Genomic DNA, 135,046 nt, shown 5'->3' with positions numbered 1-135,046 from the left:
GGGGTAGACACAATGAGATGTACTCAGAATGAGGGTAAACACAATGAGCTGTACTCAGAATGAGGATAGACACAATGAGCTGTTTTCAGAATGAGGGTAGACACAATGAGCTGTACTCAGAATGGGGGTAGACATAATGAGCTGTACTCAGAATGAGGATAGACACAATGAGCTGTTTTCAGAATGAGGGTAGACACAATGAGCTGTACTCAGAATGGGGGTAGACACAATGAGCTGTTTTCAGAATGAGGGTAGACACAATGAGCTGTACTCAGAATGGGGGTAGACACAATGAGCTGTACTCAGAATGGGGGTAGACACAATGAGCTGTACTCAAATTGAGTGTAGACACAATGAGCTGTACTCAGAATGATTGTAGACACAATGAGCTGTACTCAGAATGGGGGTAGACACAATGAGTTGTACTCAGAATGGGGGTAGACACAATGAGCTGTACTCAAATTGAGTGTAGACACAATGAGCTGTACTCAAAATGATTGTAGACACAATGAGCTGTACTCAGAATGATTGTAGACACAATGAGCTGTACTCAGAATGAGGGTAGACACAATGAGCTGTACTCAGAATGAGTGTAGACACAATCAGCTGCACTCAGAATGGGGGTAGACACAATGAGCTGTACTCAGAATGGGTGTAGACACAATGAGCTCTATTCACAATGAGATGCAGGCAGAATGAGCTGTAGGCAGAATGGGTGTAAACACAATGAGCTGTATTTACAATGAGCTGTCGGCAGAATGGATGTAGACACAATGACCTGCAAGCAGAATGAGTGTATACACAATGAGCTGCAGGAAGAATGAGCGTAGACACAATAAGCTGTACTTAGAATGAGTGTAAACACAATGAGCTGCAGGCAGAATGAGCTGTAGACAGAATGGGTGAAGACACAATGAGCTGTAGTCAGAATGAGTGTAGACACAATGAGCTGAAGGCAGAATGAGCTGTAGGCAGAATGGGTGTAAACAATCAGCTCTATTCACAATGAGCTGCAAGCAGAATGGGTGTAGACACAATGAGCTGTACTCAGAATGAGGGTAGACACAATGAGCTGTACTCAGAATGAGCGCAGACAAAATGAGTTGTACTCAGAATGAGTGTAGACACAATGAGCTGTACTCAGAATGAGGGTAGACACAATGAGCTGTACTCAGAATGGGGGATACACAATGACCTGTACTCAGTATGAGGGTAGACACAATGAGCTGTACTCAGAATGGGGGTAGCAACAATGAGCTGTACTCAGAATTGGGGTAGACACAATGAGCTGTACTCAGAATGGGGGAGACACAATGAGCTGTACTGAGAATAGGGTTAGACACAATGAGCTGTACTCAGAATGGGGGTAGACACAATGAGATGTACTCAGAATGGGGGAGACACAATGAGCTGTACTCAGAATGGGGGTAGACATAATGAGCTGTACTCAAATTGAGTGTAGACACAATGAGCTGTACTCACAATGAGGGTAGACACAATGAGCTGTACTCAGAATGAGGGTAGACACAATGAGCTGTACTCAGAATGAGAGTAGACACAATGAGCTGTACTCAGAATGAGAGTAGACACAATGAGCTGTACTCAGAATGAGGGTAGACACAATGAGCTGTACTCAGAATGAGGGTAGACACAATGAGCTGTACTCAGAATGGGGGAGACACAATGAGCTGTACTCAGAATGGGGGTAGACATAATGAGCTGTACTCAAATTGAGTGTAGACACAATGAGCTGTACTCAGAATGAGGGTAGACACAAGGAGCTGTAGAAAGGATGGGGGTAGCCACAATGAGCTGTACTCAGATTGAGTGTAGACACAATGAGCTGTACTCAGAATGATTGTAGACACAATGAGCTGTACTCAGAATGAGGGTAGACACAATGAGCTGTACTCAGAATGAGGGTAGACACAATGAGCTGTACTCAGAATGAGGGTAGACACAATCAGCTGTACTCAGTATGAGGGTAGACAAAATGAGTTTACTCAGAATGAGTGTAAACACAATGAGCTGTACTCAGAATGGGGTAGACACAATGAGATGTACTCAGAATGAGGGTAAACACAATGAGCTGTACTCAGAATGAGGATAGACACAATGAGCTGTTTTCAGAATGAGGGTAGACACAATGAGCTGTACTCAGAATGGGGGTAGACACAATGAGCTGTTCTCAGAATGGGGGAGACACAATGAGCTGTACTCAGAATGGGGGTAGACACAATGAGCTGTACTCAGAATGAGAGTAGACACAATGAGCTGTACTCAGAATGAGGGTAGACACAATGAGCTGTACTCAGAATGGGGGTAGACATAATGAGCTGTACTCAAATTGAGTGTAGACACAATGAGCTGTACTCAGAATGAGGGTAGACACAAGGAGCTGTACAAAGGATGGGGGTAGCCACAATGAGCTGTACTCAGATTGAGTGTAGACACAATGAGCTGTACTCAGAATGATTGTAGACACAATGAGCTGTACTAAGAATGAGGGTAGACACAATGAGCTGTACTCAGAATGAGGGTAGACACAATGAGCTGTACTCAGAATGAGGGTAGACACAATCAGCTGTACTCAGTATGAGGGTAGACAAAATGAGTTTACTCAGAATGAGTGTAAACACAATGAGCTGTACTCAGAATGGGGTAGACACAATGAGATGTACTCAGAATGAGGGTAAACACAATGAGCTGTACTCAGAATGAGGATAGACACAATGAGCTGTACTCAGAATGAGGGTAGACACAATGAGCTGTACTCAGAATGGGGGTAGACACAATGAGCTGTTCTCAGAATGGGGGAGACACAATGAGCTGTACTCAGAATGGGGGTAGACACTATGAGCTGTACTCAAATTGAGTGTAGACACAATGAGCTGTACTCAGAATGAGGGTAGACACAAGGAGCTGTACAAAGGATGGGGGTAGCCACAATGAGCTGTACTCAGATTGAGTGTAGACACAATGAGCTGTACTCAGAATGATTGTAGACACAATGAGCTGTACTCAGAATGAGGGTAGACACAATGAGCTGTACTCAGAATGAGGGTAGACACAATGAGCTGTACTCAGAATGAGGGTAGACACAATCAGCTGTACTCAGTATGAGGGTAGACAAAATGAGTTTACTCAGAATGTGTGTAAACACAATGAGCTGTACTCAGAATGGGGTAGACACAATGAGATGTACTCAGAATGAGGGTAAACACAATGAGCTGTACTCAGAATGAGGATAGACACAATGAGCTGTTTTCAGAATGAGGGTAGACACAATGAGCTGTACTCAGAATGGGGGTAGACACAATGAGCTGTACTCAGAATGGTGGTAGACACAATGAGCTGTACTCAAATTGAGTGTAGACACAATGAGCTGTACTCAGAATGATTGTAGACACAATGAGCTGTACTCAGAATGGGGGTAGACACAATGAGTTGTACTCAGAATGGGGGTAGACACAATGAGCTGTACTCAAATTGAGTGTAGACACAATGAGCTGTACTCAGAATGATTGTAGACACAATGAGCTGTACTCAGAATGATTGTAGACACAATGAGCTGTACTCAGAATGATTGTAGACACAATGAGCTGTACTCAGAATGAGGGTAGACACAATGAGCTGTACTCAGAATGAGGGTAGACACAATGAGCTGTACTCAGAATGAGGGTAGACACAATGAGCTGTACTCAGAATGAGAGTAGACACAATGAGCTGTACTCAGAATGAGGGTAGACACAATGAGCTGTACTCAGAATGAGTGTAGACACAATGAGCTGTACTAAGAATGAGGGTAGACACAATGAGCTGTACTCAGAATGGGGGAGACACAATGAGCTGTACTCAGAATGCGGGTACCCACTATGAGCTGTACTCAAATTGAGTGTAGACACAATGAGCTGTACTCAGAATAATTGTAGACACAAGAAGCTGTACTCAGAATGAGGATAGCAACAATGAGCTGTAGTCAGAATGAGTGTAGACACAATGAGCTGAAGGCAGAATGAGCTGTAGGCAGAATGGGTGTAAACAATCAGCTCTATTCACATTGAGCTGCAAGCAGAATGGGTGTAGACACAATGAGCTGTACTCAGAATGAGGGTAGACACAATGAGCTGTACTCAGAATGAGCGCAGACAAAATGAGTTGTACTCAGAATGAGTGTAGACACAATGAGCTGTACTCAGAATGAGGGTAGACACAATGAGCTGTACTCAGAATGGGGGATACACAATGTGCTGCACTCAGAATGTGTGTAGACACAATGAGCTGTAGGCAGAATGAGCTGTAGGCAGAATGGGTGTAGACACAATGAGCTGTATGCAGAATGGGTGTAGACACAATGAGCTGTATGCAGTATGGGTGTAGACACAATGAGCTCTATTCACAATGAGCTGCAGGCAGAATGAGCTGCAGGCAGAATAAGCTGCAGGCAGAATGAGCTGTACTTAGAATGACTGTAGACACAATGAGCTGCAGGCAGAATGAGCTGTAGGAAGAATGGGTGAGGACACAATGAGCTGTAATCAGAATGTGTCTAGACACAATGTGTTGCACTCAGAATGTGTGTAGACACAATGAGCTGTAGGCAGAATGAGCTGTAGGCAGAATGGGTGTAAACAATGAGCTCTATTCACAATTGTTGCAGGCAGAATGGGTGTAGACACAATCAGCTTCAGGCAAAATGAGTGTAGACACAATGAGCTGTAATCAGAATGAGTGTAGACACAATGAGCTGCAGGCAGAATGAGTATAGACACAATGCGCTGTGGGCAGAATGAGCTGTAGGCAGAATGGGTGTAAACAATGAGCTCTAATCACATTGAGATGCAGGCAAAATGGATGTAGACACAATGATCTGCAGGCAGAATGAGTGTAGACACAATGAGCTGCAGGCAGAATGAGCTGTAGGAAGAATGAGTGAAGAAACAATGAGCTCTATTCACAATGAGCTGCAGGCAGAATGGGTGTAGACACAATCAGCTTCAGGCAAAATGAGTGTAGACACAATGAGCTGTAATCAGAATGTGTGTAGACACAATGTGCTGCACTCAGAATGTGTGTAGACACAATGAGCTGTAGGCAGAATGAGCTGCAGGCAGAATGGGTGTAAACAATGAGCCCTATTCACAATGAGCTGCAGGCAGAATGGGTTTAGACACAATGAGTTGTAGCCAGAATGGGTGTAGACAAAATGAGCTGTAGGTAGAATGGGTGAAGACACAATGAGCTGTAATCAGAATGTGTGTAGACACAATGAGGTGTAGGCAGAATGAGCTGTAGGCAGAATGAGTGTAAACAATGAGCTCTATTCACAATGAGCTGCAAGCAGAATGGGTGTAGACACAATGAGCTGTACTCAGAATGAGGGTAGACACAATGAGCTGTACTCAGAATGGGGGTAGACACAATGAGCTGTACTCAGAATGAGTGCAGACAAAATGAGCTGTACTCAGAATGAGTGTAGACACAATGAGCTGTACTCAGAATGAGGGTAAACACAATGAGTTGTACTCAGAATGCGGGGAGACACAATGAGCTGTACTCAGAATGAGGGTAGACACAATGAGCTGTACTCAGAATGAGTGTAGACACAATGAGCTGTACTCACAATGAGTGTAGACACAATAAGCTGCAGTCAGAATGAAGGTAGACACAATGAGCTGTACTCACAATGAGTGTAGACACAATAAGCTGCAGTCAGAATGAAGGTAGACACCTTCTGCAGGCAGAATGAGTTTAGCTCATTGTGTCTACACTCATTCTGAGTACAGTTCAGTGTGTCTACACTCAATCTGAGTACAGCTCATTGTGGCTACCCCCATCCTTAGTACAGCTCCTTGTGTCTACAATTATTCTGAGTACAGCTCATTGTGTCTACACTCATTCTGAGTACAACTCATTGTGTCTACCCCCATTCTGAGTACAGCTCATTTTGGCTACCCCCTTTCTGAGTACAGCTCAGTGTGTCTACCCCTATTCTGAGTACAGCTCATTGTGTCTACCATCATTCTGAGTACAGCTATTGTGTCTACCCCTATTCTGAGTACAGCTCATTGTGTCTCCCCTATTCTGAGTACAGCTGATTGTGTCTCTCCCATTCTGAGTACAGCTCAATTTGTCTGCACTCATTCTGAGTACAGCTCATTGTGTCTACCCTCATTCTGAGAACAGCTCATTTTATCTGCACTCATTCTGAGTACAGCTCATTGTGTCTACCCCCATTCTGAGTACAGCTGATTGAGTCTACCCTCATTCTGAGTACAGCTCATTGTGTCTCCACTCATTCTGAGTACAGCTCATTTTGTCTGCACACATTCTGAGTACAGATCATTGTTGCTGCCCCCTTTCTGAGTACAGCTCATTGTGTCTACCCCCATTCTGAGCAGAGCTCATTGTGTCTATCATCATTCTGAGTACAGCTCATTGTGTCTACCCCTATTCTGAGTACAGCTCATTGTGTCTCCCCCATTCTAAGTACAGCTCTTTGTGTCTACCCTTATTCTGAGTACAGCTCATTGTGTCTACCCCCATTCTTAGTACAGCTCTTTGTGTCTACTCCCATCCTTAGTACAGCTCATTGCGTCTACACTCATTCTGAGTACAGCTCAATGTGTCTACACTCATTCTGAGTACAGCTCATTGTGTCTACCCCCATTCTGAGTACAGCTCATTGTGTCTACCCAATTCTGAGTACAGCTCATTGTGTCTACCCTCATTCTGAGTACAGCTCATTGTGTCTACACTTTTTCTGAGTACAGCTCATTGTGTCTACCCCCATTCTGAGTACTGCTCATTGTGTCTGCCCTCATTCTGAGTACAGCTCATTGTGTCTACACTCATTCTGAGTACAGCTCATTTTGTCTGCACTCATTATGAGTACAGCTCATTGTGTCTATCCCCATTCTGAGTGCACCTTATTGTGCCTACAATCATACTGATTGCAGCTCATTATGTCTATCCTCATTCTGAGTACAGCTCATTGTGTCTACCCCCATTCTGAGTACAGCTCATTGTGTCTATCCCCATTCTCAGTACAGCCCATTCTGAGTACAACCATTCTGAGTACAGCTCATTGTGTCTACCCCCATTCTGAGTACAACTCATTGTATCTACCCCCATTCTGAGTACAGCTCATTGTGTCAATACCCATTCTTTCTACAGCTCATTGTGTCTACACCCTTTCTGTGTACAGCTCATTGTATCTACCCCCATTCTGAGTACAGCTCATTGTGTCTACCCCCATTCTGAGTACAGCTCATTGTATCTACCCCCATTCTGAGTACAGCTCATTGTGTCAATACCCATTCTTTCTACAGCTCATTGTGTCTACACCCTTTCTGCTTGCGGCTTATTGTGTATACAATTGTGTATACATGTGATTCTGCCTACAGCTCATTCTGACTGCAGCTCATTTTGTCTACAGCTCAATGTGTCTACACCCGTTCTACCTATAGCTCATTGTGACTACAGGTCATTCTGCCTACAGCTCATTCTGACTGCAGCTCATTTTGTCTACAGCTCAATGTGTCTACACCCGTTCTACCTATAGCTCATTGTGACTACAGGTCATTCTGCATGCAGCTCATTCTGACTGCAGCTCATTTTGTCTACAGCTCAATGTGTCTACACCCGTTCTACCTATAGCTCATTGTGACTACAGGTCATTCTGCATGCAGCTCATTCTGCCTACAGCTCATTGTTCAGGTCAGGTCATTCTGTGCAGAGCTCCTTGTGTCTATATCCTTCTGCCTACAGTTCATTCTGTCTACAGCTCATTCTGTATACAGCTCATTGTTTCACCACCCATTCTGCCTGCAGCTCATTGTGCCTACAAGTAACTCTACATGCAGCTCCTGGTGTCTACAGCTCATTCTGCCTTCAGCTCATTCTACCTGCAGCTCATTGTGTCTATACCCAATCTTTCTACGGGTCATTCTGCCAGCAGCTCATTCTGTCAACAGCTCATTGTGCCTACATGTCATTCGCCTACATACCATTCTGCCTGCAGCTCACACAGCTCATTGTGCCACTTCAGGTGCGCCTGAAGTCCACTTCCGTTGTACCTGATATCCACTTCCGGTGTGTTTGATGTCAACGTCTAGTGTACCTCATGTCCTGTTGCCTGTCTGGTAACTCCAAACCACACGACCTCACACGTCTATATGTAACACTAGATGACTGCAACAACAAAGTGTTTCAATGTTACATTCTCAGATCATCCGTCTTTAATCAGTAACACACTGTTTCGAAGTCATGAAAAGGCTTGCCATCGGTTGACAGCCGACAGACCATGGCTTCGCCACAGACACCTAAGCACATTAATTCATTTACATTCCACACGGGCTTTCATGGGCTTAGCGTAAATCGCAAACACAGCGTTTATCATGAACCCACTGCACTAATTCTTAATTCCTATTTCTAAAAGTGCACTCCGTCTTTAATCAGTAACACACTGTTTCAACGTCATGAAAAGCCTTGCTATCAGTTGTCACCTCAGCACATTACATCATTCACATTCCGCATGGGCATTCATGGGCTGAGCGTAATGTGCATACACAGCGTGTGTCAGGACATTCGTGCACTAATTATTAATTCCTATTTCAAAAAGTGCGCTGCGATATGGTAAGATCAATATAAATATATCATATAACATTCCAGAAATATTATTCATATCCAACAAATAGTTTGGTTCTTTCTGCTTTCAAATTAATCAATAGCACATGTCTTTGTGGTTTAGACATCTCTTGCCTGTTTACAAAACTTGAAATTTCATGCAACGTGCAACGTACGTATGGTACGTTCAATGCAGGCGCCAGGAAGAAAACCTGCACTGGGGGCGGGTAACGGGGGATGTTGCGAGCTCGTAACCTGCAAATAAATTACCCCATGGCCGGACAAACGATCCAGTACACACACAAGCTAGAATGTGGCCACCAGTAATCTTATGGTAATCTCGCGGTATATCCGAACACTTATTAATAGAAAGGGTGTTTTCCAGACAATTCACCCCCGTCCGTAAATCCACTTTGGGCTACTTTGGGCTCATTTGGAAAAGTGCTCATGCCTCCAGCTTCGGTCTGCAGTGGCTCGGCACCACTCACTTTGGCCCAGGCACTCCTTCAGTCGGTGCAAACCCCCATTCTAGTAAGAACTCTATTTTTGAGGAACTTCTTACCTATTGCATGAACCCCCATCTCAACTCTCACCCCTCAACCCTCGCCAATCCAAATGCTCCCTTTTCCCCGGCCGACTGATCGCTTTGCTCCCTTTCTCTTCTTCGGCCTCCATTACCCGGGCCTCGCTTTCGCCCCGCTTCCGCCCCGTTTTAACGCGCTTCTTTAATTTCCCCGCTTTCCACTACAATTTTTAAACCAGATTAACTCGTCTTGTGTCTTTTCTTCCATCTTTTCATTCATTTCGTTACCTTTTGGGCCAAAAAAATATCACCATTTCTCACCATTAATTTCACACACAAATTACTGCATTATTCTACTTTATTTTTCAAATAAACATCGTACATGTAGTAGTTCCCTTTTTTTCTACTTCTTTCCGCTTTCCACTACAATTTTTAAACAAGATTAACTCGTCTTGTCTTGTCTTTTCTTATTTTTTCTTTCATTTCATTACATTTTTGGCCAAAAAAAATCTACTTCTCTACTTCTAGTCATTTCACTTCTTGCACGTGCGGGACGTATTTGTTTCTTGCTTTCCATTTCTCACCATGTATTTTACACACAGTCTTCAGGTTTAATACATCTCCTAAAATTAATGCATTATTCTACTTTATTTTTCAAATAAACATCGTACATGTAGTAGTTCCATTTTTTCGACTTCTTTACGCTTTTCACACAAATCAACCAAATGACCCAACCGACAGCACCGGCTACACCCGGAGCATCTTGGCATTGCACCGACCGCCAAAAAACGCAGTTTAAGTCAGCCGGCACCAAGCCGCACGGAAGTAAGCGGCTGAGCTAAGAGAGCATCTGGGCTTTGCACCGACCGCCAAAAAACGCAGTTTAGACAGCCGGCACCAAGCCACCCGGAAGGAAGCGGCAAAGCACCAATCACAAGCGAGAACACGTCATTTCCTCCATCGGCAAGCTCGCCATGGCGGACCACGTTTCTTGTATTCTGGATGGCTGGCATCACCCCGCCCGAGCTCGGTCTTGTCGCGTCTGCATCGGTGGAGGGGACGATCTGAAGGTAAGTTCATTCATATATTTCACTCCACGTCTCTTTCGTTCCCAAACAGATCGGCAATTCCAAATGTTCCAAACCCTGTCCACCCTTGGCCATTTCATTTCAACGTCTTCTTTCATCACACCACATGTCACCTGTTTTGGCCGCTCTCTGCTGCACGTTGCAAGTGTTGTCGTGGCCAAGGAGCAGGCAGCGTGCTTCCTGTATTCTTGTACGTGTGATAAATTGCCTACCTTCAAAACCGACAAAAGAACGGCACTTTATTCACTGAATTTTTTGTCTTTATTCCATTGCTCCTGTACAGGCCTGCCGAACCGAACCGATGTCACGCGACCCCGGCCCTCTCCCCCCGGCTCTCCCTCCCAATCCTGTCATGCTGCATAAAATGCAAAGGAAAAAGTTAATTGTATCATCCATTATTCTTGCTCCTTAAACACATGCTATTTTTTTCGTCTAAAAACCTAACCAAAAAGTCAATAACATTCTTCACATTAGTCTCTTTTTGTTACCACTTCATCGTAACCATGGTAACAGTTCTGTAATTATTCCAGTACCGGAAAAGTCACATTTGTTGAAACCTTAATCACTTGTGTTCATTGTGTTGGGCATTGTTGCAGATCCTCACCAACATGGCTCGGTGGCTGCCGACACAGTCTCCTGATACAACTTACCACAGCCCCTGACAGTTTCATCTTTATTGAACATTGTGAAAGGTAGGTCATTTTATTCCTTGGTCTCATTGTTCTCAACAATATTCGTCATGTGCTGTACCGTATTTGCGGTCATTTGGGTTGGGTACCCCTTTCCGATCAAGCGACCCTTTACGATCATTAGGGTTGGGTACCCCTTTCCGATCAACCGCCCCTTTACGATCATTAGGGTTGGGTACCCCTTTCCGATCAAACACCCCTTTACGATCCTTAGGGTTGGGTACCCCTCTCCGATCAAGCACCCCTTTACGATCCTTAGGGTTAGTTATGTGGAAGGGCATGGGTTAGCTATCTCTTGTACTTGATCCAAAGTAATTTAGGGAAAATCCGTACCATTTTTATCAAGGGTTGGTACCCCTTTCCGATCAAGCACTCCTTTCCGATCCTTAGGGTTGGGTACCCCTTTCCGATCAACCACCCCTTTACCATCATTAGGGTTGGATACCCCTTTCTGATCGAGCACCCCTTTACGATCCTTAGGGTTAGTTATGTGGAAGGGCATGGGTTAGCTATCTCTTGTACTTGATTCAAAGTAATTTATGGAAAATCCATACCATTTCTATCAATGGTTGGGTACCCCTTTCCGATCAAGCACCCCTTTACCATCATTAGGGTTGGATACCCCTTTCTGATCGAGCACCCCTTTAACATCATTAGGGTTGGGTGCCCCTCTCCGATCAAGCACCCCTTTACGATCCTTAGGGTTAGTTATGTTGAAGGGCATGGGTTAGCTATCTCTTGTACTTGATCCAAAGTAATTTAGGGAAAATCCGTACCATTTTTATCAAGGGTTGGTACCCCTTTCCGATCAAGCACTCCTTTACGATCATAAGGGTTGGGTATCCCTTTCCGATCAAGCGCCCCTTTACGATCATTAGGGTTGGGTACCCCTTTCCGATCAAACAACCCTTTACGATCATTAGGGTTGGGTACCCCTTTCCGATTAAACACCCCTTTACGATCATTAGGGTTGGGTACCCCTTTCCGATCAAACACCCCTTTACGATCCTTAGGGTTAGTTATGTGGAAGAGCATGGGTTAGCTATCTCTTGTACTTGATCCAAAGTAATTTAGGGAAAATCTATACCATTTTTATCAAGGGTTGGGTACCCCTTTCCAGTCAAGCACCCCTTTACCATCATTAGGGTTGGGTACCCCTTTCTGATCAAGCACCCCTTTACCATCATTAGGGTTGGGTGCCCCTTTCCGATCAACCACCCCTTTACCATCATTAGGGTTGGGTGCCCCTTTCCGATCAAACACCCCTTTACGATCATTAGGGTTAGGTACCCCTCTCCGATCAAGCACCCCTTTACGATCCTTAGGGTTAGTTATGTTGAAGGGCATGGGTTAGCTATCTCTTGTACTTGATCCAAAGTAATTTAGGGAAAATCTGTACCATTTTTATCAAGGGTTGGTACCCCTTTCCGATCAAGCACTCCTTTCCGATCATAAGGGTTGGGTATCCCTTTCCGATCAAGCGCCCCTTTACGATCATTAGGGTTGGGTACCCCTTTCCGATCAAACACCCCTTTACGATCATTAGGGTTGGGTACCCCTTTCCGATCAAACACCCCTTTACGATCATTAGGGTTGGGTACCCCTTTCCGATCAAACACCCCTTTACGATCGTTAGGGTTGGGTACCCCTTTACGATCAAGCACCCCTTTACGATCATTAGGGTATGGTATCCCTTTCCGATCAAACACCCCTTTACGATCCTTAGGGTTAGTTATGTGGAAGGGCATGGGTTAGCTATCTCTTTTACTTGATCCGAAGTAATTTAGGGAAAATCTATACCATTTTTATCAAGGGTTGGGTACCCCTATCCGATCAAACGTCCCTTTACGATCCTTAGGGTTGGGTACCCCTTTCCGATCAACCACCCCTTTACCATCATTAGGGTTGGATACCCCTTTCTGATCGAGCACCCCTTTAACATCATTAGGGTTGGGTGCCCCTTTCCGATCAAGCATCCCTTTACCATCATTAGGGTTGGGTACCCCTTTCCGATCAAACACCCCTTTACGATCCTTAGGGTTAGGTACCCCTCTCCGATCAAGCACCCCTTTACGATCCTTAGGGTTAGTTATGTGGAAGGGCATGGGTTAGCTATCTCTTTTACTTGATCCGAAGTAATTTAGGGAAAATCTATACCATTTTTATCAAGGGTTGGGTACCCCTATCCGATCAAACGTCCTTTTACGATCCTTAGGGTTGGGTACCCCTTTCCGATCAACCACCCCTTTACCATCATTAGGGTTGGATACCCCTTTCTGATCTAGCACCCCTTTAACATCATTAGGGTTGGGTGCCCCTTTCCGATCAAGCATCCCTTTACCATCATTAGGGTTGGGTACCCCTTTCCGATCAAACACCCCTTTACGATCCTTAGGGTTAGGTACCCCTCTCCGATCAAGCACCCCTTTACGATCCTTAGGGTTAGTTTTGTGGAAGGGCATGGGTTAGCTATCTCTTGTACTTGATCCAAAGTAATTTATGTAAAATCTGTACCATTTTTATCAAGGGTTGGTACCCCTTTCCGATCAAGCACCCTTTTCCGATCATTAGGGTTGGGTACCCCTTTCCGATCAAGCACCCCTTTCCGATCCTTAGGGTTGGGTACCCCTTTCCGATCAAGCACCCCTTTACCATCATTAGGGTTGGGTGCCCCTTTCCGATCAAACACCCCTTTACGATCATTAGGGTTGGGTACCCCTTTCCGATCAAACACCCCTTTACGATCATTAGGGTTGGGTATCCCTTTCCGATCAAACACCCCTTTACGATCCTTAGGGTTAGTTATGTGGAAGGGCATGGGTTAGCTATCTCTTTTACTTGATCCAAAGTAATTTAGGGAAAATCTATACCATTTGTATCAAGGGTTGGGTACCCCTTTCTGATCAAGCAGCCCTTTACGATCATAAGGGTTGGGTACCCCTTTCCGATCAAGCGACCCTTTACGATCATTAGGGTTGGGTACCCCTTTCCGATCTAACATCCCTTTACGATCATTAGGGTTGGGTACCCCTTTCCGATCAACCACCCCTTTACGATCCTTAGGGTTAGTTATGTGGAAGAGCATGGGTTAGCTATCTCTTGTACTTGATCCAAAGTAATTTAGGGAAAATCTATACCATTTTTATCAAGGGTTGGGTACCCCTTTCCAGTCAAGCACCCCTTTACCATCATTAGGGTTGGGTACCCCTTTCTGATCAAGCATCCCTTTACGATCCTTAGGGTTGGGTACCCCTTTCCGATCAAACACCCCTTTACCATCATTAGGGTTGGATACCCCTTTCCGATCAAACACACCTTTACCATCATTAGGGTTGGGTACCCCTTTCCGATCAAACACCCCTTTACGATCATTAGGGTTAGTTATGTGGAAGGGCATGGGTTAGCTATCTCTTGTACTTGATTCAAAGTAATTTAGGGAAAATCTATACCATTTTTATCAAGTTTCAAGCACCGCTTGATCTCTGACAACATGTGTAACTTGTGGATGGTTTCAATAAGCACCCCACTTTGTCAATTCGCCAAGCACCCAGGGTGGTTACTACGGCTTCATTTTCAAGAGAAATCTACATTTGCCATGGTTTTGTAGACTTGCTTGGGAGCTTTCCGATATTTCTTCTTCAGTGTCTGTATGAGAGACGATTGCTGTTGTTCCTCACACAGTATAACACCATCATCCTAAGTGTTTCAGCACTACATGTCCATATACCATATACCATGTCCATATACCATGTCCCAGACTTGATTATTTACTGCTGTGGTGATGCTGGAATATTGCTGCAACTTTCATTCACTCACACACATGCTTATAAGACTGGGAGAGTAGAAGGTCCAGGGTTCAATCCCCTGGTGGCCGTGTCATTCCAAAAGATTGTCAAGGATGGTACTTGTTGTTAGGGTGAGGGTTGAGCGACATTTTAAAGTTTAAGCCACATTTACATCCTTGTTTGATTAAATTATCTTCTGAAAACATTTGAACAGGAACAAAAAAATAATGGGATTTTTACAAGAGAGGTGCATAATTTCAGAAACAGGAAACTTGAATTGTGTTTTGAAATAGTGGAGGACCGGCTGTTGTGGCAGTTGGGCTGTGTTAGTGTGGCATTTACTCTGAAGACCAGTCAGCCCAGGATCTTTTGTTTTAGAATTATTGAATATACCGTAGTACACTTTCTTAACATTCCAATCAGATTGTTATCTTTGACACTGTTCAAAACGGGGTTCTGGGGTCCAAAAGGGATGATCCTATGTTATTTGAATCAAAGGGCCAGCAGATTTTATTATTTTGACAATTGGGTTTTAATGAGGGCCCTTCCTCTTTAAGGCTTAATTTCAAACACCGTTCAATCTTCTGGTTTCTTTTATATATTTTGTTTCGTTTCATTTATTAATCATTTACATCAGATTTTAAAAAAAAAAAAAATGTTTGTTTTTTTACAAAACACAGTTGAAGTGTTCTGTTTGCTTGTTTGGTAGTAAGTAATTAGAGCTGTCTGTGTCCTTGAAAGACTATAGCTGTGAGATAAAAGGACTATAGCTGTGAGATTATGCAGACCATGGAGTGAACCCACATTCACTCAACCATGCATTCAGATACTGCTTTATTGAACAGGCGATACAATCACACATGTTGACAAACCATTGAAAAAGTTAAGGTCATATCAATATTAACTATCATTGTAAATCAACAGGCTGCATTCAACTGCCAAGTGCTATTTAGCTGTACGTGTGTGTCACACAATTGGTTTCTATACCCCTTACTTCCTGGTTCGCCATGCTGACAGGTAGCCAGGTGCACACATAGATTACTTATGTTGGTATCAGGGGGGTGTTGTAGGACATGGATAGGGCACATTTTATGGTGCACTTTAGAGTCTTGACAAGTGTTGGGAGCTCTGGAAAGTAGCTGTGCTCAATGTTGAGCTTCATAATACTTATGGGCCAATTTGTTGTTAGATTTTGTTTAATGCTCCACTCAGCAATATTCCAGCTATATGATGGAAGTCTGTAAATAATTGAGTCCCATGATTGACATCATGAGCATTGATCCATGTAATTGGGATGCGATGACATGCATTCAACAAAGTCCAGCTGATCCATTTAGGACAAGCATAGGTGGCTGGTGACCTATATTCTTACCTGGAATCCCTGTAACCCTTTACCTGTGAAAAAGAAGGATATGTTTTGGGAGAACAGTGACCCTCCACTTCTGAACAGCATGGGTCCAAGGTGTATTGTTTTCACAGATATTTGTGATTCAGGTTCATTGACCTCGGAATTAATACCATTTTTGTCTATTTTTGAAAAGTATGTAACACTTGTGTTGGAGGGTGTGGATACTAGGTCCATGTAATCACAGGTCAGTTGACCACTGGTTATTCAAATCAAACTGCAGCACTGAGGGACCAATATTTCTCAGAAATTGAATCATTTGGGTTTTTTCATGGGTTATTGAAAATATATTACTAATAAAATCTTAGAACACACTTCATTGTGATACCATGAATGTAGAACATAGTGACAAATTTAGCTTCTTAATTCATTGTTGAGTGCTGAGTATGAATAATTGATTTCTCAAGTCAGTGACATGAATATTTGACACTCTGTAGCAGTTGCACTCTGGCTGCTGGAAAGGGTTGTGAGTGAGAGGCCTATTACTAGTATTAGTGAGCATCAATCATTGATGTTCTTGCTGGAGTCTGACAGATGGCCGTGTACTATTTCCTTCATTAAAGAGAGTCCGTCCAGACTGGCAGAGGTCTTGCTACATGTGTTGTTTATTATCAACATGGTGTATGCTGACAGTCAATAAACTCATTCGGCTACACTGAAGTTGAAAAGGATGTAGATGGAGAAAATATTTGATGTAAATTCACTTTGGTATCTTTGACTAAAAAGGATATAAGGTACTGTTTTTTCAAAGTCTAAAGAAAAAAGATTTGAAAGAGAAAGATTGTTTTGTGTTCCACTCCCAGCACAAGACTTCTCATGGCACTGTTCGAAATAGGCGACCCTTCCCAGACTGATAAAACCAACCTCCTAAAACAATTTGTGAACCCTCCAAAAGAATGCATGAATGGTCAAGGCTTGTTGCCAGGACTGTATTTCACTTGTTTAAGCTGAGACCCCCATGAGGCCCAAATTTGATAAGACAAGACCCATGAAGATCTTCAGCAACCAATACTTGCTGTAAAAGGCAACTATGCTTGTCGTAAGAGGCGACTAACAGGATCGGGTGGTCTGACTTGGTTGATGCATGTCATCGATCCCAATTGCGTGAATCGATGCTCATGATGTCAATCACTGGATAGTCTGGTCCAGACTCAATTATTTACAGACCGCCATCATATAGCTGGAATATTGCTGAGTGATAAGATAAATTCATGCATCTATGGTGTGTATATATATATACCATGTTCTCATCTCTGTACCATACAAATGCACTATTTTGGTACCAGGTCCCAGGTGGGTGTTTTTCTACAAAGAATTCTATTCTATGATCAATACAGTATCAACACTTAGTATACGCTGCCATGATATACTGTAATGATAATGTACATTATGTATATCTACCTCTCATGTTGATAGTTATATTTATGTCCATATGTAGATAGTTAGTACCCTGCCCTACGAGGGTGTTCTGTACGATAAACATTCTTGATTCTTCTTCTTGATATATACAAGCTTGCTTAGTATTAGTTGGTTCAGTTGCTCTGTAAGTCGCCATGTAACATGTTTAATGCCTGTGATTAGAGACTTGGAATGAGTTGTATCTGGCTTTTCAAAGAAAGTAATGTTGTTCCTTGTGGAAGAGAGAATGGAGGTTGGTGCTTCGATCGCTGGCCATGTCATACCAAACGATGTTATAAATGGTACTTGTGCCTAGCGCTCGGCATTGAATGGGATAAAACAAAGATTACTGTGTCTGAATGCGGTATCTCAGTGGGCTAGGGCTGTAAAACTGGCATTAGCCTGAACTAGTACAAGGACACACACACACACACAAACACCCACACTGACAAACACCCACACTGACACCCACCCACACCCACACACACCCACACCCCCACACACTGACACTCACACACACACACACACACACACACACACACACACACACACACACACACACACACACACACACACACACTGACAAACACTCACACACATTATGTTGCATAAGTGCAATAATATAGGACTGTATTTCACTTGTTTAAGCTGAGACCACCATGAGGCCCAAATTTGATAAGATAAGACCCATGAAGATCTTCAGCAACCAATACTTGCTGTAAAAGGCAACTATGCTTGTCGTAAGAGGCGACTAACAGGATCGGGTGGTCAGGCTTGCTGACTTGGTTGATGCATGTCATCGATCCCAATTGCGTGAATCGATGCTCATGATGTCAATCACTGGATAGTCTGGTCCAGACTCAATTATTTACAGACAGCCATCATATAGCTGGAATATTGCTGAGTGATAAGATAAATTCATGCATCTATGGTGTGTATATATATATATACCATGTTCTCATCTCTGTACCATACAAATGCACCATTTTGGTACCAGGTCCCAAGTGGGTGTTTTTCTACAAATAATTCTATTCTATGATCAATACAGTATCAACACTTAGTATACGCTGCCATGATATACTGTAATGATAATGTACATTATGTATATCTACCTCTCATGTTGATAGTTATATTTATGTCCATATGTAGATAGTTAGTACCCTGCCCTACGAGGGTGTTCTGTACGATAAACATTCTTGATTCTTCTTCTTGATATATACAAGCTTGCTTAGTATTAGTTGGTTCAGTTGCTCTGTAAGTCGCCATGTAACATGTTTAATGCCTGTGATTAGAGACTTGGAATGAGTTGTATCTGGCTTTTCAAAGAAAGTAATGTTGTTCCTTGTGGAAGAGAGAATGGAGGTTGGTGCTTCGATCGCTGGCCATGTCATACCAAACGATGTTATAAATGGTACTTGTGCCTAGCGCTCGGCATTGAATGAGATAAAACAAAGATTACTGTGTCTGAATGCGGTATCTCAGTGGGCTAGCGCTGTAAAACTGGCATAAGTCTGAACTAGTACAAGGACACACACACACACAAACACCCACACTGACACACACTGACAAACACCCACACTGACACACACCCACACCCACACACACACACACTGACACTCACTCACTCACTCACTCACTCACTCACTCACTCACACACACACACACACACACACACACACACACACTGACACTCACTCACTCACTCACTCTCACTCACACACACACACACACACACACACACACACACACACACACACACACACACACACTGACAAACACTCACACACATTATGTTGCATAAGTGCAATAATATTTTGTGTGAAATTAAACATCATTTCACCTCACCTCACCTCACCTCACCTCACCTCAACCTTATGAAAGGTGAGATGGCTCACTTGCAGCAACAGATGGGGTGGAGATGATTGCCGTTAGGAACGATGTTGTGAAACACAAGCTGTGTTTGCTTCCCCATGTGGGGGGATAAAGGAGGTACCTCTACACAGCTAAATGCATGTAGGGGAGGGGTGTGTGTACACAGGCTGTCTGGCGCAGTCTGGGATATGGATTAGCACTACTGCCTGACGAGCCCAAATGCTGATTAGTAGGTTTGACTTTCCATTGAATCAGTGTAATGCTCTTGTGGCGTGCTTGACAAAAAGTGTTAAGATTACCTTGATGGTGTGTGGACTGAAGGTCAGGGGAACATTGAAGGTTGCTGCTTGGGTCATGATCATTTTTGAATCTGATGACTTCTAAATCTTTTGTTTTTGAATTATGACAAGGCCTAGTCTGTCTTACAGTCCGGAACCATTGTATTGTCCCTTCCACTCAGTCCTTCTGTGATGTTATACCCTAAATGAAGCAAGTCTAGATTTTCCCCAGGTTCAAGAATTACTGTGGGTTTCCTTTTCAATTTAAATGTAGTTTCTATCAAACTGATATATTTTCACAGGGTTAGAAATTGGCACTAGTCCTGTAGTTCTTGCCAAACTGCCCAATAGTTAAGGTATCATAAGGACTAGTAGAAATATGCCATTTTTATGTGTTTTGCTATTTGTTATCATTATAAGGACTAGTGGACTAAAAATGTTAGTGTCTACCACTGTTTTCAGAGACTAAGCTTTAGTCTAACAAGGACCCCGAAGACCTCACAAACTGTTGTGAGAGGCTCTTACGATAGATTATCATCAGTATTCTAAAAGTCAGGGTGCCCTTTTCCATGTTGTCAAAACCCAAATGTTCAAGATTCCTGAATAAGGGATCCCCAGATAAATGCACTATAACAGAAACCTTCAAGGACCCCAGAGACCACCTTAATTTTCTGTCGTAAAAACATCTGAGCATCTAGATCAGGTGTAACATTTGATTTCAGAAGGATTATTAGGGACAGTGTGGCAGTTCGTTGTGATTATAACATTGATAATTTATATCACAACAGACAGAGTAACATCTTCCTTGTATTGCAGGGTTAGACCTTATGACAAATTGTAAGGACTAGCAGCTATGCCCCCAAAACTAATTACATTAAACTAAGGACGTTGGATTTTTACCCAAGCATTAGGTGGCCTTTTCTTACAAAGATGTGTTAAGTATATACGATTCTGCATGCATCTCAATCAAGCTACTCTGGAATTATTTTTCCTAAAGCAAGTCCAGTTGTAATTCAGTTCATGTAAGTTTGCCACCAGCTTTGAACGTGGTTTATCTGGATGCCTGCCATTGTCATGAAAAAAACAACAACAGTTAATTCAATCAGGAATTTGTAATCAAAGCACCAAAGACATCTTTGTTGTTATTGCTTTAGAATATTCCAAATCTTGCACAGCCAGGTATGAAAAATTGATCTCTTATTAAATGTGACTGTTTCAATGTTCAGATTTATTTGAACATTCCAAGTTTTGTAAAGCCAGGTATGAAAAAGTTATCTCTTATTAATGCGACTGTTTTAATGTACAGGTTTATATTGTCTATTTCTGTGTTGGGTAATCCATTGTGAAATGTGGATTATTTTTATCAGTTCCTAATCTTCACACAGAATAAATGATGATGTTCCAGCTTCTATCCAGACAGATGTGTGCAGCTCAAATGAAAGAATTGACACAGTCCAAGCATCCATCTTCAAATAGCCAAAGACGTACTGTCTGTAGCACCAAGACATAAAGACACATATCCCTTGTCCATTAGTTGCATCTCTTAACACATGCTAAAATGAAGCCCTCCTGTCGAAAATGACAGATCATCAGTTTACAAATATACAAATTAAACACGAAAGGAGATTTGCAAATGTGAGCGAAGACGAATACAAGCTACGGTAATCTTGCTACAGAGGAAGGGAATCCTTTAAGCTTGAAGTCCCTGAAGAAGAGCCCTCTTATCAACACACGTCTCTGCAGAAAGCCTGGTGCGCACAGGTGTTTTTGTTAGGACGCCATGAACTCTCTCATCCAAACAATACTAGTCTGTTGTCACTGGCTTGCTGGTCTGCCAGTAGACTTAACTTTTCCTCAGATCTTTTCTTGAAATTGTGTGTGAAAATGCTTCATATCATACAGACATGTCACAAATATCAGATTTTTTTGCTGAACTGACAATTTTGGAAAGAGAGTTTACATTCATTATCATGGCTATTTAGTCTAATATATTTGTGTTTTTAGAATAATTTCCCCGAATATAAAACCTCTATTACATCATCGCCATAAGTGCTCTTATTGAAGTTTTTCAACAGAAGCCCTCATCATTGATAACTATCCATAAATAGTTGTGCAATTAATAGTATCTTGCTGCCCATGACTCCTGTGCAACAATCTGCTGACTAGATGCAGATAATTAAGTAGGTTTTTAAAATTAAAAGACATAATAATGTGTTTATGTTGATAGGTCACACTTTTAGAGTAACATTTGATTGGCGGGGTGCAGGTTTTACTGAGCTGATAAGGAATAATCATGCCCTTTAGTACTGCATGGATAAGTGCATGGAAAAAGACATGGAAGCAATCTGTGCAATAACTTTTGAGCTAGTGGCCCGAACTAGCATAAAGCACCATATTCAGATTTAGTGTTACTTTATGAACTATTACTAGTTGAGCTTACTAGACCTAATAGGTTAATGTCGCACATTGTGGATCATATTTCTCGTTGTGACCGCCTCCATTGTCTAGTGGTATTAAGGGGATAAAACAAGGTGCTGGTTGTAAGCTATTGCTCCCTTGGGGATTCCGGGTTAGAATAGAGCCTGTGCTGGCTGAAAGCTATTACCCCCTTGGGGATTCCGGGTTGGAATAGAACCTGTGCTGGTTGTAAGCTGTTGCTCCCTTGGGGATTCCGGGTTAGAATAGAACCTGTGCTGGCTGAAAGCTATTACCCCCTTGGGGATTCCGGGTTAGACTAGGATCTGTTCTAGTCGTATTTGGTAATTATTTACAGGCCACCATCAAATAGCTGGTATATTTCCGGGTGGGCATTCAACACAGAAACATGATCATGGTGGCATATGAATACACATTGTCAAAGTATACTTGTTCCCCACTGATGAAGTGTAGTTGTGTTTAAATAAATACACACTGTCATAGTCAGAGTCCCACTGCTATGGCATTGCCGTGGAAAATAAATACAATTGCTTTTTTATAAACAGACGAACAGCATCTCTTCATCCTCCCAATCGCAGTGTGCTGACGATGGACCACTTCTACACATTGGTCCAATATTTGAACAGCGGTTGGCCATCATGAGGTTTACCTTTCCCCACTCTGGTGCCATATGTCAACTTTTCCATTTGACATAACTTTGAAAAAGCCATTGCCGCCCTTCCTGTCGTACTTTTCTAATTTTTATTCTAAACAAGACTGAGATTTGAGTGAAAATGTTGTGTGTGTGTAATCTTGGACCGATGTCGGCTCAACCCAGCTTTGGGGGACCGGAGCAGCTGGTTTGGATGTACATCGCTGCAGGGTAGCCGAGCTTCTAAACCCGCTCAAGAACCATCTACCATATGCAAGATTTGTAATTAAAATCAGTTGTGTATCTTTGCTGTTTGGACCCACCCAATACAGCCAAAACACCTTTGTTCAACATGGAGAATGTGTCCTGGAGTTACGATGTTTTACACAACAAACATGACTGTCCTTGGACAAAGATATTTGGGTTGAAGCATCAAGTGTGACCACAGGCTCCTTGCATGACTGACCTGGTGATGGGTTGGTTAGCTTGTGCCTGGGGTCATAAGTCATGATTCACATCATTGCTTAGCCTTGCTCCATGGCTGTGCTGAATGACAAGTCCACGGGTGTATAGTTATTATATCCTTATAGGCAAGTCTTGATGAGCGGATAGTACATCAATGAGCAAGTCTCTTATAGGGACAACTTGTTCTTATCATTTATATAATCTAGAAATTATGATTTCTGAAAGTTATTTCCTCCAAGACTTGCGCAAGTCTAATTACTGCTGTCACGGCACAAATATAGCCTTCTCATCAACTCTGGGCATATTTTCTCAAGTTGTTTTCATGCTTATTATTCACACATTTTGTCTGAAGAGTTCTGGTTGAAAATATGTTTGATAGATAGAAGAAGAAGAAAGAAGAACATTTTCTGAACTAAGTGCCCACTCAGAACAATGCAAACATTACAGTAATAATTTGGCACATATAATAACATGATATACAATTTGAAACAGGTTTAAACTCAACTCAACTCAACTCAACTCAACTCACCCTATGTTCAATACATGGTAACTTCAGGTCTTTCTCCCAGAATTACCAACCCACCATGGTAGGCTGACATATTGTCAAGTGAGATCGGACAACACACTGTCCGTTATTGTATGACTCTATTGTAATACTTGACCAATACTTCACAGCCTTGTGAATCAACACTACCTGATGGACAGATCAGAAGCATGTTAGCACTGTGGATTATTTTTATATTCCCAGAGCGATACAGCTTTTGTTTTAGCATAATCAACATTGTTAAAGGAGGCCAAGACAAATATGGGTGACCAAGTCAAACACCTTGCCATACATCTAGTATGGCCACTGGGGGTCCGAGTGAAAGTGGTCGTAATGGCGGAGCATCCTGACTATGTGTGGCCTTCAGCCAATACAATATGGCTGGTTGCACCATGCTGAAGCCGATGGGCTCTGGAAATTTGGTACACCTCGCAGGAACACACTCCATTGTCTGGCCACTATTGGAATGTAGTCCACACCTGCAATTGTATTCAGCCAGATGATATTCATTCTCTGTTGTCCTTGCTTCTTAGCCAGGCATCTCCAGAATGGAGTGGAAGTATTTGGTGGCCATTGGCTGAACAATCGAAAAGGAAAAGAAATTGTAGATTAATAGAATTAATTTGTAATTTTGTACCGATTTAGAAATGCCTGAGGAGTTTGCATGTTCAGAAGAGGGGAATTTGAGAGTAACTTGATGCCATCATATTGATTTTGTTGCAAAGTCATTCTTTGAAATAATTAATTGAAAATTTTGGTCCTTGTACCTTATTTCTGAAGGCTATTTCATATTGATGCATTTCGATAGTTGTCTGATTTGTGTGATTCCAACAGTCATCAATGCTGTTGGAGCCAGAAGAAATACAATTAGAATGTTCCAGAGGTACATATTTTTTGTTGATAAGAATACAGAGTTACCCCGGATTACAATGGGTTTCATTGGATTACCTCAGGAAAGATTCGCTACAAGAGGTGGGATAGCCAACCCTAACTCACAACTAACCCTAATGGTCATCAATGGTATTAACCAGAACACGATCAGGGATTTACCTGGGTCCATCTACTTTTGGCTTCTAAAGAACTCAGTAATAGATTTTGGGGGCCAAGATTTTCTGGATGTCAAGCCATTGCGCATGATCAGAAACTTTTAGCCTGTTATAGATAGGGATTCTAATGTTAGACTGAAGAAGTTTCCCATTGACACCTTGATCTTTTCAGTGTATTTCTTACGAGAAAAGAAATATCACTTATATGTGACATGCAGTCTGCAATGTTGATAAGTTTATTGACACAGTCAAACTTTCTTGCGTCCAACAGGACTCACAGTGAGTATTATTTGCGCCCATTCACAATTTGTATGCATGTAGGATGCTATACCTTGCATCCAGTAAAACCCTGGGGGGTTGTTACCCATAAGGATTGTAAATGGGGGTTGACCCTAATGATTGTAAAAGGGTTCTTGATTGGACAGGGAATCTAAGCGCTAAGGATAGTTGGGTTGAGATTAAGATGATATTTCCGATATTGATTGAGATTGCTTGTGGCTTAGGTAGATGGCAGACTCCATAAGACACTGTAACCTACATTGGGACACTCATAGTGCCTGTGCCAACGATAAGCCCAACAGTTAGCTATCATCGTGGTTTCAGTGAAACCCTTGAAGATCCGGGGTAGAACAGATCTTCAGCAACCAATGCTTGTCGTAAAAGGTGACTATGCTTGTCATAAGAGGTGACTAACAGGATTGGGTGGTCAGGCTTGCTGACTTTGTTGATGCATGTCATGGATCCCAATTGCGGGGAGCAATGTAGCTCACTCACTCACTCCAGCTTGTTAAAATGCAGGCCATTTGATAAGGGCAGTCTTTTGATTTTCAAAATCTGATGTAGTTTACAATAGAGGTTATGGAATTTCATACTTTTCTTGTGTCTTCAGCTTGTTAAAATACAGGCCATTTATTGATAAGGGCAGTCTTTTGATTTTGGAAACCCTTCCGATGCAGGTGACAATTACTACACTCTGTGATCTCTGTGTGGACTGACACAGTACTCAATCAGGTACTACTCCTGGGTATTTGATAGGCTGTGGGAGAGCCCTGCAGGGGTAGGTGTGTTTGATGTAGGTGCAAGCCGTCATGGCGAGGTGACAGCGTGTACTCCCACTGATTGATTAATGGTGTCCTCGTCACTGCACACCATCTTGAAGCTGGTCAATTCAACTATTAGCTGACCAACTCACTCATTTTCCGATCTCATTCTTGAACAATAATAACTTTGTATAGCCATTTATAGCACTAATCATTGGTTAAGTATATTTTTACTATTGAACCATGCCATTTCAGGAGTGGCCAAGTGCATATTCCTTTCTGACTACTGGACTAGATTCATAGTGAAATTTTATTTTGTAATTGATATAATTTGTAACTTGTGAGCCCAGGGTTACAATGGGTCACGTTGAAGGCGATAACGGCATCGGGTGGTCAAGCTGGAATATAGCTGGAATATTGATGAGTACGTTGTTAACAACACTTCACTTTGTGAAAGGGAGCCCTGCTTTTGTTCAATGTTTAACCGAGTTGAGCACTGTCTCATCCTGTGTGTCTGACTCCTAGTTAAGCACACATTGTACCCATGTCGGGAATCGAACCCGGGTCTTTGGCATGACGAGTAGACGCTTTAACCACTAGGCTCCCCGACCACCCCTTATTGAAGCATGACATAATCATACTTGAATATAGTCGCAAACTGCCGTAGTGAAACCCAAATGTCTGCAGCCTTGATGTTCCTCAATATTGCTGTGAGTGTTATGACTTCAACTGAGACCACATTGATATAATCATGTAATTGTTGTCATTGTTTGTTTCAGAAAACTAGTGAAGAGTTATCAACCACGGAAGAAAGAAGAAGATGATTATGTGTAAGTATGACACGTGTGGAATTGTACTTTGTTCATGCCAGGAGCCATGCTCTGATGGTGGGCTCACATACAATCATTGTACCCCTGTGTGAAATATTTTACCTATCATAATCTGTGTAACAATCATCGTCTGTAAGCTGTCCGTTTTCCATTTCCAGAGCAGAACTCTTAAACTGTTGAATATTTCTTGCTATACTGATCAGTCTAGTGGTAAACGTCCTTCCTACACCAACTTGAACCGTCTGTTTGGTCAGATTATCAGCTCCATCACTGCCTGTCTCCATTTCAATGGTGCCCTGAATGTGGATTTTTAATTATTTATTATTTATTATATTATTATACTGAAAACGAGGGTAATAGCTTGTCATGAAGAAAGATTTTTCAGTTGTTTGAAATTATTTTAAAACCCATCCAGGACAGTCGGGCAGGTGACCCATCAGTGTTTCCTGCCCATCTTCAAAGTTACCTGCCCACACTCAGACATAATAAATAATGAAAAATCACCCCAAACAAAATATGAGACAAATAGTGTCTGGATTCAGTTGAAATAATGCAACCAATTACTGGAGAATCTACAAGGAGTCATAATAAAACTGAATACGAAAGTAGTCATATATTTATGTGCCAGAAAGTCAGGCAGGTGGAGGAAAATTTCATGCAGCCTGGCAAAAAGGTTACCAGCCACGTGCAGGCAGTTATTTCGGACACTGGTTGTTAGGAAGATAGTGTGGAACACTCAGCTGCCATGTCAAGACGACCATGAAGAGTAAATACTACACTGAAACATACAATGGAACTCGTTGTCATATCGAAAGGTTTCTGTCACCTTTATTCCTTTGAAGAATTCATTATGACTTTCCAGTTGAATGTCAATTCACAAGGGACAAAATCTAATGAAATCAGTATATGTCTTTTAGAGGTCTGGTGGGATGAAGTAAAGCCAATATTCTTGGAAGATTTATGGCCTAAAAGACTGCAGTTTTATCCATGGTTCCGTCTGTTCCAGTGTATTGATCGCAAGTTCAACAATTAGCCGAGTCAATCTCATGGCAGGAACAACACGATTTTAGACCTGATTGGGTTGCTTTATTAAAGAGTGGACATTTTTAGATAGTGCCAATAACCTGACAGATTTGAATATTCGTGCAGAAAAGTGTTGGTTTGTGGTTTGAGATATGGCTCTTGCATATGAGCGTTTCATATCGATAGAATGTAATCGTGACATGATACCCAATCGTATCAACACTATTTTCTGCTAGATATTGACACAATAATACTGTACGATCTGTTACCTTGACTTTATGTGAAAACCATGTTAGATCACGTCATAGAGACGGGGAAGAGAGAGACCACTTGAGATGCCAGGCGATGTTGCATCTTCTGCCTGAAGCTGACACATTGGGATATAACTGAAATGCTTTTTTAAGGGGATGGCAAGCTGTTCAAACTTTGTTGAAACTAAACCTTTTGGATAATAGTTACTAACCAATTATATACCCCTTATAAGCTTAAAAAAAAAGAAGTAAAATGTGGACTTCAATGTAAATTTTCGTTCTTAGTAGGGTTGTGGTTCGAGCAGGATGCATAATATGCGGACTTTGGTATGCTTTTGAAGTTTCAATAGACAATCTAAAGTTATGGCATATTGATAGAGCATCAGCCTGGAAAGTGAAAGGTCAGTGCTTTGATTCCCAGGCCATGTCATAACAAAAGACATTAGAAGCGGGTACTTTGTTATCAAGCCTGACACTTGGCTTTTCACTGCACCTTTTTGAAACTAACACGTTTCTTTAAGGCATATTTATTAGATTTGCCAGTTCAGCTGCATACACTGATCCCACACTACACAACTCACCATGGCATTATCACTCTTCACTCTACACAACCCCACTACAGACCCCCCACACTTGGGGATAGACACGACCTCTTGTCTGTTAGTCAGAGAGACGTGAAAATCCATAGGGACTAACTAAGTTGTTTTCTACCATAATCTAGCAATTTTACATTACCACTATTCCGAAATAAGCTGTGGACTCGTTAGATTTGACCCATGGTGCCTACCCCTGACAACTACACAACTGCACACAGCACAACCCACACCCACAGCACACCCATCTAGGGTTAGAATAGGTCTTCAGCAACCCATGCTTGCTGTAAAAGGCGACTATGCTTGTCGAAAGAGGTGACTAACGGCATCAGGTGGTCAGGCTCGCTGACTTGGATCCCAATTGTGTGGATTGATGCTCATGACACAATCACTGGATTGTCTGGTCCAGACTCGATTATTTACAGACCGCTGTCATATACAGACTGTTGTCATACAACATTCCATCTCGGACTTATGTAACTCAACTCTGTTACCCCACATCACACCATCACACCATCACACCACCACACCATCACACCATCACATCACCACCACACCATCACACCACCACACCATCACACCATCACACCACCACACCATCACACCACCACACCATCACACCATCACACCACCACCACACCATCACACCACCACACCATCACACCATCACACCACCACCACACCATCCCAACACCACACCACACCACACCACCACCACATCACCGTCACCATGCTGTACGTGACAACCGACAGTGGCACCACTGAATCAGTATTTGTTATACTTGATGATAACACTGCCGACAACAATTTGCCAGCAGATGGGTTGCCACTTAGTCAGTATTGATGTTTACTTTATGGATTATTTAAATGCATTAATCAACTTTAACATTGGCCATTAACACCTGGTGTTGATATGGAAGTCTTGTTGACTGATGCAGATACAGGAATTGTTCTGATGTACAGCTCAGTGTATTGGGTACAGCGGGTGTCAGATGTATGGCAGTATTTGAGTCCAATAATACTTAAACAGTCAGAATACTATTATGTAACAAAATGTGCAGCTGCTATGACCGACAATATCGATAAACTTTACAACTTCTGGTCAACATGTCATATGCTTTTCATGTAATTGTTGGAATGACCTACATCCAATAAAAATGTAAAGGGAAAAAAAAGGATAGAAAGAGGCCTGTCCCCAAGGTCACATGGTCATCTAGCCCATGTTGAAAGTACAATAAAATAAAGAAAGGGGCGTGTCATCTAGCCCAACTAGCCCAGTTGTCTAAGGCGCCGCAGTTCGTTGCACGGAGTTGCATCCCTTGGGCATGCCAGAAAGCTATGATTGTGGGTTCGAATTCTGGTTTGCCCCAGTTATGTTTCTTGGTTTGTCAGCACCGAAGTGGTAAATGTCTAAGACCTGCATCACTTCGAGCTTTCCTCCCACATTAAGCTGACATGCCGTGATAAAACTGGAATACTGTTAAAAGCGACGTTACGCCCAACTGACTCACTCACTCACTCACTCACTCACTCACTCACTCACTCACTCACTCAAAGTACAATGATCTATAGAAAGGAGCGTGTCCCCAAGATCACATGGTTATGTGGCTGAGAATTTGACCTCATGGAGTGACCACAATTGGCTTACCTGTTACAATGTTGGTGTGTACTTTAAAAGTTGAAGATGGAAGAAAATGAGAAACAGTACTTGGTCATGAACATTCTTATTAAGTAACCCCTGTCGACCTACTTGTCTATCGGTCCCTAGCAACATGCAGTCAACAGTCATAAGGCCATTTCACTTTATTTTCTTGTTCACAGAACTGTTGTGATATACATCCTGGTGTGTTAGCAGCACTAGGTGTCAGATGTCAGTATTGCATGGCCCACTGCTGATCTCTGTAGGATAACCACAATCTCTCCATCACACAGGTGATCACAGAGCAAGCTTATTCTGTTCATTACCATATAGAATGGAGTCACAGGAATGGCAGCTCAGATAAGGAGGCACCCATGCAAAAAGTCATGTGAAGGGGTCGTGGCACTTAGATGACCAGTGGTCAGCTGTAATTGTGACCATAATGGTGAGAAGGGGGTGTGGCACTTGGATCACCAGTGGTCAGCTGTAATTGTGACCATAATGGTGAAAAGGGGGCATGGCACTTGGATCCCAAGTGGTCAGCTGTAATTGTGACCATAATGGTGAAAAGGGGGTGTGGCACTTGGATCACCAGTGGTCAGCTGTAATTGTGACCATAATGGTGAAAAGGGGGTGTGGCACTTGGATCACCAGTGGTCTCTTGTAATTGTGACCGCAATGGTGAGAAGGGGGCGTGGCACACGACAAGCAAGTGGTCAGCCAAGAAAGGTGGTTGTGTTAGTGGTATGTGAAGGTTATAAATCAAATATGATTCATAATCTGTGTCATGTTAAAAACAGATAGATATCTATCCACAGTATTGTTGACATTGTAGTCACAATTGTGTTTGAAAATAAACAACATGGGTTGTAGTGAAAATGCAGCTAATATACAGAATAACCGTATTTATTGTACAATTGCTGAGGTAGATTTCCAAACAGATAAGGTATGCAGGTAAACTGCATCCTGCTGGTAATCAGAATAAACATTTTACACCTATTGTATAGTTCGGCTTTCCCATGTGAGTACAATGGTATAAAAAAGGGGGCGTTTCCCCAAGGTCACATGGTCATCTGGCCCATGTAAAGTACAATGATATATAGAAAGAGGCGACTCCCTGAGGTCCTGATTATCTGGCTGAGAATTTGACCTCATGGAGTGACCACAATCAGCTTACCTGTGACAGCCATGTGTGCTGCGGATTAGCACGTACCTTGCCTCATTATGTTACAATGTTGGTGTGTACTTTAAAAGTTGAAAATGGAGGACAATAAGAACAGTTGATGATGAATATTCTTATTAACCCCTGTTGACCTACTTATCTATTGGTCCCTTTCAACATGCAGTCAACATAAGGCCACACCACTTTATTTCCTTGTTTACAGACAAGCCTTCCCACAGTTTGTATCCTGCCTCTTACCATACTAGGGCTGGTGGGGTAGCCTAGTGGTTAGAGTATTCATTTGTCATCCTGAAAGGTGGGGTGAAATGGGGTTTAACGTCGAGTCCAAGATGATTGCACTTGTATCGCTGTGTGCGAGCGTGCACATACACTTGTACTAGTCAGGACTAATGCAGATTTTATAGTGCTAGCCCACTGAGATACCATGCTGTAGTTTTAACATGAATACTCCACTCAGACGCTGTATACTGACTCCAAACCAACTAGTCCTTGTTTTAGCCCCTTATTGCCAAGCACCAGGCAGGGTAACAACAAGTACCATCTTTTAACTTCTTTTGGTATGATGCGGCTGGGATTGAACCCCAGTCTTGCTGCTCTCCGGGCGTAGTTTCTACCACAAGACCTCGGAGGTGGTCCATCTTGAAAGGCCAAGGCTGGGTTCCCCACATGCATGTACAGTATGTGAAGCCTATTGTTGGTGTACCCTCCTGTGATATGGCTGGAATATTGCTAAAAGAAGTGTAGAACCCACCTCACTCATTCTCACCAAGAAGCTCTGAAAAGCCTTCAACTGGCCTGATATGCTTAAACAACCTGGAAGACAAGCCACGTAACACCCATATCATGTCTAGCTGCAGTCAACCAGAAACTGCTGACACAGGTTTTTGTGTTGAAGATACCTCCTCCTCCTCCCTGCCAGGGCAGATAGTCACCCAAAGCTCTGTGCCTTCTACATTATTACCAACTCCAGGCTATGATAAGAAACAGCTGGTGAACCTGGCCTGGCATCCAGTACAGTCTCCACACCGGCGTAATCATAAAAAGCAATTTAATCCTGTTTATCTTGTGTAGTAGGCTGGTGATTAGGCAATGCTGGCTTCTTTCGTCCTCTTTGTTGATTGTTTTCATATGAAATAAAACACACGGGCTTTAGGTTTTGGTTTTGATAGATTGTGATGGTGTAATCAGACTAAGTGTGTGCGACACAAAGAAAATACATGATTGACAGAACATTACCATGATTACAGGAACATGCAATGCTTTGTAACAGTGGTGCAGTGGAGGTTTGAGCTTTGGCCTTCAGTACCCTGTGTTGTATGAACTGACTAATTTGGCATGCTTGCCATAAAAGGCGACTATGCTTGTCGTAAGAGGTGACTAACGGTATCAGACTCACTGACTTGGTTCATGCATGTCATCGTATTCCAATGGCGTAGATTGATGCTGATGATGTCAATCACTGGATTGTCTGGTCCAGACTCTTATTTACAGACCGCCGTCATGTAGCTGGAATATTGCTGAGTGAGGTGTTAAACAACAAACAAAAAGGACTATTTTGGAGATTGGGTGATCACAATGGCTGCTACATATGAATATGGGCTGGAGACTTCACTGGGCTGAAGAGGTGTAATCCAGTAAAACATACATTGTGAGTGATCTCAGAGAAACAGGTTTAAGAACTAATTCCATGCCCTCCTTGTCATGAGAGCTGACCTGGCTGAGTGTCAGTATGCCCAGTGGCATGGATTGGTGCTCATGCTATCAACCTCTGGTTTGTCTAACCTTCAGTTTATTACAGACTGGTAGAGGTGTAGTATTGCTATCTGTACCATGCAATAACTTTCACTTACTGACTCAGTCACTGCTCCTGCTTAGCAATAAATGTGTTAAGTATGTGAGGACAATTAAACACTGGCTGATTGTTCATACCAAAGTTTGTAATAATACAGACATGGTCAAGCACTTGTCTATTACCCTATGACTTGACCCTATGCAGCGGTAGAAACTAACAGTTTTCGTCCACTAGTCCTAATAATGATTACATCTAGCAAAACCCTTAAAAAGGGCAAGTTTGTACTAGTCCTTATGATACCTTAACTATTGGGCAGTTAGTCAAGGCCAATTTCTCACACTGCTATGACAGTGACTAAGTAACATTCCATCTTGCATCTAATCATCAATAGGATCTTTATTCTTCCTGGAATGGCTTTGACCCAAAGGAATGACACAGACAGTCCTTCTATACTGACATCTCACCTGTGAAGGTGTAACCAGTATCTATAGCTGCCCCAGTGTGTTTATCTCGTTCCTAGCTGGCTTCATCTATGGCAACTCTGCATGATCCTACCCACCTACCTGTGTAAAGTTGTGTTTCCTGGCAACTGTCCGGAGGTGTGGGTGGGGCTGTGTATTACCCCCTCCCTCCCTCCCTCCCTCCCTCCCAGGTGGATGACATCCCCTCTATATACCTGACAGTCAGGTAGGGACTCCAGCTCTTTCCATCCTGTAGTCTTTTATCTCAACAGCTCTTGTCGGGTCTGAAGAAAATCCGTTTAGCCATGTGATGCTGGTTTGGGGAAAACAGGTCTTATTTTACGTGGAAGGAATACTTCAGCCATGGCATGCTGGTTTTGGGGAAAACAGGTCTTATTTTACATGGAAGGAATACTCCAGCCATGGCATGCTGGTTTTGGGGAAAACAGGTCTTATTTTTCATGGAAGGAAGACTTCAGCAAAGGCATGCTGGTTTTGGGGAAAACAGGTCTTATTTTACATGGAAGGAAGACTTCAGCAAAGGCATGCTGGTTTGGGGGAAAACAGGTCTTACTTTACAGGAAGGGAATACTCCAGCCATGTGATGCTGGTTTGGGGGAAAACAGGTCTTATTTTACATGGAAGGAATACTGCAGCCATGTGATGCTGGTTTTGGGGAAAACTTTACAGTGAAGACCAAAATGGTCCTACTTTAACAACAAACATTACATAAGTAAACAGCTGGTGGCTATTGTAACTAATCCGTGGGTTTGTGTTTCAGGTTTACGTGGTCGCGGGCGTTTGTGGACATGGTGAAGGAGCTGCATGACATCGCGGGCCAGCATGAGATGGTGGCTGAGAACCTGCAGGGCACCGTCTTTAAAGACCTGCAGGCTCTCATTGGGGAGCTCAGACAGGAGAGGAAAAGGGTGATTGCTTGTTTCAGACTCAGTCTTAATAGGGGCCTGGGGTAGCCAAGTGGTTAAGCATTGGCTCGTCATGTCGCAAGCACAGGTTTGATTCCCTAGATGGGTGTGATGTGGGTTTCTGGTTACCACCACCATGATATCGCTGGAATATTGCTAAGTGTGGCGTAAAACCAGTCTTAATCATAACACACCAAATTTTGTATTTTAAAGTGAAGCTGGATGCAATGCAAATTAAGAAGTTAGAATGTCTGGTTGATCATTGGTTAATTTACCCCCAAAATCCTTTTTAAGTTGTTTTATTGACAGATGCACACATTAAAAGATGTTTAAAAATAGACTATTGTTTTCATGCTTTTACAAAACTCATAGAAACCCTATTGTTTATAATTGATACATATAAAGAGGTGTCATATAGACATTAGTTATAGATTTCCAAATGGTGGAGAGATCCATCCCTTACAGGCCTACTTCCCAACCTACAGGGATCAACCAAACTATAGGATATGTACACACTTAATATAGAAATGGCCACACATTTACAAACAGGACACAATCCCCATAAAGCGTGTGTGATAATGATTAAAATCTGCCACGTTTTCATGTCTTAGCTCCTGTGGGGTGTTCATGGATGTGTGTTTATCATTTCAGCATTTACATGAAGGAACAAGGATTCAAGATTCACTTAAACAGTCATACCAACAGTTAGATAAGGTGAGATGCATGGCCGTGACTTCTCTGTTGGGAGTTACCAACAGGTTGGGACACCTGAGCAAGGGGAGACAATTGGGAGTACTGTTAGATACCAACTTGTAGAATAAGTACAAGGCTATGCAAGCTCTATTTTCTTAGGTGTTTGTATCAATTACATATGCCATGTGGTTGCCTGCTTCCGTGTTCTTGAACAAAGAGAGGTAACGCTCAAGACTGTGTGCCAGCTATCACAGTTTCAGCGGTAGACACTACACTACTTGAATTGATGTTTGTGCAGAGGAGACCCGTGAAGATCCGGGGTAGAATAGGTCTTCAGCAACCCATGCTTGCCGTAAGAGGCGACTATGATTATCGGAAGAGGCGACTAACGGGATCGGGTGGTCAAGCTCTCTGACTTGGTTGATGCATGTCATTGTATCCCAATTGCATGGATCGATATTCATGATTTCAATCACTGGATTGTCTGTTCATTTAGCTGGAATATTGCTGTGTGTGGCGTTAAACAACAAACAAACAAACAAAAATTGTTCAGAGGAATTTGTTTTAAACAACTGATCAGAGTAATTACATTGCATGCAAATATGACATCCGGCATTTCTTGAAAGTAATTAATGCTTTCAAATTGTAGTAAAAATAAATATGACATGGTCATTTTTGTATTGATTGTATATTCTCAAGTGAAGAAATGTAGATTGATGCAATATCTCTGAGTTAAAGGTATGTTGTGTACTGTTTCTGAGGTATAAGAATAACTTTACATGGTGTTGACATTATTTCTACACCTTTCAGTCAAAACGACAGTACGAAAGGGCTTTCAAAGACAGTGAAAAGGCTCTAGACAATTACAGGAAGGCTGATGCAGACATCAATCTGTCCCGAGCTGAAGTGGAAAAGGTAATTATCACCCTGTGTGTCAGTCTTGTTTGAGTAGAGCTTGACTTCAGTACTGGGCTATGTATGTGGGAAGAGCTAGTGTAGTGAGAGAATGATCTTCCTGTCACAGGAAGGCTCCAGGTTTGTTCCTCAAATGGAACATAGGTAAAAGTGTTATGTATATACTATTATCAGCTGAAAGTTGTGAAAATTTCAGACTAGGAGGTTGAGAGTATTTGGCACGGACTGCAGTAGGACTTTTACCATTTCAAGTTTCACCATGCTTGGACTCCCATGTTTTATTTCTTAACTTTGCAGCATCGAATTGTGATGAATACGAAGGCTTCTCAATGTGAGGATTGCAAAAACGAGTACGCTGCCCAGCTCCAGCAGACCAATGCTCATCAGAGAGAGTATTATTCCACCGGCATGCCACAAGTATTTCAGGTAGTACACCCGTCTTCATCATTCACAACATACCGTGAACTACAGTCATAACCAACTCAAAGGGACCACTTATTTGAGTTTGTTATAACCGTAGTTTGTTATAAGCATGTATGCAGCATATACAGCTTAGGGACAGGACAAAAAAACTAACTGTTCGTTATATCCGTCAGTTGGTTATAAACGTCTTGGTTATAAATGTAGTTTACTGTATGCAATTTGTTTGAGCAAGGACCTTTTGTAGCTCACCTGGCAGCCTGTTCACAGTCCTGTTACTAAGATTGTCATAAATGTCTCATTGTGAAAAAGATCTTATCTAAGCCCATTCTTGAAGCTGTCTTAGTGCTACGTTTCTTGAAGCTGTCTTAGTGCTAAGTTTCTTGAAGCTGTCTTAGTGCTATGTTTCTTGAAGCTGTCTTAGTGCTACGTTTCTTGAATCTGTCTTAGTGCTAAGTTATCTTAAGTTTATTACCAAAATTATAACAGTCATGCGCAATTAAGTAAACAATGACTTGCGCATGCGTGTGATGTCCCATTAATCTTTTCTTGAAACTACACCCGCTATTGTTTATGTCAACCTGACCGACCAATCAGATTAACTCTTGAAAAGGTAAGAATTTATGGCCTACCCTTGCCCTAAGCAAGCTAACCCTAAGGACCGAAAAGATATGTTGGATCGTAAAAATGTGTTAGTTTCCCTAAAACCGAAAAGGGGTGTTTGATCGTAAAGATGTGTAAGTTTCCCTAAGACCGAAAAGGGGTGTTGAAGGATCGTGAAGCGAGAGTCACTGGAGTAGTATTGCGAGACAGCGGTCACACTATAGCGCAGTAATTGAGCGAGATGGTAGAGATCAGCCTGCACCCGGTAAACTGCATCGTCCCTTTGACCATGAGTACAACGTATGAAATATAGTGAATTGAGTGATCTCCTTATCAACTATGTACAGCTGGATGACTCTCTGTTTGAAAAGTCTATGAAAGAATATTCCTTTACGAATGATGTTGAAAATGTTTAAGGGCCAGCACATTTAAAAATGGTAACTCGGGTACCCGGGTCGAGGGGGTAACGAGTAGGACCCGGGTACCCAGGGGACAACCCAGACTTGTGGTTAGTCACGTGATGTATTGTTTAAAGACAAAAATTATCTAAAACTCTATGGTTACGCTACAAGTCACTAATGTTCGCATTTCTTTCTGACTATGCACCCATTCTTTCGGACTATTGTTGAATAAAGATATAACTTAAGTCAACTTTATTGTATACATGACCAGATTGTTTGATACCTGTATCTAAATACGTTTTGCCAATTGGACATTTTGTACCTGTCTCTTGAGACCCACAGTGGGTACCCGGGTAGTAGAGGGGTGGGTACCCGGGTAATAGAGGGGTGGGTACCAAGGTAATAGAGGGGTGGGTACCCGGGTAATAGAGGGGTGGGTACCCGGGTAGTAGAGGGGTGGGTACCCGGGTAATAGAGGGGTGGGTACCCGGGTAGTAGAGGGGTGGGTACCCGGGTAATAGAGGGGTGGGTACCAAGGTAATAGAGGGGTGGGTACCCGGGTAGTAGAGGGGTGGGTACCCGGGTAATAGAGGGGTGGGTACCCGGGTAATAGAGGGGTGGGTACCCGGGTAATAGAGGGGTGGGTACCCGGGAAATAGAGGGGTGGGTACCCGGGTAGTAGAGGGGTGGGTACCCGGGTAGTAGAGGGGTGGGTACCCGGGTAGTAGAGGGGTGGGTACCCGGGTAATAAAGGGGTGGGTACCCGGGTAGTAGAGGGGTGGGTACCTGGGTAGTAGAGGGGTGGGTACCCGGGTAATAGGGGGGTGGGTACCCGGGGAGTAAATTTGGACTTGTTCCAGTCCTATTCGACCCAAACATTTTTGATGAAGCAGGGAGACATACACTTGCAATATCAATTACAAAACACAACCAGTCCAACAGAAGCTTTTACTGCTATCACACCGAGTTCCCAGAGATTAAGTAGTGATAGATGAAGCCTTCATTTATCAAGGGAGGGCACTTGTGGCCCAGTCGTCTCAGGCACCGCAATTCACTGTGCAGAATTGCGTCCCTTGGACTCGCTAGAAACCTATGTTTGTGGGTTCGAATCCCGGTTTGCCCCAATTATGTTTCTAGGTTTGGCAGCACCATACCCATGCTTGTGGGTTTCACCAAAGTGGTAAACGCCTGATACCTGCATCACTTTGGGCTTTCCTCCCATATTAAGCTGACACGCCATGATATAACTGGAATACTGTTAAAAGCGGTGTTAAACCCAACTCACTCACTCACTCACTCACTCACTCACTCACTCATTTATCAAGGAAAGTATCAGCTTGTAAAACATGTTTGCGACTATATGTCATACACCATTTGAAAGGTCTAATCCTACTGTATATAAAAATGAAAGTTATGTCATGTTTATCACATTACTTTAAAAATACTTAATTAATAATTACTTAAATAAAATATCAGCCCAAGAACAAATCTGTCGGACTTCAGCAACCCATGCTTGCCGTAAAAGGCGACTATGCTTGTCGTAAGAGGCGACTAACAGGATCGGGTGGTCAGGCTCACTGACTTAGTTGATGCATGTCATCATATCTCAGTTGTGGGGATCGATGCTCATGATATCAATCACTGGATTGTCTGGTCCAGACTCGATTATTTACAGACCGCCGTCATATAGCTGGAATATTGCTGAGTGTGGCGTTAAACAACAAACAGATCAAATCTAAAATCTTAATCAACTTTTTATGTCATATTACCCTTTCATCTTTTTACAAGTACAAGCTTATTTTTGTGTGTTTCAGGGTTTACAAGATATGGACGAGAAGCGAATCAACCGCCTCCAGTCAGCTATAGGTCAGAGTGCAGAGGCTGACAGGAATGTCATCCCCATCATCAACACCTGCATCGACGGCATGCAGAAGGCTGCAGCAGCCATAAATGCAAAAGAAGTGAGACCTCAATACAACCATGCACAATTGTTTAATGTCTGAATGTAGTGTTGAATATTGCTAGTAGAGAAGTATATATTTATGCTTACCAGGAAGTAGATGACAGAGTTAGAGTCTTTGTTCGTTTGTTTGTTTGTTTGTTTGTTTGTTTGTTGTTTAACCCCGCACTCAGCAATACTCCAGCTGTATGGCGGCGGTCTGTAAATAATTGAGTCCAGACCAGACAATCCCCCCCCCACACACACACACACACACACACACACACACACACACACACACTCACACACACTTGTACGTCGCTATTTAAGTGCTATACTTTTGGACATGGCGTTCACTCCATTTCATCGGACCTCATCTTATGTTTTCAGGATTCAAAGATGGTTATCGAGAGGCACAAGTCAGGGTTTCAGGTCCCCAGTGACATTCCATTCGAAGATCTGAGCAACATGCAGGCCACCGAAAACTCGAACCACTCCACACCCAAATCAGCGCCTTCAGACATGAAAAATACCTATAAGACATCCACTGTTTCTGGCAAGAGTCGGAAACGAGGGGGAATATTTGGTTTATTTCAGTCATCAAAGGTAGGTCATGTTCAGATTGTTGGTCTCTCTACTAACATATTGGTCATTTTGGATTAGAATATTAATAGGAGTGTGCACTGTTCTTTTAGGAAGCACATGTACTACCAACCGAACATAAGGGAACGATGCACTTTGCTTTGTCTGTCATACAGACCTGAAAACAAATTGATCCCATACAGCCCATGCTGGTCTGTAATATTTGGCAAGTCTAGATTACTGCAGTTTCTCAAAATGAAGTCCCTGGGCTCCTTTTTGTTGTATTTTATTAAGAGGATAATTTATCTGTAAAATATTTTCATTTCAGAGACTAGATGTTAGTCCACATTTTATTGTAATCCTTTAGGTAAACTAGACTCAGAAATTCTTTTAAATGTAATGACTGTGACATCTCATCTCACATGTCCACTGATTTTGCTGGTGTTTTCCAAGCTTTATTTCATGTTGGCTCATCTAGACTTAAAGAAACTTTTGAAGTGAATAGGGCATCCTACATATCTGTTTCAAATCCTGTGTTTGAACCTTTGACCAAAAGACCTACATAATACAATATCCTACCGTTGCCAGCCCCCTTTTATTTCACAGATGTAATTGATCAGTAAGTATTCAGTCTCAAGCTGTGTGTGTGAACTCACAAAATGTTAGCAGGTGGTACACTATGAGGAACTTTAAGAACGCCAAAATATTTCGCCCACTTTATTGTTCCCTTACTCTGTGTTGGTAGTACTGCTAGATTGTAAGATGTGTTTTTGACTATTGTAGGGCAAGGTATTATTGTCAGTAGATGTGATTTACCAGGGAGGGAATTCGTTCTGTTTACAATGAATCAACGTTTGTCTTACTTTAAGAAAAAGACAAGATGTTTATCCATACTATAGCAAATCTTCTTTATTCCTAATATTCTTAACTATGTGTAGGCAGCCATATGCCACTAACCCAAGCTAGAGTGTTTGTTGCATTGGCAGATAGGCTAGATTATAATACAGCTTTCACTGTAGAGACTGTGTGGTATGCACTCGGATGTATTTCACAACCTCTTGCATATGGTCATCTGACCTACTGTATCATGTGTAAAGTGAATATTTATCATGCACTTCATTGTACGGTCTACTCTAGGTGTTACTTTTGCAGATTCTTTTTTTAATTTTTTTAAAAGGTTTTTATTTAAACATTTGGGGCGTAATGGAGTCATTCCTACAGATATGTTGTGCTCAGTTGTTTTTACCATTATTCCCAATTTGTAATTATAAATATGTGGAATTTGTTTGTTTTCTAAAGATGATTTGTCTTCTTAAACATTGACTGAACATTTTCATTAACTGTTGCTGCAGAAATCTCAGGTCTGTTTGATGGCAGTTAGACTAGATGTTGGATGTCAGTGAAGCTCCTGTGTTAGATCAGTTGTCAGACATGTTTCATCTTGCCTCATCGTCGGCTTCATCCTTCAAGGGCACATAACGTTCATCACATCAATTCACGTGTATTCACATGTATTCTCATGTTTCATGTAGCAGACCTTTCACCGTAGTTCATTTTCATGAATTGCATACATCTTTCCTGACAACTGATTTAACTCAAGAGACGTATTAATGTTATGACGCTTCCAATTTTTCGTCAGGATATATTCTTTTCGATTTGAGTGCTTGGTGTCTGACTGTTGACTCAATTTGTTTGTAGGTTTCTCTTCAATGTATTTGTGTGAGTGTTAACAACCAACAGAATTTCTCGGGAGAATTTTGTACCAAAGTTTTATTTTCTAGCCAGCCGTTATTATTTGTTTTTCCTCATGTTAAAGATCATTGGATTATTGGTATGTAAAGAATGCAGTCCTGTTTTCCATCCTGCATTATAGTTTCCCCTGAGTTTCCTGTCTAGTACCCAGTCCTATGTTTTCAGCATGGCATGAGTAGGTGTGTGAGTAGTTGTGCTGCAAGCAGTTTGACAGCGTCGGCCAGATGGGGAGGACACCTTGTGTTCCATGTAGTTTTGTAGCATCCGAATAATGTCACATTACTTTAATTTTATGAATGCGTTTTTAAAAGCTATATGGAAAGATAGCTGAGGTAAGTGTATCTCTGTGCTGCCTTGATATTGACATGTCGCTATGCACAGCTACGGGCTGTCCCATCATGTTTACCTAATAGATTCCCGATTTGGAACATCCGCACTAACAACCCTGCCGTATGTACATGAATCATAACCCCATGAAGACCACAAGACAATTTGCTTCCTAATAGATTTGCCTTCAAATATGTGTACATCTATTTTCCATCATGCAGCTTTCCATGTACTTACCGGGTATGGATCCTCGAGAAGGTACAGATTTATGGCTGTCATCGTTGAGAGCTATTGCAGATAAAAAATCTTTACCAGTCCGATTTCCAACTCGATAAGTAAATATATTGTTGCTCCATCTACAATATAAGTACTTGTATGTGAAGACGAGTGTCTCATGAAGTAAATCATGTTGCCTTTGTCGTTAGATCATGACGCTGGCACTTTGCTGAAGCCTATAAAGTACGATGCACATTTGGATCGGGAATCTATTAGGAAAACACTGGCACAGTCAGCAGCTCCGTGTAGCAACAAGTCCAAATCTAAATTGTTTTAAGGGGGCAGCACTGAGATAGGGTTACTACAGCGATATGGTAAACCACAGGTAATAAGTCAACAATTAAAGTTCTGAAATGGAGCCCTTTTATGAAGTCAATAAGTCCATGGAACACTAGAGGTAGCTGCTGATCATGGCATAATGCTGGGTATCTTTGTCAAGGTGCATGGTCAGATTGCTTCAAGGTATTGTTTTGTTAATTTTGTTCTTTTGTGCGTCACTGTTTACATTGCTTTTTTCCAGGACAAAGATTTATTACAATAGAATTTTACATTTCTCATTTGTTTGGAAATATGACGAACTGAGGTGATGGTTGGCACAGTTTTATTAGAAACGTCACCTTCTTCAGCACGTTTTCCGGGCCTACTTGGAATCAAGTTGGATGATTTCATCAACACCCAGAAAGTATCTCGATGCGTTAATTATTATTTGACTTGGTGAAAAAATTCAAAATTAATCCACCTTCTTTAACGATAATGTATCCCAACTTGGTACAATGTGCGTACATGTTTCTATGAATTGCAACTTCGGTCTGATATGAAGAGTGGTTGGTTTTAGTTTGGGTAGCTTCATACAGAGAGAGTTGAATCCATATAAGCATAGAGCGCTAGAGATGCTCATCCAAGCTAGATACTTTGGAACTGAAGGCTATGTGTGTATTTATTTTGTTTCTAGCTGTTATCGCAGTTACCCACAATCTCTACCACGGTAAATATGTCGCCCACCTCGTATGTCTGTGTCACTGTCCGTCGTCCGTCAGTCTCTCTCACTGGATCTACTGCACTATGTCATAGACAGACCATGCATTACAGCCACAGACAATCACTCTACACAGTACTCCTATGTTTGCTCTCAGAAACTAGGTGTTCCTATGTTGGAATGCAGGAAATACGTTCCCTTTAAATTCTGAATTTCTTGTCTTTAAAAAGTTATAATTTAGATTTCAAGTTGAAAAATAGCTATCCAAAGTTTCATAAGTATCATCCAAATTCACAAAAACATCACTTCTGGTAAACTTAAGATGTCACCATGACAACCTGTCATGTTTAAGTGTGATAACTGTTCGTTCTGATAGGACAGTGTCCACTTTCTTAGCAACCCACATCTTTTTTTAAACCAATTTCTAAAACGTAATCCCTGTGCCCTGTAACAAACAACTTTTACACCATTTCGAAATTATCATTTTTTATATCCCAGTAACATTTTGCATATATTTAATACTAACATAGCTTAAAGTATGGAATATATTGCAATCACATCACAGATGTATGCAACTTGTCACAGATGTATGCAATGTGTCACATATGTATGCTATGTGTCACACATGTACCCAGTGTATATCAAGGTTAGATCCAGGTATGCCGTGTCTATGATATCTTGTAGCATCCAGACCCAGGTGTCAGAACAGGCTGAGTAGATGATCATATCAGAACATGGCATTTCAGAAAACATGCCCTGCTCCCCTGAATCCCAAATCCCCTCTAATTTTTTTCACTCGGTCTCATTTGTTCACCCCTGAATCCCAAAGACTACTTAACACAATTCTTAAAATTCACTCTACGAAGGCAGAATCCAGATCGCAGACGAAAAACTTTCAAACTCATTCCTAGCTCATGAAAGGGTATGATTTGAAATTGAATGACTGAGAAAAATATTTTAAAAATAGAATACATACCGGTAAAGGGAATTATTATGTACGTTATATTTTGTTAAATGTTGAATATACGTACCAAATAGATTTTATTTGCGTCCCAAATTCCCTTTAAATAGACCCTTGAATCCCATGTACAAAAGGACGTCTCTTTCTTGACTCCATTATATTGCTAGCATTATTGGTATTCATTATGGAGCTGTCAATCCTGGCCTGGGCAGATATGGTTTGATATGATGATCTACTGAGCCTGCATCTTAATCAGTTCCTAGAGTTAGCAGATGCAACACACTGTGACAGTTGATTTGGTCATGTCTAGGATTAGTGTATTAGTGTATCAGTTGTATACACAGTGTTAAACTAGTTAATGAAATGTCATAACTACAGCCTGTTAGTTGTCACTGTGTGGCAAATCTGCTCCACAATGTTTTCTGTTGCCTGTTTTACAAAGCAAATGTCGGAAATTGCACAATGGGCTTTTTCCTGTTTAACGATTACAAGAATTCATTTTTTTGAGAGCTCTGTGAAGTAAGAATTGTGTTTGCATCCTTTCACTCAGGAAGGAACAAATTGTATTTCCTCTGAATGTGTATAGCATGATGACATTTGCTTTGAAAAATGGCAGCAGAATGACAAGTAATATGATTCCAACTGGGTTAGCCATAGACTTCTGGATCTGTGGTATATACTGTGAATCTACCACCCTGTCTGGTGTATATATACAAGGGGAAATAATTCATCACACTCTGGCTTCTGAGCAAACAGTCAGGACTGTTGAATCTGTCATCCAGAAATATTTGAAACATGTTCTCAAACAGAAGATTGCACCTCCAACCAATTTCTTTTATCAGTGAAGATAGATGACAGTTTCTTTTCACATAGTTGTCAAGATCCGATGTTTATCAAACATGTAGTGCTATCAAATACGCAAACAACAATGTTTGGCATGGGGCATCTTTGCAGAAGAGTCCCAAGGAAATACATTTATGTTGCAACTGTTTAAAGTGCATGGAATACAATCAAAATTAATCCGGACAGGTGAGTTATGTAGACTTGTGATGCTGTATCTTGTTTGAAAACAGGATTTTCAGAGAGGAACAAATCTGATATAGGTTGAAAAAACAGCTTCAGCATCTGATTTTCACTTGTGGGCTATTGTTTAAGAACATATTTCTCCCTTGTACAACACCAGATGGGGATATAAAACGTGGGATGGTCTGGGAAATTTTCTTAATCATTGTCAAAGAGCACTTTAACAAACAGCACAGCATAATGATTGGGAAAGTTTCACAGAGGGCATGCCCAGGTTACAAATTGACAACTTGTAGTCCTAGATGTACTTCCTTCAGTATGTAACCATGGTAACTGTCTTAGAGAACATGTAGCGACTCTGTGATGTCATCAAGAAAGATGCATGTCTATCTATTGTATATAACAGGAAATTGTTCCATCAAAGCAGTGTTGGTACAGAAATATGGATATCTATCTATGGAGAGAAATATTCGAGAAAGTTAACTCAAATTTGCTACATAGTGTGACCGTGTCTAAATCTTCATCTCTTTAGATGATACGTCCATTGTCACAAGCAACCAGCCTGAGCACCATGTTTTATATAATTATCTCCCCTAACTTTTGAAAAAGATAGATGCAACTATACTTTTTTTAGAAACAAGGAAGAAAAGCAAACAAACCGTCCCATTTAGTTCCATCTCCAACACTGTTTTGTGAGTTATTAACCAAATGATTTCTGTTGTACTTAACTACCATGATGACCTTGACCTTTGGATGTTGGTGGCCGGGAACTCTAATTACCATCAGTGTTGTTCTAACATGACACTGTTACTAATACAACATGGCTGTGCCCTGGAGGGGCCCAAATGTACGACAACATGTAAAGTTATTTCTTGTGGCTGCGATTTGATTCAGAATTCAAACCTGTCAAGATCCGGGTTAAAATTGGTCTTCAGCAACCCATGCTCGCCGCAAGAGGCCACTATCAGGTTCAGATGGTCAGGCTTGTTGACTTGGTTGATGTATCCCATTTGTGTAGATGGATGCTCATGATGTCATGACTGGATTTTCTGGTCCAGACTCTATGAGGAGGAATATTGCTGAGTGTGGGGTTTGACAGCAAGCAAACAAATGACATGTCCACGGAGTGATGTTGAAGTGGATCTCCATTGATACCCATTGATACCCATTGATACCCTCTGACATGTCGGTGGGGATTCCAAGTATCTGATGTTTGTCTTAAGCACTTCTAAACCTGGGATCTTTCTGATACTATGGCTCTAGCTGGCGTGGATATTTGCTCATACTGTCAACCACTGGTTTTCCTGTGTGAAATTCAGTTACTGGATGTTGCCATATAGCTGAAATACTTCAGCGAAAAACAACATTCACTCTCTCACTCACTCTGAAATGTGCAAATGCTTCATTAAACTCTAAAGTTTGATGTGAGGTGAAATGGGGTTTAGCGTCGTGTTCAAGATTGTTTTACTTATATAAACGTACATGCATGAGTGTGTATGGCTGCTTGTACTACTAGTCCAGATTAAAACTGGTTTTATAGTGCCCGCCCACTGAGATACCATGCCACAGTATAACATGGATACTCCACTCAGACACAGTGTACAGACTGAGCTGACTAGTCCTTGTTTTATTCCCTTGATGCAGAGAACCAGGCAAGGCAACAACAAGTACCATTTTTGGTATGACATGGCCAAGGACGCGAACCATTGACTTTCCATTCTCCAGGCGGACGCTCTGTCCACTAGGCCACGGGGCAGTCATAAAGTCAGAATACAAACCACAGTTGACAAATATGCTTGTGTAAATGATAATTTGACTTAACATGCAACTATACATTAATGTCAACTGTCCACGAGGATGGATTAATGTCTTGATAACATGGTGCTCTGTAATATGGAAGACTACAGTTTACTTGACAAATAACGAAATCAATTTGTATTACATGAAGTTCAGGCTATGAATTCTAAGCGAGAACAGTATGTGACAACTATTTGGTACGACTTTGTTTACAAGGTGCAATTAGAGAGTGAGTATTGTTATTGTGCCAGAAGCTGTAAATCAAGCCATGTGGTCATCGGAGTGTTGCTGCACAATATCAACACTTGACTTCACAAGTAGGCGGGTCAGGTTGACTTCCTCAACCCTGTCCTCACACTGGTGTAAGAGGCTACTTAACATTCCCTGCGTTCTCACCAGTGTTTTCTGCATGTTGTCCATAACAGAACATTACATTGTCCTTAGGCTCGCAGTGGGTTTTTTTTGCCTGGAATTATTTTTTGTTGATTTAATGTGTTACATTTGCAGGATATGCTTTACTTTTCCTAAGCAAGTGTCCAGGTTTGATATTTGATGGACTGAGGCACCATTCACTGGACATTTAATCAATGCCTGGGATATTTATTTACATTTTTGCTGTGCTCAGTAAATGCTCTTTATGATCTACTGATTAATTTAACTGACCGGTGGAGATCCGGGGTAGAATAGGTCTTCAGCAACCCATTCTTGCCCTAAACGGCAACTATGCTTGTCATAAGAGGTGACTAACGGGATCGGGTGGTCAGGCTCGCTGACTTGGTTGATGGATGTCATCGTATCCCAACTGCATGGATTGATGCTTGTGATGTCAATCACTGGATTGTCTGGTCCAGACTTGATTATTTACAGATCGCCGTCATATAGCTGGAATATTGCTGAGTGCGGTCTTAAACAACAAACAGAACAAAAAGATTAATTTAAGTATTTCATCTGATAACATTTTGTAATGAAACAGTATAGACAGCTTAATCGCTGTCTCGTGCTTACAAATGAGTAAGTGGAATACCAAAACGGTTTTAGGTGGTTATAAACAGCAGTGGTAGAAATTGCATGCTGTGGTATGCTTTGGTATTGCATGCGTGCATGTTGAGGGTTATCAGTGGTAGATGCTAGTATGAGGTCCCTTGACCTCGTTGTGGCATTGTCATTAATACAGTTGTCCTTTAGGAATGATGATGGTGATGATGATGTGCGGTCATTTCAGTGACATACAGCCATATCATTGTATATGAATTGTGACCTGCCATGAAATTAACATTGAGTAATTTTGTGTAACATGGCATGATCCCACAGATAAAGAACGCAAATTTAGCAGCTTATTTCGCTTTGCTTAATGATCATGTAGAGTATTGTTATGTGAATGACATGCTTTGTGGTAAATACAAAATGTTTTGTTAGGAATGATTTGTTAAAGATACTTGTGACATATCTGCTTGATGGTGGGCGTTTACATGGATATTGACCAGTTTAGAGTGAGATATGACTGGTTTGATTGTCTTCAGGTGGATGACCCAAAGGAAGACTTCAGTGACCTGCCTCCCAATCAGCGTCGGAAGAAGCTGCAGCAGAAGATTGATGCAATCAAGAAGGAAATGGCCAAAGAACAGGCAGAAAGGTGCTCTAGGGTTGTGGGAGGGTGGTAGTCCTTGGGGGTAAGACAGGCAGAGAGGAACTGTAGGGTTGTGGTAGTCCTTGGGGGTAGGACAGACAGAGGTAATGTAGAGTTAAACTGTTACAGGGTTAGCTTTGTTTCAACTTGAGATTATATAGGACTTGCTGTTACAGAGATAGCTTTGTTTCAACTTGAGATTATATAGGACTTGCTGTTACAGGGATAGCTTTGTTTCAACTTGAGATTATATAGCACTTGCTGTTACAGGGATAGCTTTGTTTCAACTTGAGATTATATAGGACTTGCTGTTACAGGGATAGCTATAATTCAGCTTGAGATTATGTGGGACTTGCCTTTACAGGGATAGCTATAAAGTTCAACTTGAGATTACATGGGACTTGCCTTTACAGGGATACCTTGAGATTACAGTGAAACACTGTTGTGTCAAACTTACTGTTGTCTCGAAGTAAAAGCATTGTCCCTGCATGTTCCTTCTTTATTTATCATTTTCGGTTGTGTGGAACCTCAGTATTGACATAGGTCTCTCAACTTCCACACAACGGTGTTTGACTGTATACATGGCTTGCTGTTACAGGGAAGGCATGTTGAAGATGAAAGATGTTTATGCAAACAACCCGGCTCTAGGAGATCCAAGTACCTTAGATAAGAAAATAGAAGAAAATGCTCAAAAGATAGATGATCTACGGCAAGATCTGCAAAAGTTTGAGGTGAGTGAAAACACGTTGATGCCATTTAAACAATATGATTCCAAGTACAGACACAGGGGGCAGGTGGACACACAGACACGTCAGTTAGATCACTCTCGTCAATCAGTAGGTCCTGAAACATATAACATTATACTGGAGAGTTCTTAAGGATTGTCGTATGAATACTTCCGACAATATGTTTGGAAAATACTGGTGTATATTGGGTTTTTCAAAATCATGCATATTTCATCTTGTTGGCAAAATGTACATCAGTGACAACTTCAGTTGAAATTATGAAATTAGCATCTGATTCCTGTGATCGAAGAAGCCCAATTATTCACGACCAGCCTCCTGTATAGGATCTGTCTATTACGTTTGTGTTGTGGCCAGAGTAACATCCAACAAAATGGTGGACTACTACAAAGTTGTCAAAAAACTGCAGGGGAAGTGAGATGTATGTGACCTTTTTTATTATTTTGTTACAAATTACAAATGAAAGAAGGCATGCAATATATTGTGGTATGTATCGCAATACATGAATCATTATTGCAATTTATGGCTATAGAAAAGGCCAATATCCATCACTACTGACTACGTAAATCTACCTACTGTGTTCGTAGAGATGAATTGCTTGCTGAAATTAGTTGTTTGGATAAACAAGTGTCCGGCAATAATGAGTTTCATGTTCAACATTGTCCCTGAATTATTTCCAGGCTATCGAGGTTCCACGAAAGTCAGCATTCAACTTACTAGGTAGTGTGGACATACTGAGTGATGAAAAGAGTGTTTGTGTTATGTGTTCCAGAATTATCTAGGTGAGGCAGATGGTAAACATCGGCGCCACAGTACGTCTAACGAGTCGCTGTCCCCAAGTGTGTCAGATGGCAGTACCCCAGCCAGTCAACAGCAGGTCTCCGAGCCAGGAACACCAAACCTGCAGCATAATGTGTATGCGTAAGTATATGCTGTCAGTGTCTGTCACGTCATGGTGCTGTTGGGGCATGGGATGCCCAGTCGTCTAAGGTGCCGCAGTTTGCCGTGGGTTTGAATCCTGGTTCGCCCTGGTAATGTTTCTAGATTTGTAAGCAGCACACCCGAGCTTGAGGGTTTCACCAAAGTGGTAACTTCTGAGACCTGAATCACTTCGGGCTTTCCTCCTGACTTGAAGTGACATCACAAGTGGAATAAGTGACGTCACGACCGGAACCAATACCGGAAGTGACGTCATAGATGACACCTTTATGACCTTTGAGAGACCGGAAATGACATCTAGAAAGGAAATGAAGTCATTTAGACATGGAAGAGGTCGTCCAGAGTGCTATTAGGGATACGACTAATGATGTATAGTTGACAGTGAGGAGGACTTCTGATGAAAATGTGATTTTTTAGTTTTAGTGTGGTCGCAGCCTGAATACAATATTATGGCAGTGATGTAATAGAGGTAGTATTCCAAGAATTATTAACGATAACAATTGTTTTGATGTTGATACAAATGTTACTCTGAATATTTGCAATGTTCATTTCACATCCATAGAAAACAAACATCTAGCTGAACCTTACATATGATATGTACCTCTGATATTTATGTTTCTGTGTGGAAACTTCACTGTATCGTAATATGAAACTGCCTCCCTCTCACTGCTAACGTCTCATACTGACCTTCTGTTTCAGGCCTATTGATGGAGATGAGGAGGGGGAGGATGAGTTTGAAACGTTTCCTATCATCGGAACCTGTCGGGCATTATATCCTTTTGATGGTGAGTTCTACAACTGTAGCAAAGCCCATGCCAACTTTCATCACAACATCCGTACCAAAGTAGCTTGATGCTGATTTATCTTTATGTACACGTGTTGACCATCTGTCATTAGACAGCAGAAAACACAGTCCTCCTAAATAAGACCGCCTCCATGGTCTTGTTGAAACAGCATCTGCCCGGAGACGTCATGCCAATAGACGTTAAAAGAAGGTAGTTGTTTTTGTCCTGCCTGACACTCAGTAGTTTGGGGACAAGACAAGGACTGGTTGGCTCGGAGTCAGTATACTGTGTGTGAGTGGAGTGTCCATGTTGAACTGCAGCATGGTTTCCCAGTGGGCTAGCACTATAAGACTGGCAATAGTTCGGACTAATACAGGAAGACACGCACACGCATGCACGTCGCTATATAAGTGCAATAGTCTTTAACATGACATTAACCCCATTTCACTTTACCTTACCTCTCCCAAATAAACTCACCCTGTTGCTGTGGTTTTCAGGAAGCAGCGAAGGGTCGATCTCCATGCTGGAGAATGAAGAGTTCAACATCATAGAGGCTGACCAGGGCGACGGGTGGACGCGGGTCAAGCGGGACGATACCTCCGAGGGCTTTGTGCCGACATCCTACATAGAGGTCCACCTGTACGATCAGGATCAAGTCTAGCACACCATATAGCATTACTCTAGTTCACAGACCTGAAAGATGTCACTGTCGGTTGTTAAAACGAGATCTCCAGGATGCAAGCTGCTGATTGAGTGTCGTGTTTCATAACCAGGAGAACATTGAGGTGTCTGGAGCGGGCAAATCCCACTAGTGTTTGGAACAGACCGTCTCCATAGTTCCTTCATCAAGCCATGCTAGAAAATGCACCGTCCTGTTTTAACAGACTGAGAGCCGACTTGGAATGTGTGAAAGTACTATCATCAGGTGACAAGGTAACCTAGGTCATCTTTCAGGTGGTCAGTCCACAGCTCCATGCTTGCAATCAGTCAGATGCCTGCGCAGGCCCATCAGGTGATGGAGAAGCCCTAGCTTGCGTTGTCATCGGTTACACAGCTACGTAACATTCACCTTGTGATTGCATCAATTATCAAGCTACATAGATGCATCTTATGACCTTGTACGGGACAGGGTTGCATCAGTTCGTAAGCTAGTAAGATTCACCTTGTGACCTTGTGGGTACAGGAGATGACTGATGATACCTTCCACTGGGCAGTATCTGCCTGAAGCAGCTTCAGCCTCTCCCACTACAGTCCACGGTCCATGATGCTGTGTCACGCCATTGCTGTCCAGTGTCCATCTGCTTCATCTAGTAACTAGGTCAGTCAGATCTATGTAGGGTAGGGTTGATGGTGTCATTACTTCACGCGGTGAGATTACCCATCGGAGTCCAACACTGCATTGAGTTAACCCTGCAACACATCACCCACCCAGCTTCATCAACATCATGTATAACACCTGCTTCAAATGCTGACCGCAACATCATGGACCCTGAGCAAGACCGAAGAAGGATGCGATTTGATATAAATGTGTTCTGTAGTTTTCTAGAAAGAATGTACGTATACAAGAGTCACACAGTTGTCGAGGAAACGTATTGATAATGGACAAAAGAGGATTGAATGAAGACAGTTGCCTCTTGATGTAGATTTGAATGATGGAGTAAGGTTTAATCTTGCTGATGTTTGAAAGGCAGCTCTTTGGTAACAGATATTAGAAGACTGCTGACAATGCATTTACATTGTGTGCTGTTTACCATGTGTTGGTGGTCAGATTGGATATTAATGCTGCAACATCAAAGGGCTGTCTTTCGGCTTCATCTCCGACTGTAGTTTGGGGAGAGGTTCATGTTACGCTGATGATTAAATCGTGCAATCAAATTCTCTGGCTGGAGATAAACAGATCAACTTTTTTAAACGATCAAGGTACACTTTATACCTTTTTAATCTGTTTGATATATGTAGTCATTCATGTTGTATATATTTGATACTAATGTACTTATGCTTGCTTGCTGTACGCTGTTGTTGTTGCTGCTGCTGCCTGCACAGATGATCAGCATTCAGTCGGGATACAGCAAAGGGCACCTGTTGACTGCTGGAGAAGCCTGTGAAAGTAGGGGAAGTAACTCTATAGTAGTGATGCTCTTCCAATGAAGGCCGAGAAATTTGATAGAATTATGCACTCAAATTTGAAAAAAGGAAGGCACCTCTGTAACGATGAATTGAATTGAGCACGTGCTTTTATGTAGCTGGATGATTAATATGTTGAATTCTTGTCATGTTGTGAAATTCTTCAAAACATCATTTTCACAACATCATATTGTTTTAGTATCTACACAACTTGATTAAGAAAAAAGGCCTTTATTGTGTTGACTGAAGTCAACAGTCTTGATAGACATTTGTCTAATGTAGAAATATATATGGACAGCATACACACTACCGGAATATCCCCTACTGAGGAATGTACACGTTGGTATCCCGACAACATAGAGTTGCTTTTAGCCCTTTGTCCTTCCCTTGTGATTTTGTTTTAGCTCTGTGTCATGTACAGCATGCACATAACTTCTTAGTTGACGAGGATGCAGTTGTGTATAATATCATGCTGTAATTTGTGATGCTATATTATTTAAATCATTACTGTTTGTGCTTGTTAATGATTCCTCCCCGGCAGTGCAGGCATCTGGTAACATACAGCTTTTGTGGTTAGCCCAGTAGCAACAATGTCTTGTGTTGGTGACATTGGGTGGTTTGGTAGGGTAGCCTCATGGTTCATGCACTTGCTCCTTCACCTAGACGGTCCAGGTTTGACTCCCTGCTGGACTCAGCCTTGGCCTGTCCTGGTGTACTGGTAAGGTAGCCTAATGTTTCATGCACTTGCTCCTTCACCTAGAAAGTCCAGGTTTGACTCCCTGTTGGATTGCCTTTGGTGTTTCTTCGGACATCCATCCGACACTTTGGACCCACTTTTAAGTGTAGTCTAAGTCAGAGTTTCAGTGTGGGTTGGAATAGCAGATCCACTAAAATCATGATCCTTGGTTTGTCCAGCAAGTACTGAATGTATGCAACTTGACCATAACCAAACCAAACTCCTTTCTTTCATCACTATGTTGGTGCACCTTATTGACACTTGCTCCTGTCATACTTTCATTGTTTGCTTGAGGGCTTGTTCTGAACGACAACAGACAGTGTCTGGGCTTTGTTTTTATGTGTTTGTAAACTTATCAGAACCTGAAAGGATTTTGGAATTAGATTTCGAGAAAGTGAATTCATTTTGTACATGAAAATCATAATCACTCTCACTGTCAATAAAATTGACTTGACAGCCATCTGTGACATATCATCATTTAAAACATCAGCATGTTTTTAGCTGCTATGACAGAGCAGATGTGTTCAATAGTGTGTGTTGCGATGACAAGCCCAGGACATTATCTACCATGTGGCTGGAATGTTGAAGTAAAATACACTAGCATCCAAACACCCACCTACTCCTACTCCCAAACCCCCATCAATCTCTCCCTCTCATCCACACCCTACCACCGACCCACCCACACATATTCCACCCATCCACCGAGTACCACCCTCCCGCCAAGTTGGATGTAACTCAGTGTCAGTCTCACAATATTGCCACCCACCCATTAACTCAATCTTCCAGACATCCACACACCCTCACTCACTAGACAAGTTTTGTTTCTGTTTAATGCCTCACTCAACAGTATTCCAGCTATATGACGACGGTCCGTAAATAATGGAGACTGGACCAGAAAATCCAGTGATTGATGTCATGAGCATCGATCTACGCAACTGGTATACGATAACATGCATCAACCAGGTCAGCGAGCCAGACCACCCGATCCCGTTTGTCGGCTCTTACGACAAGCAGCAAGCATGGGTTGCTGAAGACCTATTCTAACCCGGATCTTCATGGGCATCCATGCTGAAGACCCTGTTCAATTGCCCGTATGGGTAAAATGTGTGAAGCCCATTTTGGTGCCCCCTACTGTCATGTGGCTAGAATAATAAGTTAAACCCTTCTCACTCACTCACTCACTACCTATCTTACCCACTCACAGATACTCATAAACCCACCCACCCACCGACACTGACACTCTAACACTCATCCACATGGAGTAGTTGGGCCACTGCTTGACTGACTGATAATATATCACAAAGCGTATTGTAAAGTTGCCTGCACTAGAGTTGCGGACTGAAGACTCCCTGCCTGTTACTCTCTGCAGAAGCTGTTATCACTGTATATTATTTGTTTATACGGGGAGAAAGATTCCTACATTGTTACGTCGATATAACCTAGATCAATATCGTCCTTCCTGATTGTATACAAAGCATGAGGTCAGTGACCTCACTCTGACATTTCCCTTTCCTTCCTGCAAATACTTGCTTGTCCATCAGTGTGGCTTTTACCTGTGCTATGCAACAATATGGGTTCGCAAAATGCATGATTTCTGTGAATGAGGCATCGTAATTAAGCCTTACCCTTAATTAGCTAATGAGGAAGAAGAAACGAGTTGTTTTTTATTCTTGGGTACTTATCATGTACAAAACACTCCTGCTTTTCGTCAAAGATGAAAATTGTGGTCTAAGTTTACTCACTTCAACAATATCTAGGTCACCTGCACTAAATTGTAAGTTATCTACACTAATATGTAGAATACCTGAACTAATGTAGGTCATCTGCGCTAAATTGTAAGTTAAATCCTAGAGAACGAAATGTTCTTATTTTTATTGCTAATGTTTACAACTTGTTTTACTTGATCACGTTGTGCAATTGTCTAACATTTGCAAAAAGCAGATGTCAAGAAGCTGAACTCCTGAACAGATCTATATACCCGAGCCGTTCCTCTCAGCAGTGTGTATATAGTCGTTTGCTAGAGCTTTCTGCTGTTTGTTTGAAATCGTCAGTAGGGTCTTTCTACTGCATTGATCTGTGATGAAGGTGCAACATTTGTATGTGTAATGATAATTATTGTATACTTTGTTTATTCCGTCTCAACCCATTTGGGCCCCTTCAACAAAGGGGGAACGGTGCGGTAGCCTTGTGGTTAAACAGGGGTGAGAATCGTCCGCGGATCCGCAAATTTCCACAAGTCTTAGTGACAACAAATTTCTTAAAATCTGATGGCTTTCCCTCATAAACTCCCACAAATTATGGACCATGCTCCTTTGCAAAGAAGTTTCAGCTGGAAACGAAAATATCCGTTCTCATCCCTGGTTAAAGCATTTGCTGCTCACGCCAAAGACCCAGGTTCGATGGGTACAGTGTGTGAAGCCCATTTCTGGTGTCCCCCGCCATGATGTTGCTGGAATAGTCCTACAGGCGGTGCAATACCATACTCGCTCACTCCACAAAGTGATCAACGCACTCTAACTACCATTATCATGCCTCTGTTAGAGATGCAGCATGGTTGCTGGTAGGGCTCTTTGTCCACTGTCAGTCATTGTGTATCTTTGTCCCCTTATGATGTCACTGTCTGAGAGCAATTCATTTCCAACAAGTGTATCAGCTCATCTCCATTTCAGGACATTGCTGATAGTTCTGGGTTTTTTCACCAACCTATTACTTATGAGACTGTGACCCTTTACTTTAATGAGACATCTCTGATTATACTTGAGGGCAACTGCTCAATCTGTTATCTATTAGATCAGTGTCTTCAATTGTAACCTTAACCTTAGTAATAATATTTAATAATAATTTTGAAAATATATGTCTGTAAGAGTTCTGCGTGGTAAAAATAGACATTGTGCTGAGTCATCACTTAATGGAATGAGTTCTAGTGTGATTTCTAGCCCATTGCCTGGACTTCTGAGTCTAATGGAGAGAAACAGTTGTATACGGCCATGATTAATCTGTAAATGGGGATCTTTGATTGGATAGTGTTTCTTTCTCCATGCTGTGGGGCTACACTGTTCAGGCCACACCAATTTTGTTTTACAATTGCTCCTTCCCCAAAAATTTAAAATATGAAACAAATTGATTGTTTTTGTTGTTTTCACTTCTCTGTCAGTGTGTCAAGGGTGTGCATCTGAGGTGGACAACCTTTTTTATGTCACAGTCTGCTTCAAATTGTGACTGTCGACCACTACATTTCACAACACTGTAATATCACAACACTCAGTCACAGTGAATGTTGAAAACAACGGTAAAGTCGACAACCCCTGTGAAAGTCAACAATCGTGTTGAATGTCGTTCAAGGTGAATGTTGACGACCACAGTGAATGTTGACAACAACGGTAAAAGTCGACAACCCCTGTGAAAGTCAACAGTCGTGTTGAATGTTGTTCAAGGTGAATGTTGACGGCCACAGTGAATGTCAACCACCTCTGTATGGGCCCAATGGGAAGCAGGTTAAGGTACACTCAACTTATATCAACTTTTATCTTTCAATCAGCCTGTTTTGCAGATCTCATACTTAGATAATGTGTTCCTTATGATTGTGAATAGTCTCCGGATCTGTCTGACCTCCCTGTCTCCCCACAGTCTCTCTTCTAGTGATATTCCAGTTGTTGTTTTTTAAGCATTTCTCTCATGACATTGACATTCTCGCCTCCTTGTGACCTGGGATAAAACTATTTACAGAATTGACTGGCATTGAATTATGTGTATTCAAAGTAGTGAAATTGCTCATATAGAATTAATACCAGTGTTACTGGATAGAGTTGAGAAGTTAGTAATGAACATTGTTCAGGATTATTACCTGTAGGCAACAATTGGGTACAAAATGTGAGATTTGTGATTGTGTGTTTCCTGGTTCTGAGGAAGATGGTTGTTAGCTTGGGGAAATGTGGGTGAGCTTCATGCTGATATACGCCTTGTGGTAAATAGGTCCTGTTTCACAAAACCATGTGTGCTGGAGTGGTGGGATAGCCTGGTGGCTGAGGCATTTGGTCTGATTAATATAGGAAACCCTTTCTTTACTTCCCCTGCCAACATATTGCTGGGACATGACTCAAGCCAACATGCTACCATACATGCTCACTCACTTGTTAGAATGTCCATTGGAGCTTCAGTACTGGAACCTAGCATGGAATGTTTGATAACTAACGCAAGTCCATGTTGAAGTTAAAGGGTAGACTTTACTGACAATTGCTTTGTGAGGCAAGGTGAAGGTCACGTGGAGGTCACGGAAAGAAGCCTTTTCATTACTTCTTTGGGTCTGATTTTTGTCTATTCAACACACAGGCGTTTGTCAAAGCAACATTGTCATCCTATTTTTGCCATGTTGCTATTATTTTTTTCAGGGAAAGAAGGTCTATGTAAATAGGGGCATTACTCTTTTCCTATGATACTGTACTCAAGGCTTGTTTTTTGCTGCATGTTTTTCCACTATGTGGTATTATCTGGATTAACGGGGTTTATCAGTACTTGTAAGTAGGCCACAGTCAGGATGCTCCTTTTGTCCACTGCAAAGGGTATCAATGTCAAGGTTAGGAGACATCAAGGTCAAGGTTAGGGGCATCAAGGTTAAGACAATAACTTTTTCAGTCTTTTAACACTTAATGGAAACAATAAGAAATTTATCTTAAATGCAGATCTTCATCGATCAAATTTCATCTTAATTATTCATCTATGCATTACAACAAGTTAGAAATGTCATTGTAATGCCAGTGTAGGCATTCACAGTATGATAGCGCCAGACACTGCAATATGTGTACATATCTGCCTGTTTTGGGTATGATGCTTTATTAGGCCGTGGATGCTGTAAGAATTGTATTGACTGTTACTGGTACACTTTACACTCACTGTAACACTTCTAGTCTTCAAACTTGTTTGTCAGTATTCCTTCAAGTGTTACTAATGCCACAAGATTGCTTTTCCACAAAAGATACCTACATTATTTCCTGTACATGTGTTTGTAATACATATTTTCTTCAAAATATTGTGCTGTGCAATGTTTTCTAAATCCTGAATGTTCTCAGATTTATTTCCGAGATGAATGTTTTCTGTAGAAGCTCCAGCTCCAGCTCCAGCTCCAGCTCCAGCTCGGACTCAAGCAGTCAGTGCTGCTTCATTCCCATACCTCAGTTCAACAGGGGTATGGTTGACATTGTAGCTTACCAACACACTAGTGTCTACCCTTTCACTTAAACATTATTTATTTGCTGGACCACCCTGAACAGATGGAGATTCTGTGGGTATTTACAGCATGTGTTCATCTGCTCTCTCTCCGAAGGCTGTATCATGACGATGTCCTGTGTGGGTACACATTGATGTCATGTATTCACACTAAGTGTCACGTGCTGCTGTTAGTGTTAAGCTTCCATCATCCAATTTGACCAGTGCCAAAGAAATTCCTCTGTGTTTATTGTTGTAGCACTACTAATGTTGTAGAGAACTCTTGATTCTACCTTGTAATTTACACCAGTTTATTTCGCTGAGATCGATTAAGATTTTTAAAGTAACCTACAGATTTCTGTAATATGTTTTCCTTGATTTCATGTCATAAGATACCACTATTGATCAGCCATTGTTAAAGATGGTGGTCAAGTTTGTCATTACAGGCTTGATAAAATCACATCCTTAGTTTAATTTCTGTCCACTGGTTCTAATTGAAAGTCTTTTTGATACAATTTGTAGAAAATGATTGAATCTATATACTAACTTTGACAGGTGGCAGTATTCAGTGTATAAGTGTGACAGAAACTTGTAATTTGTAAAGAATCCTTGCCCTTCAGTGTACAGGCTGTGCTGGATGGCTCTACTTGGCTTTGCATAATGCTGTTCTTGTTATACCGTGGTGATTCTATATAGACCTGATCAAAAGCTAGCACTAATCGGAACCTTACTGTATAAAGGGTAAATAATTGTAACATTGTTTCTTAGACTTCTGTACATAATAAATACTGCCCAGCCTCATCATATTGCCCGTGTTGCTTGTTTCTTTGTTTCATTCTGGTCATCCTATGTTCCTTACTAACTGGAACCTAGTGGTAGTGTCCGATCAGAGAGCGGAAGGTTCGGGGTCCGATTCCCGGCCTTGTCATGCCAAATGACGTTAAAAGATGGTACTTGATGTTACCCTGTCTGGCGCTCTGCATTAAGGGGCGAAAACAAGGACTGATCTGCTCGGAGTGAGTATACTGTGTCTGAGTGGGGTATTCATGTTAAACTGAGGCTTGGTATCTCAGTGGGCTAGCACTATAAATCAGCATCAGTCTGGACTAGTACAAGCGCGCGCACAAACGCACGCCATTCACACACACACACACACACACACACACACACAGTGTGCATGCACGTTGCTATGTAAGTGCAATAATCTTGGACGCGATGTTAAACTCCATTTCATCTCACCTCACCTCACCTCACCTCACCTCACCTCACCTCACCTCACCTACGAACTGGAACATCAGGATCTGAGTCTCCAACCACTCTTACAAACACGGGGGCGGTCAGGTAGCCAAGTGGTTAAAGCGTTGGCTTATCACACCGAAGACCCGGGTTCGATTCCCAACATGGGTACACTGTGTGAAGCCCATTTCTGGTGTCAACAGAATCTCCACCCACTCCTACAAACATAGGGGCTGTGACCTAGACTGACAACACAATCTCCACCCACTCCTACAAACATGGTGTGCTGGGACCAAGACTGACAACAGAATCTCCATCCACTCTTGCAAACATTGGGTTCTGAGAGGTAGAATGATGAAGAATCTCCACCCACTCCTACACACGTTAGGTGCTGGGACATTGACTGACAATGGCACCTGTACCCACTCTTACAAAAATGGGGTTCTGGAAGCTAGACTGATCCAGAATATCCACACGCTCTTGCAAACCGTTAGGTGATGGGACATTGACTGACAATGGCATCTCTACCCACTCTTGCAAATATGGAGTGGTTGGTTGGTTGTTTTACGCTGCATTCGGCAATATTCCAGCTATATGAGGGCGGTTGGAGTGCTGGGACCTTGACTGACAACAGAATCTCCACCCGCTCTTGCAAAGTGTAACCGAGAATGCCCACTGGGGCGATTATAAAGCAGTCGAAGTGAAACAATCGTTTGACAATTCACATCTACAGTGAGTCGAAAGTCATAGCCCTGATATAGTCAACAAGAAGTAAATTCCCTACAGATGGTACCTGCGATGCCACATAGAAACTTGGAACTGTTTTAAAGGGAGATGGCTGGCGCGTTGGACGCTTCTCGGAATTCAGCGTCTTCTAGAAAACTAACAAAGCAATAAGTGTTGGTTAAGTAATAGGTTTGAAGGTGCCCTAAAGTGTGCCACCGTGCTCTTCCGCTTGCCCAGGACCAGGGTGTTTGGACAGCCCATGTGATAATTTCAATGATGATAAACAAATTCCAGCGAAGGATTGAAAAGCACACGTATCGTTTCCAAGAAAACGGCTAAGATTGAAAGCTTGGGTTGTATGAGGATATATAAAACCAATATAGACTAGAGAAAGCCAGTCTGTCTTTGATTTCGGATATATACAAACCCATCCAAGATTGCTTAGAGAAGCAAGCGTTTGAAAGAATCCACATGGAGATTTGATGACTACAAAGTGTTTCAGTACGCCTGTACATTTGTTGAAGCATTGAAAATGGACCCTTTTTCAAAGATACCATGGGAAGCGTCTGACTTGGAAAATGACATTGCCGATTATGCGTGTGTTCGTGGTGCAGTCGGCAGCGCTGACAGTTTTTGAAAAGTGAGATTGTGAGTTGGAATCCTTGGTTGAAACAATATTTGTAATTATCTTTTAGAGATGTATACAAGCCTAGCTGAATGAATCTTTTACAGGGGCGTTAAAATTTTGAAAGACTCCATTAGAGCACGTGGAAATCAGAAGCAATGTAAATTATTTGTTTGCTGTACCTCATACTTGGGATCAGGCTTGAAGCCAGAGTTTCAAGATGGCTACTGTGAACGGCTGTTTTGAAATATTCCTCTGCCGCTTCAGTCAGTTGTATCATATTGAACACCACATTCAGCCCCTCTCACTATTTGTTTAGTCTGCCAGCCCCTTCAGTCAGTCAGTCCATGTTTGTTTGTTTCACGCCGCACTCAGCAATTACTACCAGCTATATGATGGCGGTCTGTAAATAATCCGTGATTTTTGATATCTTTAAATCCTACTTTGATATCATCAATTGAATATAAGATATCCGCCTTGTGAAATAAGTGAAATAATATCAGTGGGTGGAAAAGAGAACAATTCACTACTCCATCAGAATGTTTGTTTGCTTGATTGTTGTTTAATGCCGCACTCGGCAATATTGCAGCTGTGTGACGGCGATCTGTAAATAATCGTAGGAAGCCCTAAAGAACAATATTGCTGACTGGCTTGGCTAATTATTGCGTTAATTATAGTCGACGCTTTACCCCTGGCCCGAGAGCGCTATCACATGTAACGAGTGCTCGTTTAGCGGGTCTTTGGCACCCCATTAACACACATGCGTAATTACGTGAATAATGAATTGCGGTCCACACTCCCATTCATCTTTACTTGAAAGCACACCTGCCATTGTTTATGTCAACATGACCGACCAATAAGATTAAGCGGATTAACACTTGAAAAGGTAAGAATTTATGGCTAACCCTTGCCCTAAGCAAGCTAACCCTAAGGACCGAAAAGGGGTGTTGGAACGTAAAGACGTGTAAGTTTCCCTAAGGACCGAAAAGGGGTGTTGGATCGTGAAGACGTGTAAGTTTCCCTAAGACCGAAAAGGGGTGTTGGATCGTAAAGACGTGTAAGTTTCCCTAAGACCGAAAAGGGGTGTTGGATCGTGAAGACGTGTAAGATTCCCTAAGACCCCATATTTTATTAAGGATTTTCACTATGAGCTGCAGGCAAAATGACCTGTAGGCACAATGAGATGTAGGCAGTATGAGCTGCAGGCAGAATGACCTGTAGCCAGAATGAACCGTAGGCAGAATGAGCTGTAGGCAGGATGACTTATAGGCACAATGAGCTGTTGCCAGTATGAGCTGCAAGAAAAATGACCTGTACACAGATTGGATGAAGACACAATAAGCTCAAGCCATAATGAGCTGCAGGCAGAATGACCTGTAGACACAATATATGTAGGCACAATGAGCTGTACTCAGAATGAGTGTAGACACAATGAGCTGTTCTCAGAATGAGAGTAGACACAATGAGCTGTACTCAGAAAGAGTGTAGACACAATGAGCTGCACTCAGAATGGGGGTAGACACAATGATCTGTACTCAGAAAGAGCGTAGACACAATGAGCTGCACTCAGAATGGGTGTAGACACAATGAGCTCTATTCACAATGAGATGCAGGCAGAATGAGCTGTAGGCAGAATGGGTGTAAACACAATGAGCTGTATTTACAATGAGCTGTCCACAGAATGGATGTAGACACAATGAGCTGCAAGCAGAATGAGTGTATACACAATGAGCTGCAGGAAGAATTAGCTGTAGGCACAATAAGCTGTACATAGAATGAGTGTAGACACGATGAGCTGAAGGCAGAATGAGCTGTAGGCAGAATGGGTGAAGACACAATGAGCTGTAGTCAGAATGTGTGTAGACACAATGAGCTGTACTTAGAAGCTGTACTTAGAATGAGTGTAGACACAATGAGCTGCACTTAGAATGAGTGTAATTACAATGAGCTGCACTCAGAATGAGTGTAGACACAATGAGCTGTACTTAGAATGAGTGTAGACACAATGAGCTGCAGGCAGAATGAGCTGTAGGCAGAATGGGTGAAGACACAATGAGCTGTAGTCAGAATGAGTGTAGACACAATGAGCTGAAGGCAGAATGAGCTGTAGGCAGAATGGGTGTAAACAATGAGCTCTATTCACAATGTGCTGCAAGCAGAATGGGTGTAGACACAATGAGCTGTACTCAGTATGAGGGTAGACACAATGAGCTGTACTCAGAATGGGGGTAGACACAATGAGCTGTACTCAGAATGAGAGTAGACACAATGAGCTGTACTCAGAATGAGGGTAGACACAATGAGCTGTACTCAGAATGAGGGTAGACAGAATGAGCTGTACTCAGAATGGGGGAGACACAATGAGCTGTACTCAGAATGGGGGTAGACATAATGAGCTGTACTCAAATTGAGTGTAGACACAATGAGCTGTACTCAGAATGAGGGTAGACACAAGGAGCTGTACAAAGGATGGGGGTAGCCACAATGAGCTGTACTCAGATTGAGTGTAGACACAATGAGCTGTACTCAGAATGATTGTAGACATAATGAGCTGTACTAAGAATGAGGGTAGACACAATGAGCTGTACTCAGAATGAGGGTAGACACAATGAGCTGTACTCAGAATGAGGGTAGACACAATCAGCTGTACTCAGTATGAGGGTAGACAAAATGAGTTTACTCAGAATGAGTGTAAACACAATGAGCTGTACTCAGAATGGGGTAGACACAATGAGATGTACTCAGAATGAGGGTAAACACAATGAGCTGTACTCAGAATGAGGATAGACACAATGAGCTGTTTTCAGAATGAGGGTAGACACAATGAGCTGTACTCAGAATGGGGGTAGACACAATGAGCTGTTCTCAGAATGGGGGAGACACAATGAGCTGTACTCAGAATGGGGGTAGACACTATGAGCTGTACTCAAATTGAGTGTAGACACAATGAGCTGTACTCAGAATGAGGGTAGACACAAGGAGCTGTACAAAGGATGGGGGTAGCCACAATGAGCTGTACTCAGATTGAGTGTAGACACAATGAGCTGTACTCAGAATGATTGCAGACACAATGAGCTGTACTCAGAATGAGGGTAGACACAATGAGCTGTACTCAGAATGAGGGTAGACACAATGACCTCTACTCAGAATGAGGGTAGACAAAATGAGTTTACTCAGAATGAGTGTAAACACAATGAGCTGTACTCAGAATGGGGTAGACACAATGAGATGTACTCAGAATGAGGGTAAACACAATGAGCTGTACTCAGAATGAGGATAGACACAATGAGCTGTTTTCAGAATGAGGGTAGACACAATGAGCTGTACTCAGAATGGGGGTAGACATAATGAGCTGTACTCAGAATGAGGATAGACACAATGAGCTGTTTTCAGAATGAGGGTAGACACAATGAGCTGTACTCAGAATGGGGGTAGACACAATGAGCTGTTTTCAGAATGAGGGTAGACACAATGAGCTGTACTCAGAATGGGGGTAGACACAATGAGCTGTACTCAGAATGGGGGTAGACACAATGAGCTGTACTCAAATTGAGTGTAGACACAATGAGCTGTACTCAGAATGATTGTAGACACAATGAGCTGTACTCAGAATGGGGGTAGACACAATGAGTTGTACTCAGAATGGGGGTAGACACAATGAGCTGTACTCAAATTGAGTGTAGACACAATGAGCTGTACTCAGAATGATTGTAGACACAATGAGCTGTACTCAGAATGATTGTAGACACAATGAGCTGTACTCAGAATGAGGGTAGACACAATGAGCTGTACTCAGAATGAGGGTAGACACAATCAGCTGCACTCAGAATGGGGGTAGACACAATGAGCTGTACTCAGAATGGGTGTAGACACAATGAGCTCTATTCACAATGAGATGCAGGCAGAATGAGCTGTAGGCAGAATGGGTGTAAACACAATGAGCTGTATTTACAATGAGCTGTCGGCAGAATGGATGTAGACACAATGACCTGCAAGCAGAATGAGTGTATACACAATGAGCTGCAGGAAGAATGAGCGTAGACACAATAAGCTGTACTTAGAATGAGTGTAAACACAATGAGCTGCAGGCAGAATGAGCTGTAGACAGAATGGGTGAAGACACAATGAGCTGTAGTCAGAATGAGTGTAGACACAATGAGCTGAAGGCAGAATGAGCTGTAGGCAGAATGGGTGTAAACAATCAGCTCTATTCACAATGAGCTGCAAGCAGAATGGGTGTAGACACAATGAGCTGTACTCAGAATGAGGGTAGACACAATGAGCTGTACTCAGAATGAGCGCAGACAAAATGAGTTGTACTCAGAATGAGTGTAGACACAATGAGCTGTACTCAGAATGAGGGTAGACACAATGAGCTGTACTCAGAATGGGGGATACACAATGACCTGTACTCAGTATGAGGGTAGACACAATGAGCTGTACTCAGAATGGGGGTAGCAACAATGAGCTGTACTCAGAATTGGGGTAGACACAATGAGCTGTACTCAGAATGGGGGAGACACAATGAGCTGTACTGAGAATAGGGTTAGACACAATGAGCTGTACTCAGAATGGGGGTAGACACAATGAGATGTACTCAGAATGGGGGAGACACAATGAGCTGTACTCAGAATGGGGGTAGACATAATGAGCTGTACTCAAATTGAGTGTAGACACAATGAGCTGTACTCACAATGAGGGTAGACACAATGAGCTGTACTCAGAATGAGGGTAGACACAATGAGCTGTACTCAGAATGAGAGTAGACACAATGAGCTGTACTCAGAATGAGAGTAGACACAATGAGCTGTACTCAGAATGAGGGTAGACACAATGAGCTGTACTCAGAATGAGGGTAGACACAATGAGCTGTACTCAGAATGGGGGAGACACAATGAGCTGTACTCAGAATGGGGGTAGACATAATGAGCTGTACTCAAATTGAGTGTAGACACAATGAGCTGTACTCAGAATGAGGGTAGACACAAGGAGCTGTACAAAGGATGGGGGTAGCCACAATGAGCTGTACTCAGATTGAGTGTAGACACAATGAGCTGTACTCAGAATGATTGTAGACACAATGAGCTGTACTCAGAATGAGGGTAGACACAATGAGCTGTACTCAGAATGAGGGTAGACACAATGAGCTGTACTCAGAATGAGGGTAGACACAATCAGCTGTACTCAGTATGAGGGTAGACAAAATGAGTTTACTCAGAATGAGTGTAAACACAATGAGCTGTACTCAGAATGGGGTAGACACAATGAGATGTACTCAGAATGAGGGTAAACACAATGAGCTGTACTCAGAATGAGGATAGACACAATGAGCTGTTTTCAGAATGAGGGTAGACACAATGAGCTGTACTCAGAATGGGGGTAGACACAATGAGCTGTTCTCAGAATGGGGGAGACACAATGAGCTGTACTCAGAATGGGGGTAGACACAATGAGCTGTACTCAGAATGAGAGTAGACACAATGAGCTGTACTCAGAATGAGGGTAGACACAATGAGCTGTACTCAGAATGGGGGTAGACATAATGAGCTGTACTCAAATTGAGTGTAGACACAATGAGCTGTACTCAGAATGAGGGTAGACACAAGGAGCTGTACAAAGGATGGGGGTAGCCACAATGAGCTGTACTCAGATTGAGTGTAGACACAATGAGCTGTACTCAGAATGATTGTAGACACAATGAGCTGTACTAAGAATGAGGGTAGACACAATGAGCTGTACTCAGAATGAGGGTAGACACAATGAGCTGTACTCAGAATGAGGGTAGACACAATCAGCTGTACTCAGTATGAGGGTAGACAAAATGAGTTTACTCAGAATGAGTGTAAACACAATGAGCTGTACTCAGAATGGGGTAGACACAATGAGATGTACTCAGAATGAGGGTAAACACAATGAGCTGTACTCAGAATGAGGATAGACACAATGAGCTGTACTCAGAATGAGGGTAGACACAATGAGCTGTACTCAGAATGGGGGTAGACACAATGAGCTGTTCTCAGAATGGGGGAGACACAATGAGCTGTACTCAGAATGGGGGTAGACACTATGAGCTGTACTCAAATTGAGTGTAGACACAATGAGCTGTACTCAGAATGAGGGTAGACACAAGGAGCTGTACAAAGGATGGGGGTAGCCACAATGAGCTGTACTCAGATTGAGTGTAGACACAATGAGCTGTACTCAGAATGATTGTAGACACAATGAGCTGTACTCAGAATGAGGGTAGACACAATGAGCTGTACTCAGAATGAGGGTAGACACAATGAGCTGTACTCAGAATGAGGGTAGACACAATCAGCTGTACTCAGTATGAGGGTAGACAAAATGAGTTTACTCAGAATGTGTGTAAACACAATGAGCTGTACTCAGAATGGGGTAGACACAATGAGATGTACTCAGAATGAGGGTAAACACAATGAGCTGTACTCAGAATGAGGATAGACACAATGAGCTGTTTTCAGAATGAGGGTAGACACAATGAGCTGTACTCAGAATGGGGGTAGACACAATGAGCTGTACTCAGAATGGTGGTAGACACAATGAGCTGTACTCAAATTGAGTGTAGACACAATGAGCTGTACTCAGAATGATTGTAGACACAATGAGCTGTACTCAGAATGGGGGTAGACACAATGAGTTGTACTCAGAATGGGGGTAGACACAATGAGCTGTACTCAAATTGAGTGTAGACACAATGAGCTGTACTCAGAATGATTGTAGACACAATGAGCTGTACTCAGAATGATTGTAGACACAATGAGCTGTACTCAGAATGATTGTAGACACAATGAGCTGTACTCAGAATGAGGGTAGACACAATGAGCTGTACTCAGAATGAGGGTAGACACAATGAGCTGTACTCAGAATGAGGGTAGACACAATGAGCTGTACTCAGAATGAGAGTAGACACAATGAGCTGTACTCAGAATGAGGGTAGACACAATGAGCTGTACTCAGAATGAGTGTAGACACAATGAGCTGTACTAAGAATGAGGGTAGACACAATGAGCTGTACTCAGAATGGGGGAGACACAATGAGCTGTACTCAGAATGCGGGTACCCACTATGAGCTGTACTCAAATTGAGTGTAGACACAATGAGCTGTACTCAGAATAATTGTAGACACAAGAAGCTGTACTCAGAATGAGGATAGCAACAATGAGCTGTAGTCAGAATGAGTGTAGACACAATGAGCTGAAGGCAGAATGAGCTGTAGGCAGAATGGGTGTAAACAATCAGCTCTATTCACATTGAGCTGCAAGCAGAATGGGTGTAGACACAATGAGCTGTACTCAGAATGAGGGTAGACACAATGAGCTGTACTCAGAATGAGCGCAGACAAAATGAGTTGTACTCAGAATGAGTGTAGACACAATGAGCTGTACTCAGAATGAGGGTAGACACAATGAGCTGTACTCAGAATGGGGGATACACAATGTGCTGCACTCAGAATGTGTGTAGACACAATGAGCTGTAGGCAGAATGAGCTGTAGGCAGAATGGGTGTAGACACAATGAGCTGTATGCAGAATGGGTGTAGACACAATGAGCTGTATGCAGTATGGGTGTAGACACAATGAGCTCTATTCACAATGAGCTGCAGGCAGAATGAGCTGCAGGCAGAATAAGCTGCAGGCAGAATGAGCTGTACTTAGAATGACTGTAGACACAATGAGCTGCAGGCAGAATGAGCTGTAGGAAGAATGGGTGAGGACACAATGAGCTGTAATCAGAATGTGTCTAGACACAATGTGTTGCACTCAGAATGTGTGTAGACACAATGAGCTGTAGGCAGAATGAGCTGTAGGCAGAATGGGTGTAAACAATGAGCTCTATTCACAATTGTTGCAGGCAGAATGGGTGTAGACACAATCAGCTTCAGGCAAAATGAGTGTAGACACAATGAGCTGTAATCAGAATGAGTGTAGACACAATGAGCTGCAGGCAGAATGAGTATAGACACAATGCGCTGTGGGCAGAATGAGCTGTAGGCAGAATGGGTGTAAACAATGAGCTCTAATCACATTGAGATGCAGGCAAAATGGATGTAGACACAATGATCTGCAGGCAGAATGAGTGTAGACACAATGAGCTGCAGGCAGAATGAGCTGTAGGAAGAATGAGTGAAGAAACAATGAGCTCTATTCACAATGAGCTGCAGGCAGAATGGGTGTAGACACAATCAGCTTCAGGCAAAATGAGTGTAGACACAATGAGCTGTAATCAGAATGTGTGTAGACACAATGTGCTGCACTCAGAATGTGTGTAGACACAATGAGCTGTAGGCAGAATGAGCTGCAGGCAGAATGGGTGTAAACAATGAGCCCTATTCACAATGAGCTGCAGGCAGAATGGGTTTAGACACAATGAGTTGTAGCCAGAATGGGTGTAGACAAAATGAGCTGTAGGTAGAATGGGTGAAGACACAATGAGCTGTAATCAGAATGTGTGTAGACACAATGAGGTGTAGGCAGAATGAGCTGTAGGCAGAATGAGTGTAAACAATGAGCTCTATTCACAATGAGCTGCAAGCAGAATGGGTGTAGACACAATGAGCTGTACTCAGAATGAGGGTAGACACAATGAGCTGTACTCAGAATGGGGGTAGACACAATGAGCTGTACTCAGAATGAGTGCAGACAAAATGAGCTGTACTCAGAATGAGTGTAGACACAATGAGCTGTACTCAGAATGAGGGTAAACACAATGAGTTGTACTCAGAATGCGGGGAGACACAATGAGCTGTACTCAGAATGAGGGTAGACACAATGAGCTGTACTCAGAATGAGTGTAGACACAATGAGCTGTACTCACAATGAGTGTAGACACAATAAGCTGCAGTCAGAATGAAGGTAGACACAATGAGCTGTACTCACAATGAGTGTAGACACAATAAGCTGCAGTCAGAATGAAGGTAGACACCTTCTGCAGGCAGAATGAGTTTAGCTCATTGTGTCTACACTCATTCTGAGTACAGTTCAGTGTGTCTACACTCAATCTGAGTACAGCTCATTGTGGCTACCCCCATCCTTAGTACAGCTCCTTGTGTCTACAATTATTCTGAGTACAGCTCATTGTGTCTACACTCATTCTGAGTACAACTCATTGTGTCTACCCCCATTCTGAGTACAGCTCATTTTGGCTACCCCCTTTCTGAGTACAGCTCATTGTGTCTACCCCTATTCTGAGTACAGCTCATTGTGTCTACCATCATTCTGAGTACAGCTATTGTGTCTACCCCTATTCTGAGTACAGCTCATTGTGTCTCCCCTATTCTGAGTACAGCTGATTGTGTCTCTCCCATTCTGAGTACAGCTCAATTTGTCTGCACTCATTCTGAGTACAGCTCATTGTGTCTACCCTCATTCTGAGAACAGCTCATTTTATCTGCACTCATTCTGAGTACAGCTCATTGTGTCTACCCCCATTCTGAGTACAGCTGATTGAGTCTACCCTCATTCTGAGTACAGCTCATTGTGTCTCCACTCATTCTGAGTACAGCTCATTTTGTCTGCACACATTCTGAGTACAGATCATTGTTGCTGCCCCCTTTCTGAGTACAGCTCATTGTGTCTACCCCCATTCTGAGCAGAGCTCATTGTGTCTATCATCATTCTGAGTACAGCTCATTGTGTCTACCCCTATTCTGAGTACAGCTCATTGTGTCTCCCCCATTCTAAGTACAGCTCTTTGTGTCTACCCTTATTCTGAGTACAGCTCATTGTGTCTACCCCCATTCTTAGTACAGCTCTTTGTGTCTACTCCCATCCTTAGTACAGCTCATTGCGTCTACACTCATTCTGAGTACAGCTCAATGTGTCTACACTCATTCTGAGTACAGCTCATTGTGTCTACCCCCATTCTGAGTACAGCTCATTGTGTCTACCCAATTCTGAGTACAGCTCATTGTGTCTACCCTCATTCTGAGTACAGCTCATTGTGTCTACACTTTTTCTGAGTACAGCTCATTGTGTCTACCCCCATTCTGAGTACTGCTCATTGTGTCTGCCCTCATTCTGAGTACAGCTCATTGTGTCTACACTCATTCTGAGTACAGCTCATTTTGTCTGCACTCATTATGAGTACAGCTCATTGTGTCTATCCCCATTCTGAGTGCACCTTATTGTGCCTACAATCATACTGATTGCAGCTCATTATGTCTATCCTCATTCTGAGTACAGCTCATTGTGTCTACCCCCATTCTGAGTACAGCTCATTGTGTCTATCCCCATTCTCAGTACAGCCCATTCTGAGTACAACCATTCTGAGTACAGCTCATTGTGTCTACCCCCATTCTGAGTACAACTCATTGTATCTACCCCCATTCTGAGTACAGCTCATTGTGTCAATACCCATTCTTTCTACAGCTCATTGTGTCTACACCCTTTCTGTGTACAGCTCATTGTATCTACCCCCATTCTGAGTACAGCTCATTGTGTCTACCCCCATTCTGAGTACAGCTCATTGTATCTACCCCCATTCTGAGTACAGCTCATTGTGTCAATACCCATTCTTTCTACAGCTCATTGTGTCTACACCCTTTCTGCTTGCGGCTTATTGTGTATACAATTGTGTATACATGTGATTCTGCCTACAGCTCATTCTGACTGCAGCTCATTTTGTCTACAGCTCAATGTGTCTACACCCGTTCTACCTATAGCTCATTGTGACTACAGGTCATTCTGCCTACAGCTCATTCTGACTGCAGCTCATTTTGTCTACAGCTCAATGTGTCTACACCCGTTCTACCTATAGCTCATTGTGACTACAGGTCATTCTGCATGCAGCTCATTCTGACTGCAGCTCATTTTGTCTACAGCTCAATGTGTCTACACCCGTTCTACCTATAGCTCATTGTGACTACAGGTCATTCTGCATGCAGCTCATTCTGCCTACAGCTCATTGTTCAGGTCAGGTCATTCTGTGCAGAGCTCCTTGTGTCTATATCCTTCTGCCTACAGTTCATTCTGTCTACAGCTCATTCTGTATACAGCTCATTGTTTCACCACCCATTCTGCCTGCAGCTCATTGTGCCTACAAGTAACTCTACATGCAGCTCCTGGTGTCTACAGCTCATTCTGCCTTCAGCTCATTCTACCTGCAGCTCATTGTGTCTATACCCAATCTTTCTACGGGTCATTCTGCCAGCAGCTCATTCTGTCAACAGCTCATTGTGCCTACATGTCATTCGCCTACATACCATTCTGCCTGCAGCTCACACAGCTCATTGTGCCACTTCAGGTGCGCCTGAAGTCCACTTCCGTTGTACCTGATATCCACTTCCGGTGTGTTTGATGTCAACGTCTAGTGTACCTCATGTCCTGTTGCCTGTCTGGTAACTCCAAACCACACGACCTCACACGTCTATATGTAACACTAGATGACTGCAACAACAAAGTGTTTCAATGTTACATTCTCAGATCATCCGTCTTTAATCAGTAACACACTGTTTCGAAGTCATGAAAAGGCTTGCCATCGGTTGACAGCCGACAGACCATGGCTTCGCCACAGACACCTAAGCACATTAATTCATTTACATTCCACACGGGCTTTCATGGGCTTAGCGTAAATCGCAAACACAGCGTTTATCATGAACCCACTGCACTAATTCTTAATTCCTATTTCTAAAAGTGCACTCCGTCTTTAATCAGTAACACACTGTTTCAACGTCATGAAAAGCCTTGCTATCAGTTGTCACCTCAGCACATTACATCATTCACATTCCGCATGGGCATTCATGGGCTGAGCGTAATGTGCATACACAGCGTGTGTCAGGACATTCGTGCACTAATTATTAATTCCTATTTCAAAAAGTGCGCTGCGATATGGTAAGATCAATATAAATATATCATATAACATTCCAGAAATATTATTCATATCCAACAAATAGTTTGGTTCTTTCTGCTTTCAAATTAATCAATAGCACATGTCTTTGTGGTTTAGACATCTCTTGCCTGTTTACAAAACTTGAAATTTCATGCAACGTGCAACGTACGTATGGTACGTTCAATGCAGGCGCCAGGAAGAAAACCTGCACTGGGGGCGGGTAACGGGGGATGTTGCGAGCTCGTAACCTGCAAATAAATTACCCCATGGCCGGACAAACGATCCAGTACACACACAAGCTAGAATGTGGCCACCAGTAATCTTATGGTAATCTCGCGGTATATCCGAACACTTATTAATAGAAAGGGTGTTTTCCAGACAATTCACCCCCGTCCGTAAATCCACTTTGGGCTACTTTGGGCTCATTTGGAAAAGTGCTCATGCCTCCAGCTTCGGTCTGCAGTGGCTCGGCACCACTCACTTTGGCCCAGGCACTCCTTCAGTCGGTGCAAACCCCCATTCTAGTAAGAACTCTATTTTTGAGGAACTTCTTACCTATTGCATGAACCCCCATCTCAACTCTCACCCCTCAACCCTCGCCAATCCAAATGCTCCCTTTTCCCCGGCCGACTGATCGCTTTGCTCCCTTTCTCTTCTTCGGCCTCCATTACCCGGGCCTCGCTTTCGCCCCGCTTCCGCCCCGTTTTAACGCGCTTCTTTAATTTCCCCGCTTTCCACTACAATTTTTAAACCAGATTAACTCGTCTTGTGTCTTTTCTTCCATCTTTTCATTCATTTCGTTACCTTTTGGGCCAAAAAAATATCACCATTTCTCACCATTAATTTCACACACAAATTACTGCATTATTCTACTTTATTTTTCAAATAAACATCGTACATGTAGTAGTTCCCTTTTTTTCTACTTCTTTCCGCTTTCCACTACAATTTTTAAACAAGATTAACTCGTCTTGTCTTGTCTTTTCTTATTTTTTCTTTCATTTCATTACATTTTTGGCCAAAAAAAATCTACTTCTCTACTTCTAGTCATTTCACTTCTTGCACGTGCGGGACGTATTTGTTTCTTGCTTTCCATTTCTCACCATGTATTTTACACACAGTCTTCAGGTTTAATACATCTCCTAAAATTAATGCATTATTCTACTTTATTTTTCAAATAAACATCGTACATGTAGTAGTTCCATTTTTTCGACTTCTTTACGCTTTTCACACAAATCAACCAAATGACCCAACCGACAGCACCGGCTACACCCGGAGCATCTTGGCATTGCACCGACCGCCAAAAAACGCAGTTTAAGTCAGCCGGCACCAAGCCGCACGGAAGTAAGCGGCTGAGCTAAGAGAGCATCTGGGCTTTGCACCGACCGCCAAAAAACGCAGTTTAGACAGCCGGCACCAAGCCACCCGGAAGGAAGCGGCAAAGCACCAATCACAAGCGAGAACACGTCATTTCCTCCATCGGCAAGCTCGCCATGGCGGACCACGTTTCTTGTATTCTGGATGGCTGGCATCACCCCGCCCGAGCTCGGTCTTGTCGCGTCTGCATCGGTGGAGGGGACGATCTGAAGGTAAGTTCATTCATATATTTCACTCCACGTCTCTTTCGTTCCCAAACAGATCGGCAATTCCAAATGTTCCAAACCCTGTCCACCCTTGGCCATTTCATTTCAACGTCTTCTTTCATCACACCACATGTCACCTGTTTTGGCCGCTCTCTGCTGCACGTTGCAAGTGTTGTCGTGGCCAAGGAGCAGGCAGCGTGCTTCCTGTATTCTTGTACGTGTGATAAATTGCCTACCTTCAAAACCGACAAAAGAACGGCACTTTAGTCACTGAATTTTTTGTCTTTATTCCATTGCTCCTGTACAGGCCTGCCGAACCGAACCGATGTCACGCGACCCCGGCCCTCTCCCCCCGGCTCTCCCTCCCAATCCTGTCATGCTGCATAAAATGCAAAGGAAAAAGTTAATTGTATCATCCATTATTCTTGCTCCTTAAACACATGCTATTTTTTTCGTCTAAAAACCTAACCAAAAAGTCAATAACATTCTTCACATTAGTCTCTTTTTGTTACCACTTCATCGTAACCATGGTAACAGTTCTGTAATTATTCCAGTACCGGAAAAGTCACATTTGTTGAAACCTTAATCACTTGTGTTCATTGTGTTGGGCATTGTTGCAGATCCTCACCAACATGGCTCGGTGGCTGCCGACACAGTCTCCTGATACAACTTACCACAGCCCCTGACAGTTTCATCTTTATTGAACATTGTGAAAGGTAGGTCATTTTATTCCTTGGTCTCATTGTTCTCAACAATATTCGTCATGTGCTGTACCGTATTTGCGGTCATTTGGGTTGGGTACCCCTTTCCGATCAAGCGACCCTTTACGATCATTAGGGTTGGGTACCCCTTTCCGATCAACCGCCCCTTTACGATCATTAGGGTTGGGTACCCCTTTCCGATCAAACACCCCTTTACGATCCTTAGGGTTGGGTACCCCTCTCCGATCAAGCACCCCTTTACGATCCTTAGGGTTAGTTATGTGGAAGGGCATGGGTTAGCTATCTCTTGTACTTGATCCAAAGTAATTTAGGGAAAATCCGTACCATTTTTATCAAGGGTTGGTACCCCTTTCCGATCAAGCACTCCTTTCCGATCCTTAGGGTTGGGTACCCCTTTCCGATCAACCACCCCTTTACCATCATTAGGGTTGGATACCCCTTTCTGATCGAGCACCCCTTTACGATCCTTAGGGTTAGTTATGTGGAAGGGCATGGGTTAGCTATCTCTTGTACTTGATTCAAAGTAATTTATGGAAAATCCATACCATTTCTATCAATGGTTGGGTACCCCTTTCCGATCAAGCACCCCTTTACCATCATTAGGGTTGGATACCCCTTTCTGATCGAGCACCCCTTTAACATCATTAGGGTTGGGTGCCCCTCTCCGATCAAGCACCCCTTTACGATCCTTAGGGTTAGTTATGTTGAAGGGCATGGGTTAGCTATCTCTTGTACTTGATCCAAAGTAATTTAGGGAAAATCCGTACCATTTTTATCAAGGGTTGGTACCCCTTTCCGATCAAGCACTCCTTTACGATCATAAGGGTTGGGTATCCCTTTCCGATCAAGCGCCCCTTTACGATCATTAGGGTTGGGTACCCCTTTCCGATCAAACAACCCTTTACGATCATTAGGGTTGGGTACCCCTTTCCGATTAAACACCCCTTTACGATCATTAGGGTTGGGTACCCCTTTCCGATCAAACACCCCTTTACGATCCTTAGGGTTAGTTATGTGGAAGAGCATGGGTTAGCTATCTCTTGTACTTGATCCAAAGTAATTTAGGGAAAATCTATACCATTTTTATCAAGGGTTGGGTACCCCTTTCCAGTCAAGCACCCCTTTACCATCATTAGGGTTGGGTACCCCTTTCTGATCAAGCACCCCTTTACCATCATTAGGGTTGGGTGCCCCTTTCCGATCAACCACCCCTTTACCATCATTAGGGTTGGGTGCCCCTTTCCGATCAAACACCCCTTTACGATCATTAGGGTTAGGTACCCCTCTCCGATCAAGCACCCCTTTACGATCCTTAGGGTTAGTTATGTTGAAGGGCATGGGTTAGCTATCTCTTGTACTTGATCCAAAGTAATTTAGGGAAAATCTGTACCATTTTTATCAAGGGTTGGTACCCCTTTCCGATCAAGCACTCCTTTCCGATCATAAGGGTTGGGTATCCCTTTCCGATCAAGCGCCCCTTTACGATCATTAGGGTTGGGTACCCCTTTCCGATCAAACACCCCTTTACGATCATTAGGGTTGGGTACCCCTTTCCGATCAAACACCCCTTTACGATCATTAGGGTTGGGTACCCCTTTCCGATCAAACACCCCTTTACGATCGTTAGGGTTGGGTACCCCTTTACGATCAAGCACCCCTTTACGATCATTAGGGTATGGTATCCCTTTCCGATCAAACACCCCTTTACGATCCTTAGGGTTAGTTATGTGGAAGGGCATGGGTTAGCTATCTCTTTTACTTGATCCGAAGTAATTTAGGGAAAATCTATACCATTTTTATCAAGGGTTGGGTACCCCTATCCGATCAAACGTCCCTTTACGATCCTTAGGGTTGGGTACCCCTTTCCGATCAACCACCCCTTTACCATCATTAGGGTTGGATACCCCTTTCTGATCGAGCACCCCTTTAACATCATTAGGGTTGGGTGCCCCTTTCCGATCAAGCATCCCTTTACCATCATTAGGGTTGGGTACCCCTTTCCGATCAAACACCCCTTTACGATCCTTAGGGTTAGGTACCCCTCTCCGATCAAGCACCCCTTTACGATCCTTAGGGTTAGTTATGTGGAAGGGCATGGGTTAGCTATCTCTTTTACTTGATCCGAAGTAATTTAGGGAAAATCTATACCATTTTTATCAAGGGTTGGGTACCCCTATCCGATCAAACGTCCTTTTACGATCCTTAGGGTTGGGTACCCCTTTCCGATCAACCACCCCTTTACCATCATTAGGGTTGGATACCCCTTTCTGATCTAGCACCCCTTTAACATCATTAGGGTTGGGTGCCCCTTTCCGATCAAGCATCCCTTTACCATCATTAGGGTTGGGTACCCCTTTCCGATCAAACACCCCTTTACGATCCTTAGGGTTAGGTACCCCTCTCCGATCAAGCACCCCTTTACGATCCTTAGGGTTAGTTTTGTGGAAGGGCATGGGTTAGCTATCTCTTGTACTTGATCCAAAGTAATTTATGTAAAATCTGTACCATTTTTATCAAGGGTTGGTACCCCTTTCCGATCAAGCACCCTTTTCCGATCATTAGGGTTGGGTACCCCTTTCCGATCAAGCACCCCTTTCCGATCCTTAGGGTTGGGTACCCCTTTCCGATCAAGCACCCCTTTACCATCATTAGGGTTGGGTGCCCCTTTCCGATCAAACACCCCTTTACGATCATTAGGGTTGGGTACCCCTTTCCGATCAAACACCCCTTTACGATCATTAGGGTTGGGTATCCCTTTCCGATCAAACACCCCTTTACGATCCTTAGGGTTAGTTATGTGGAAGGGCATGGGTTAGCTATCTCTTTTACTTGATCCAAAGTAATTTAGGGAAAATCTATACCATTTGTATCAAGGGTTGGGTACCCCTTTCTGATCAAGCAGCCCTTTACGATCATAAGGGTTGGGTACCCCTTTCCGATCAAGCGACCCTTTACGATCATTAGGGTTGGGTACCCCTTTCCGATCTAACATCCCTTTACGATCATTAGGGTTGGGTACCCCTTTCCGATCAACCACCCCTTTACGATCCTTAGGGTTAGTTATGTGGAAGAGCATGGGTTAGCTATCTCTTGTACTTGATCCAAAGTAATTTAGGGAAAATCTATACCATTTTTATCAAGGGTTGGGTACCCCTTTCCAGTCAAGCACCCCTTTACCATCATTAGGGTTGGGTACCCCTTTCTGATCAAGCATCCCTTTACGATCCTTAGGGTTGGGTACCCCTTTCCGATCAAACACCCCTTTACCATCATTAGGGTTGGATACCCCTTTCCGATCAAACACACCTTTACCATCATTAGGGTTGGGTACCCCTTTCCGATCAAACACCCCTTTACGATCATTAGGGTTAGTTATGTGGAAGGGCATGGGTTAGCTATCTCTTGTACTTGATTCAAAGTAATTTAGGGAAAATCTATACCATTTTTATCAAGTTTCAAGCACCGCTTGATCTCTGACAACATGTGTAACTTGTGGATGGTTTCAATAAGCACCCCACTTTGTCAATTCGCCAAGCACCCAGGGTGGTTACTACGGCTTCATTTTCAAGAGAAATCTACATTTGCCATGGTTTTGTAGACTTGCTTGGGAGCTTTCCGATATTTCTTCTTCAGTGTCTGTATGAGAGACGATTGCTGTTGTTCCTCACACAGTATAACACCATCATCCTAAGTGTTTCAGCACTACATGTCCATATACCATATACCATGTCCATATACCATGTCCCAGACTTGATTATTTACTGCTGTGGTGATGCTGGAATATTGCTGCAACTTTCATTCACTCACACACATGCTTATAAGACTGGGAGAGTAGAAGGTCCAGGGTTCAATCCCCTGGTGGCCGTGTCATTCCAAAAGATTGTCAAGGATGGTACTTGTTGTTAGGGTGAGGGTTGAGCGACATTTTAAAGTTTAAGCCACATTTACATCCTTGTTTGATTAAATTATCTTCTGAAAACATTTGAACAGGAACAAAAAAATAATGGGATTTTTACAAGAGAGGTGCATAATTTCAGAAACAGGAAACTTGAATTGTGTTTTGAAATAGTGGAGGACCGGCTGTTGTGGCAGTTGGGCTGTGTTAGTGTGGCATTTACTCTGAAGACCAGTCAGCCCAGGATCTTTTGTTTTAGAATTATTGAATATACCGTAGTACACTTTCTTAACATTCCAATCAGATTGTTATCTTTGACACTGTTCAAAACGGGGTTCTGGGGTCCAAAAGGGATGATCCTATGTTATTTGAATCAAAGGGCCAGCAGATTTTATTATTTTGACAATTGGGTTTTAATGAGGGCCCTTCCTCTTTAAGGCTTAATTTCAAACACCGTTCAATCTTCTGGTTTCTTTTATATATTTTGTTTCGTTTCATTTATTAATCATTTACATCAGATTTTAAAAAAAAAAAAAATGTTTGTTTTTTTACAAAACACAGTTGAAGTGTTCTGTTTGCTTGTTTGGTAGTAAGTAATTAGAGCTGTCTGTGTCCTTGAAAGACTATAGCTGTGAGATAAAAGGACTATAGCTGTGAGATTATGCAGACCATGGAGTGAACCCACATTCACTCAACCATGCATTCAGATACTGCTTTATTGAACAGGCGATACAATCACACATGTTGACAAACCATTGAAAAAGTTAAGGTCATATCAATATTAACTATCATTGTAAATCAACAGGCTGCATTCAACTGCCAAGTGCTATTTAGCTGTACGTGTGTGTCACACAATTGGTTTCTATACCCCTTACTTCCTGGTTCGCCATGCTGACAGGTAGCCAGGTGCACACATAGATTACTTATGTTGGTATCAGGGGGGTGTTGTAGGACATGGATAGGGCACATTTTATGGTGCACTTTAGAGTCTTGACAAGTGTTGGGAGCTCTGGAAAGTAGCTGTGCTCAATGTTGAGCTTCATAATACTTATGGGCCAATTTGTTGTTAGATTTTGTTTAATGCTCCACTCAGCAATATTCCAGCTATATGATGGAAGTCTGTAAATAATTGAGTCCCATGATTGACATCATGAGCATTGATCCATGTAATTGGGATGCGATGACATGCATTCAACAAAGTCCAGCTGATCCATTTAGGACAAGCATAGGTGGCTGGTGACCTATATTCTTACCTGGAATCCCTGTAACCCTTTACCTGTGAAAAAGAAGGATATGTTTTGGGAGAACAGTGACCCTCCACTTCTGAACAGCATGGGTCCAAGGTGTATTGTTTTCACAGATATTTGTGATTCAGGTTCATTGACCTCGGAATTAATACCATTTTTGTCTATTTTTGAAAAGTATGTAACACTTGTGTTGGAGGGTGTGGATACTAGGTCCATGTAATCACAGGTCAGTTGACCACTGGTTATTCAAATCAAACTGCAGCACTGAGGGACCAATATTTCTCAGAAATTGAATCATTTGGGTTTTTTCATGGGTTATTGAAAATATATTACTAATAAAATCTTAGAACACACTTCATTGTGATACCATGAATGTAGAACATAGTGACAAATTTAGCTTCTTAATTCATTGTTGAGTGCTGAGTATGAATAATTGATTTCTCAAGTCAGTGACATGAATATTTGACACTCTGTAGCAGTTGCACTCTGGCTGCTGGAAAGGGTTGTGAGTGAGAGGCCTATTACTAGTATTAGTGAGCATCAATCATTGATGTTCTTGCTGGAGTCTGACAGATGGCCGTGTACTATTTCCTTCATTAAAGAGAGTCCGTCCAGACTGGCAGAGGTCTTGCTACATGTGTTGTTTATTATCAACATGGTGTATGCTGACAGTCAATAAACTCATTCGTCTACACTGAAGTTGAAAAGGATGTAGATGGAGAAAATATTTGATGTAAATTCACTTTGGTATCTTTGACTAAAAAGGATATAAGGTACTGTTTTTTCAAAGTCTAAAGAAAAAAGATTTGAAAGAGAAAGATTGTTTTGTGTTCCACTCCCAGCACAAGACTTCTCATGGCACTGTTCGAAATAGGCGACCCTTCCCAGACTGATAAAACCAACCTCCTAAAACAATTTGTGAACCCTCCAAAAGAATGCATGAATGGTCAAGGCTTGTTGCCAGGACTGTATTTCACTTGTTTAAGCTGAGACCCCCATGAGGCCCAAATTTGATAAGACAAGACCCATGAAGATCTTCAGCAACCAATACTTGCTGTAAAAGGCAACTATGCTTGTCGTAAGAGGCGACTAACAGGATCGGGTGGTCTGACTTGGTTGATGCATGTCATCGATCCCAATTGCGTGAATCGATGCTCATGATGTCAATCACTGGATAGTCTGGTCCAGACTCAATTATTTACAGACCGCCATCATATAGCTGGAATATTGCTGAGTGATAAGATAAATTCATGCATCTATGGTGTGTATATATATATACCATGTTCTCATCTCTGTACCATACAAATGCACTATTTTGGTACCAGGTCCCAGGTGGGTGTTTTTCTACAAAGAATTCTATTCTATGATCAATACAGTATCAACACTTAGTATACGCTGCCATGATATACTGTAATGATAATGTACATTATGTATATCTACCTCTCATGTTGATAGTTATATTTATGTCCATATGTAGATAGTTAGTACCCTGCCCTACGAGGGTGTTCTGTACGATAAACATTCTTGATTCTTCTTCTTGATATATACAAGCTTGCTTAGTATTAGTTGGTTCAGTTGCTCTGTAAGTCGCCATGTAACATGTTTAATGCCTGTGATTAGAGACTTGGAATGAGTTGTATCTGGCTTTTCAAAGAAAGTAATGTTGTTCCTTGTGGAAGAGAGAATGGAGGTTGGTGCTTCGATCGCTGGCCATGTCATACCAAACGATGTTATAAATGGTACTTGTGCCTAGCGCTCGGCATTGAATGGGATAAAACAAAGATTACTGTGTCTGAATGCGGTATCTCAGTGGGCTAGGGCTGTAAAACTGGCATTAGCCTGAACTAGTACAAGGACACACACACACACACAAACACCCACACTGACAAACACCCACACTGACACCCACCCACACCCACACACACCCACACCCCCACACACTGACACTCACACACACACACACACACACACACACACACACACACACACACACACACACACACACACACTGACAAACACTCACACACATTATGTTGCATAAGTGCAATAATATAGGACTGTATTTCACTTGTTTAAGCTGAGACCCCCATGAGGCCCAAATTTGATAAGATAAGACCCATGAAGATCTTCAGCAACCAATACTTGCTGTAAAAGGCAACTATGCTTGTCGTAAGAGGCGACTAACAGGATCGGGTGGTCAGGCTTGCTGACTTGGTTGATGCATGTCATCGATCCCAATTGCGTGAATCGATGCTCATGATGTCAATCACTGGATAGTCTGGTCCAGACTCAATTATTTACAGACAGCCATCATATAGCTGGAATATTGCTGAGTGATAAGATAAATTCATGCATCTATGGTGTGTATATATATATATACCATGTTCTCATCTCTGTACCATACAAATGCACCATTTTGGTACCAGGTCCCAAGTGGGTGTTTTTCTACAAAGAATTCTATTCTATGATCAATACAGTATCAACACTTAGTATACGCTGCCATGATATACTGTAATGATAATGTACATTATGTATATCTACCTCTCATGTTGATAGTTATATTTATGTCCATATGTAGATAGTTAGTACCCTGCCCTACGAGGGTGTTCTGTACGATAAACATTCTTGATTCTTCTTCTTGATATATACAAGCTTGCTTAGTATTAGTTGGTTCAGTTGCTCTGTAAGTCGCCATGTAACATGTTTAATGCCTGTGATTAGAGACTTGGAATGAGTTGTATCTGGCTTTTCAAAGAAAGTAATGTTGTTCCTTGTGGAAGAGAGAATGGAGGTTGGTGCTTCGATCGCTGGCCATGTCATACCAAACGATGTTATAAATGGTACTTGTGCCTAGCGCTCGGCATTGAATGAGATAAAACAAAGATTACTGTGTCTGAATGCGGTATCTCAGTGGGCTAGCGCTGTAAAACTGGCATAAGTCTGAACTAGTACAAGGACACACACACACACAAACACCCACACTGACACACACTGACAAACACCCACACTGACACACACCCACACCCACACACACACACACTGACACTCACTCACTCACTCACTCACTCACTCACTCACACACACACACACACACACACACACACACACACTGACACTCACTCACTCACTCACTCTCACTCACACACACACACACACACACACACACACACACACACACACACACACACACACACTGACAAACACTCACACACATTATGTTGCATAAGTGCAATAATATTTTGTGTGAAATTAAACATCATTTCACCTCACCTCACCTCACCTCACCTCACCTCAACCTTATGAAAGGTGAGATGGCTCACTTGCAGCAACAGATGGGGTGGAGATGATTGCCGTTAGGAACGATGTTGTGAAACACAAGCTGTGTTTGCTTCCCCATGTGGGGGGATAAAGGAGGTACCTCTACACAGCTAAATGCATGTAGGGGAGGGGTGTGTGTACACAGGCTGTCTGGCGCAGTCTGGGATATGGATTAGCACTACTGCCTGACGAGCCCAAATGCTGATTAGTAGGTTTGACTTTCCATTGAATCAGTGTAATGCTCTTGTGGCGTGCTTGACAAAAAGTGTTAAGATTACCTTGATGGTGTGTGGACTGAAGGTCAGGGGAACATTGAAGGTTGCTGCTTGGGTCATGATCATTTTTGAATCTGATGACTTCTAAATCTTTTGTTTTTGAATTATGACAAGGCCTAGTCTGTCTTACAGTCCGGAACCATTGTATTGTCCCTTCCACTCAGTCCTTCTGTGATGTTATACCCTAAATGAAGCAAGTCTAGATTTTCCCCAGGTTCAAGAATTACTGTGGGTTTCCTTTTCAATTTAAATGTAGTTTCTATCAAACTGATATATTTTCACAGGGTTAGAAATTGGCACTAGTCCTGTAGTTCTTGCCAAACTGCCCAATAGTTAAGGTATCATAAGGACTAGTAGAAATATGCCATTTTTATGTGTTTTGCTATTTGTTATCATTATAAGGACTAGTGGACTAAAAATGTTAGTGTCTACCACTGTTTTCAGAGACTAAGCTTTAGTCTAACAAGGACCCCGAAGACCTCACAAACTGTTGTGAGAGGCTCTTACGATAGATTATCATCAGTATTCTAAAAGTCAGGGTGCCCTTTTCCATGTTGTCAAAACCCAAATGTTCAAGATTCCTGAATAAGGGATCCCCAGATAAATGCACTATAACAGAAACCTTCAAGGACCCCAGAGACCACCTTAATTTTCTGTCGTAAAAACATCTGAGCATCTAGATCAGGTGTAACATTTGATTTCAGAAGGATTATTAGGGACAGTGTGGCAGTTCGTTGTGATTATAACATTGATAATTTATATCACAACAGACAGAGTAACATCTTCCTTGTATTGCAGGGTTAGACCTTATGACAAATTGTAAGGACTAGCAGCTATGCCCCCAAAACTAATTACATTAAACTAAGGACGTTGGATTTTTACCCAAGCATTAGGTGGCCTTTTCTTACAAAGATGTGTTAAGTATATACGATTCTGCATGCATCTCAATCAAGCTACTCTGGAATTATTTTTCCTAAAGCAAGTCCAGTTGTAATTCAGTTCATGTAAGTTTGCCACCAGCTTTGAACGTGGTTTATCTGGATGCCTGCCATTGTCATGAAAAAAACAACAACAGTTAATTCAATCAGGAATTTGTAATCAAAGCACCAAAGACATCTTTGTTGTTATTGCTTTAGAATATTCCAAATCTTGCACAGCCAGGTATGAAAAATTGATCTCTTATTAAATGTGACTGTTTCAATGTTCAGATTTATTTGAACATTCCAAGTTTTGTAAAGCCAGGTATGAAAAAGTTATCTCTTATTAATGCGACTGTTTTAATGTACAGGTTTATATTGTCTATTTCTGTGTTGGGTAATCCATTGTGAAATGTGGATTATTTTTATCAGTTCCTAATCTTCACACAGAATAAATGATGATGTTCCAGCTTCTATCCAGACAGATGTGTGCAGCTCAAATGAAAGAATTGACACAGTCCAAGCATCCATCTTCAAATAGCCAAAGACGTACTGTCTGTAGCACCAAGACATAAAGACACATATCCCTTGTCCATTAGTTGCATCTCTTAACACATGCTAAAATGAAGCCCTCCTGTCGAAAATGACAGATCATCAGTTTACAAATATACAAATTAAACACGAAAGGAGATTTGCAAATGTGAGCGAAGACGAATACAAGCTACGGTAATCTTGCTACAGAGGAAGGGAATCCTTTAAGCTTGAAGTCCCTGAAGAAGAGCCCTCTTATCAACACACGTCTCTGCAGAAAGCCTGGTGCGCACAGGTGTTTTTGTTAGGACGCCATGAACTCTCTCATCCAAACAATACTAGTCTGTTGTCACTGGCTTGCTGGTCTGCCAGTAGACTTAACTTTTCCTCAGATCTTTTCTTGAAATTGTGTGTGAAAATGCTTCATATCATACAGACATGTCACAAATATCAGATTTTTTTGCTGAACTGACAATTTTGGAAAGAGAGTTTACATTCATTATCATGGCTATTTAGTCTAATATATTTGTGTTTTTAGAATAATTTCCCCGAATATAAAACCTCTATTACATCATCGCCATAAGTGCTCTTATTGAAGTTTTTCAACAGAAGCCCTCATCATTGATAACTATCCATAAATAGTTGTGCAATTAATAGTATCTTGCTGCCCATGACTCCTGTGCAACAATCTGCTGACTAGATGCAGATAATTAAGTAGGTTTTTAAAATTAAAAGACATAATAATGTGTTTATGTTGATAGGTCACACTTTTAGAGTAACATTTGATTGGCGGGGTGCAGGTTTTACTGAGCTGATAAGGAATAATCATGCCCTTTAGTACTGCATGGATAAGTGCATGGAAAAAGACATGGAAGCAATCTGTGCAATAACTTTTGAGCTAGTGGCCCGAACTAGCATAAAGCACCATATTCAGATTTAGTGTTACTTTATGAACTATTACTAGTTGAGCTTACTAGACCTAATAGGTTAATGTCGCACATTGTGGATCATATTTCTCGTTGTGACCGCCTCCATTGTCTAGTGGTATTAAGGGGATAAAACAAGGTGCTGGTTGTAAGCTATTGCTCCCTTGGGGATTCCGGGTTAGAATAGAGCCTGTGCTGGCTGAAAGCTATTACCCCCTTGGGGATTCCGGGTTGGAATAGAACCTGTGCTGGTTGTAAGCTGTTGCTCCCTTGGGGATTCCGGGTTAGAATAGAACCTGTGCTGGCTGAAAGCTATTACCCCCTTGGGGATTCCGGGTTAGACTAGGATCTGTTCTAGTCGTATTTGGTAATTATTTACAGGCCACCATCAAATAGCTGGTATATTTCCGGGTGGGCATTCAACACAGAAACATGATCATGGTGGCATATGAATACACATTGTCAAAGTATACTTGTTCCCCACTGATGAAGTGTAGTTGTGTTTAAATAAATACACACTGTCATAGTCAGAGTCCCACTGCTATGGCATTGCCGTGGAAAATAAATACAATTGCTTTTTTATAAACAGACGAACAGCATCTCTTCATCCTCCCAATCGCAGTGTGCTGACGATGGACCACTTCTACACATTGGTCCAATATTTGAACAGGGGTTGGCCATCATGAGGTTTACCTTTCCCCACTCTGGTGCCATATGTCAACTTTTCCATTTGACATAACTTTGAAAAAGCCATTGCCGCCCTTCCTGTCGTACTTTTCTAATTTTTATTCTAAACAAGACTGAGATTTGAGTGAAAATGTTGTGTGTGTGTAATCTTGGACCGATGTCGGCTCAACCCAGCTTTGGGGGACCGGAGCAGCTGGTTTGGATGTACATCGCTGCAGGGTAGCCGAGCTTCTAAACCCGCTCAAGAACCATCTACCATATGCAAGATTTGTAATTAAAATCAGTTGTGTATCTTTGCTGTTTGGACCCACCCAATACAGCCAAAACACCTTTGTTCAACATGGAGAATGTGTCCTGGAGTTACGATGTTTTACACAACAAACATGACTGTCCTTGGACAAAGATATTTGGGTTGAAGCATCAAGTGTGACCACAGGCTCCTTGCATGACTGACCTGGTGATGGGTTGGTTAGCTTGTGCCTGGGGTCATAAGTCATGATTCACATCATTGCTTAGCCTTGCTCCATGGCTGTGCTGAATGACAAGTCCACGGGTGTATAGTTATTATATCCTTATAGGCAAGTCTTGATGAGCGGATAGTACATCAATGAGCAAGTCTCTTATAGGGACAACTTGTTCTTATCATTTATATAATCTAGAAATTATGATTTCTGAAAGTTATTTCCTCCAAGACTTGCGCAAGTCTAATTACTGCTGTCACGGCACAAATATAGCCTTCTCATCAACTCTGGGCATATTTTCTCAAGTTGTTTTCATGCTTATTATTCACACATTTTGTCTGAAGAGTTCTGGTTGAAAATATGTTTGATAGATAGAAGAAGAAGAAAGAAGAACATTTTCTGAACTAAGTGCCCACTCAGAACAATGCAAACATTACAGTAATAATTTGGCACATATAATAACATGATATACAATTTGAAACAGGTTTAAACTCAACTCAACTCAACTCAACTCAACTCACCCTATGTTCAATACATGGTAACTTCAGGTCTTTCTCCCAGAATTACCAACCCACCATGGTAGGCTGACATATTGTCAAGTGAGATCGGACAACACACTGTCCGTTATTGTATGACTCTATTGTAATACTTGACCAATACTTCACAGCCTTGTGAATCAACACTACCTGATGGACAGATCAGAAGCATGTTAGCACTGTGGATTATTTTTATATTCCCAGAGCGATACAGCTTTTGTTTTAGCATAATCAACATTGTTAAAGGAGGCCAAGACAAATATGGGTGACCAAGTCAAACACCTTGCCATACATCTAGTATGGCCACTGGGGGTCCGAGTGAAAGTGGTCGTAATGGCGGAGCATCCTGACTATGTGTGGCCTTCAGCCAATACAATATGGCTGGTTGCACCATGCTGAAGCCGATGGGCTCTGGAAATTTGGTACACCTCGCAGGAACACACTCCATTGTCTGGCCACTATTGGAATGTAGTCCACACCTGCAATTGTATTCAGCCAGATGATATTCATTCTCTGTTGTCCTTGCTTCTTAGCCAGGCATCTCCAGAATGGAGTGGAAGTATTTGGTGGCCATTGGCTGAACAATCGAAAAGGAAAAGAAATTGTAGATTAATAGAATTAATTTGTAATTTTGTACCGATTTAGAAATGCCTGAGGAGTTTGCATGTTCAGAAGAGGGGAATTTGAGAGTAACTTGATGCCATCATATTGATTTTGTTGCAAAGTCATTCTTTGAAATAATTAATTGAAAATTTTGGTCCTTGTACCTTATTTCTGAAGGCTATTTCATATTGATGCATTTCGATAGTTGTCTGATTTGTGTGATTCCAACAGTCATCAATGCTGTTGGAGCCAGAAGAAATACAATTAGAATGTTCCAGAGGTACATATTTTTTGTTGATAAGAATACAGAGTTACCCCGGATTACAATGGGTTTCATTGGATTACCTCAGGAAAGATTCGCTACAAGAGGTGGGATAGCCAACCCTAACTCACAACTAACCCTAATGGTCATCAATGGTATTAACCAGAACACGATCAGGGATTTACCTGGGTCCATCTACTTTTGGCTTCTAAAGAACTCAGTAATAGATTTTGGGGGCCAAGATTTTCTGGATGTCAAGCCATTGCGCATGATCAGAAACTTTTAGCCTGTTATAGATAGGGATTCTAATGTTAGACTGAAGAAGTTTCCCATTGACACCTTGATCTTTTCAGTGTATTTCTTACGAGAAAAGAAATATCACTTATATGTGACATGCAGTCTGCAATGTTGATAAGTTTATTGACACAGTCAAACTTTCTTGCGTCCAACAGGACTCACAGTGAGTATTATTTGCGCCCATTCACAATTTGTATGCATGTAGGATGCTATACCTTGCATCCAGTAAAACCCTGGGGGGTTGTTACCCATAAGGATTGTAAATGGGGGTTGACCCTAATGATTGTAAAAGGGTTCTTGATTGGACAGGGAATCTAAGCGCTAAGGATAGTTGGGTTGAGATTAAGATGATATTTCCGATATTGATTGAGATTGCTTGTGGCTTAGGTAGATGGCAGACTCCATAAGACACTGTAACCTACATTGGGACACTCATAGTGCCTGTGCCAACGATAAGCCCAACAGTTAGCTATCATCGTGGTTTCAGTGAAACCCTTGAAGATCCGGGGTAGAACAGATCTTCAGCAACCAATGCTTGTCGTAAAAGGTGACTATGCTTGTCATAAGAGGTGACTAACAGGATTGGGTGGTCAGGCTTGCTGACTTTGTTGATGCATGTCATGGATCCCAATTGCGGGGAGCAATGTAGCTCACTCACTCACTCCAGCTTGTTAAAATGCAGGCCATTTGATAAGGGCAGTCTTTTGATTTTCAAAATCTGATGTAGTTTACAATAGAGGTTATGGAATTTCATACTTTTCTTGTGTCTTCAGCTTGTTAAAATACAGGCCATTTATTGATAAGGGCAGTCTTTTGATTTTGGAAACCCTTCCGATGCAGGTGACAATTACTACACTCTGTGATCTCTGTGTGGACTGACACAGTACTCAATCAGGTACTACTCCTGGGTATTTGATAGGCTGTGGGAGAGCCCTGCAGGGGTAGGTGTGTTTGATGTAGGTGCAAGCCGTCATGGCGAGGTGACAGCGTGTACTCCCACTGATTGATTAATGGTGTCCTCGTCACTGCACACCATCTTGAAGCTGGTCAATTCAACTATTAGCTGACCAACTCACTCATTTTCCGATCTCATTCTTGAACAATAATAACTTTGTATAGCCATTTATAGCACTAATCATTGGTTAAGTATATTTTTACTATTGAACCATGCCATTTCAGGAGTGGCCAAGTGCATATTCCTTTCTGACTACTGGACTAGATTCATAGTGAAATTTTATTTTGTAATTGATATAATTTGTAACTTGTGAGCCCAGGGTTACAATGGGTCACGTTGAAGGCGATAACGGCATCGGGTGGTCAAGCTGGAATATAGCTGGAATATTGATGAGTACGTTGTTAACAACACTTCACTTTGTGAAAGGGAGCCCTGCTTTTGTTCAATGTTTAACCGAGTTGAGCACTGTCTCATCCTGTGTGTCTGACTCCTAGTTAAGCACACATTGTACCCATGTCGGGAATCGAACCCGGGTCTTTGGCATGACGAGTAGACGCTTTAACCACTAGGCTCCCCGACCACCCCTTATTGAAGCATGACATAATCATACTTGAATATAGTCGCAAACTGCCGTAGTGAAACCCAAATGTCTGCAGCCTTGATGTTCCTCAATATTGCTGTGAGTGTTATGACTTCAACTGAGACCACATTGATATAATCATGTAATTGTTGTCATTGTTTGTTTCAGAAAACTAGTGAAGAGTTATCAACCACGGAAGAAAGAAGAAGATGATTATGTGTAAGTATGACACGTGTGGAATTGTACTTTGTTCATGCCAGGAGCCATGCTCTGATGGTGGGCTCACATACAATCATTGTACCCCTGTGTGAAATATTTTACCTATCATAATCTGTGTAACAATCATCGTCTGTAAGCTGTCCGTTTTCCATTTCCAGAGCAGAACTCTTAAACTGTTGAATATTTCTTGCTATACTGATCAGTCTAGTGGTAAACGTCCTTCCTACACCAACTTGAACCGTCTGTTTGGTCAGATTATCAGCTCCATCACTGCCTGTCTCCATTTCAATGGTGCCCTGAATGTGGATTTTTAATTATTTATTATTTATTATATTATTATACTGAAAACGAGGGTAATAGCTTGTCATGAAGAAAGATTTTTCAGTTGTTTGAAATTATTTTAAAACCCATCCAGGACAGTCGGGCAGGTGACCCATCAGTGTTTCCTGCCCATCTTCAAAGTTACCTGCCCACACTCAGACATAATAAATAATGAAAAATCACCCCAAACAAAATATGAGACAAATAGTGTCTGGATTCAGTTGAAATAATGCAACCAATTACTGGAGAATCTACAAGGAGTCATAATAAAACTGAATACGAAAGTAGTCATATATTTATGTGCCAGAAAGTCAGGCAGGTGGAGGAAAATTTCATGCAGCCTGGCAAAAAGGTTACCAGCCACGTGCAGGCAGTTATTTCGGACACTGGTTGTTAGGAAGATAGTGTGGAACACTCAGCTGCCATGTCAAGACGACCATGAAGAGTAAATACTACACTGAAACATACAATGGAACTCGTTGTCATATCGAAAGGTTTCTGTCACCTTTATTCCTTTGAAGAATTCATTATGACTTTCCAGTTGAATGTCAATTCACAAGGGACAAAATCTAATGAAATCAGTATATGTCTTTTAGAGGTCTGGTGGGATGAAGTAAAGCCAATATTCTTGGAAGATTTATGGCCTAAAAGACTGCAGTTTTATCCATGGTTCCGTCTGTTCCAGTGTATTGATCGCAAGTTCAACAATTAGCCGAGTCAATCTCATGGCAGGAACAACACGATTTTAGACCTGATTGGGTTGCTTTATTAAAGAGTGGACATTTTTAGATAGTGCCAATAACCTGACAGATTTGAATATTCGTGCAGAAAAGTGTTGGTTTGTGGTTTGAGATATGGCTCTTGCATATGAGCGTTTCATATCGATAGAATGTAATCGTGACATGATACCCAATCGTATCAACACTATTTTCTGCTAGATATTGACACAATAATACTGTACGATCTGTTACCTTGACTTTATGTGAAAACCATGTTAGATCACGTCATAGAGACGGGGAAGAGAGAGACCACTTGAGATGCCAGGCGATGTTGCATCTTCTGCCTGAAGCTGACACATTGGGATATAACTGAAATGCTTTTTTAAGGGGATGGCAAGCTGTTCAAACTTTGTTGAAACTAAACCTTTTGGATAATAGTTACTAACCAATTATATACCCCTTATAAGCTTAAAAAAAAAGAAGTAAAATGTGGACTTCAATGTAAATTTTCGTTCTTAGTAGGGTTGTGGTTCGAGCAGGATGCATAATATGCGGACTTTGGTATGCTTTTGAAGTTTCAATAGACAATCTAAAGTTATGGCATATTGATAGAGCATCAGCCTGGAAAGTGAAAGGTCAGTGCTTTGATTCCCAGGCCATGTCATAACAAAAGACATTAGAAGCGGGTACTTTGTTATCAAGCCTGACACTTGGCTTTTCACTGCACCTTTTTGAAACTAACACGTTTCTTTAAGGCATATTTATTAGATTTGCCAGTTCAGCTGCATACACTGATCCCACACTACACAACTCACCATGGCATTATCACTCTTCACTCTACACAACCCCACTACAGACCCCCCACACTTGGGGATAGACACGACCTCTTGTCTGTTAGTCAGAGAGACGTGAAAATCCATAGGGACTAACTAAGTTGTTTTCTACCATAATCTAGCAATTTTACATTACCACTATTCCGAAATAAGCTGTGGACTCGTTAGATTTGACCCATGGTGCCTACCCCTGACAACTACACAACTGCACACAGCACAACCCACACCCACAGCACACCCATCTAGGGTTAGAATAGGTCTTCAGCAACCCATGCTTGCTGTAAAAGGCGACTATGCTTGTCGAAAGAGGTGACTAACGGCATCAGGTGGTCAGGCTCGCTGACTTGGATCCCAATTGTGTGGATTGATGCTCATGACACAATCACTGGATTGTCTGGTCCAGACTCGATTATTTACAGACCGCTGTCATATACAGACTGTTGTCATACAACATTCCATCTCGGACTTATGTAACTCAACTCTGTTACCCCACATCACACCATCACACCATCACACCACCACACCATCACACCATCACATCACCACCACACCATCACACCACCACACCATCACACCATCACACCACCACACCATCACACCACCACACCATCACACCATCACACCACCACCACACCATCACACCACCACACCATCACACCATCACACCACCACCACACCATCCCAACACCACACCACACCACACCACCACCACATCACCGTCACCATGCTGTACGTGACAACCGACAGTGGCACCACTGAATCAGTATTTGTTATACTTGATGATAACACTGCCGACAACAATTTGCCAGCAGATGGGTTGCCACTTAGTCAGTATTGATGTTTACTTTATGGATTATTTAAATGCATTAATCAACTTTAACATTGGCCATTAACACCTGGTGTTGATATGGAAGTCTTGTTGACTGATGCAGATACAGGAATTGTTCTGATGTACAGCTCAGTGTATTGGGTACAGCGGGTGTCAGATGTATGGCAGTATTTGAGTCCAATAATACTTAAACAGTCAGAATACTATTATGTAACAAAATGTGCAGCTGCTATGACCGACAATATCGATAAACTTTACAACTTCTGGTCAACATGTCATATGCTTTTCATGTAATTGTTGGAATGACCTACATCCAATAAAAATGTAAAGGGAAAAAAAAGGATAGAAAGAGGCCTGTCCCCAAGGTCACATGGTCATCTAGCCCATGTTGAAAGTACAATAAAATAAAGAAAGGGGCGTGTCATCTAGCCCAACTAGCCCAGTTGTCTAAGGCGCCGCAGTTCGTTGCACGGAGTTGCATCCCTTGGGCATGCCAGAAAGCTATGATTGTGGGTTCGAATTCTGGTTTGCCCCAGTTATGTTTCTTGGTTTGTCAGCACCGAAGTGGTAAATGTCTAAGACCTGCATCACTTCGAGCTTTCCTCCCACATTAAGCTGACATGCCGTGATAAAACTGGAATACTGTTAAAAGCGACGTTACGCCCAACTGACTCACTCACTCACTCACTCACTCACTCACTCACTCACTCACTCACTCACTCACTCACTCAAAGTACAATGATCTATAGAAAGGAGCGTGTCCCCAAGATCACATGGTTATGTGGCTGAGAATTTGACCTCATGGAGTGACCACAATTGGCTTACCTGTTACAATGTTGGTGTGTACTTTAAAAGTTGAAGATGGAAGAAAATGAGAAACAGTACTTGGTCATGAACATTCTTATTAAGTAACCCCTGTCGACCTACTTGTCTATCGGTCCCTAGCAACATGCAGTCAACAGTCATAAGGCCATTTCACTTTATTTTCTTGTTCACAGAACTGTTGTGATATACATCCTGGTGTGTTAGCAGCACTAGGTGTCAGATGTCAGTATTGCATGGCCCACTGCTGATCTCTGTAGGATAACCACAATCTCTCCATCACACAGGTGATCACAGAGCAAGCTTATTCTGTTCATTACCATATAGAATGGAGTCACAGGAATGGCAGCTCAGATAAGGAGGCACCCATGCAAAAAGTCATGTGAAGGGGTCGTGGCACTTAGATGACCAGTGGTCAGCTGTAATTGTGACCATAATGGTGAGAAGGGGGTGTGGCACTTGGATCACCAGTGGTCAGCTGTAATTGTGACCATAATGGTGAAAAGGGGGCATGGCACTTGGATCCCAAGTGGTCAGCTGTAATTGTGACCATAATGGTGAAAAGGGGGTGTGGCACTTGGATCACCAGTGGTCAGCTGTAATTGTGACCATAATGGTGAAAAGGGGGTGTGGCACTTGGATCACCAGTGGTCTCTTGTAATTGTGACCGCAATGGTGAGAAGGGGGCGTGGCACACGACAAGCAAGTGGTCAGCCAAGAAAGGTGGTTGTGTTAGTGGTATGTGAAGGTTATAAATCAAATATGATTCATAATCTGTGTCATGTTAAAAACAGATAGATATCTATCCACAGTATTGTTGACATTGTAGTCACAATTGTGTTTGAAAATAAACAACATGGGTTGTAGTGAAAATGCAGCTAATATACAGAATAACCGTATTTATTGTACAATTGCTGAGGTAGATTTCCAAACAGATAAGGTATGCAGGTAAACTGCATCCTGCTGGTAATCAGAATAAACATTTTACACCTATTGTATAGTTCGGCTTTCCCATGTGAGTACAATGGTATAAAAAAGGGGGCGTTTCCCCAAGGTCACATGGTCATCTGGCCCATGTAAAGTACAATGATATATAGAAAGAGGCGACTCCCTGAGGTCCTGATTATCTGGCTGAGAATTTGACCTCATGGAGTGACCACAATCAGCTTACCTGTGACAGCCATGTGTGCTGCGGATTAGCACGTACCTTGCCTCATTATGTTACAATGTTGGTGTGTACTTTAAAAGTTGAAAATGGAGGACAATAAGAACAGTTGATGATGAATATTCTTATTAACCCCTGTTGACCTACTTATCTATTGGTCCCTTTCAACATGCAGTCAACATAAGGCCACACCACTTTATTTCCTTGTTTACAGACAAGCCTTCCCACAGTTTGTATCCTGCCTCTTACCATACTAGGGCTGGTGGGGTAGCCTAGTGGTTAGAGTATTCATTTGTCATCCTGAAAGGTGGGGTGAAATGGGGTTTAACGTCGAGTCCAAGATGATTGCACTTGTATCGCTGTGTGCGAGCGTGCACATACACTTGTACTAGTCAGGACTAATGCAGATTTTATAGTGCTAGCCCACTGAGATACCATGCTGTAGTTTTAACATGAATACTCCACTCAGACGCTGTATACTGACTCCAAACCAACTAGTCCTTGTTTTAGCCCCTTATTGCCAAGCACCAGGCAGGGTAACAACAAGTACCATCTTTTAACTTCTTTTGGTATGATGCGGCTGGGATTGAACCCCAGTCTTGCTGCTCTCCGGGCGTAGTTTCTACCACAAGACCTCGGAGGTGGTCCATCTTGAAAGGCCAAGGCTGGGTTCCCCACATGCATGTACAGTATGTGAAGCCTATTGTTGGTGTACCCTCCTGTGATATGGCTGGAATATTGCTAAAAGAAGTGTAGAACCCACCTCACTCATTCTCACCAAGAAGCTCTGAAAAGCCTTCAACTGGCCTGATATGCTTAAACAACCTGGAAGACAAGCCACGTAACACCCATATCATGTCTAGCTGCAGTCAACCAGAAACTGCTGACACAGGTTTTTGTGTTGAAGATACCTCCTCCTCCTCCCTGCCAGGGCAGATAGTCACCCGAAGCTCTGTGCCTTCTACATTATTACCAACTCCAGGCTATGATAAGAAACAGCTGGTGAACCTGGCCTGGCATCCAGTACAGTCTCCACACCGGCGTAATCATAAAAAGCAATTTAATCCTGTTTATCTTGTGTAGTAGGCTGGTGATTAGGCAATGCTGGCTTCTTTCGTCCTCTTTGTTGATTGTTTTCATATGAAATAAAACACACGGGCTTTAGGTTTTGGTTTTGATAGATTGTGATGGTGTAATCAGACTAAGTGTGTGCGACACAAAGAAAATACATGATTGACAGAACATTACCATGATTACAGGAACATGCAATGCTTTGTAACAGTGGTGCAGTGGAGGTTTGAGCTTTGGCCTTCAGTACCCTGTGTTGTATGAACTGACTAATTTGGCATGCTTGCCATAAAAGGCGACTATGCTTGTCGTAAGAGGTGACTAACGGTATCAGACTCACTGACTTGGTTCATGCATGTCATCGTATTCCAATGGCGTAGATTGATGCTGATGATGTCAATCACTGGATTGTCTGGTCCAGACTCTTATTTACAGACCGCCGTCATGTAGCTGGAATATTGCTGAGTGAGGTGTTAAACAACAAACAAAAAGGACTATTTTGGAGATTGGGTGATCACAATGGCTGCTACATATGAATATGGGCTGGAGACTTCACTGGGCTGAAGAGGTGTAATCCAGTAAAACATACATTGTGAGTGATCTCAGAGAAACAGGTTTAAGAACTAATTCCATGCCCTCCTTGTCATGAGAGCTGACCTGGCTGAGTGTCAGTATGCCCAGTGGCATGGATTGGTGCTCATGCTATCAACCTCTGGTTTGTCTAACCTTCAGTTTATTACAGACTGGTAGAGGTGTAGTATTGCTATCTGTACCATGCAATAACTTTCACTTACTGACTCAGTCACTGCTCCTGCTTAGCAATAAATGTGTTAAGTATGTGAGGACAATTAAACACTGGCTGATTGTTCATACCAAAGTTTGTAATAATACAGACATGGTCAAGCACTTGTCTATTACCCTATGACTTGACCCTATGCAGCGGTAGAAACTAACAGTTTTCGTCCACTAGTCCTAATAATGATTACATCTAGCAAAACCCTTAAAAAGGGCAAGTTTGTACTAGTCCTTATGATACCTTAACTATTGGGCAGTTAGTCAAGGCCAATTTCTCACACTGCTATGACAGTGACTAAGTAACATTCCATCTTGCATCTAATCATCAATAGGATCTTTATTCTTCCTGGAATGGCTTTGACCCAAAGGAATGACACAGACAGTCCTTCTATACTGACATCTCACCTGTGAAGGTGTAACCAGTATCTATAGCTGCCCCAGTGTGTTTATCTCGTTCCTAGCTGGCTTCATCTATGGCAACTCTGCATGATCCTACCCACCTACCTGTGTAAAGTTGTGTTTCCTGGCAACTGTCCGGAGGTGTGGGTGGGGCTGTGTATTACCCCCTCCCTCCCTCCCTCCCTCCCTCCCAGGTGGATGACATCCCCTCTATATACCTGACAGTCAGGTAGGGACTCCAGCTCTTTCCATCCTGTAGTCTTTTATCTCAACAGCTCTTGTCGGGTCTGAAGAAAATCCGTTTAGCCATGTGATGCTGGTTTGGGGAAAACAGGTCTTATTTTACGTGGAAGGAATACTTCAGCCATGGCATGCTGGTTTTGGGGAAAACAGGTCTTATTTTACATGGAAGGAATACTCCAGCCATGGCATGCTGGTTTTGGGGAAAACAGGTCTTATTTTTCATGGAAGGAAGACTTCAGCAAAGGCATGCTGGTTTTGGGGAAAACAGGTCTTATTTTACATGGAAGGAAGACTTCAGCAAAGGCATGCTGGTTTGGGGGAAAACAGGTCTTACTTTACAGGAAGGGAATACTCCAGCCATGTGATGCTGGTTTGGGGGAAAACAGGTCTTATTTTACATGGAAGGAATACTGCAGCCATGTGATGCTGGTTTTGGGGAAAACTTTACAGTGAAGACCAAAATGGTCCTACTTTAACAACAAACATTACATAAGTAAACAGCTGGTGGCTATTGTAACTAATCCGTGGGTTTGTGTTTCAGGTTTACGTGGTCGCGGGCGTTTGTGGACATGGTGAAGGAGCTGCATGACATCGCGGGCCAGCATGAGATGGTGGCTGAGAACCTGCAGGGCACCGTCTTTAAAGACCTGCAGGCTCTCATTGGGGAGCTCAGACAGGAGAGGAAAAGGGTGATTGCTTGTTTCAGACTCAGTCTTAATAGGGGCCTGGGGTAGCCAAGTGGTTAAGCATTGGCTCGTCATGTCGCAAGCACAGGTTTGATTCCCTAGATGGGTGTGATGTGGGTTTCTGGTTACCACCACCATGATATCGCTGGAATATTGCTAAGTGTGGCGTAAAACCAGTCTTAATCATAACACACCAAATTTTGTATTTTAAAGTGAAGCTGGATGCAATGCAAATTAAGAAGTTAGAATGTCTGGTTGATCATTGGTTAATTTACCCCCAAAATCCTTTTTAAGTTGTTTTATTGACAGATGCACACATTAAAAGATGTTTAAAAATAGACTATTGTTTTCATGCTTTTACAAAACTCATAGAAACCCTATTGTTTATAATTGATACATATAAAGAGGTGTCATATAGACATTAGTTATAGATTTCCAAATGGTGGAGAGATCCATCCCTTACAGGCCTACTTCCCAACCTACAGGGATCAACCAAACTATAGGATATGTACACACTTAATATAGAAATGGCCACACATTTACAAACAGGACACAATCCCCATAAAGCGTGTGTGATAATGATTAAAATCTGCCACGTTTTCATGTCTTAGCTCCTGTGGGGTGTTCATGGATGTGTGTTTATCATTTCAGCATTTACATGAAGGAACAAGGATTCAAGATTCACTTAAACAGTCATACCAACAGTTAGATAAGGTGAGATGCATGGCCGTGACTTCTCTGTTGGGAGTTACCAACAGGTTGGGACACCTGAGCAAGGGGAGACAATTGGGAGTACTGTTAGATACCAACTTGTAGAATAAGTACAAGGCTATGCAAGCTCTATTTTCTTAGGTGTTTGTATCAATTACATATGCCATGTGGTTGCCTGCTTCCGTGTTCTTGAACAAAGAGAGGTAACGCTCAAGACTGTGTGCCAGCTATCACAGTTTCAGCGGTAGACACTACACTACTTGAATTGATGTTTGTGCAGAGGAGACCCGTGAAGATCCGGGGTAGAATAGGTCTTCAGCAACCCATGCTTGCCGTAAGAGGCGACTATGATTATCGGAAGAGGCGACTAACGGGATCGGGTGGTCAAGCTCTCTGACTTGGTTGATGCATGTCATTGTATCCCAATTGCATGGATCGATATTCATGATTTCAATCACTGGATTGTCTGTTCATTTAGCTGGAATATTGCTGTGTGTGGCGTTAAACAACAAACAAACAAACAAAAATTGTTCAGAGGAATTTGTTTTAAACAACTGATCAGAGTAATTACATTGCATGCAAATATGACATCCGGCATTTCTTGAAAGTAATTAATGCTTTCAAATTGTAGTAAAAATAAATATGACATGGTCATTTTTGTATTGATTGTATATTCTCAAGTGAAGAAATGTAGATTGATGCAATATCTCTGAGTTAAAGGTATGTTGTGTACTGTTTCTGAGGTATAAGAATAACTTTACATGGTGTTGACATTATTTCTACACCTTTCAGTCAAAACGACAGTACGAAAGGGCTTTCAAAGACAGTGAAAAGGCTCTAGACAATTACAGGAAGGCTGATGCAGACATCAATCTGTCCCGAGCTGAAGTGGAAAAGGTAATTATCACCCTGTGTGTCAGTCTTGTTTGAGTAGAGCTTGACTTCAGTACTGGGCTATGTATGTGGGAAGAGCTAGTGTAGTGAGAGAATGATCTTCCTGTCACAGGAAGGCTCCAGGTTTGTTCCTCAAATGGAACATAGGTAAAAGTGTTATGTATATACTATTATCAGCTGAAAGTTGTGAAAATTTCAGACTAGGAGGTTGAGAGTATTTGGCACGGACTGCAGTAGGACTTTTACCATTTCAAGTTTCACCATGCTTGGACTCCCATGTTTTATTTCTTAACTTTGCAGCATCGAATTGTGATGAATACGAAGGCTTCTCAATGTGAGGATTGCAAAAACGAGTACGCTGCCCAGCTCCAGCAGACCAATGCTCATCAGAGAGAGTATTATTCCACCGGCATGCCACAAGTATTTCAGGTAGTACACCCGTCTTCATCATTCACAACATACCGTGAACTACAGTCATAACCAACTCAAAGGGACCACTTATTTGAGTTTGTTATAACCGTAGTTTGTTATAAGCATGTATGCAGCATATACAGCTTAGGGACAGGACAAAAAAACTAACTGTTCGTTATATCCGTCAGTTGGTTATAAACGTCTTGGTTATAAATGTAGTTTACTGTATGCAATTTGTTTGAGCAAGGACCTTTTGTAGCTCACCTGGCAGCCTGTTCACAGTCCTGTTACTAAGATTGTCATAAATGTCTCATTGTGAAAAAGATCTTATCTAAGCCCATTCTTGAAGCTGTCTTAGTGCTACGTTTCTTGAAGCTGTCTTAGTGCTAAGTTTCTTGAAGCTGTCTTAGTGCTATGTTTCTTGAAGCTGTCTTAGTGCTACGTTTCTTGAATCTGTCTTAGTGCTAAGTTATCTTAAGTTTATTACCAAAATTATAACAGTCATGCGCAATTAAGTAAACAATGACTTGCGCATGCGTGTGATGTCCCATTAATCTTTTCTTGAAACTACACCCGCTATTGTTTATGTCAACCTGACCGACCAATCAGATTAACTCTTGAAAAGGTAAGAATTTATGGCCTACCCTTGCCCTAAGCAAGCTAACCCTAAGGACCGAAAAGATATGTTGGATCGTAAAAATGTGTTAGTTTCCCTAAAACCGAAAAGGGGTGTTTGATCGTAAAGATGTGTAAGTTTCCCTAAGACCGAAAAGGGGTGTTGAAGGATCGTGAAGCGAGAGTCACTGGAGTAGTATTGCGAGACAGCGGTCACACTATAGCGCAGTAATTGAGCGAGATGGTAGAGATCAGCCTGCACCCGGTAAACTGCATCGTCCCTTTGACCATGAGTACAACGTATGAAATATAGTGAATTGAGTGATCTCCTTATCAACTATGTACAGCTGGATGACTCTCTGTTTGAAAAGTCTATGAAAGAATATTCCTTTACGAATGATGTTGAAAATGTTTAAGGGCCAGCACATTTAAAAATGGTAACTCGGGTACCCGGGTCGAGGGGGTAACGAGTAGGACCCGGGTACCCAGGGGACAACCCAGACTTGTGGTTAGTCACGTGATGTATTGTTTAAAGACAAAAATTATCTAAAACTCTATGGTTACGCTACAAGTCACTAATGTTCGCATTTCTTTCTGACTATGCACCCATTCTTTCGGACTATTGTTGAATAAAGATATAACTTAAGTCAACTTTATTGTATACATGACCAGATTGTTTGATACCTGTATCTAAATACGTTTTGCCAATTGGACATTTTGTACCTGTCTCTTGAGACCCACAGTGGGTACCCGGGTAGTAGAGGGGTGGGTACCCGGGTAATAGAGGGGTGGGTACCAAGGTAATAGAGGGGTGGGTACCCGGGTAATAGAGGGGTGGGTACCCGGGTAGTAGAGGGGTGGGTACCCGGGTAATAGAGGGGTGGGTACCCGGGTAGTAGAGGGGTGGGTACCCGGGTAATAGAGGGGTGGGTACCAAGGTAATAGAGGGGTGGGTACCCGGGTAGTAGAGGGGTGGGTACCCGGGTAATAGAGGGGTGGGTACCCGGGTAATAGAGGGGTGGGTACCCGGGTAATAGAGGGGTGGGTACCCGGGAAATAGAGGGGTGGGTACCCGGGTAGTAGAGGGGTGGGTACCCGGGTAGTAGAGGGGTGGGTACCCGGGTAGTAGAGGGGTGGGTACCCGGGTAATAAAGGGGTGGGTACCCGGGTAGTAGAGGGGTGGGTACCTGGGTAGTAGAGGGGTGGGTACCCGGGTAATAGGGGGGTGGGTACCCGGGGAGTAAATTTGGACTTGTTCCAGTCCTATTCGACCCAAACATTTTTGATGAAGCAGGGAGACATACACTTGCAATATCAATTACAAAACACAACCAGTCCAACAGAAGCTTTTACTGCTATCACACCGAGTTCCCAGAGATTAAGTAGTGATAGATGAAGCCTTCATTTATCAAGGGAGGGCACTTGTGGCCCAGTCGTCTCAGGCACCGCAATTCACTGTGCAGAATTGCGTCCCTTGGACTCGCTAGAAACCTATGTTTGTGGGTTCGAATCCCGGTTTGCCCCAATTATGTTTCTAGGTTTGGCAGCACCATACCCATGCTTGTGGGTTTCACCAAAGTGGTAAACGCCTGATACCTGCATCACTTTGGGCTTTCCTCCCATATTAAGCTGACACGCCATGATATAACTGGAATACTGTTAAAAGCGGTGTTAAACCCAACTCACTCACTCACTCACTCACTCACTCACTCACTCATTTATCAAGGAAAGTATCAGCTTGTAAAACATGTTTGCGACTATATGTCATACACCATTTGAAAGGTCTAATCCTACTGTATATAAAAATGAAAGTTATGTCATGTTTATCACATTACTTTAAAAATACTTAATTAATAATTACTTAAATAAAATATCAGCCCAAGAACAAATCTGTCGGACTTCAGCAACCCATGCTTGCCGTAAAAGGCGACTATGCTTGTCGTAAGAGGCGACTAACAGGATCGGGTGGTCAGGCTCACTGACTTAGTTGATGCATGTCATCATATCTCAGTTGTGGGGATCGATGCTCATGATATCAATCACTGGATTGTCTGGTCCAGACTCGATTATTTACAGACCGCCGTCATATAGCTGGAATATTGCTGAGTGTGGCGTTAAACAACAAACAGATCAAATCTAAAATCTTAATCAACTTTTTATGTCATATTACCCTTTCATCTTTTTACAAGTACAAGCTTATTTTTGTGTGTTTCAGGGTTTACAAGATATGGACGAGAAGCGAATCAACCGCCTCCAGTCAGCTATAGGTCAGAGTGCAGAGGCTGACAGGAATGTCATCCCCATCATCAACACCTGCATCGACGGCATGCAGAAGGCTGCAGCAGCCATAAATGCAAAAGAAGTGAGACCTCAATACAACCATGCACAATTGTTTAATGTCTGAATGTAGTGTTGAATATTGCTAGTAGAGAAGTATATATTTATGCTTACCAGGAAGTAGATGACAGAGTTAGAGTCTTTGTTCGTTTGTTTGTTTGTTTGTTTGTTTGTTTGTTGTTTAACCCCGCACTCAGCAATACTCCAGCTGTATGGCGGCGGTCTGTAAATAATTGAGTCCAGACCAGACAATCCCCCCCCCACACACACACACACACACACACACACACACACACACACACACTCACACACACTTGTACGTCGCTATTTAAGTGCTATACTTTTGGACATGGCGTTCACTCCATTTCATCGGACCTCATCTTATGTTTTCAGGATTCAAAGATGGTTATCGAGAGGCACAAGTCAGGGTTTCAGGTCCCCAGTGACATTCCATTCGAAGATCTGAGCAACATGCAGGCCACCGAAAACTCGAACCACTCCACACCCAAATCAGCGCCTTCAGACATGAAAAATACCTATAAGACATCCACTGTTTCTGGCAAGAGTCGGAAACGAGGGGGAATATTTGGTTTATTTCAGTCATCAAAGGTAGGTCATGTTCAGATTGTTGGTCTCTCTACTAACATATTGGTCATTTTGGATTAGAATATTAATAGGAGTGTGCACTGTTCTTTTAGGAAGCACATGTACTACCAACCGAACATAAGGGAACGATGCACTTTGCTTTGTCTGTCATACAGACCTGAAAACAAATTGATCCCATACAGCCCATGCTGGTCTGTAATATTTGGCAAGTCTAGATTACTGCAGTTTCTCAAAATGAAGTCCCTGGGCTCCTTTTTGTTGTATTTTATTAAGAGGATAATTTATCTGTAAAATATTTTCATTTCAGAGACTAGATGTTAGTCCACATTTTATTGTAATCCTTTAGGTAAACTAGACTCAGAAATTCTTTTAAATGTAATGACTGTGACATCTCATCTCACATGTCCACTGATTTTGCTGGTGTTTTCCAAGCTTTATTTCATGTTGGCTCATCTAGACTTAAAGAAACTTTTGAAGTGAATAGGGCATCCTACATATCTGTTTCAAATCCTGTGTTTGAACCTTTGACCAAAAGACCTACATAATACAATATCCTACCGTTGCCAGCCCCCTTTTATTTCACAGATGTAATTGATCAGTAAGTATTCAGTCTCAAGCTGTGTGTGTGAACTCACAAAATGTTAGCAGGTGGTACACTATGAGGAACTTTAAGAACGCCAAAATATTTCGCCCACTTTATTGTTCCCTTACTCTGTGTTGGTAGTACTGCTAGATTGTAAGATGTGTTTTTGACTATTGTAGGGCAAGGTATTATTGTCAGTAGATGTGATTTACCAGGGAGGGAATTCGTTCTGTTTACAATGAATCAACGTTTGTCTTACTTTAAGAAAAAGACAAGATGTTTATCCATACTATAGCAAATCTTCTTTATTCCTAATATTCTTAACTATGTGTAGGCAGCCATATGCCACTAACCCAAGCTAGAGTGTTTGTTGCATTGGCAGATAGGCTAGATTATAATACAGCTTTCACTGTAGAGACTGTGTGGTATGCACTCGGATGTATTTCACAACCTCTTGCATATGGTCATCTGACCTACTGTATCATGTGTAAAGTGAATATTTATCATGCACTTCATTGTACGGTCTACTCTAGGTGTTACTTTTGCAGATTCTTTTTTTAATTTTTTTAAAAGGTTTTTATTTAAACATTTGGGGCGTAATGGAGTCATTCCTACAGATATGTTGTGCTCAGTTGTTTTTACCATTATTCCCAATTTGTAATTATAAATATGTGGAATTTGTTTGTTTTCTAAAGATGATTTGTCTTCTTAAACATTGACTGAACATTTTCATTAACTGTTGCTGCAGAAATCTCAGGTCTGTTTGATGGCAGTTAGACTAGATGTTGGATGTCAGTGAAGCTCCTGTGTTAGATCAGTTGTCAGACATGTTTCATCTTGCCTCATCGTCGGCTTCATCCTTCAAGGGCACATAACGTTCATCACATCAATTCACGTGTATTCACATGTATTCTCATGTTTCATGTAGCAGACCTTTCACCGTAGTTCATTTTCATGAATTGCATACATCTTTCCTGACAACTGATTTAACTCAAGAGACGTATTAATGTTATGACGCTTCCAATTTTTCGTCAGGATATATTCTTTTCGATTTGAGTGCTTGGTGTCTGACTGTTGACTCAATTTGTTTGTAGGTTTCTCTTCAATGTATTTGTGTGAGTGTTAACAACCAACAGAATTTCTCGGGAGAATTTTGTACCAAAGTTTTATTTTCTAGCCAGCCGTTATTATTTGTTTTTCCTCATGTTAAAGATCATTGGATTATTGGTATGTAAAGAATGCAGTCCTGTTTTCCATCCTGCATTATAGTTTCCCCTGAGTTTCCTGTCTAGTACCCAGTCCTATGTTTTCAGCATGGCATGAGTAGGTGTGTGAGTAGTTGTGCTGCAAGCAGTTTGACAGCGTCGGCCAGATGGGGAGGACACCTTGTGTTCCATGTAGTTTTGTAGCATCCGAATAATGTCACATTACTTTAATTTTATGAATGCGTTTTTAAAAGCTATATGGAAAGATAGCTGAGGTAAGTGTATCTCTGTGCTGCCTTGATATTGACATGTCGCTATGCACAGCTACGGGCTGTCCCATCATGTTTACCTAATAGATTCCCGATTTGGAACATCGGCACTAACAACCCTGCCGTATGTACATGAATCATAACCCCATGAAGACCACAAGACAATTTGCTTCCTAATAGATTTGCCTTCAAATATGTGTACATCTATTTTCCATCATGCAGCTTTCCATGTACTTACCGGGTATGGATCCTCGAGAAGGTACAGATTTATGGCTGTCATCGTATGAGAGCTATTGCAGATAAAAAATCTTTACCAGTCCGATTTCCAACTCGATAAGTAAATATATTGTTGCTCCATCTACAATATAAGTACTTGTATGTGAAGACGAGTGTCTCATGAAGTAAATCATGTTGCCTTTGTCGTTAGATCATGACGCTGGCACTTTGCTGAAGCCTATAAAGTACGATGCACATTTGGATCGGGAATCTATTAGGAAAACACTGGCACAGTCAGCAGCTCCGTGTAGCAACAAGTCCAAATCTAAATTGTTTTAAGGGAGCAGCACTGAGATAGGGTTACTACAGCGATATGGTAAACCACAGGTAATAAGTCAACAATTAAAGTTCTGAAATGGAGCCCTTTTATGAAGTCAATAAGTCCATGGAACACTAGAGGTAGCTGCTGATCATGGCATAATGCTGGGTATCTTTGTCAAGGTGCATGGTCAGATTGCTTCCAGGTATTGTTTTGTTAATTTTGTTCTTTTGTGCGTCACTGTTTACATTGCTTTTTTCCAGGACAAAGATTTATTACAATAGAATTTTACATTTCTCATTTGTTTGGAAGTATGACGAACTGAGGTGATGGTTGGCACAGTTTTATTAGAAACCTCACCTTCTTCAGCACGTTTTCCAGGCCTACTTGGAATCAAGTTGGATGATTTCATCAACACCCAGAAAGTATCTCGATGCGTTAATTATTATTTGACTTGGTGAAAAAATTCAAAATTAATCCATCTTCTTTAACGATAATGTATCCCAACTTGGTACAATGTGCGTACATGTTTCTATGAATTGCAACTTCGGTCTGATATGAAGAGTGGTTGGTTTTAGTTTGGGTAGCTTCATACAGAGAGGGTTGAATCCATATAAGCATAGAGCGCTAGAGATGCTCATCCAAGCTAGATACTTCGGAACTGAAGGCTATGTGTGTATTTATTTTGTTTCTAGCTGTTATCGCAGTTACCCACAATCTCTACCACGGTAAATATGTCGCCCACCTCGTATGTCTGTGTCACTGTCCGTCGTCCGTCAGTCTCTCTCACTGGATCTACTGCACTATGTCATAGACAGACCATGCATTACAGCCACAGACAATCACTCTACACAGTACTCCTATGTTTGCTCTCAGAAACTAGGTGTTCCTATGTTGGAATGCAGGAAATACGTTCCCTTTAAATTCTGAATTTCTTGTCTTTAAAAAGTTATAATTTAGATTTCAAGTTGAAAAATAGCTATCCAAAGTTTCATAAGTATCATCCAAATTCACAAAAACATCACTTCTGGTAAACTTAAGATGTCACCATGACAACCTGTCATGTTTAAGTGTGATAACTGTTCGTTCTGATAGGACAGTGTCCACTTTCTTAGCAACCCACATCTTTTTTTAAACCAATTTCTAAAACGTAATCCCTGTGCCCTGTAACAAACAACTTTTACACCATTTCGAAATTATTATTTTTTATATCCCAGTAACATTTTGCATATATTTAATACTAACATAGCTTAAAGTATGGAATATATTGCAATCACATCACAGATGTATGCAACTTGTCACAGATGTATGCAATGTGTCAAATATGTATGCTATGTGTCACACATGTACCCAGTGTATATGAAGGTTTCATCCAGGTATGCCGTGTCTATGATATCTTGTAGCATCCAGACCCAGGTGTCAGAACAGGCTGAGTAGATGATCATATCAGAATATGGCATTTCAGGAAACATCCCCTGCTCCCCTGAATCCCAAATCCCCTCTCATTTTTCAGTCGGTCTCATTTGTTCACCCCTGAATCCGAAAGACTACTTAACACAATTCTTAATATTCACTCTACGAAGGCAGAATCCAGATCGCAGACGAAAAACTTTCAAACTCATTCCTAGCTCATGAAAGGGTATGATTTGAAATTGAATGACTGAGAAAAATATTTTAAAAATAGAATACATACCGGTAAAGGGAATTATTATGTACGTTATATTTTGTTAAATGTTGAATATACGTACCAAATAGATTTTATTTGCGTCCCAAATTCCCTTTAAATAGACCCTTGAATCCCATGTACAAAAGGACGTCTCTTTCTTGACTCCATTATATTGCTACCATTATTGGTATTCATTATGGAGCTGTCAATCCTGGCCTGGGCAGATATGGTTTGATATGATGATCTACTGAGCCTGCATATTACTCAGTTCCTAGAGTTAGCAGATGCAACACACTGTGACAGTTGATTTGGTCATGTCTAGGATTAGTGTAGTCAGTTGTATACACAGTGTTAAACTAGTTAATGAAATGTCATAACTACAGCCTGTTAGTTGTCACTGTGTGGCAAATCTGCTCCACAATGTTTTCTGTTGCCTGTTTTACAAAGCAAATGTCGGAAATTGCACAATGGGCTTTTTCCTGTTTAACGATCACAAGAATTCATTTTTTTTGAGAGCTCTGTGAAGTAAGAATTGTGTTTGCATCCTTTTACTCAGGAAGGAACAAAATGTATTTCCTCTGAATGTGTATAGCATGATGACATTTGCTTTGAAAAATGGCAGCAGAATGACAAGTAATATGATTCCAACTGGGTTAGCCATAGACTTCTGGATCTGTGGTATATACTGTGAATCTACCACCCTGTCTGGTGTATATATACAAGGGGAAATAATTCATCACACTCTGGCTTCTGAGCAAACAGTCAAGACTGTTGAATCTGTCATCCAGAAATATTTGAAACATGTTCTCAAACAGAAGATTGCACCTCCAACAAATTTCTTTTATCAGTGAAGATAGATGACAGTTTCTTTTCACATAGTTGTCAAGATCCGATGTTTATCAAACATGTAGTGCTATCAAATACGCAAACAACAATGTTTGGCATGGGGCATCTTTGCAGAAGAGTCCCAAGGAAATACATTTATGTTGCAACTGTTTAAAGTGCATGGAATACAATCAAAATTAATCCGGACAGGTGAGTTATGTAGACTTGTGATGCTGTATCTTGTTTGAAAACAGGATTTTCAGAGAGGAACAAATCTTATATACGTTGAAAAAACAGCTTCAGCATCTGATTTTCACTTGTGGGCTATTGTTTAAGAACATATTTCTCCCTTGTACAACACCAGATGGGGATATAAAACGTGGGATGGTCTGGGAAATTTTCTTAATCATTGTCAAAGAGCACTTTAACAAACAGCACAGCATAATGATTGGGAGAGTTTCACAGAGGGCATGCCCAGGTTACAAATTGACAACTTGTAGTCCTAGATGTACTTCCTTCAGTATGTAACCATGGTAACTGTCTTAGAGAACATGTAGCGACTCTGTGATGTCATCAAGAAAGATGCATGTCTATCTATTGTATATAACAGGAAATTGTTTCATCAAAGCAGTGTTGGTACAGAAATATGGACATCTATCTATGGAGAGAAATATTCGAGAAAGTTAACTCAAATTTGCTACGTAGTGTGACCGTGTGTAAATCTTCATCTCTTTAGATGATACGTCCATTGTCACAAGCAACCAGCCTGAGCACCATGTTTTATATAATTATCTCCCCTTTTGAAAAAGATAGATGCAACTATACTTTTTTTAGAAACAAGGAAGAAAAGCAAACAAACCATCCCATTTAGTTCCATCCTTAGCACTGTTTTGAGTTATTAACCAAATGATTTCTGTTGTACTTAACTACCATGATGACCTTGACCTTTGGATGTTGGTGGCCGGGAACTCTAATTACCATCAGTGTTGTTCTAACATGACACTGTTACTAATACAACATGGCTGTGCCCTGGAGGGGCCCAAATGTATGACACCATGTAAAGTTATTTCTTGTGGCTGCGATTTGATTCAGAATTCAACCCTGTCAAGATCCGGGTTAAAATTGGTCTTCAGCAACCCATGCTCGCCGCAAGAGGCCACTATCAGGTTCAGATGGTCAGGCTTGTTGACTTGGTTGATGTATCCCATTTGTGTAGATGGATGCTCATGATGTCATGACTGGATTTTCTGGTCCAGACTCTATGAGGTGGAATATTGCTGAGTGTGGGGTTTGACAGCAAGCAAACAAATGACATGTCCACGGAGTGATGTTGAAGTGGATCTCCATTGATACCCATTGATACCCTCTGACATGTCGGTGGGGATTCCAAGTATCTGATGTTTGTCTTAAGCACTTCTAAACCTGGGATCTTTCTGATACTATGGCTCTAGCTGGCGTGGATATTTGCTCATACTGTCAACCACTGGTTTTCCTGTGTGAAATTCAGTTACTGTATGTTGCCATATAGCTGAAATACTTCAGCGAAAACAACATTCACTCTCTCACTCACTCTGAAATGTGCAAATGCTTCATTAAACTCTAAAGTTTGATGTGAGGTGAAATGGGGTTTAGCATCGTGTTCAAGATTGTTTTACTTATATCAACGTACATGCATGAGTGTGAATGGCTGCTTGTACTACTAGTCCAGATTAAAACTGGTTTTATGGTGCCCGCCCACTGAGATACCATGCCACAGTATAACATGGATACTCCACTCAGACACAGTGTACAGACTGAGCTGACTAGTCCTTGTTTTATTCCCTTGATGAAGAGAACCAGGCAAGGCAACAACAAGTACCATTTTTGGTATGACATGGCCAAGGACGCGAACCATTGACTTTCCATTCTCCAGGCGGACGCTCTGTCCACTAGGCCACGGGGCAGTCATAAAGTCAGAATACAAACCACAGTTGACAAATATTCTTGTGTAAATGTTAATTTGACTTAACATGCAACTATACATTAATGTCCACGAGGATGGATTAATGTCTTGATAACATGGTGCTCTGTAATATGGAAGACTACAGTTTACTTGACAAATAACGAAATCAATTTGTATTACATGAAGTTCAGGCCATGAATTCTAAGCGAGAACAGTATGTGACAACTATTTGGTACGACTTTGTTTACAAGGTGCAATTAGAGAGTGAGTATTGTTATTGTGCCAGAAGCTGTAAATCAAGCCATGTGGTCATCGGAGTGTTGCTGCACAATATCAACACTTGACTTCACAAGTAGGCGGGTCAGGTTGACTTCCTCAACCCTGTCCTCACACTGGTGTAAGAGGCTACTTAACATTCCCTGCGTTCTCACCAGTGTTTTCTGCATGTTGTCCATAACAGAACATTACATTGTCCTTAGGCTCGCAGTGGGTTTTTTTTGCCTGGAATTATTTTTTGTTGATTTAATGTGTTACATTTGCAGGATATGCTTTACTTTTCCTAAGCAAGTGTCCAGGTTTGATATTTGATGGACTGAGGCACCATTCACTGGACATTTAATCAATGCCTGGGATATTTATTTACATTTTTGCTGTGCTCAGTAAATGCTCTTTATGATCTACTGATTAATTTAACTGACCGGTGGAGATCCGGGGTAGAATAGGTCTTCAGCAACCCATTCTTGCCCTAAACGGCAACTATGCTTGTCATAAGAGGTGACTAACGGGATCGGGTGGTCAGGCTCGCTGACTTGGTTGATGGATGTCATCGTATCCCAACTGCATGGATTGATGCTTGTGATGTCAATCACTGGATTGTCTGGTCCAGACTTGATTATTTACAGATCGCTGTCATATAGCTGGAATATTGCTGAGTGCGGTCTTAAACAACAAACAGAACAAAAAGATTAATTTAAGTATTTCATCTGATAACATTTTGTAATGAAACAGTATAGACAGCTTAATCGCTGTCTCGTGCTTACAAATGAGTAAGTGGAATACCAAAACGGTTTTAGGTGGTTATAAACAGCAGTGGTAGAAATTGCATGCTGTGGTATGCTTTGGTATTGCATGCGTGCATGTTATGGGTTATCAGTGGTAGATGCTAGTATGAGGTCCCTTGACCTCGTTGTGGCATTGTCATTAATACAGTTGTCCTTTAGGAATGATGATGGTGATGATGATGTGCGGTCATTTCAGTGACATACAGCCATATCATTGTATATGAATTGTGACCTGCCATGAAATTAACATTGAGTAATTTTGTGTAACATGGCATGATCCCACAGATAAAGAACGCAAATTTAGCAGCTTATTTCGCTTTGCTTAATGATCATGTAGAGTATTGTTATGTGAATGACATGCTTTGTGGTAAATACAAAATGTTTTGTTAGAAATGATTTGTTAAAGATACTTGTGACATATCTGCTTGATGGTGGGCGTTTACATGGATATTGACCAGTTTAGAGTGAGATATGACTGGTTTGATTGTCTTCAGGTGGATGACCCAAAGGAAGACTTCAGTGACCTGCCTCCCAATCAGCGTCGGAAGAAGCTGCAGCAGAAGATTGATGCAATCAAGAAGGAAATGGCCAAAGAACAGGCAGAGAGGTACTCTAGGGTTGTGGGAGGGTGGAAGTCCTTGGGGGTAAGACAGACAGAAAGGTACTGTACAGTTGTGGGAGGGTGGTAGTCCCTGGGGGTAAGACAGGCAGATAGGTAATGTAGTGTTGTGGGAGGGTGGTAGTCCTTGGGGGTAAGACAGGCAGAGAGGAACTGTAGGGTTGTGGGAGGGTGGTAGTCCTTGGGGGTAAGACAGACAGAGAGGTAATGTGGGGTTGTGGGAGGGTTGTAGTCCTTGGGGGTAAGACAGACAGAAAGGTACTGTACAGTTGTGGGAGGGTGGTAGTCCTTGGGGGTAAGACAGACAGAGAGGAACTGTAGGGCTGTGGGAGGGTGGTAGTCCTTGGGGGTAAGACAGGCAGAGAGGAACTGTAGGGTTGTGGGAGGGTGGTAGTCCTTGGGGGTAAGACAGACAGAGAGGAACTGTAGGGCTGTGGGAGGGTGGTAGTCCTTGGGGGTAGGACAGGCAGAGAGGTAATGTAGGGTTGTGGGAGGGTGGTAGTCCTTGGGGGTAGGACAGACAGAGGTAATGTAGAGTTAAACTGTTACAGGGATAGCTTTGTTTCAACTTGAGATTATATAGCACTTGCTGTTACAGGGATAGCTTTGTTTCAACTTGAGATTATATAGCACTTGCTGTTACAGGGATAGCTTTGTTTCAACTTGAGATTATATAGGACTTGCTGTTACAGGGATAGCTCTAATTCAGCCTGAGATTATGTGGGACTTGCCTGTACAGGGATAGCTATAGTTCAACTTGAGATTACATGGGACTTGCCTTTACAGGGATACCTTGAGATTACAGTGAAACACTGTTGTGTCAAACTTACTGTTGTCTCGAAGTAAAAGCATTGCCCCTGCATGTTCCTTCTTTATTTATCATTTTCGGTTGTGTGGAACCTCAGTATTGACATAGGTCTCTCAACTCCAACACAACGGTGTTTGACTGTATACATGGCTTGCTGTTACAGGGAAGGCATGTTGAAGATGAAAGATGTTTATGCAAACAACCCGGCTCTAGGAGATCCAAGTACCTTAGATAAGAAAATAGAAGAAAATGCTCAAAAGATAGATGATCTACGGCAAGATCTGCAAAAGTTTGAGGTGAGTGAAAACACGTTGATGCCATTTAATCAATATGATTCCAAGTACAGACACAGGGGGCAGGTGGACACACAGACACGTCAGTTAGATCACTCTCGTCAATCAGTAGGTCCTGAAACATATAACATTATACTGGAGAGTTCTTAAGGATTGTCGTATGAATACTTCCGACAATATGTTTGGAAAATACTGGTGTATATTGGGTTTTTCAAAATCATGCATATTTTCATCTTGTTGGCAAAATGTACATCAGTGACAACTCCAGTTGAAATTATGAAATTAGCATCTGATTCCTGTGATCGAAGAAGCCAAATTATTCACGACCAGCCTCCTGTATAGGATCTGTCTATTTCGTTTGTGTTGTGGCCAGAGTAACATCCAACAAAATGGTGGACTACTACAAAGTTGTCAAAAAACTGCAGGGGAAGTGTGATGTATGTGACCTTTTTTAGTATTTTGTTACAAATTACAAATGAAAGAAGTCATGCAATATATTGTGGTATGTATCGGAATACATGAATCATTATTGCAATTTATGGCTATAGAAAAGGCCAATACCCATCACTACTGACTACGTAAATCTACCTACTGTTTTCGTAGAGATGAATTGCTTGCTGAAATTAGTTGTTTGGATAAACAAGTGTCCGGCAATAATGCGTTTCATGTTCAACATTGTCCCTGAATTATTTCCAGGCTATCGAGGTTCCACGAAAGTCAGCATTCAGCTTACTAGGTAGTGTGGACATATTGAGTGATGAAATGAGTGTTTGTGTTATGTGTTCCAGAATTATCTAGGTGAGGCTGATGGTAAACATCGGCGCCACAGTACGTCTAACGAGTCGCTGTCCCCAAGTGTGTCAGATGGCAGTACCCCAGCCAGTCAACAGCAGGTCTCCGAGCCAGGAACACCAAACCTGCAGCATAATGTGTATGCGTAAGTATATGCTGTCAGTGTCTGTCACATCATGGTTGTTGTTGGGGCACGGGGTGCCCAGTCGTCTAAGGTGCCGCAGTTTGCTGTGGGTTTGAATCCTGGTTCGCCCTGGTAATGTTTCTAGATTTGTAAGCAGCACACCCGAGCTTGTGGGTTTCACCAAAGTGGTAACTTCTGAGACCTGAATCACTTCGGGCTTTCCTCCTGACTTGAAGTGACATCACAAGTGGAATAAGTGACGTCACGACCGGAACCAATACCGGAAGTGACGTCACAGATGACACCTTTATGACCTTTGAGAGACCGGAAATGACATCTAGAAAGGAAATGAAGTCATTTAGACCCGAAATGACCTGCCTCTGCACGTGGAAGAGGTCGTCCAGAGTGCTATTAGGGATACGACTAATGATGTATAGTTGACAGTGAGGAGGACTTCTGATGAAAATCTGATTGTTTGTTTTAGTGTGGTCGCAGCCTGAATACAATATTATGGCAGTGATGTAATAGAGGTAGTATTCCAAGAATTATCAATAATAACAATTGTTTTGATGTTGATACAAATGTTACTCTGAATATTTGCAATGTTCATTTCACATCCATAGAAAACAAACATCAAGCTGAACCTTACATATGATATGTACCTCTGATATTTATGTTTCTGTGTGGAAACTTCACTGTATCGTAATATGAAACTGCCTCCCACTCACTGCTAACGTCTCATACTGACCTTCTGTTTCAGGCCTATTGATGGAGATGAGGAGGGGGAGGATGAGTTTGAAACGTTTCCTATCATCGGAACCTGTCGGGCATTATATCCTTTTGATGGTGAGTTCTACAACTGTAGCAAAGCCCATGCCAACTTTCATCACAACATCCGTACCAAAGTAGCTTGATGCTGATTTATCTTTATGTACACGTGTTGACCATCTGTCATTAGACAGCAGAAAGCACAGTCCTCCTAAATAAGACCGCCTCCATGGTCTTGTTGAAACAGCATCTGCCCGGAGATGTCATACCAATAGACGTTAAAAGAAGGTAGTTGTTTTTATCCTGCCTGACACTCAGCAGTTTGGGGACAAGACAAGGACTGGTTGGCTCAGAGTCAGTATACTGTGTCTGAGTGGAGTGTCCATGTTGAACTGCAGCATGGTTTCTCAGTGGGCTAGCACTATAAGACTGGCAATAGTTCGGACTAATACAGGAAGACACGCACAGGCATGCACCTCGCTATATAAGTGCAATAGTCTTTAACATGACATTAACCCCATTTCACTTTACCTTACCTCTCCCAAATAAACTCACCCTGTTGCTGTGGTTTTCAGGAAGCAGCGAAGGGTCGATCTCCATGCTGGAGAATGAAGAGTTCAACATCATAGAGGCTGACCAGGGCGACGGGTGGACGCGGGTCAAGCGGGACGATACCTCCGAGGGCTTCGTGCCGACATCCTACATAGAGGTCCACCTGTACGATCAGGATCAAGTCTAGCACACCATATAGCATTACTCTAGTTCACAGACCTGAAAGATGTCACTGTCGGTTGTTAAAATGAGATCTCCAGGATGCAAGCTGCTGATTGAGTGTCGTGTTTCATAACCAGGAGAACATTGAGGTGTCTGCAGCGGGCAAATCCCACTAGTGTTTGGAACAGACCGTCTCCATAGTTCCTTCATCAAGCCATGCTAGAAAATGCACCGTCCTGTTTTAACAGACTGAGAGCCGACTTGGAATGTGTGAAAGTACTATCATAAGGTGACAAGGTAACCTAGGTCATCTTTCAGGTGGTCAGTCCACAGCTCCATGCTTGCAATCAGTCAGATGCCTGCGCAGGCCCATCAGGTGATGGAGAAGCCCTAGCTTGCGTTGTCATCGGTTACACAGCTACGTAACATTCACCTTGTGATTGCATCAATTATCAAGCTACATAGATGCATCTTATAACCTTGTACGGGACAGGGTTGCATCAGTTCGTAAGCTAGTAAGATTCACCTTGTGACCTTGTGGGTACAGGAGATGACTGATGATACCTTCCACTGGGCAGTATCTGCCTGAAGCAGCTTCAGCCTCTCCCACTACAGTCCACGGTCCATGATGCTGTGTCACGCCATTGCTGTCCAGTGTCCATCTGCTTCATCTAGTAACTAGGTCAGTCAGATCTATGTAGGGTAGGGTTGATGGTGTCATTACTTCACGTGGTGAGATTACCCATCGGAGTCCAACACTGCATTGAGTTAACCCTGCAACACATCGCCCACCCAGCTTCATCAACATCATGTATAACACCTGCTTCAAATGCTGACCGCAACATCATGGACCCTGAGCAAGACCGAAGAAGGATGCGATTTGATATAAATGTGTTCTGTAGTTTTCTAGAAAGAATGTACGTATACAAGAGTCACACAGTTGTCGAGGAAACGTATTGATAATGGACAAAAGAGGATTGAATGAAGACAGTTGCCTCTTGATGTAGATTTGAATGATGGAGTAAGGTTTAATCTTGCTGATGTTTGAAAGGCAGCTCTTTGGTAACAGATATTAGAAGACTGCTGACAATGCATTTACATTGTGTGCTGTTTACCATGTGTTGGTGGTCAGATTGGATATTAATGCTGCAACATCAAAGGGCTGTCTTTCGGCTTCATCTCCGACTGTAGTTTGGGGAGAGGTTCATGTTACGCTGATGATTAAATCGTGCAATCAAATTCTCTGGCTGGAGATAAACAGATCAACTTTTTTAAACGATCAAGGTACACTTTATACCTTTTTAATCTGTTTGATATATGTAGTCATTCATGTTGTATATATTTGATACTAATGTACTTATGCTGGCTTGCTGTACGCTGTTGTTGTTGCTGCCGCTGCCTGCACAGATGATCAGCATTCAGTCGGGATACAGCAAAGGGCACCTGTTGACTGCTGGAGAAGCCTGTGAAAGTAGGGGAAGTAACTCTATAGTAGTGATGCTCTTCCAATGAAGGCCGAGAAATTTGATAGAATTATGCACTCAAATTTGAAAAAAGGAAAGCACCTCTGTAACGATGAATTGAATTGAGCACATGCTTTTATGTAGCTGGATGATTAATATGTTGAATTCTTGTCATGTTGTGAAATTCTTCAAAACATCATTTTCACAACATCATATTGTTTTAGTATCTACACAACTTGATTAAGAAAAAAGGCCTTTATTGTGTTGACTGAAGTCAACAGTCTTGATAGACATTTGTCTAATGTAGGAATATATATGGACAGCATACACACTACAGGAATATCCCCTACTGAGGAATGTCCACGTTGGTATCCCGACAACATAGACTTGCTTTTAGCCCTTTGTCCTTCCCTTGTGATCTTGTTTTAGCTCTGTGTCATGTACAGCATGCACATAACTTCTTAGTTGACGAGGATGCAGTTGTGTATAATATCATGCTGTAATTTGTGATGCTATATTATTTAAATCATTACTGTTTGTGCTTGTTAATGATTCCTCCCCGGCAGTGCAGGCATCTGGTAACATACAGCTTTTGTGGTTAGCCCAGTAGCAACAATGTCTTGCGTTGGTGACATTGGGTGGTTTGGTAGGGTAGCCTCATGGTTCATGCACTTGCTCCTTCACCTAGAAAGTCCAGGTTTGACTCCCTGCTGGATTCAGCCTTGGCCTGTCCTGGTGTACTGGTAAGGTAGCCTAATGGTTCATGCACTTGCTCCTTCACCTAGAAAGTCCAGGTTTGACTCCCTGTTGGATTGCCTTTGGTGTTTCTTTTGACATCCATCTGACACTTTGGACCCACTTTTAAGTGTAGTCTAAGTCAGAGTTTCAGTGTGGGTTGGAATAGCAGATCCACTAACATCATGATCCTTGGTTTGTCCAGCAAGTACTGAATGTATGCAACTTGACCATAACCAAACCAAACTCCTTTCTTTCATCACTATGTTGGTGCACCTTATTGACACTTGCTCCTGTCATACTTTCATTGTTTGCTTGAGGGCTTGTTCTGAACGACAACAGACAGTGTCTGGGCTTTGTTTTTATGTGTTTGTAAACTTATCAGAACCTGAAAGGATTTTGGAATTAGATTTCGAGAAAGTGAATTCATTTTGTACATGAAAATCATAATCACTCTCACTGTGACATATCATCATTTAAAACATCAGCATGTTTTTAGCTGCTGTGACAGAGCAGATGTGTTCAATAGTGTGTGTTGCGATGACAAGCCCAGGACATTATCTCCCATGTGGCTGGAATGTTGAAGTAAAATACACTAGCATCCAAACACCCACCTACTCCTACTCCCAAACCCCCATCAATCTCTCCCTCTCATCGACACCCTACCACCGACCCACCCACACATATTCCACCCATCCACTGAGTACCACCCTCCCGCCAAGTTGTATGTAACTCAGTGTCAGTCTCACAATATTGCCACCCACCCATTAACTCAATCTTCCAGACATCCACACACCCTCACTCACTGGACAAGTTTTGTTTCTGTTTAACGCTGCACTCAGCAATATTCCAGTTATATGACGACGGTCCGTAAATAATGGAGACTGGACCAGACAATCCAGTGATTGATGTCATGAGCATCGATCCACGCAACTGGTATATGATAACATGCATCAACCAGGTCAGCGAGCCAGACCACCCGATCCCGTTTGTCGGCTCTTACGACAAGCAGCAAGCATGGGTTGCTGAAGACCTATTCTAACCCGGATCTTCATGGGCATCCATGCTGAAGACCCTGTTCAATTGCCCGTATGGGTAAAGTGTGTGAAGCCCATTTTGGTGCCCCCTGCTATCATATGGCTAGAATGTTAAGTTAAACCCTTCTCACTCACTCACTCACTCACTACCTATCTTACCCACTCACAGATACTCATAAACCCACCCACCCACCAACTGACACTCTAACACTCACCCACATGGAGTAGTTGGGTCACTGCTTGACTGACTGATAATATATCACAAAGCGTATTGTAAAGTTGCCTGCACTAGAGTTGCGGACTGAAGACTCCCTGCCTGTTACTCTCTGCAGAAGCTGTTATCACTGTATATTATTTGTTTATACGAGGAGAAAGATTCCTACATTGTTACGTCGATATAACCTAGATCAATATCGTCCTTCCTGATTGTATACAAAGCATGAGGTCAGTGACCTCACTCTGACATTTCCCTTTCCTTCCTGCAAATACTTGCTTGTCCATCAGTGTGGCTTTTACCTGTGCTATGCAACAATATGGGTTCGCAAAATGCATGATTTCTGTGAATGAGGCATCGTAATTAAGCCTTACCCTTAATTAGCTAATGAAGAAGAAGAAACGAGTTGTTTTTTATTCTTGGGTACTTATCATGTACAAAACACTCCTGCTTTTCGTCAAAGATGAAAATTGTGGTCTAAGTTTACTCACTTCAACAATATCTAGGTCACCTGCACTAAATTGTAAGTCATCTACATTAATATGTAAAATACCTGAACTAATGTAGGTCATCTGCGCTAAATCGTAAGTTAAACCCTCGAGAACGAAATGTCCTTATTTTTATTGCTAATGTTTACAACTTGTTTTACTTGATCGTGTTGTGCAATTGTCTACCATTTGCAAAAAGCAGATGTCAAGAAGCTGAACTCCTGAACAGATCTATATACCCGTGCTGTCCCTCTTAGCAGTGTGTATATAGTCGTTTGCTGGAGCTTTCTGCTGTTTGTTTGAAATCGTCAGTAGGGTCTTTCTACTGCATTGATCTGTGATGAAGGTGCAACATTTGTGTGTAATGATAATTATTGTTTACTTTGTTTATTCCGTCTCAACCCATTTGGGCCCCTTCAACAAAGGGGGAACTGGGGGGTAGCCTTGTGGTTAAACAGGGGTGAGCATCTGCCACGGATCCGTGAATTTCCACAAATTTTAGTGACAACAAATTTCTTAAAATCTGATGGTTTTCCCTCATAAACACCAGCAAATTATGGACCACGCTCCATTGCAAAGAAGTTTCAGCTGAAAATGAAAATATCCGTTCTCATCCCTGGTTAAAGCATTCGCTCCTCACGCCAAAGACCCAGGTTCGATGGGTACAGTGTGTGAAGCCCATTTCTGGTGTCCCCCGCCATGATGTTGCTGGAATAGTCCTACAGGCGGTGTAATACCATACTCGCTCACTCCACAAAGTGATCAACGCACTCTAACTACCATTATCATAAGCCTCTGTTAGAGATGCAGCATGGTTGCTGGTAGGGTTCTTTGTCCACTGTCAGTCATTGTGTATCTTTGTCCCCTTATGATGTCACTGTCTGAGAGCAATTCATTTCCAACAAGTTTATCAGCTCATCTCCATTTCAGGACATTGCTGATAGTTCTGGGTTTTTTCACCAACCTATTACTTATGAGACTGTGACCCTTTACTTTAATGAGACATCTCTGATTATACTTGAGGGCAACTGCCCAATCTGTTATCTATTAGATCAGTGTTTCCAATTATAACCTTAACCTTAGTAATAATAATATCTGTCTGTAAGAGTTCTGTGTGGTAAACATAGACATTGTGCTGAGTCATCACTTTATGGAATGAGTTCTAGTGTCATTTCTAGCCCATTGCCTGGACTTCTGAGTCTAATGGAGAGAAACAGTTGTATACGGCCATGATTAATCTGTAAATCGGGATCTTTGATTGGATAGTGTTTCTTTCTCCATGCTGTGGGGCTACACTGTTCAGGCCACACCAATTTTGTTTTACAATTGCTCCTTCCCCAAAATTTAAAATATGAAACAAATTGATTGTTTTTGTTGTTTTCACTTCTCTGTCAGTGTGTCAAGGGTGTGCATCTGAGGTGGACAACCTTTTTTATGTCACAGTCTGCTTCAAATTGTGACTGTCGACCACTACATTTCACAACACTGTAATATCACAACACTCAGTCACAGTGAATGTTGACAACAACGGTAAAGTCGACAACGCCTGTGAAAGTCAACAATCGTGTTGAATGTCGTTCAAGGTAAATGTTGATGACTACAGTGAATGTTGACAACAACGGTAAAAGTCGACAACCCCTGTGAAAGTCAACAATCGTGTTGAATGTTGTTCAAGGTGAATGTTGACAGCCACAGTGAATGTCAACCACAGTGAATGTCAACCACCTCTGTATGGGCCCAATGGGAAACAGGTTAAGGTACACTCAACTTATATCAACTTTTATCTTTCAATCAGCCTGTTTTGCAGATCTCATACTTAGATAATGTGTTCCTTATGATTGTGAATAGTCTCCGGATCTGTCTGACCTCCCTGTCTCCCCACAGTCTCTCTTAAAGTGATAATCCAGTTGTTGTTTTTTAAGCATTTCTCTCATGACATTGACATTCTCGCCTCCTTGTGACCTGGGATAAAACTATTTACAGAATTGACTGGTATTGAATTATGTGTATTCAAAGTAGTGAAATTGTTCATATAGAATTAATACCAGTGTTACTGGATAGAGTTGAGAAGTTAGTAATGAACATTGTTCAGGATTATTACCTGTAGGCAACAATTGGGTACAAAATGTGAGATTTGTGATTGTGTGTTTCCTGGTTCTGAGGAAGATGGTTGTTAGCTTGGGGAAATGTGGGTGAGCTTCATGCTGATATACGCCTTGTGGTAAATAGGTCCTGTTTCACAAAACCATGTGTGCTGGAGTGGTGGGATAGCCTGGTGGCTGAGGCGTTTGGTCTGATTAATATAGGAAACCCATTCTTTACTTCCCCTGCCAACATATTGCTGGGACATGACTCAAGCCAACATGCTACCATACATGCTCACTCACTTGTTAGAATGTCCATTGGAGCTTCAGTACTGGAACCTAGCATGGAATGTTTGATTACTAACGCAAGTCCATGTTGAAGTTAAAGGGTAGACTTTACTGACAATTGCTTTGTGAGGCAAGGTGAAGGTCACGTGGAGGTCACGGAAAGAAACCTTTTCATTACTTCTTTGGGTCTGATTTTTGTCTATTCAACACACAGGCGTTTGTCTAAGCAACATTGTCATCCTATTTTTGCCATTTTGCTAGTATTATTTTTTTCAGGGAAAGAAGGTCTATGTAAATAGGGGCATTACTCTTTTCCTATGATACTGTACTCAAGGCTTGTTTTTTGCTGCATGTTTTTCCACTATGTGGTATTATCTGGATTAACGGGGTTTATCAGTACTTGTAAGTAGGCCACAGTCAGGATGCTCCTTTTGTCCACTGCAAAGGGTATCAATGTCAAGGTTAGGAGACATCAAGGTCAAGGTTAGGGGCATCAAGGTCAAGGTTAGGGGCATCAAGGTTAAGACAATAACTTTTTCAGTCTTTTAACACGTAATGGAAACAATAAGAAATTTATCTTAAATGCAGATCTTCATCGATCAAATTTCATCTTAATTATTCATCTATGCATTACAACAAGTTGGAAATGTCATTGTAATGCCAGTGTAGGCATTCACAGTATGATAGCGCCAGACACTGCAATATGTGTACATATCTGCCTGTTTTGGGTATGATGCTTTATTAGGCCGTGGATGCTGTAAGAATTGTATTGACTGTTACTGGTACACTTTACACTCACTGTAACACTTCTAGTCTTCAAACTTGTTTGTCAGTATTCCTTCAAGTGTCACTAATGCCACAAGATTGCTTTTCCACAAAAGATGCCTACATTATTTCCTGTACATGTGTTTGTAATACATATTTTCTTCAAAATATTGTGCTGTGCAATGTTTTCTAAATCCTGAATGTTCTCAGATTTATTTCCGAGATGAATGTTTTCTGTAGAAGCTCCAGCTCCAGCTCCAGCTCCAGCTCCAGCTCGGACTCAAGCAGTCAGTGCTGCTTCATTCCCATACCTCAGTTCAACAGGGGTATGGTTGACATTGTAGCTTACCAACACACTAGTGTCTACCCTTTCACTTAAACATTATTTATTTGCTGGACCACACTGAACAGGTGGAGATTCTGTGGGTATTTACAGCATGTGTTCATCTGCTCTCTCTCCGAAGGCTGTATCATGACGATGTCCTGTGTGGGTACACATTGATGTCATGTATTCACACTAAGTGTCATGTGCTGCTGTTAGTGTTAAGCTTCCATCATCCAATTTGACCAGTGCCAAAGAAATTCCTCTGTGTTTATTGTTGTAGCACTACTAATGTTGTAGAGAACTCTTGATTCTACCTTGTAATTTACACCAGTTTATTTCGCTGAGATCGATTAAGATTTTTAAAGTAACCTACAGATTTCTGTAATATGTTTTCCTTGATTTCATGTCATGAAAATCACTTCCTAAGATACCACTATTGATCAGCCATTGTTAAAGATGGTGGTCAAGTTTGTCATTACAGGCTTGATAAAATGACATCCTTAGTTTAATTTCTGTAAACTGGTTCTAATTGAAAGTCTTTTTGATACAATTTGTAGAAAATGATTGAATCTATATACTAACTTTGACAGGTGGCAGTATTCAGTGTATAAGTGTGACAGATACTTGTAATTTGTAAAGAATCCTTGCCCTTCAGTGTACAGGCTGTGCTGGATGGCTCTACTTGGCTTTGCATAATGCTGTTCTTGTTATACCGTGGTGATTCTATATAGACCTGATCAAAAGCTAGCACTAATCGGAACCTTACTGTATAAAGGGTAAATAATTGTAACATTGTTTCTTAGACTTCTGTACATAATAAATACTGCCCAGCCTCATCATATTGCCCGTGTTGCTTGTCTCTTTGTTTCATTCTGGTCATCCTGTGTTCATTACTAACTGGAACCTAGTGGTAGAGTCCGCCCAGAGAGCGGAAGGTTCGGGGTTCGATTCCCGGCCTTGTCATGCCAAATGACGTTAAAAGATGGTACTTGATGTTACCCTGTCTGGCGCTCGGCATTAAGGGGCGAAAACTAGGACTGGTCTGCTCAGAGTGAGTATACTGTGTCTGAGTGGGGTATTCATGTTAAACTGAGGCTTGGTATCTCAGTGGGCTAGCACTATAAATCAGCATCAGTCTGGACTAGTACAAGCGCGCGCACAAACGCACGCCATTCACACACACTCACACACACACAGTGTGCATGCACGTTGCTATGTAAGTGCAATAATCTTGGACGCGATGTTAAACTCCATTTCACCTCACCTCACCTACGAACTGGAACATCAGGATCTGAGTCTCCAACCACTCTTACAAACACGGGGGCGCTCAGGTAGCCAAGTGGTTAAAGCGTTCGCTTATCACACCGAAGACCCGGGTTCGATTCCCAACATGGGTACACTGTGTGAAGCCCATTTCTGGTGTCAACAGAATCTCCACCCACTCCTACAAAAACAGGGGCTGGGACCTAGACTGACAACACAATCTCCACCCACTCCTACAAACATGGTGTGCTGGGACCTAGACTGACAACAGAATCTCCATCCACTCTTGCAAACATTGGGTTCTGAGAGCTAGAATGATCCAGAATCTCCACTCACTCTTACACACGTTAGGTGCTGGGACATTGACTGACAATGGCACCTCTACCCACTCTTACAAACATGGGGTTCTGGAAGCTAGACTGATCCAGAATATCCACACGCTCTTGCAAACCGTTTGGTGATGGGACATTGACTGACAATGGCATCTCTACCCACTCTTGCAAATATGGAGTGGTTGGGTGGTTGGTTGGTTGTTTTACGCTGCACTCAGCAATATTCCAGCTATAAGACGGCGGTTGGAGTGCTGGGACCTTGACTGACAACAGAATCTCCACCCGCTCTTGCAAAGTGGTGTAACCGAGAATGCCCACTGGGGCGATTATAAAGCAGTCGAAGTGAAACAATCAGTTGACATTTCACATCTACAGTGAGTCGAAAGTCATAGCCCTGATATAGTCAACAAGAAGTAAATTCCCTACAGATCGTACCTGCGATGCCACATAGAAACTTGGAACTGTTTTAAAGGGAGATGGCTGGCGCGTTGGGCGGCTCTCCGAATTCAACGTCTTCTAGAAAACTAACAAAGCAAAATAAGTGTTGGTTAAGTAATAGGTTTGAAGGTGCCCTAAAGCGTGCCATCGTGCTCTTCCGCTTGCCCAGGACCAGGGTGTTTGGACAGCCCATGTGATAATTTCAATGATGATAAACAAATTCCAGCGAAGGATTGAAAAGCACACGTATCGTTTCCAAGAAAACGGCTAAGATTGAAAGCTTGGGTTGTATGAGGATATATAAAACCAATATAGACTAGAGAAAGCCAGTCTGTCTTTGATTTCGGATATACAAACCCATCCAAGATTGCTTAGAGAAGCAAGCGTTTGAAAGAATCCACATGGAGATTTGATGACTACAAAGTGTTTCAGTACGCCTGTACATTTGTTGAAGCATTGAAAATGGACCCTTTTTCAAAGATACCATGGGAAGCGTCTGACTTGGAAAATGACATTGCCGATTATGCGTGTGTTCGTGGTGCAGTCGGCAGCGCTGACAGTTTTTGAAAAGTGAGATTGTGAGTTGGAATCCTTGGTTGAAACAATATTTGTAATTATCTTTTAGAGATGTATACAAGCCTAGCTGAATGAATCTTTTACAGGGGCGTTAAAATTTTGAAAGACTCCATTAGAGCACGTGGAAATCAGAAGCAATGTAAATTATTTGTTTGCTGTACCTCATACTTGGGATCAGGCTTGAAGCCAGAGTTTCAAGATGGCTACTGTGAACGGCTGTTTTGAAATATTCCTCTGCCGCTTCAGTCAGTTGTATCATATTGAACACCACATTCAGCCCCTCTCACTATTTGTTTAGTCTGCCAGCCCCTTCAGTCAGTCAGTCCATGTTTGTTTGTTTCACGCCGCACTCAGCAATTACTACCAGCTTTATGATGGCGGTCTGTAAATAATCCGTGATTTTTGATATCTTTAAATCCTACTTTGATATCATCAATTGAATATAAGATATCCGCCTTGTGAAATAAGTGAAATAATATCAGTGGGTGGAAAAGAGAACAATTCACTACTCCATCAGAATGTTTGTTTGCTTGATTGTTGTTTAATGCCGCACTCGGCAATATTGCAGCTGTGTGACGGCGATCTGTAAATAATCGTAGGAAGCCCTAAAGAACAATATTGCTGACTGGCTTGGCTAATTATTGCGTTAATTATAGTCGACGCTTTACCCCTGGCCCGAGAGCGCTATCACATGTAACGAGTGCTCGTTTAGCGGGTCTTTGGCACCCCATTAACACACATGCGTAATTACGTGAATAATGAATTGCGGTCCACACTCCCATTCATCTTTACTTGAAAGCACACCTGCCATTGTTTATGTCAACATGACCGACCAATAAGATTAAGCGGATTAACACTTGAAAAGGTAAGAATTTATGGCTAACCCTTGCCCTAAGCAAGCTAACCCTAAGGACCGAAAAGGGGTGTTGGAACGTAAAGACGTGTAAGTTTCCCTAAGGACCGAAAAGGGGTGTTGGATCGTGAAGACGTGTAAGTTTCCCTAAGACCGAAAAGGGGTGTTGGATCGTGAAGACGTGTAAGTTTCCCTAAGGACCGAAAAGGGGTGTTGGATCATGAAGACGTGTAAGTTTCCCTAAGACCGAAAAGGGGTGTTGGATCGTAAAGACGTGTAAGTTTCCCTAAGACCGAAAAGGGGTGTTGGATCGTGAAGACGTGTAAGTTTCCCTAAGACCCCATATTTTATTAAGGATTTTCACTATGAGCTGCAGGCAAAATGACCTGTAGGCACAATGAGATGTAGGCAGTATGAGCTGCAGGCAGAATGACCTGTAGCCAGAATGAACCGTAGGCAGAATGAGCTGTAGGCAGGATGACTTATAGGCACAATGAGCTGTTGCCAGTATGAGCTGCAAGAAGAATGACCTGTAGACAGATTGGATGAAGACACAATAAGCTCAAGCCATAATGAGCTGCAGGCAGAATGACCTGTAGACACAATATATGTAGGCACAATGAGCTGCACTCAGAATGAGTGTAGACACAATGAGCTGTTCTCAGAATGAGTGCAGACAAAATGAGCTGTACTCAGAATGAGTGTACACACAATGAGCTGTACTCAGAATGAGGGTACACACAATGAGCTGTACTCAGAATGAGGGTAGACACAATGAGCTGTACTCAGAATGGGGGATACACAATGAGCTGTACTCAGAATGAGGGTAGACACAATGAGCTGTACTCAGAATGGGGGATACACAATGAGCTGTACTCAGTATGAGGGTAGACACAATGAGCTGTACTCAGAATGGGGGTAGCAACAATGAGCTGTACTCAGAATTGGGGTAGACACAATGAGCTGTACTCAGAATGGGGGGGACACAATGAGCTGTACTGAGAATGAGTACAGACACAATGAGCTGTACTCAGAATGGGGGTAGCAACAATGAGCTGTACTGAGAATGAGTACAGACACAATGAGCTGTACTCAGAATGGGGGTAGCAACAATGAGCTGTACTCAGAATGAGGGTAGACACAATGAGCTTTACTCAGAATGGGGGATACACAATGAGCTGTACTCAGTATGAGGGTAGACACAATGAGCTGTACTCAGAAAGAGTGTAGACACAATGAGCTGCACTCAGAATGGGTGTAGACACAATGAGCTGTTCTCAGAATGAGAGTAGACACAATGAGCTGTACTCAGAAAGAGTGTAGACACAATGAGCTGCACTCAGAATGGGGGTAGACACAATGAGCTGTACTCAGAAAGAGCGTAGACACAATGAGCTGCACTCAGAATGGGTGTAGACACAATGAGCTTTATTCACAATGAGATGCAGGCAGAATGAGCTGTAGGCAGAATGGGTGTAAACACAATGAGCTGTATTTAAAATGAGCTGTCGGCAGAATGGATGTAGACACAATGAGCTGCAAGCAGAATGAGTGTATACACAATGAGCTGCAGGAAGAATGAGCGTAGACACAATAAGCTGTACTTAGAATGAGTGTAGACACAATGAGCTGCAGGCAGAATGAGCTGTAGGCAGAATGGGTAAGGACACAATGAGCTGTAGTCAGAATGAGCGTAGACACAATGAGCTGTAGGCAGAATGAGCTGAAGGCAGAATGGGTGTAAACAATGAGCTCTATTCACAATGAGCTGCAAGCAGAATGAGTGTAGACACAATGAGCTGTACTCAGAATGAGGGTAAACACAATGAGCTGTACTCAGAATGGGGGTAGACACAATGAGCTGTACTCAGAATGGGGGTAGACACAATGAGCTGTACTCAGAATGGGGGATACACAATGAGCTGTACTCAGTATGAGGGTAGCAACAATGAGCTGTACTAAGAATTGGGGTAGACACAATGAGCTGTACTCAGAATGGGGGGGACACAATGAGCTGTACTGAGAATGAGTACAGACAAAATGAGCTGTACTCAAAATGAGTGAAGACACAATGAGCTGCAAGCAGAATGAGTGTAGACACAATGAGCTGTACTCAGAATGAGGGTAAACACAATGAGCTGTACTCAGAATGGGGGTAGACACAATGAGCTGTACTCAGAATGAGTGCAGACAAAATGAGCTGTACTCAGAATGAGTGTACACACAATGAGCTGTACTCAGAATGAGGGTAGACACAATGAGCTGTACTCAGAATGGGGGATACACAATGAGCTGTACTCAGTATGAGGGTAGACACAATGAGCTGTACTCAGAATGGGGGTAGCAACAATGAGCTGTACTCAGAATTGGGGTAGACACAATGAGCTGTACTCAGAATGGGGGGGACACAATGAGCTGTACTGAGAATGAGTACAGACAAAATGAGCTGTACTCAAAATGAGTGAAGACACAATGAGGTGTACTCAGAATGAGGGTAGACACAATCAGCTTTACTCAGAATGGGGGATACACAATGAGCTGTACTCAGTATGAGGGTAGACACAATGAGCTGTACTCAGAAAGAGTGTAGACACAATGAGCTGCACTCAGAATGGGTGTAGACACAATGAGCTCTATTCACAATGAGATGCAGACAGAATGAGCTGTAGGCAGAATGGGTGTAAACACAATGAGCTGTATTTACAATGAGCTGTCGGCAGAATTAATGTAGACACAATCAGCTGTAAGCAGAATGAGTGTATACACAATGAGCTGCAGGAAGAATGAGCGTAGACACAATAAGGTGTACTTAGAATGAGTGTAGAAACAATGAGCTGCAGGCAGAATGAGCTGTAGGCAGGATGGGTGAAGACACAATGAGTTGAAGTCAGAATGTGTGTAGACACAATGTGCTGAACTCAGAATGTGTGTAGACACAATGCGCTGTGGGCAGAATGAGCTGTAGGCAGAATGGGTGTAAACAATGAGCTCTAATCACAATGAGATGCAGGCAGAATGAGTGCAGACACAATGAGCTGAAGGCAGAATGAGTGTAGACACAATGAGCTGCAGGCAGAATGAGCTGTAGGCAGAATGGGTGAAGACACAATGTGCTGCACTCAGAATGTGTGTAGACACAATGAGCTGTAGGCAGAATGAGCTGTAGGTAGAATGGGTGTAGACACAATGAGCTGTATGCAGAATGGGTGTAGACAAAATGAGCTGTATGCAGAATGGGTGTAAACACAATGAGCTGTATTTACAATGAGCTGTCGACGGAATGGATGTAGACACAATGAGCTGCAAGCAGATTGAGTGTATACACAATGAGCTGCAGGCAGATTGAGTATAGACGCAGTAAGCTGTACTTAGAATGAGTGTTGACACAATGAGCTGCATGCAGAATGAGCTGTAGGCAGAATGGGTGAAGACACAATGAGCTGTAATCAGAATGTGTGTAGACACAATGTGCTGCACTCAGAATGTTTGCGGACACAATGTGCTGTGGGCAGAATGGGTGTAGAAACAAAGATCTGTATTCACAATGAGCTGCAGGCAGAATGGATGTAGACACAATGAGCTGTATTCACAATGAGCTGCAGGCAGAATGATTATAGACACAATGAGCTGCAAGCAGAATGAGTGTAGACACAATGAGCTGTATGCAGAATGAGTGTAGACACAATGAGCTGTATGCAGAATGGGTGTAGACACATCGATCTCTATTCACAATGAGATGCAGGCAGAATGAGCTGTAGGCAGAATGGGTGTAAACACAATGAGATATATTTACAATGAGCTCTCGACATAATTGATGTAGACACAATGAGCTGCAAGCACATTGAGTGTATACACAATGAGCTGCAGGCAGAATGAGAGTAGACACAATAAGCTGTACTTAGAATGATTGTAGACACAATGAGCTGCAGGCAGAATGAGCTGTAGGCAGAATGGGTGAAGACACAATGAGCTGTAATCAGAATGTGTATAGACACAATGTGTTGCACTCAGAATGTGTGTAGACACAATGAGCTGTAGGGAGAATGAGCTGTAGGCAGAATGGGTGTAAACAATGAGCTCTATTCACAATGAGCTGCAGGCAGAATGGGTGTAAACACAATGAGCTTCAGGCAAAATGAATGTAGACACAATGAGCTGTACTCAAAATGAGTGTAGACACAATGAGCTGCAGGCAGAATGAGTGTAGACACAATGAGATGCACGCAGAATGGGTGTACACACAATGAGCTGCAGGCAGAATGAGCTGTAGGCAGAATGGGTGAAGACACAATGAGCTGTAATCAGAATGTGTGTAGACACAATGAGCTGCATGCAGAATGAGCTGTAGGCAGAATGGGTGAAGACACAATGAGCTGTAATCAGAATGTGTGTAGACACAACGTGCTGCACTCAGAATGTGTGTAGACACAATCAGCTTCAGGCAGAATGAGCTGCAGGCAGAATGGGTGTAAACAATGAGCTCTATTCACAATGAGCTGCAGGAAGAATGGGTATAGACACAATGAGTTGTAGGCAGAATGGGTGTAGACACAATGAGCTGTAGGCAGAATGGGTGAAGACACAATGAGCTGTACTCAGAATGAGTGTAGACACAATGAGCTGTACTCAGAATGAGGGTAGACATAATGAGCTGTACTCAGAATGAGGGTAGACACAATGAGCTGTACTCAGAATGGGGGTAGATACAATGAGCTGTAGGCAGAATGAGTGCAGACACAATGAGCTGTACTCAGAATGAGTGTAGACACAATGAGCTGTAGGCAGAATGAGGTGTAGGCAGAATTGGTGTAAACAATGAGCTCTATTCACAATGAGCTGCAAGCAGAATGGGTGTAGACACAATGGACTGTACTCAGAATGAGTGTAGACACAATGAGCAACACTCATTCTGCCTGCAGCTCATTGTGTCTACATCGATTCTGCCAACATCTCTTCACCCATTCTGACTGCAGCTCATTCTTTCTACCCTCATTTTGAAAACACCTCATTGTGTCTACACTCATTCTGAGTACAGCTCATTATGTCTACACTCATTCTGAGTACAGCTCATTGTGTCTACCTTCATTCTGATTACACCTCATTGTGTCTACCCTCATTCTGAGTACAGCTCATTGTGTCTACCCTCATTCTAAGTACAGCTCATTATGTCTACCCTAATTCTGAGTACAGCTCATTGTGTCTGCACTCATTCTGCCTACAGCTCATTGTGTCTACCCCCATTCTGAGTACAGCTCATTGTGTCTACCCTCATTCTGAGTACAGCTCATTATGTCTACCCTCATTCTGAGTACAGCTCATTGTGTCTACACTCATTCTGCATACAGCTCATTGTGTCTACACTCAATCTGAGTACAGCTCATTATGTCTACCCTCATTCTGAGTACAGCTCATTGTGTCTACACTCAATCTGAGTACAGCTCATTGTGGCTACCCCCATCCTTAGTACAGTTCCTTGTGTCTACAATCATTCTGAGTACAGCTCATTGTGTCTACACTCAATTTGAGTACAGCTCATTGTGTCTACCCCCATTCTGAAAACAGCTCATTGTGTCTACCCTCATTCTGAGTACAGCTCATTGTGTCTACCCCTATTCTGAGTACAGCTCATTGTGGCTCCCCCATTCTGAGTACAGCTCAATGTGTCTACCCCCATTCTGAGTACAGCTCATTGTGTCTACACTCAATTTGAGTACAGCTCATTGTGTCTACCCCCATTCTGAGTACAGCTCATTGTGTCTACCCTCATTCTGAGTACAGCTCATTGTGTCTACCCCTATTCTGAGTACAGCTCATTGTGGCTCCCCCATTCTGAGTACAGGTCATTGTGTCTACCCCCATTCTGAGTACAGCTCATTGTGTCTACCCTCATTCTGAGTACAGCTCATTGTGTCTCCACTCATTCTGAGTACAGCTCATTATGTCTACCCTCATTCTGAGTACAGCTCATTATGTCTACCCTCATTCTGAGTACAGCTCATTGTGTCTACACTCAATCTGAGTACAGCTCATTGTGGCTACCCGCATCCTTAGTACAGTTCCTTGTGTCTACAATCATTCTGAGTACAGCTCATTGTGTCTACACTCAATTTGAGTACAGCTCATTGTGTCTACCCCCATTCTGAGTACAGCTCATTGTGTCTACCCTCATTCTGAGTACAGCTCATTTTGTCTACCTCTATTCTGAGTACAGCTCATTGTGGCTACCCCTATTCTGAGTACAGCTCATTGTGGCTCCCCCATTCTGAGTACAGGTCATTGTGTCTACCCCCATTCTGAGTACAGCTCATTGTGTCTACCCTCATTCTGAGTACAGCTCATTGTGTCTCCACTCATTCTGAGTACAGCTCATTATGTCTACCCTCATTCTGAGTACAGCTCATTATGTCTACCCTCATTCTGAGTACAGCTCATTGTGTCTACACTCAATCTGAGTACAGCTCATTGTGGCTACCCGCATCCTTAGTACAGTTCCTTGTGTCTACAATCATTCTGAGTACAGCTCATTGTGTCTACACTCAATTTGAGTACAGCTCATTGTGTCTACCCCCATTCTGAGTACAGCTCATTGTGTCTACCCTCATTCTGAGTACAGCTCATTTTGTCTACCTCTATTCTGAGTACAGCTCATTGTGGCTCCCCCATTCTGAGTACAGCTCATTGTGTCTACCCTCATTCTGAGTACAGCTCATTCTGTCTACCCCGATTCTGAGTACAG

At 42.1% G+C, this 135,046-nt stretch overlaps 2 protein-coding genes across 2 annotated transcripts; both read left to right on the top strand.

Moving 5' to 3' along the window:
* The first annotated feature begins 22,902 nt into the window (after positions 1 to 22,902).
* Positions 22,903 to 51,946, top strand: LOC139458562 (cdc42-interacting protein 4 homolog). Its single transcript, XM_071239990.1, has 14 exons — positions 22,903 to 22,964; positions 26,608 to 26,658; positions 34,382 to 34,529; positions 35,178 to 35,240; positions 36,030 to 36,161; positions 36,432 to 36,560; positions 39,373 to 39,519; positions 39,888 to 40,107; positions 47,446 to 47,456; positions 48,712 to 48,824; positions 49,417 to 49,549; positions 50,334 to 50,482; positions 51,200 to 51,285; positions 51,783 to 51,946. Exons 1-14 carry the CDS (start codon positions 22,903 to 22,905, stop codon positions 51,944 to 51,946), a joined length of 1,608 nt encoding a protein of 535 aa, XP_071096091.1.
* A 36,089-nt stretch (positions 51,947 to 88,035) lies between these two features.
* LOC139458561 (formin-binding protein 1-like) lies at positions 88,036 to 117,523 on the top strand. The gene is made up of 13 exons (XM_071239988.1): positions 88,036 to 88,097; positions 91,741 to 91,791; positions 99,527 to 99,674; positions 100,323 to 100,385; positions 101,175 to 101,279; positions 101,577 to 101,739; positions 104,492 to 104,664; positions 105,033 to 105,248; positions 113,757 to 113,938; positions 114,922 to 115,054; positions 115,840 to 115,988; positions 116,728 to 116,813; positions 117,311 to 117,523. The coding sequence occupies exons 1-13, from the start codon at positions 88,036 to 88,038 to the stop codon at positions 117,472 to 117,474; spliced, it is 1,695 nt and encodes a 564-aa protein (XP_071096089.1). The 3' UTR covers positions 117,475 to 117,523.
* The last annotated feature ends 17,523 nt before the right edge of the window (positions 117,524 to 135,046 follow it).

Source organism: Haliotis cracherodii, unplaced genomic scaffold (assembly GCF_022045235.1).
Source record: "Haliotis cracherodii isolate W230 unplaced genomic scaffold, xgHalCrac1.p SCAF_13, whole genome shotgun sequence".
Lineage (NCBI taxonomy): Eukaryota > Metazoa > Mollusca > Gastropoda > Lepetellida > Haliotidae > Haliotis > Haliotis cracherodii.
Note: the sequence above shows the minus strand (reverse complement) of the source record. Positions and strands in the feature narration are given on the sequence as shown.

Coding starts and splice junctions, on each gene's coding strand:
- LOC139458562 (XM_071239990.1), top strand. CDS start 22,903: ATGTCGGCTCAACCCAGCTTTGGGGGACCGGAGCAGCTGGTTTGGATG. Junction 22,965..26,607: donor TGGATGTACATCGCTGCAGG/GTAGCCGAGCTT, acceptor TGTTTGTTTCAG/AAAACTAGTGAAGAGTTATC. Junction 39,520..39,887: donor CAGCCATAAATGCAAAAGAA/GTGAGACCTCAA, acceptor TTATGTTTTCAG/GATTCAAAGATGGTTATCGA.
- LOC139458561 (XM_071239988.1), top strand. CDS start 88,036: ATGTCGGCTCAACCCAGCTTTGGGGGACCGGAGCAGCTGGTTTGGATG. Junction 88,098..91,740: donor TGGATGTACATCGCTGCAGG/GTAGCCGAGCTT, acceptor TGTTTGTTTCAG/AAAACTAGTGAAGAGTTATC. Junction 115,989..116,727: donor CTGCAGCATAATGTGTATGC/GTAAGTATATGC, acceptor CTTCTGTTTCAG/GCCTATTGATGGAGATGAGG.